The sequence below is a fragment of the Chenopodium album genome, chromosome 7 (genome assembly GCF_948465745.1).
Source record: "Chenopodium album chromosome 7, dcCheAlbu1.1, whole genome shotgun sequence".
Classification (NCBI taxonomy): domain Eukaryota; kingdom Viridiplantae; phylum Streptophyta; class Magnoliopsida; order Caryophyllales; family Amaranthaceae; genus Chenopodium; species Chenopodium album.
The window spans coordinates 26,348,432-26,492,610 of record NC_137840.1 but is presented as its reverse complement, the minus strand read 5'-3'; the positions used below and the strand labels follow the sequence as shown (position 1 = coordinate 26,492,610).

The window sequence follows — 144,179 nt, the reverse complement described above, 5'->3', positions numbered from 1 at the left end:
TGTTAGGTTTAGGCGTGGGAATTCTCCCATTGTCTACTAGATCTTGTACTTTGTGTATTAAGACATACCAACGTTCGGTATCTTGCCCAACGCCCCTATGATAAGCACAATAAGCACGACCATCCCATTGAGCGTACCTTTTTTCTGGTGGAGTGGGTGGTTTTGGCCCTGTTTGTGTAAGTAGACCTTTTTCGCTCAATTTTTCTAATAATTCTTTATAGCTCACAGGAAATAATGTAAATTTTCTTTGTTTTGTCCATTTTCTTTGATGGTCATTAATGTTAATAAATTCTGTGGAGGTCGTAAATACATCAATAGAAAATGAAGTATTATCATTCCCCTTTTTATAGTTATTCCTAGGTTAATGATGATAAGGTTTGTTTGCTTTTTCTTTAGCAAGATCATCTTCAATCCTATTAGCCACAAAATAGACCTTTTGAAAAATGTCTAAACCAAGGTAACGTAGATGTTTTTTTTTTTTTTTTTTTTTTTTTTTTGCAAAATAAGATTTTATTACCAAAGAGAGAAAGTTACAACTAACAAAAGCTAAGTTATAACAACCACCAGAACACCAAAAGACCTGAAAACAACAGGCCAACCCCACAACCAGTACTAGATCCAAACCTAGCCGCCTTCTAGGAAGGGTTCTAGGAAGGACCTAGATCAACTGGACTCAGATTTCCGACCACCTTCTAGGAAGGGTTCCGGAAACCAGGACTAGACAACAAACAACCAGGAAAACAACAAAACCAAACACCCAAAAGACACCAAAGCCAACAGTCAGGAGCAGACAAGCCTGCAAACTGACAAGAAAACTAATACAACAAAAAGACAGCAATAAAAGAAACAAAGCTAGCCTCAACTGCAGAAAACAAAGCACAAAACATTAGACAGCTGCACAGCAGCACTAACAGCAGAGCACACCACCAGCAGCTAGGCAAACCAGCAGTACGAAAAGTAGCAGCAACAAACACCACCCACAGCCTACAACAGCACCCTGCAGCAACAACAACAGCACCAAAACACCAGAGCAGAGGCACACCCAGCAGTGTAGTAGCAAAACAGCAGCTCACAGCAAAACACAGCAGACCACCCAGCAGCAAAAGCAGACAGCAGGCAACAAAGCACTGAGCAGATCAGAGCAGCAGCAAAAAAACAGAACAGCAGAGCAGCAACACCACCAGACAACAGCAGCACACTGCAGCAACAACAATAGCACCAGAACAGCAATGCAGAAGCCAAACCAGCAGAGCAGACATCATTGCATAGCATTGCACAGCAGAACACCCAGTAGAGCACAGCACCAAAAGCATAAAGACAGCAAGCAAACAGCAAAACCAGCATAAAAAGAACAACAAACAAAACAAAAACAACAGGAACCTCAACTGAAAAAGAAAGAAACCAGAACACACGCACAAGGAGCCCGAGACAAGCCCTAGACAATCAAATATTTGCTTCCCGCCGGGATTCTACAAACTGAGTGAAAGACAATATCCCGAACAAGTGCATCAACTGATTTGCAGCAATCAGTAAAGGAACTGCATTCCTTTGAATCCAAATACCATAAACTGTTTCAGTGAAGGCCACCTGGATCACTTTATTCTTTAATCTGGAACTTCTGCAGATTTTCTTCATCCAATCAATCTCATTACTAAACTGCTGAACAGGCTTGGAAACACGCAAGATCCCCAAAACCTTACTCCAAACCTTCCTAGAGAAATCACAATAAAAAAATAGATGTTGAACACTTTCATTGCCATTCAAACAAAGGAAACACTTTGGATCACAAGAGATGTGCCATTGAAGCAACCTATCCTTAGTGACAAGCCTATTCCATAAAGCTAGCCACAAGATGAAAACACTCTTGGGAGTTGCTAAGTTATGGCAAGTAACTCTCTTCCAAGGAACTTTAGGCACTTGAGGCCTAATAGCAGCATAAAGCTTCTTGATTTTCAACTTGTTGCCCTGAACGAAACCATCCCATCCCCCTTGATCATTCACAATATCTCTACAACTCAAAATCTTCTTCAAAAACCAGGAGCATCTAGCAGGGGTAGGAGTGGTCCAACAATCTTTATGCTTGAAATAGTAGATATGAACCCACTTAACCCAAAGATTATCAGCCTTGTGAGCAATATCCCAAAGTAACTTAGTGACAGCTGCTTTATTCCACTCAGGAAAAGAAAGCAGGTTCCAGCCACCGCAAACTTTAGGAAGACAGACATTATTCCAAGCAACCAAAGACTTCTTAGCAGGAGCAGAGGATCCAGTCCAAAGAAAGCATCTGAACCTAGCCTCAATCTCTTTCAGAATTTTCTTTGGAAGAATAAAAATTTGAGCCCAATAAGTCTGGATACCAAACAACACACTCTTCACCAATTGAAGCCTCCCAGCATAGGACAAGTGTTTAGCCATCCATCCTTGAATTCTAGCAGTGACTCTCTCCACCAAAGGCCTACATTGAGCAATAGTAAGCTTCTTTGAAGAGAGAGGAACCCTAAGATACCTAAAAGGAATGGAGCCTTGAGAAACACCAAGAAGCTCCCTCAACTCATTCTGAACAACAACAGAGACTCCTCCAAAGTAGACTTCACTTTTATCAAGATTAGCAGAAATCCCAGAGGCACCCGAGAATTTCGAGAAGGCTTGGACGAGAAGCTTAACAGAAACACTATCAGCTCGAGAAAACATCAATAAGTCATCAGCAAACATCATGAGAGTTAGGTTTAACTTTTCACATCTAGGGTGAAAGTTAAAGTCAGGAGACAACCTAAGCTCATCAAGGCATCTGGAGAGGTATTCCATACCAATAGCAAAGAGAAAGGGAGACATAGGATCACCTTGTCTTAACCCTTTCTTAGCTTCAAAGGGGGGGGGCAGGAAAACCATTAATAAGAATAGAGTAAGAGACAAAAGTAAGACAATTTCATATCCAATCAACAAATCTCTGAGGGAAACCAAGCTCTTGCATGACAGTGATCAAGAAACCCTACTCAACCGAACCATAGGCTTTCTTCAAATCCACCTTAACTATACACCTGCGAGAGATAAATTTGTGATCATAGCCTTTGATCAATTCAGTTGCAAGAAGAATATTGTCACCAATGTGCTTGCCAGGAATGAACCCTGCTTGAGCATCATCAATCACCTCACCAATGACAGCAGCAAGCCTAGCAGTTATGTTTTTAGAAATGAGCTTATAAACCATAGTACAACAGGTTATAGGTCTAAAATCCTTAACATGAGAAGCAGAAAGGACTTTAGGGACCAAAGTAATAGTTGTACAATTCCATTGCCTAGGCAAAATCCCATTATTAAAGAAATCAATAACACTTGCATAAATATCATCTTTCACAATATGCCAAGCTCTCTTAAAGAAAAAGGAGTTAAAGCCATCAATACCAGGAGCTTTAGTGTTATCAATTCCCTTAAGGCCAGCATCAATTTCAGCATGAGAGATAGGCCTAATGAGGTAGCTCTGAGTAGCAGAGCTAAGCTGCTTACCCCTCCGCATAGTAACAAGGTCAACAGCAGGGAGCCAAGGAGCATGAGTCCCTAAAAGAGACTTATAGAAAGAGATAATTTCATGAGAGATAACATCTGGATCCTTGAGCAACACCTGATTAGAATAAAAAATGGAGTCAATTCTATTCCTTGCTTGCCTAGTCTTCATCACAGAAAAGAAGTAGTGAGAATTGCCATCTCCAAGCTTAACCCAATTAATCCTAGATTTTTGCTTGAAGATGCTTTCCTGAATATCATTCCAGTGCTTGACAACCTTAATAGCATCAGATTCTTTAGCATATAAATCCAAATCATCAGGGTTCTGAGCCATTAAGGTTTGAATTCTAGAGAGTTCATCATTAGCCTGGTCAATCTTTTCCTCAATGTTACCAAACTGCTTGCTAGTAAGAGATTTGATACTAGACTTCACATAATTGAGCTTCTGTCAAACAGAACTACCAGAGCCCCAAACCTGCGAAACAGTATCAAGAAAATCAGGGTGATCCGCAATACAGTTTAGAAATCGGAAAGGTCTACCTTTCCCAACAGGGCCAGAGCAAATATCCAACAAAACCGGACTACGATCAAATAAAGAAGGAGGGAGATAAACTGTCTCCACATGCCTAAGAGAAGCTAACCAAGCTTGATTACCAAAGGCTCTATCAAGTCTAGAGAGCGTTCTAGGGCCAGTATGAGCCTTATTAGACCAAGAATAGAAGGACCCTTTGCTTTTGAGCTCAGTGAGGTCCAAATCATCAACCAAATTCTGAAAGTCTCTAGTCTCATAATCAGTAACATCAGCACCATGAAGCCTATCAAAAGCATGAAGAATAGAGTTATAGTCACCAACACAAAGCCAAGGAGAATGTTGGATATAGATGCTTCTAAGCCCCTCCCACAAAGAAAGCCTGTCATTAATGGAGTGAAGTGAAAGGAATAGTGTCCTTCGAACAAGTGTATTATTCTGATAGCGGGTTTAGAATTATTAGAAAGCTAATATATTAAGCAAGGTCAAGTGATCGGAATGCCTGGGTGGAGGCCGCTTCCGATCAGTAATATTAATATAATTAATATTACAGCTTAATCTTGACTGAACCCTTCGGGTCACACCCAAGCAAATATATGCGAACCAACTCGACGAATTAATTCGGAAGAAATTAATTCGTCGCCCGAGTGTTAAATAATTAGACATCGGTAATTCGAGCTTAAAGCGTCAAAATCGATCGTCGGAAGTCGAGTCTAAATAATAAAAGACGAGACGCGCAAAATAATAATAAATCAACAATATTCCCGAAAATACCCCTAGCATCGGAGTGCCCCGACTCCCGAGCATCCGAATGCTAAGGGCAAGACGAGCCGGCGCACCGTGCAGGCAGCCATGGCCAGTCGCGGCTAGGCACAGCAACAGCCGCACCACGCCACAGCAGCAGCAAATGCGGGCTGGGTGCGGGCCAGGTGTGGGCCGGGCTTGGGCTTGGCTCGTGGCTTGGCTCGTGGCTTGGCTCGTGGCTTGGCTCGGGCCATAGTGCCGTGAATAAAGGGAAGGTTGGAATATGGGAGTAAGTGGGATTGCCATGTGGCACAAGGTGAGGGAGAGAGTGGGGAGCAAGTTTGGTCCCCATCTCCAAGTGGTCCTCACCTACTCTCTCATGTATGCTTGACACTTGTTGATTTATTACTAGTTTGCTTAATAATTTTATTTTAGCTTTAAAATAAAATGAGAAAATCTCATTGTCCCACATTGATGGGAGAGATTTTCATACTCCCATCATTCCCTATAAATACCCAACTTTAGGCATTGAAAATGATGCTTGAGTGGGAGTTAAAAAGAGCATTCCATAATATTGGAAAAACTCTTAAACTCATATAGCACTCGGGTTTTGGTCGGACCTCGCTAACCCCTAGGTAGTAGACCTTAAAGTTGTGTTCGCCTTTTTGTGGGTGGATACCGTCGGAGGTGCGGCGCTTGACGTGCTCGTAGCTTTCAAGTAAGAGCCCCGGTTTTTGGTCGAAGCTCGCTTCGAGGGTAAGATTCGTTATCTTTTCTTTGTGATTATTTATTTATGCTTTATGATTTTAATTATTGCGAGTGGTTCCTTGGGTCGGGGTTTGTTTCCGCGGTGAGTCGGACTCACCAAACCCCAACAGCGGTATCGGAGCCCCGCTCGTTTATTTTTATAATCATGTTTTTCAAGGTTCATTTTGGCTTAATTTTCTGGTTTAAGTTGCTAATTAGATTAGTAGCTCGGTTTTATTTATTTTAATCCCGTTTTAATGTCGATTTTGGCCCAGAACCCAGATTTTCGCCCAAGACTAGTGAATTTTGGGTGGAAAACGTGTTCTGAAAAGGTTTTTTTCCTTGAGGGGACTGTGATTTTAGCCAAATTCTGACCAGAAATGCCTTTTTCGAGGGGTTTTTCATTTTTGACGAAAAATTTTAAGTCTTTTCTAACCTTGAAATTAATGGCATAAATAGTTGATTATATGGTTGATTATTTGCATTATTTTCTGCATTTTTATGTCCCCTTAAAGCACACTTAGTTGGTAGTATTTGATGCTTAAAGGTTGATTTATTTTCACATAATTGCAAACTAATTGCTTTTTAGTGTGAAAGTTTTAATTTTGAGGCTTCCTAAGTGTTAAAGATTCAATCTTTATTTGTGATAAGTGATTGAAACTTTAAAAACCACTAAATTCCATGTTATTTTGTGTTAAACTTTGATGTTTTAATCATTTTGAGTTGATTGGAAACATAAAGTTTCGATTTTTGTGATAGAAATTTGGTTATCTTCATGTTGGAAGATATAATTTTCAATGATTCACAAAATTTAGATGTTGGAATTTTCATTTGAACATTAAAGTTCATATTTTTCCAACTTCCCTTTACTTTGTCAAATTCTCAAGTTTAATTTAAATTGATTACATTGAAAGTGAGAAATTGCCTCAATTTTATGTTGCACCAAGCTAAACCAATTTAATTAAGAATGGTTCTTGGAATTATTTTGGTTATTTGCACTTTGAAAATTTTATTAAGTTAGACTTGTTTAAAATTTTATTTTGCTCTCTAAATTAGTTCAAAAATTAATTTAGAATTAATTATTGTTGTCTCGCGAAAAGGGATCAAATCCCAAGCTCGTGGCACACAAAACGAGGCATTGCATCACCTTGGCGAGCCGGGCTGCATAGCAGCCCATATGTGGCTGCCAAGGTGACAGCGCCGCCTTACTTGCGGCCACACGCGCGGCAGCAGCCACGCACGGCAGCAGCACACGCGCGGCAGCAGGTGCGGGCTGCAGCAGCCACGCGCGGCTATGCCGTGGCAGCAGCTCGCGGCCGTGTGCCGTGGGCCGTGTGTTCGTGGTCTTGGCGTGTGTGTATGCTTGGTGCGGTGAGGTGGCTAGCCGTAGTAGGCTTGATGTTGCTTATTTTGCCGTTTTATCTATTTTAATTAATTTTGTTTATTTTAATTAAAATTTTGGGAGGCTAGGCCTCGATTTTGAGCGGCAATGGCAAAAATTTTATTTTGACAAGTTTGGGTGCTACCGACTTAATTAATTAGATTAATTAAGGAAATGCGGAATTTAGTGGGAGCTTCAATTATTAATGACGTAAATTATATAATCGGTTAAACAACTTTGACTAGTTTTAATTAGGCATGTTAATCGATTAACCACCTAGATTAGTTACTAGTGCGCACGTTGTTTAAATGCATTTTATTTTGATTTAATTTGTAAATTGCATGGGCCATTCACAAATAGTGAATTGATGAATGGAATATATATATATTCTCTCTCACAGGTTTTATGAAATGGAAACTAGTGGGACCCGACTAGGATAGAAAATACGGACTACATGTCGTTATGTATTTTTGTAAATCTAAATACGGTCTATGCACTGTTAAGTATTTTTGTACTTTAATATTTAGATTATTCCTAGTTGTAGACACTAGTTTTTTCATAGTTTGGTTAAGTCTTGAAGACGGCGTATCTTGGAAGACAAAGCCTTGAATTGCAAATGAAGACCTTTTGAAGATATGAAGATCTCAAGGGGTCATGCTAGTTGCCAATATGCATCTATAATTTCGCTTTATATTTTATGCTTATATATATGTGAATTATTCGTTAGATGCATGCTTAGGTTTTCTTGATGTTGCGATGATTAGTTAAGTTCACTTAAATCAACCAACATAGAAATCCTAGGTCCCTAATAATATTGAGTCAAACTTGCCTTTCCAAAACAACACTTACTAACCGAACGAGAGTGATGGTAGGCTACGCCAAAGCGAGGTGCCATCACTTCTCCAAGGGGCATAAGGCACACCGGGTGTGCACGTTGGTTTTGGTTTAACTCATCGGTATGCGTGAGGAGTCCTCACATACCGTGGCAAAAGAGATACATCGTCAAAGATGCATTAGATGCGACGATTGTCTAACCAAGAGTGGCTTAGAGCCATTAGCAAGGCAATGCTTACCCTAGAAGATTGAGTTTTTAAGACAAGCCAAAGCATGCTTAACCACTCTTTGTTTCTTTGGATCTTGGAATCGCCTTATTTTCGCCAAATAGGGTCAATTATTATGCGTAAATAAGACGTTTAATAAGATTGAAGTTTGCATGAATGCTATTAAATTTCAAACTTATTATGTTCTTGATAAATGGTTATACTTAGCACTTATATTTATAGTATTCCAAATCAAATAATATTGTTTCCATGATTGGTAAAGGAAATCCTTGAGAATAGTTCTCAAAGAAAGGAAAAACATTTCTAAAATACAATTCTCATGAATGACTTTTATAATTAAGTCCGAAAGGACGGTTGGACATCATGTATTCAAAATACTAGGTAGTTTTGATAAAACATGAGGTATTGAATTGCAAACTCAAGATTGTCAATGTTTGACAACCAACGTATCTTTTCGCATCACAATTGAGTAGGACTCATTAATGTAGTAATTCGAGTAAGAATTAATGGAAAAGATGAAACTTTGTTTAACGGCGCACTAGGTGCTTGATTATGCCTAACAAAGTATAAGAGTCAAGGTACTTAAAGAAATTATTCTTAAAGTATGATTATGAGATGTTGTATGATAAGAAATATAGGAAAGAAGGAATGAAGAAAAGGAATTAGATTTCATTTCAACTCATGAGTTCATGTTATTTACTTAGCAATTCGTTATCTTCACAAGTATCGGATACTGCTTGAGTGTTCCACTATGATAGTGACCTCAAACTATTGAAGTTAAGCTAAGTTATCGACTTACAAGCTTAGAATGAAGCAAGAAGAGCTACATCAGTTTTAAGGTTGTATGTTTTGTTTAAAGACCTTTTAAGCCAAAGGCTGGAACAAGTAATGGTTATTATGTTCCATAATCATCAACTGATCCGTTTATACACGGAAAGACTCACATTCAAAGTAATGAGCAATAGTTGCGAGATTTATTTGAATGGGATGGTTATCCATGCGTTGAGTTAAGAATGCTTGATTATAAACAAACATTTCTCTAACATGATAAACTCACTAAGTTCAAGTCATGGGCTTGATTTGCATTCCGAACATCTTTAGCAATGTCACATCGACAAGAACGTACTCAAGGCTCTATTAAATAGGCTCTTGATAGTTGCTTGAATTGGAATCGTTCTAAGACAAGAAAGTCTTACTTGTTGAAACCGACAAAGCAGAGAGCTATTGTTCTTTGTATAGACAGTTGACTCCGAAGGCTAAAGAGGATTCAATTACTTCAACGTTTCACAAAGAATTTGAAAGGATATGGCTATATTCATCAAATGTGAACAAACTTGACTTGAGTAGCTCAAGAGTTCAGTGAAGTACAGAATCGACTTGGCAAGATATCAAAATGTCTAGATTAGATCGAGCGATGTTTGCTTGAGCCAAGCGTGACTATCTCAAAGTTATGAATGGAAATTTTCATAAATAACTCCACAAAGAACATGGTGTGTCTTCACGGAGACCTCGGTGTCATTTGAAAATGACTCGAACAATGATGGTTCACAACCCTTCCTATAAAGTTCTTAAAGATTTGCACAAATGACTAATGTTACACTAAACAATGTGTCAAAGCTAAGAAAGGACGCCATATTCAGTTATGGATAGAAATAACTTCTAAAAGTCTTTTCAAGTATATGTCTAAGGCTCTTAGTCTCAGTGGGAGTTCACTAGCTCAGTGGGAGCAAAGTGGCTCAGTGGGAGCTAGGTGACTCAGTGGGAGCTGAATGGCTCAATAAAGACTAAGATAGCTCAAGTAGGAGCTAACTGTTTGTTTCACAACGAACTTTTACCCAAAGACAATATACATGTCTCTTTGTAAGCATTCAAGTGAGACTACGGGTATTACCTCCACATCCTAATTGAGAACAAAAAAATTGTTTGTTGCTCTAAGTAGTGTCTTTCTGGAAAGTAACACGTTTCCAAAACGACAAGTGGGAGGAAAATGAACTCGATGACCATCGATCTTAGCAACAAACTAGAACTGAGAATCTCGGAAGACCTTAAAGGACTTCGTGATAATGCTTTATCAAGAATACTCAAAAGGACTTTACAAGTGCCTTAAAAGAGAATTCATTACTCACAAAACATTAAAGATGTTGGAGTAAGATCAACATAATAAAAGGGCTTTAAAAGCGCCTTAAAACTCAGTGTTTGATGCCCCGTATAGGTATAGAATTCACCAAAGGCTTGGATTGAATCCTATAAATTTTCTATTAAGTTAGAAACAAACCTAAGACTTACAAGCATACTATTTACTATTAGATAGTAAAGGAATAATGTCTTGTAAGATAGCTACGACAAATCCAAATTCCGAATAATGGTTAAAGACCATGAAAATCCGAAATAGACTCCATGTTTGAAAATCATGTTTGAAACTTGATTAATTTGCATGAAAGGTGAAAGACCCATCAATTGCAAATAAGTTTTCAAGGAGAAAACTAACAAATGTGGAAATGTTTATGCATACATAGCTAGATTGGTTGTAAATGATATAATTAATATCAAAGAGTTGTTTTTAAAATCTTATTCACCAATCGGAATGCTCAAGTCTTTTCGTGATTGATCTAGCAAAATTGCACATATGAAATATGGCAAAATAGATACTAAAACCGCCTACCCAAAATAGGATTTTGGAAGTGACTATGGAATAGTCGAAGGGTTTTGAAAATCTAAATAATGCTATATTTGAAAGCAAGCACATGGAATTCGTCATGGGATTAAAGGAAGCATTGCATGAAGGAATTGGAACGTGATTTCTCATAAAGTTAATAAGAGGATTGACTTATGGAGAAACATAAAAAAATTCTGATGAACAAGAAGTTTAGTGGGAGCAAAAGTAATGGTCCAACAAGAATTTTACGAACTCTATTGTGAAACAACCATCAAATGCTAAATGTTTAGATTTGAAAGTATTTTGACCGAGCTAAAGACGATACTTAGTACATGTTGGGAATTAAGTTCTATGGTATAGACTTAATTAAATGTTTAAATGAGTAAAAGAAATTACCATGTTAAACATGAAAGACTTTGAAAGGCTTTCGACCCATATGTATGAAGCTAAGTAAATGTTTGAGCTAAGTATAAGCTAGGTTAAGTACTAAATCAAACAAGAAAGACTCTAGTAAGAGACTTTCAATCATATCATACAGCGAACAATTTGGCAAGACTCAGTGTAACTGTATGAGCTAAATGTCACATGGATGGAATAAAATTGAGAATCATTCTAGAATTAAATCCATCATGTAAGGCTATGATATGGAATCGTCAGATGACTTACATGCTTAGAGCATGTGCAGTACGTATATAATACCAATCGACATTAATCTAAGTATTAGATCATTAGATTATAGTCAAGAACATCCAAAGAACTTAGATAAGTAGTTGGATGAGTTCTTAACGCATGGAAACAAATATAATTTGAGTTTTGATGTTGCAAGCACAAACCTTAACAAGGATTAGATCCTTAGCAAGGAAGTCATTTATAAGCACGAGGCAAGAAGTGTCGTGGCTTGAGAATGGTAACATGGATGTGCATCCATGTATAATGTGCGGGAATTTAAGGAAAATTTCCATGATCACTAGTGATTAGGGTATCCCAAATCGTTGTGAGTCGCTTGGAGTAAAACCCAAGCAAGGCATCATCGGGGAGTCTACTAAAATATATGTTGAGAATATTGTTGCCTTAAAGGCAATAATAAGATAGATGTTAAATGGAAAGGTTCGTTGTTGAACATTAATGATTGTAGGTTGTCAAGTAGAAGGTCTCAAATCATGAAAATGAGTGGGAGCCATTTCTTGGACAATAAATCCTGAATCACATGTAATCCATTAACACTCTCAAAATTTTATCATCTTATTATGGAAATGGTGGATAATGAAGATGCTAAGGTTTGCAAAGTAATTTTAACTAAACCTTTGCAATAAGTAAACGACAACATTCATAATTGCATGAAAGAAATCAAGCATATAAAATATGGGTGTGATTTCTATGAATGTTCTATGAAGAGTATTACTCATTAAACATTTGGGAAAAACCATTTATCATAAGATGAAACATTGTGAAGTTTCATAGTGGAATAAAATATTTCTAAATATTCCACAAAACTATTTAATTTTGGTTTAGAATTAAATAATGAGTCCATTCGATTTTAATAAATATTCAAAATAGGGTATCAAATCAATGGCTTGAATAAAGAAACGCCTATTAAGTGAACATTGAATATTTTAATCGAAAATTATCCCTAATCAAGGTCATATTTTATGGACGATTGATGACCATCAGAGATTAGTGTGTAGTATGATTTGTAGCACCGTTTCTTGTGCTATGAGGATATAAATCATTTGCACAGGTATTGGTTTAGAACCATACTGGATCGACCTATGAGGATACTTTAAGAGATTTAAAAATCGTCATAAGTATTTTCTCATTATTACTATCGGAACTCTTTTCCTTTGACCATGAGTCGTGGGAGATCTCTTGTTTGAGTACTGGTCCGCTTTGGTATCCGCCAAACGTTCGCCGTAACTGGGGATTATAAAGACAGATATTGGGCGGGTGAGTCCTCTTAGTAAGAGAAGCTACATTACAAGACTGGAAATGTCCCCCTACTAACAATAGGGAACATGTCTTGTTGTTAACAAGGCCTCTCGAAGAGCGAGACTGTGAAAAATGCATGGCCGTGCTCAGATGGATTTTAGAAATCATCTGCTTATTGACAATCAAACTCGGATTTCGAGAAACACTTCTGGACGTAACAGAGATGACTAGTAATCTTACTCTGTAGTTCATGAAGAGACATGAAGAGACATAGGATAAGGGCTATACATTAAATGCACACTTGTCCGGAAGGACAAGTGGGAGATTGAAAGGAATAGTGTCCTTCGAACAAGTGTATTATTCTGATAACGGGTTCAGAATTATTAGAAAGCTAATATATTCAGCAAGGTAAAGTGATCGGAATGTCTGGGTGGAGGCCGCTTCCGATCAGTAATATTAATATAATTAATATTACAGCTTAATCTTGACTGAACCCTTCGGGTCACACCCAAGCAAATATATGCGAACCAACTCGACGAATTAATTCGGAAGAAATTAATTCGTCGCCCGAGAGTTAAATAATTAGACATCGGTAATTCGAGCTTAGAGCGTCGAAACCGATCGTCGGAAGTCGAGTCTAAATAATAAAAGACGAGACGCGCAAAATAATAATAGATCAACAATATTCCCGAAAATACCCCTAGCATCGGAGTGCCCCGAGCATCTGAATGCTAAGGGCAAGACGAGCCGGCGCATCGTGCTGGCAGCCACGGCCAGCCGCGGCTAGGCACAGCAGCAGCCGCAGCCGCACCACGCCACAGCAGCAGCCGCGCCACAGCAGCAGCAGGTGCGGGCTGGGCTCGGGCCAAGTGCGGGTTGGGTGCGGGCCAGGTGCGGGTCGAGCTCGGGCTTGGCTCGTGGCTTGGCTCGGGCCATAGTGCCGTGAATATAGGAAAGGTTGGAATATGGGAGTAAGTGGGATTGCCATTTGGCACAAGGTGAGGGGGAGAGTGGGGAGCAAGTTTGGTCCCTATCTCCAAGTGGTCCTCACCTACTCTCTCATGTATGCTTGACACTTGTTGATTTATTACTAGTTTGCTTAATAATTTTATTTTAGCTTTGAAATAAAATGAGAAAATCTCATTGTCCCACATTGATGGGAGAGATTTTCATACTCCCATCATTCCCTATAAATACCCAACTTTGGGCATTGGAAATGATGCTTGAGTGGGAGTTAAAAAGAGCATTCCATAATATTGGAAAAACTCTTAAACTCATATAGCACTCGGGTTTTGGTCGGACCTCGCTAACCCCTAGGTAGTAGACCTTAAAGTTGTGTTCGCCTTTTTGTGGGTGGATACCGTCGGAGGCGCGGCGCTTGACGTGCTCGTAGCTTTCAAGTAAGAGCCCCGGTTTTTGGGCGAAGCTCGCTTCGAGGGTAAGATTCGTTATCTTTTCTTTGTGATTATTTATTTATGCTTTATGATTTTAATTATTGCGAGTGGTTCCTTGGGTCGGGGTTTGTTTTCGCGGTGAGTCGGACTCACCAAACCCCAACATGAAGACCATAGACAACAGTGAGAAAAATTTGAGTAGAGAGATCCTTGGAAGAAACAGTACAATGAATGAACTGTTCATGAATCTTCAAGACATTAACCGTTACTCTATCCACATTCCAACCAAGCCAAATCCTTCCTTTGGGAGAATGATCATAATTACACAACCAAAGCCAAGAAGAACCAAACTTCCTCTGATAAGTGAGAACATTTTTCAATTTGATTTTTGTTTCAAGCAATCCAACAACATCAACTGAATAAGAGTGAAGCAACCTCCTTACAGAGGCGACTTTGCCAGGGTCATTCAGGCCCCTGACATTCCAAATAGAGTAAATCATGACACCAAAGGGGGATTAACCTCACCCCTGCTTGGATTTATTGTGAAACCACCTGCACCATCCATTTCATTTGCAAACAAAGCAACAAAGGCATTAGAAGTAGAAGCAGGCTGATGAACTCTAGTTTGCTGGCTTTTTTGTTTTCCTCCCTACTATTCTCCAACCCTCATCTGAATTCTTAGAGGTATGAACCTGTGGAGTAATAATATATTGACCATGAATAGAAACCCCAACATCAACAACAGCAGTAGAAGCAGGAACATGGGTAGGCTTAGGAGCCCAAACTTGCTTTTGCTTAGGAGGAACAGGAGTCGGTTGCTTAGGAGCCTGCTTAGGCAAAGAAGGGTTAACAGAGCAATCATGACCAATCTTGTTACACTTAGAGCAAAAAGAAGGAGCCCACTCATACACCACCCTGATCTCTAATAATTCCTTCGGAGGACTCTCAACCCACACAGAGGTTGGCATAGGCTTTGTAACATCAATCTCAATCAGAACCCTAGCAAAAGACACTCTAAGCTGTCTAGTAGTACACTCATCAGCACAAATTGGTACTCCAAGCAAGCTACCAAGGCGGCTAAGAGTGTGAGATCCCCAACAATTAAGTGGGAGATTAGGGAATTTAACCCAAAGAGGAATAGTTCTAAGAATTTCAGCATGAAAATCAAAATCGGGGCACCAAGGCTTCACTATTGCAGGCTTTCCAAAGAACATATGAGGACCAGAACAAAGTATAGTATCTCTATCATCACTAGAACACATACTGATAATAAAGTACCCATCATCATGCCAATACACATCTGGTTTTTGCATATCATTCCATTGTTGAGCAAAGAAACGAAGAACAGCAGCAATAGTAGGATTAAAGCCAACCACATAAAAAACAAGAGCATTAGCCTATTTTCGATTACCTTCCTCAAGCTCGGCTGCTTGTAGCTCAGCAATTAGCTTTCTATCTTGCACTTTCGGAGCAACAAAGGATAATGTAGCTCCTTTTGCAGCCAATTTCCCAGTAAAAGTTGAATCTCGAGTCACATTCTGCTCTAGAACAGGAGAAGCAGCAGCACGGTTTTCATTGCGCGAGCTCACCTCCAAGGCAGTAAGAGAAGCAGCTCGATCTTCAGTAACCTTGTGCGCAATATGCTCCAGGGAGGGTGAGGAAGGAAGAACAGGATGACCTGGTTCACCATCGTGCCCAGATCCACCAGCATTCAATGGAACAGTAAACCCAGAAACCCTAGGTACTGTTCCATTGGACTGGTTCGATCTAGCAGCAACTTTAGCAGCGACAGTAGCTTCAGCATCTAATGGACCACCAGAAATAGCACCACAAGCTACTTGAGCAACCACCGGCGCCGGAGTAAGCAGCTCATCCCCCTCTTGAATCGGGCTAGGAACAAAAGGGGTACTTGAAATTCCCAAATTCTTCAAAATCGAACCAACAACTTCATGAGCATCCTTTTGTTGCACAATTTGAGGTGTAGAAATAGCTTGCTTCTTCTTCTTCGCCATTGAAATCCAAATTTGATGAAGAAAACCAATCAAAAATGAAGAACCATGAAGAAGAGAGAAAACAGAGAAAGTCAACGAAAGTCTTAATTAGAATCGGTAACGTAGATGTTTGTTTTACTTTTCATGAAATTGTCAATGAACTTTTGTACTAACTCGAGTTCAGGTGGCCTTTAGGCTAGGTGAGTCCGCCTTATCTCGCCATCTACCATAGAAGGTAAGGAAACCTTAATCATCGCCTTGATTAAGCATTTTAAGTTCACGTAGAGTCAATTTGAACTCTATGTTACTCTCATATTGGGTAATGAAAGCCAAAACTACATCTTCCAATGTTGTTTTGAATTTCGGATCTAACCCATAGTACCACTCTCTCATGGTTGGGTCTAGAGATAAAGGAAAAGTCAAAGCATAAAGCTTAGGATCTACTCCCTTTAATGCCATGGTGCTTGTAAAACACATTAAGAGGTTTTGTGGATTATTGGTCACCTTAAATATTGGCAAGTTCGTAGCTACGAACTTTTTGGTAAAGAAAATCCAAGGGGAGGAGCAAACTTTTCTGCATCGAAGTACTTGTTACCCATGGTAGAACGAAGAACAAGCTTCTCCAACGACTTTTCTTTGACAGATAATTGTTCCATCTTTTGTTGCAGGGCTAGAGTCTCGGCATTTTTCTTTTCAGTCTTTTCAAGTTTCTTAATTCTTCTTTCCTCGAGCGAGCAATCTCTTCTTGGAGTTGCTCAATGGTTGACAATGTTGTTGGACTAGGACTAGTTTTCGAGGGAAGGAGGTTTGAAAGAGGTGTATTGTTTGATGGTAAACGAAGAATGCGAGTGTCTAGGAGTCTTCGTTCCCAAGCTTGAAAACCAGCCCTAAAGAAGTACGAAACGATAAGTAAATCAATACGCTTGTTTAGGAGACAAAAAGAAGAAAAAAGAACGCAAAATATATTCGAATGGATGACATCACCCTTAAACAATTCTTCAATGAAGATATTGTTTAAACGAGCCAATTTGTTTTCGTAAAAAATCAAAATGGCTCGTAACATTAGGCGCGCGCAAGTGACTAAGCTGCGCACGGCTGGCGCCCGCATCCGACTCACTTGTGCTGGGGTTTAGTACCCTCGTTCTCGAACTCATTTATGGTTTATGTAGACCAATTTGGGCATGGGTAAACTTACGATTTGTTCTAATTATCCCATGAACTCCACATGGAAGAAAGGCATGAACTAGGTTTATGAGTTTCCCCAAAACTCATTGGTGACTCCTACTTCTTTCTTACAAAAAAGCGTCATGATAGAATGAATTCTAATTCAAGGTCCCCCAAACAGTTAGGAATTTAAATCCTAATACACCCTAACAAATGTAAAGTCCTAGGCTTTTAAAGAGCCATGGGCATCTAAGGAGAAGGATCCCCTACGATGGGAACACCCTCCTTACACATGTATGTTTCTATTATGCTTCCTATTTCTTTCTAATATCATATTATATCATGTTAGGGCTAAAGATTTGATTTTTAATGTTTAGTGACATGCTAGGATTTGTTATTAATCTTATTAGTATCATGCCTAGGATCTTGCTAATATTATTATGCTTTATTGAGATTATTATGATGATGATGATGATTGTTGTTATGTTATTTGATATATTGTCATTGAAATTGCTTGATCACGCCTTTTATACATGTTTAAAGGAAATTTGTACTTGTAATCACGCTTAATAAGATAATTAATAATCTTGTTTAGGTTAATATGATTATAATTCAAGTGATCGCCAATAATATATTTGTTTGTGCATTAATATTCAACCAACATAGATAAATAGGTTTAGGGTTAAATTATTGATTGTATGTTAGTCAAAAAGCGCACATAAATATGAGAAGAATAAAGTAGAGGCCTATTTTTTGGGCAGATTCAAACTCTTTTAGGTTGGATTTGTACCTTCATCCCTGAATATCCAATCATGGTTCTAGACCACTGTGGAGTTAGCGATCTCATGGATCGTGAAGGGGTGTAACCTTCACCCTGTGAACATTTACAAGTTCCTAAAACTTGTTGGCGACTCTTTTACTCTAGCTTTCTTCCCTTTGGACGCCACCATGCTTAAGTGTATGATCACAGTGGGGCTCAAGTGTGGGATTCTTGAAATATTCCCTACAGTTTTTTGGCAACTCCACCGGGGAGGATTTGTATTTTAATTCCTAAAATTTATTTTGGCAATAATTTAGAATGAGTGGATGAGACTCGAAGAGTTCTAAGTATTTCATGTGCGTAATTATGATTAACATTATTGGCATAAGCATAAAAAAGGTCTGCATTTGAAAGACCATCCATAATGCGTCAAAAACATAGGATTTTTACACGTATGAAATTAGGGAAATATCTTTCACAACTAAAATTGAAATAACGCTACGAAATCTGGAAAATTCAAGAACAGAAAGCTGCTAAGGCATGTAGGAACTAGAGCTGAGAAAACAGCACCATCGCCAAGTGATGGCTCTGTTGCCTGGCGACAATAATTGTCATCTAGCGACGGGCACTGTAATCTCACGTCGAGTTCTTCCAATACCGGGCCAGAAATCTACCTTCTTGTTCGACCAGTTCTAGTACTGTTTGCTCGGTTTTACTTCCTGATTAATTTTTTTACTTTTTTCTGAACCCATATGTGTATTACATATGTTCAAAACCTCTAGGAATTTGCGCTCCATATACCAAATCGAACGCTCTTGGCAACGAAGGGTACATTCGAGTTTGTTGAATTCACCAAACTGTGAAAGCGAGTTTAACTCGCGGGGTCCTATCCACTAGCTCCAACCCTTCCAAAGGTAAGGCTTTCGAGCGGTGCATCTAGACTCATAACCATGGACCCTCTTTGACTAACCTATATCCTTGAACTTTAAAGAACTAAAGCCATGGTTAGGTTGCAAACTCATTGCATCATGTTGTGGCTATTTGACTTCTTGTGCATTACTTGCTTGTGTATAACCTATATGTGTTTCCACTAATCGTTTGGTTTGACTTGTAATTATGAATATGCTTAAATAAACTAACCAAGGACTAAAGACTTTGCTTAATTAATTAATATAAATGATTAAAGTTTAAATAAATTGATCGAACTTGACTTAGTACGACTTTAGGCTTGTCCCTTTAGAGTAAAATACTGGAAACAGTCCCAACCTATGTTCCAGCAATGGCGCAAAGGTTTGGATTGTAGCGTCATGCGCTAGTGTTTAGCGCCTGGCGACAATGTTATTGTCTGGAGCTGGTCCTTAGCGTGTGACGACAACCCTGTTGCCCTGGCGATAGTCCATGTTTTTGCTCGAGTCTTCACGACGAGTCTAATTAATTGGTTTGCTTAATCGGTTTAACTAGTTTATTAATGACAGTAGTCATGTTTAGTCCCTAATTGAGTCTAAGCACATAGTCTCATGATCTCACACAAGAGTCAAAGCATGTAACTTGCACTCACTATTAAAGCACACACTCAATATGAATGTCACACCATGACGATGCTTTAGGTTTATGCATGAGTTGCTCTTTCCGTCATTCGAGTTGGGGGTCCATATTATTCCGGAAATTTGTATAGCTTTCCACATTCTTTCTACATTCACGTTCCTTCATCTTTCCACCCTCTTACATGCTTTCTCCATGCGTATCATTCCTATTCCCTACCATGTTCTCTTCCCATCTATTGCATGTTGAATAGAGTTTGAGTCAAATAATTAACAATATCCATAACTTCCACAGCACTTGGTCTAGGAGAAAAGGGAGATTAATCAAGGATAACACCTTTGTTTAAGTACTACTGTTTGACAAACAAATCAGTCGGAAAAGAAAATCTAAGAAGATAATGGCGTCTCAGGAAGAATTTAACGAACTTAGGAAGGACGTGGCTAACATGACTAAATTGATAAAGGTTATGACCTTTCAAATTAATGACCCTGTGAAGCAACAACAAATGGAGCTCATGCAAGAAAGCCTAAGAAAACTCTCCAGTGACTATAGATTCCAGGGCATTAGCTCACAAGGGGTCTCAGTGGACAAGGAACTTCTTCCGCGAAAGTTCAATGCCAATGACATCCCTAAATTCAAACCAACTGACAATCCTTATTTCCACTTAAGGGCTTTTGAAACTATATTGAACATTAAGGGGATTGATAGGAATATTTTTCACTCTTTGTTCTCATTATCCCTAGAAACCGTTTGTCAACAATGGTTATTTTCCCTTGACAAAGAGAAGTCCTCTACTTGGGATGAAATAATAAACGCTTTCATTGATAGATATAAGTGCAACATTCAAGTTGAAACTGACCCTAGACAACGAGAGATGCTAAAGCAAAAGGAAAACGAAGGGTTCACCTCTTTCTTCAAAAAGTGGAAGGAAACTTCAGCTAATATGGTTGAAGTTCTTACTGAAAAAGAGTTTGTAAGGATGTTCATCAAGAACCATCAAGAAAAGTATTCAAAGCACGTGAAATATCAGCACAACTTGAATACTTTCAAGGTTGTTTACAATGTAGGCATTAACATCGAAGACAATCTTTTTAAAGTAGATAGTGCGAAAGGAAAGAAGAACGACCATCATTTTTCTTCCTCTCCCACTAATGAAATACATGCTACGAAAACTTCTAAAAAAACGAATCCTAAGGTTAAAAAGAGTGTTCACTCCACTTGGGTTACGAGACAACCTTCGAAAAGCTACACCACAAAGGACTAGTCATGCCCATAGGACCTATCAAAGATCCAGTTCCAGAAGCCAGGCCACTTAAGTGGGATCCTAATAAACACTACACTAGGCAATCCTAACCCAACCTAATTGACCCGACCCGAATGACCCGACCCGTAACTCAAAAGTTGACCCAAAATCATTGACCCGAAAACAACCCGAACCGACCCAAGGTGACCCGACCCGAATGACCTACCTGAAATTGACCCAAAACCCGAACTTGACCCGACCCAAAATGACCCATAACCCGAAGTGATCCGACCCAATTTTAACCTAAATAGATTGACCCGAATCGACCCAACCCGACTCCTAAGTGAATAGGGTGAAATAGTGAATTACTTAGTTTAGGGCTTCTTTATTTCCTACGTAATAGGTACTCATGATTTTTTTTTTTTAACGATTTTACTTTATTTTTCCTACTATTTTTGTAAATTGAATTTATTTTGGTGACTCGAGACAAACTTGACTCGAATAGACCCGACCCGAATTGACTCGATCCGAAATTGACTCGACCCGAAATTGACCCGAAAATTAATCTTAAAAATTGACCTGACCCGAACAGACCCGACCCGAATTGACACGACCCAAACTTGACCTGACCCGAACTTGACCAGACCCGAACTTGACTCAAAGTGTTGACCCGATTTTGACCCGAAACCCAAATCGATCCGAATCTACCCGAACCTGACCCGAACATTAGCTGACCTAAACTTGACCCAACCTGAATTGACCCGACTTGAATGACCTATTTGCCAGATCTAATAAACACTACAAATATCACCAAGGAAAGAGTCACGACACTAAGGAGTGTTGGAAACTTAAAGAAGTTATGCAAGACTTGATCAATAACAATAATACTTACGAAGTTCTAGCCATTGTTGAAGATCAAATATCTTTCGATCCTTCGCTCCTTATCACACCTGTAGGAGAGCCTATGATCGAAACAGTCTATATAACCTCTATCGATGAAGTGACCATGATCGAGGAAAATAATGGGGTTTTCTTAGATGATACCAAGAAAATTTTGTCAAGTCTAAGCGAAGACATTCGAAAACTACAAGATGTCATTGCCATGAACGTGGTAGAAGAACTAGCAACTCGGGTAGGGGTTATCGAACAAAATTCTCACCAAGGTTTAATAAAGAACTAAATGCTCCTAAGCCATGGGCAAAACAGATCATTGAAGAGTATACACCAATAAGAATGACTTATAATGTAGCTTTTGACTATTTTCACATTCGAAACCTTATCCATCCCATTGGTCCAATCCAAGACCCACCACCTCAGAAACGGCTTCCCAGCTGGGATCAAAACTCTTATTGCAAATATCATAAAGGCCTTGGTCACACCACCGAAGAGTGCTTCACCCTTAAAGACTAAATTCAAGATCTCATTGATTCAAATCACCTTCGTGTTCCTCCGAGCAACAAGAAGGTCAAAACCTATAACAATGGTGGCAAGAGCAGGAAGAACGACAACCCTTCTTCTGTTTCTTCCTATCAGAACGGAAGTTGCATCGATAAAAAGATTTTGAAGACCAAAGAACAAGAAACGAAGTTCACCCCAATTAGAATGAGCTATAATATCGCCTTTGATCGACTCCTTGCTAAGAGACTCATCACACCAATTGGACCTATGCAAGATCCTCCTCCTAAAAGGAGAACATTTGAAAGAAATCCAGATTCCTATTGCAAGTACCATCAAAGCAACGGTCATACTACAAATCAATTTTATAAGTTTCAAAACCTCATTCAAGACCTCATCAATGCAAACAAACTCTCGTTCCCTCCGGCTGGCAAGAAGCGCGAGTGATGATAAGGCACAAGACACGAGATGAACTTCAACGACAAGATTTCGTGACCTCTTTTTCTATCTTTTTTTGATTCCACTATCCTCATTAAGTCTAGCATAGGCACCTTTTTTTCCCCTTAGATTTATTTTGTAGGTTCTTTCTTTTTTTTCCTTTTAATAAATAAGCATTTCTTTTCTTGCATATGATATATCATTTCATTACATTGCAAAAAGAAAATATCAAACTAAGCACAAGGTATACTTATGATTAGAGGCACCCCTTGTAGCCATATCATATTACCTTTCACCCTTCCTAGAAGGTGGCTGGAAACTTGAGCTCAGGTTGTTCTTGTCTCTTTCTCCTGAACCCTTCCTAGAAAGTGGCAGGAGATTGAGCTTGAACTGTTTGGTGGTTGGTTGGCCTTTTTTTTCAGGTCTTGTGGAGTTTGGTGTTTGTTATAACTTAGATTTTGTAAGTTGTAACTTTTCCTTTTGGTAATAAAATTTCTCATATTTTCTTCTAAAAAAAAAATAAATAAATAAAATAATAGACCTTTATTTTTTTCAACCACATCCACTTAACCTTGGGAAGTTGGGATGGGATGGTGTGCAACTTATGCAAATTGCTAAATACAAAAGCTTGAGTGATTTCAAAAGATTAAAATAGCAAAAAGCAATAAAATAGCAAAAAAGATAAAAGTGTGCAAAAGGGCAAGTGTTCCAATGTCTTTGATATGAACATGTCTCAGATTGCATCTTTTATCGAGTGCTAGGTACCGTGCCTGAGAAATATGAATGACAAGTGAGTGATAGACCACATGATCGGGATTGCCCACACTTATCAAAAAAATGCAAAAAAAAAAAAAAAAACAAAAAAAAAAAAACAAAAAAAAAAAAGAGAGAGAGATAAAAAAAATAAACAAAAAAAAAAGAGTTAAAAAGTGAGGAAACCTCAAGCATAAAAATATAAAGATTTCAAAAGCAAGGTTGCACACCTTTGGAGCTTATCTAGGGTCTTCAGCCTTTATCCCCTTCTTCTTCAACCTTTAGCCTAACCACTCAACAAACCTTCAAAGACCTCTTTGAGGTATACACATACTTGTGCGAGATTTGGCTAGAGCTACGTTCGGCCTGATTCCTAACGGATACGTAGGCTACCTTACATCGAAATGCGGCCGAAACAAAAAAGCATTCATTCACATTCATATTTACATTCATACATGATCATATCAAGAGATCTTCGATGATCATCCTTATCCATTTAGTGCTAGAATTGGGGGCTTGATCCCTACATTATTAGCTTACCTAGACAAAGAGTCACCATTATTTCACTCTTTTCAAAATATTTTTCCATACACTTAGCCTTTGCAGCCTAGCTTTAGTATCACTTTCACACACATCATAGATACATAGATAAATAATCCTCCCTTTAGGAACCTTTTGTCATGAAATCTCAACTCGACGTTGAAGCATGCCTCGTCATCTTAGAGTCATTCATCACTCATAATCACAAACATCATCGCATCACAAAGTATGAAGTACTTAGGCTCCGCGCCTAAGTTACCCAAATACTTTCATTATCGAGTCAACAATCAAGATAGTCTAGGATGTTATAATCCTTGCACCATGAGAAACAACATCTATGCATACATTTGACTAATCTCATTCAACATTCACCATTAAACACTTCATTTTTTTTCTTTTTGTGTCTTTCTTTTTTGGGAGAAAGTCGGTATCCTCCACAAAAATGACGAAAACTTTTTGCTTTTCTTCATTTGAGTCAAGTATATCACAATACAATGCACACACGAGTCATGCACATTGAATCATGTCACCTTGAATTGAGTCTAAGATTAAGTCACACAAGGGTCACACACGTGTTAAAACACATTAAGTCAACCTCAATTCATTCAATCACCTTAGGTCAACCCTAAGAAAAACACCAGCAAAGTCTTTTGGCAATTTTTTTTTTTTTACAAGATACAATCAGCAAAGCTTTTGTTCGCAGCCAATCGAATGATCTTAACAAACGTTCATGTATCAAAGCTCCTTTGCTCAGAGACGTGTGGGCATATCATTCAAAGGTCATTTGTTGAGAGACACGTGGACATTCCTATCAAGCTCTTTTGTTTAGAGACGCGTGGACATTCCTATCAACCTCTTTTGTTCAGAGACGCATGGACATATCAAAGCTCTTTTGCTCAGAATTATGTGGGATTCCTATCAGAAGCTCTTTTTTTCAGAGACGTGTGGACATTCCTTTCAAGCTCTTTTGCTTAGAGACGAGTGGACATCCTATCAAAGCTCTTTTATTCAGAGACGCGTGGACATTCCTTTCAAGCTCCATTGTTTAGAGACGGTTGAACATTCCTCAAAAAGAAGCTCTTTTGTTCAGAGACGAGTGAGCATCAACAGCAGCGAAGCGCGACCACAACATTAACAGCAGTGAAACTGAAGATGGCTACAAGAAGTCACCTTTGATGACCCACCCTAGGATGTGGAAAGTTGTAATAAACAATAGAAGATGGCTACAAGCGGAGTTATCTTCGATAGTGTTCCCTAATATGTGGAAGACTATCACAGCGGAAATTGAAGGCAGCTACAAGCGGAGCAGTCTTCAAGTGATATCCCCTAGCTTGAGGAAGATCGTTAAATAAAAATCGGTTACTCTAGAGACGTGTGCTCGACAATGCAAGATATGTGTTTATTAACTCTTTTATCTATTTAACTAACGCTAATTTCTAGGTATCAGCGTTATAAGAAAGATTTAGGATCGCAAAATGTTCTGAATCATTCTCCGTCCCTAACGCTACTTTGACTTTTGTTTTCGAAACTTGTGTTTCTCCAAACTCAGTCAAAGTGGGGGCTTCTATATACACCCAAATGTGTCTCCCCAAAACCAAACCCAGTGTTGAATACCTTTCGCGTCATTTTATTATCAAACAAAGTGAAAGTGTGAAAAGTCTAGTGATGCGGTTGTTTTTAATAAAAATACCTCTTTCTGTTTTTGAAAATATTCCTTTTCGTACCTTATTTATGAAAAATATCCAGTCCAATTTAGTTTGGTCCATGATAAGGGTCCATTAATAGTGTAGTTGGATCGGGCTCGAGAATAGCTTTCCAACGATATAATAAAAGCCCAATTCCGATGAATAATGAAGAAGTTATGGTCTAAATACTAAATTGGGCTTGAAATGAATTTTATATGCGGCTCAATGATCTAGAGGAGGGCTTATTAATAATTAATCATAAAGTTATTAGGATTGAATTTTAATCTTCTAGAATAATCTAGAAGGTTCTTTTAAATTCTAATAGTATTAGGATTGATAATTATATTTTAAATAGTTTTATTTGGAATAAAATAAATGTTTTATGATAAATCCGATTTTAATTTGATAAACACGGAATTTGCTGCTGAATCATATTAAGAAAAGGATTCCGTACAAAGCGCGTTTTATCTTTTAATTAGCGCCAAACAACAGAGTCTGTCGCTAGACGACAGAGTTTTTCGCCTGGCGCTAATGTCTGTCGCCTGCCGCTAATGTTTGTCGCCTGGCGCTGGTGCTTGTCGCCTGGCGACAGATGCCGATTTTATTCCGTATAGAACTTGAAGTATTTTCTATTGTTTTTGGACTATTTTTCTATAAATAGGGGTCGTATCTCCCCGTTTTTCAATAATTCACAACCATCAATCTCTATTCTTTCTCTCTCTAAAGCTAGAAGCTTTCTCTCTCTCTATTCTTTTTCTAAACCTTCCCCCATACAAAATTCCACATACATCAGTTCTAGACACACCTAGCCAAGTTCAAAGTTGCCTTCGCCCTAGACGTGAAAGGTTGATAATTTCTGAGGGTTTGGTCCCAAATCTCCATTTCAATTATTTAATTTAATTGTTTGATTTACTATTTTCCTTGAAGTTACTAACGCGTGTATGTTGTTAATAGAAAGAGATACGAGGCATCCAAGTAAGTAATTGCTTTAATTGTTATTATTTTGATATAGAGACCATGCTTTGATGATTTTTGTCCCTAATATCATGTTAGGATGTTTTATTGCTTCCTAGTATCATGTTTAGGGTAATAACTAAAATTTATAATATCATGTATGTTTCTATGATGCTTCCTATTTCTTTCTAATATCATGTAAGTATCATGTTAAGGCTAAAATAATTAATCTTTAATGTTTAGTGACATGCTAGGATTTGTTATTAATCTTGTTAGTATCATGCCTAGGATCTTGCTAATATTATTATGCTTTATTAAGATTATTATTATGATGATGATTGTTGTTATGTTGTTTGATATATTGTCATTGTCATTTCTTGATCACGCCTTTTATGCATGTTTAAAGGGAATTTGTACTTGTAATCACGCTTAATAAGATAATAAATAATCTTTTTTAGGTTAATATGATTATAATTCAAGTGATTGCCAATAATAAATTTGTTTGTGCATTAATATTCAACCAACATAGATAAACAGGTTTAGGGTTAACCTATTGATTGTATATTAGTCAGAAAGCGTACATGAATATGAAAAGAATAAAGTAGAGGCCTATTTTTAGGGCAGGTTCAATCTCTTTTAGGTTGGATTTGTACCTTCATCCCCGAATATCCAGTCATGGTTCCAGACCACTATGGAGTTATCGATCTCATGGATCGTGAAGGGGTGTAACCTTCACCCTGTGAACGTTTACAAGTTCCTAGAACTTGTTGGCGACTCTTTTACTCTAGCTTCCTTCCCTTTAGATGCCACTATTCTTAAGTGTATGATCACAGTGGAGCTCAAGTGTGGGATGCTTGAAATATTCCTTACAGTACCTGAAAAGGAACAAGGATAAATTACTGGTGTATAGTGGCTCATATGAATTTGTTGTTGAAGGTTACACCGACGCAAGCTTCTAAACAGACAAATACGATTTTAAATCGCAATCAGGATACGTATTCTGTCTTAATGGAGGAGAGTTTATTAGTAAGAGTTCTAAGTAGAGCACAACTGCAGATTTTACAATTGAAGCCAAATACTTAGCAGCTGCTGAAGTAGCTAAAGAGGCAGTTTGGATTTGTACGTTCGTTGGTGAACTAGATGTCATACCCTACATCAAGGGTCCAACAACCCTCTATTGTGACAACAATGAAGCTCAGGCTAGAGAGCCAAGGGAACATCAGAAGGTCAAACATGTCAAGAGACGATTTCACATAATAAGGGAATAAAAATCATAAGGTGAAATCAAAATTTGTAAAGTTGGAACGGACGACAATGTAGCCGATCCACTTACTAAACTTTGCCTCAAGTGAAACACAACAAGCACATTGAGGCAATGGGAATTAGGTACGTTGGTAATTGGCTTTGATTTCCTTTTTAGGTGTTTTAATTAATTTTTGAACATTTTGATGTAAAACACTATGATGAATCATTCAAATTTTGGAGTAATTTAATTTCTTGAAATTTTATCATCTGTTTCTATTTAATTGTGGTTTATGATTAAATATTGGGTCCATTCAATTTTGAGAATATTCAAAATAGGGTATCAAGACCAGTCTTAGATAAAAAAAAATTAAAAAAAAAAAAAGCACCTATTAAGTGAACATTGAATATTATAATCGAAAATTATCCCTAATTGAGGTCAATTAAATAATGGACGATTAATGACCACTTGAGATAAGTGTGTAGTTTGATTTATAGCACCGTTTCTTGTGCTACAAGGACATGATTGTCGTAAATCATTTGCACGAGTATTGGTTTAGATTTATACCGGATCGACCTATGAAAATACTTTAACAGATTTAAAAATCGTCATAACTACACCTCTTATTATGGCTATCGGAACCTCTTTCCTCAACCATAACTATTGGGAATTCTCTTGTTTGAGTACTAGTCCGTTTTGATGTTCGTCAAACATTTGTCGTACATGGGATTATAACGACAACACTCGGCGGCTAGGTCCTCTTAGTAAGAGAAACTAACAATACAAGACTAGGAATGTACCTCTATTAACAATAGGGAACATGTCTTTGTTGTTTACAAGGCCTCTCGAAGAGCGAGACTATGAAAATGCATGGCCGTGCTCGGATAGATTTTGATAAATCATCTGCTTATTGACAGTCAAACTCGGATTTTGAGAAACACTTCTGGACGTAATAAGGATGACGAATAATATTACCTTATAGTTCAGAAAGGGACATTAAGTGACATAGGAAACAGGTTATACACAAAAAGCGCACTTCTCCGAAAGGACAAGTGGGAGATTGATAGGAATGACGTCCTTTCAACAAGTGTATTTTTTCGATAGAGGGTTAGAGTTATTAGAATGCTAATTATTTAGTGAGGTCAAGTGATCGGAATGCCTAGTTGGAGGCCGCTTCCGATCAATAATATTAATGTATAACTAATATTACAACTTAATCTTGTTTGAACCCTTTGGGTCACACCCAAGCAATCTAACGATCTGTCACGACAAATTAATTCGAAAGGAATTAATGAGTCGCTCGAGTATTATGAACATGGATGTCAAAAACAAAGCTAAGAGCATTGAGACCAAGCGTCGCAAGTCGATTCGAATTAATAAAAGACGAGACGGTAAAAATCAATCAATCAACAAGTCAGTCCTCGAAAAAATCCTAGCATCATATCGTCCTAGCCAATCGATACATAGGGAGACTGGCATAGGACAGCCAAAGCCGTTGTCGCAAGCTCAACATGTCTAGCATGGCTGAGCTACCAGTGCGTGAAAAGCTAGGCTACCGCAGCCATGCGCACCAAGCTATGCATAGCTAGCAGCCAGCTCGCACATTGCAGCAAGGTCAGCCGCATTGCGTGCTGGGCCTTGCTTACGTAGGTGCGAAGTGTTGGGCCAAGCCAAGCGCAAGCACAACAGCAGCACCGCAAACACGCAATGCGTGTGGGCTACGTGTTATGCGATTTGATGCGCACGGTTATTGGGCCGAACCAGCACACGCACACACGGGCAGGCCCAGCCGAGCACTAGGCCGCTTGCTAGGCGCTTCTTGGTGCCCAAGGCTAGGCGCCACATGGCATTGTGTAAGTGAGTTGTTTGGTGGAGCTTGGGGAACAAGTCTTTGGTCCCTCCCCCCCTTGTGGTTCTCTCCTACTCTCTCCCTCCTTGCTTGATACTTGTTGATTAATTATTGAATTGCTTTTTCTTTTGATTTTTTATTTAAGGATAAAATAGAAACAAGATTTTTACCAACTCTCACACATTTAACAACTCTCCCACATTGATGGGAGAAAGGAATGTTGGTGGGAATTCTCTATAAATATCCGTATATTGGGATTTGAGAAACCCACTTGAGTAGAACTCAATAAGGCATCTCCAGAAGAGAGAAAACATTTAAGTTCGTAAAAACTCAAGTAAGTTTATTTTTGGTTTAGCTCGGCTAAACTCCAAGTAGAGACTGGACGGGTCATGTTGCTGGTGGATTTCCGTTGGATGTCTTCGCACTAGCGGGACTCAAAGCTTTCGAAATAAGAACTAGTAAAGCGAGCGAAGTAAGCATCAAGGGTAATATTGTCTTTTTCCTTATTTTTTTAATTATTCTTATTAGTTATATTAATTGTGAGCGGGTCTTGGGGTCGGGTTTTGTTTTGGCGAAAAGTCAGAATTTTCGAAACGCAACACTAACTCGTCCTCATTGGCGACTTTGGGGTTTTAAGGGCTTGTTGTAGCTAAAAACAACCGTGATTCCTACGAAAGTAAGTTAGTGTATTCTTGTCTCCTCTTTTCTTCTTTTGTTTGTCCGAATAAGCCCATCATTTTTCCCTTACTTGTTTTGGTTTTTCTCGAGGACGAGCAAAAGTTAAGCTTGGAGATACTTGATGAGTGCCATTTATGGTACTCATTTGATCAGTATTTAGATTATTTTTAACTTCTTTTCGTATCTTTCTTTCTTAACACTACTACCAAAATGGCCAAAGAGACCCGTCCAAATTGGCCAAAGAGACTGCTTTAGAGGCGATCTCTAGCTAAGTGGTCTCTTTAGCAAAGAGACTGCTTTAGTAAAAGCGGTCTCTAGATGAAAAAACTGAGACCGTCTATCTAAATAGGCAGTCTCATTTTATAGAAAACTAAGACCGCCTATTTAAGATAGGGAGTCACTTTACAGAAAAATTAAGACCGCTTATTTAACTAAAGCAGTCTTTTTGGCCTCATTTAAAATTAAAAAAAAAAAAATTAAATTCATCAATATAATTTACAATATTTTCTATGTAATTTTATTTTATTTTTACATTATCAAATACAGAGTACAAATAAGTCTTAAATTTCATACATACGTCAAAATTACAAACATAATAAAGAGTACAAATATCAATAAAATCCAATACAAAAAAAATACTATGTAAATTTTAACATGAACTCTTCAAGCTTGAAAGATCTTCACATATAAATTTCTTCACTTTAAACTTGTAGATCTTTACCTATAGCCACAAATACAAAAATTTCAAAAAATAAAGATAAAAACATAAATTAACCTCCACAAAAATAAATCAAAGCGCTTATAATAGAATTAAAAAATAAATAAAGAAATTAAATTTAACAAAAAATAAAATTAAAAAAGAAATTAAACTATATTAAAAACTGACAGGGTAAAGTCGTATCCCCTAATCAAAAGTAATACCTAAATCCTCTAACTAATGTAGATAGGGAAGTAGGGTCGAACTCCACAGGGAAACAAGTCTTTTTACTCCTAATTATTTATAATAATCTAATTTATCTAAGTAACCAATATTTTTGGGAATAAATTATATACTACGAAGGATAAGTTTAGGGAGAAAAGAAACAATAATAAGGAATCCTAGGGTCACAGGTTCACCAATAATTAATACTCCGGGATAAAACGAAGTAATTAATAATTAACAATACACAAATAACATGATTAACAGGCTCTCGCAATTTATTAATCAACATAGATCTAACAGGCTCTCACAATTTACTAGATCTAAGTTCCTATTGAAAATAGCCTTTAATATTAAATTAACATCTACTCAATTCATCAATTCAATATTGCTAAACATTCACAATCAAATTACATCTGCTCGATTCATAATCTAATTGCAAAGAATTAAAACAATTCAATAAGAAATTATCATAAAATACCAATAATCAATAATAAAAAATTATCCCTTCATATTAATTATGGATCCCCATAAACCCTAGAATGAAACTACTCACACATAATCATAGCTAAACTAATCAAATAAATAAAACAAAGCATAATCAAAGAAGTAAGTAAAATAGCTGAAATTAAAAGAGAAGAAATTGTTAGCAAAAGAAAACTGGATTAATGGAAGTAATTAAGAACAAAAGTTGAGAGAGAATTTAAGAGAGAGAAAATATTCTAAGTAGCAAGAGAAAGTCTAAGAAAGAAGGTAATCAAAAATTACGTACACATATCATACTTAAACGTTCCCTAAACAAAAAATTAAAATTAACTAATCAGGTCTTGAGAAAACACGCGCCCGATCGGGCGAAGGGCTGCCCGATCGGGCCCACCTTTTTCCTTGCGCTCCTTCTCAGCAGCGTCGCCCAATCATGCTAGACGCTCGCACGATCGGGCGCGCTATAGGCCACACGCCAGCACCAAGCATGCCGCGCCCGATCGTGCTAATCCTGGAATGGTGTCCTTCGAACAAGTGTATTATTCTGATAGCGGGTTCAGAATTATTAGAAACTAATATATTCAGTAAGGTCAAGTGATCGGAATGCCTGGGTGGAGGCCGCTTCCGATCACTAATATTAATATAACTAATATTACAGCTTAATCTTGACTGAGCCCTTCGGGTCACACCCAAGCAAAATATACGAACCGACTCGACGAATTAACTCGGAAGAAATTAATTCGTCGCTCGAGTGTTAAATATTTAGACGTCGGTAATTCGAGCTTGGAGCGTCAAAACCGATCGTCGGAAGTCGAGTCAAAAATAATAAAAAGATGAGACGCGCAAAATAATAATAAATCAACCATATTACCAAAATACCCCTAGCATCGGAATGCCCCGAGCATCCGAATGCTAGGGGCAAAAATGTCCAAGCATAGTTGGCTAGCAAGCGCACCAAGCCAAGCCTAGCATGGCTGGCTAGGTGCGTGCTAGCGCACCGTGCTAGCAGCCACGCACAGCAGCAGCTAGCAGCCGCGTGCACGTGGTGCGTGCAGCAGCTAGCTGCCGCAAGCTAGTCGTGCTAGCAGCGCACACACTAGCAGCCACGCACAGCAGCAAGCCCGCACCAAGTGCGTGGCTTGCGCGCACAGCAGCAGCCCGCATCTTGGTGCGGGGTTGGGCTCTTAGCTGGGCCATAGGGCCGGTCACTATGGGGAAGCTTGAGGAATATGAGAGCAAGTGGTTAAGGACATGTGGCACAAGGAGAGTATTGAGTGGGGAGCAAGTATGGTCCCCTACTCTCCATGTGGTCCTCACCAACCCATTTCACATGGTAATGCCACGTGTAGATTTATTATTAGTTTGCAATTCTAATTTAATTTAGTTTTAATTTAATTTAGCTTTAAATTTCATGATCCCACATTGATGGGATAGAAATTCCCACTCATACTTTCCTCTATAAATACCAACCTTGGGATTTGGAGTAAAGTGCTTGAGTGGGAGTTTTGGTCGGACCTTGCTAACTCCAAGGTAGCGGACCTAAAAAGTCGTGTTCGTCCTTTGTGGGTCGATACCGTTGGAGGCACGGCATTTGCGGTGCTCAAGGCTTTCAAGTAAGAGCCTGTTTTGAGAGGGCGAAGCTCACTTCAAGGGTATGATTCGTTCTTCCTTTTCTTGTGTTTATTTATTTATGCTTTATGGTTTTATTAATTACAAGTGGTTCCTTGGGTCGGGGTTGTTTTCGCGGTGAGTCAGACTCACCAAACCCCAACAGCGGTATCGGAATCCCGCTCGTTTATTTTTATAATCATGTTTTTCAAGGTTTATTTTGGCTTATTTTTCTGGTTTAAGTTGCTAATTAGATTAGTAGCTCGGTTTTATTTATTTTAATCCCGTTTTTAATGTCGAATTTGGCCCAGGACCCAGATTTTCGCCCAAAAATAGTGAATTTTGGGTGGAAAAGGTGTTCTGGAAAGGTTTTTACCCCAAAGGAACTGTGATTTTAGCCAAATTCTGACCGAAAATTCCTTTTTCGAGGGATTTTTCGTTTTTGATGAAAAGTTTAAAGTCTTTTCTAACCTTGAAATTAATGGCATAACTTGTTGATTATGTGGTTGATTATTTGCATTATTTTCTGCATTTTTAAGTCCCTTTAAAGCACACTTACTTGGTAGTATTTAATGCTTAAAGGTTGATTTATTTTCACATAATTGCAAACTAATTGCTTTTTAGTGTGAAAATTTTTGTTTTGAGGCTTCCTAAGTGTTAAAGATTCAATCTTTATTTGTGATAAGTGATTGAAACTTTAAAAACCACTAAATTCCATGTTATTTTATGTTAAACTTTGTTGTTTTAATCATTTAGAGTTGATTAGAAACATAAAGTTTCAATTTTTGTGATAGAAATTTGGTTATCTTCATGTTGGAAGATATAATTTTCAAGGATTCACAAAATTTAGATGTTGGAATTTTCATTTAAACATTAAAGTTCATATTTTTCCAACTTCCCCTTACTTTGTCAAATTCTCAAGTTTAATTTAAATTGATTAAATTAAAATTGAGAATTGCCTCAACTTTGTTATTGCACCAAGCTAAACCAATTTAATTAAGAATGGTTCTTGGAATTATTTTGGTTATTTGCACTTTGAAAATTTTATTAAGTTAGACTTGTTTAAAATTTTATTTTGCTCTCTAAATTAGTTCTAAAATTAATTTAGAATTAATTATTGTTGTCTCGCGAAAAAGGGATCAAATCCCGAGGTCGTGGCACGCAAAACGAGGCATTGCATCACCTTGGCGAGCCGGGCTGCATAGCAGCCCATATGTGGCTGCCAAGGTGACAACGCCGCCTTACTTGCGGCCACACGCACGGCAGCAGGTGCGGGCTGCAGCAGCCACGCGCGGCTATGCTGTGGCAGCAGCTCGCGGCCGTGTGCCGTGGGCCGTGTGTTCGTGGTCTTGGCGTGTGTGTATGCTTGGTGCGGTGAGGTGGCTAGCCGTAGTAGGCTTGATGTTGCTTATTTTTCCGTTTTATCTATTTTAATTAATTTTTTTTATTTTAATTAAAATTTTGGGTGGCTAGGCCTCGGTTTTGAGCGGCATTGGCAAAAATTTTATTTTGACAAGTTTGGGTGCTACCGACTTAATTAATTAGATTAATTAAGGAAATGCGGAATTTAGTGGGAGCTTCAATTATTAATGACGTAAATTATATAATCGGTTAAACAACTTTGACTAGTTTTAATTAGGTGTGTTAGTTCTAAAATTAATTTAGAATTAATTAATTATGTCTCACGAAATGGGATCAAATCCCGAGGCCATGGCACGCAAAACGAGGCAAAGATTTGAAGAAGTTTTGAATTGCAAATGAAGACCTTTTGAAGATTTGAAGAATTCAAGAGGTCATGCTAGTTGCCAATATGCATCTATAATTTCGCTTTATATTTTATGCTTATATATACATGTGAATTATTCGTTAGATGCATGTTTAGGTTTTCTTTATGTTGCGATGATTAGTTAAGTTCACTTAAATCAACCAACATAGAAATCCTAGGTCCCTAATAATATTGAGTCAAACTTGCCTTTCCAAAACAACACTTACCAACCGAACGAGGGTGATGGTAGGCTACGCCAAAGCAAGGTGCCATCACTTCTCCAAGGCTCATAAGGAACACCGGGTGTGCACGTTGGTTTTGGTTTAACTCATCGGTATGAGTGAGGAGTCCTCACATACCGTGGCAAAAGAGATACATCGTCAAAGATGCATTAGATGCGACGATTGTTTAACCAAGAGTGGCTTAGAGCCATTAGCAAGGCAATGCTTACCCTAGAAGATTGAGTGTTAAGACAAGCCAAAGCATGCTTAACCACTCTTTGTTTCTTCGAATCTTGGAATCGCCTTATTTTGACAAAATAGGGACAATTTTACGTGTAAATAAGACGTTAAATAAGTATTGAAAATTTGCATGAATAAAATTCAATCTTATTTAAGTAATTTTGAATGGTTTTTCATTAAAATTCTTTCAATTGTAGAATCATGTCTTCAACTAATGAAAACGACCTTATGCACCTAGAACTTCCCAAAAAGTTACCATTTTTGCTCAATTTGGTGAACTTTAAGGAATGGGAAGATGAACTCCGAAAGACACTCAGAAATTGCTACCTAGAGCATATCTTGGACACTCCGATCCCCAGTTTCTACTCGAAAGGGATCATGAGTGATGAAGCTCATGAAGAATGGAGCATGGATTGCAAGAGAGTTTTGAAACTCATGGCAAACTCCATCCCGATTCAATGGAAGGTGATTTTTTCCGGCTATTTTCCGAACATGATGCTCAAAGCTCTTAAGTATGTAGTCAATTTGAGGGTCACCAAAAGTGCTAGGGGTAATTATGATGGTCACGTGGAGGATGTGACTAGGTCATTCTCCAAAATGAGGATCAAGCCACCGCAAGATGGTTGTCTCTCGAAAGAAAGACAAGAGGTGTGGGGAAAAGTCTACAATGCGAGACTTAGGCCCGGAATGCCACTTCAAGCTCATGTAATTAACATGACAAGGCTATTCAACCATCTGGAGCTAATTGGCAAACCAGTGGAAGACGAGCAAGCGGATCACATGCTTCTTAGCTCTCTTCACTCGGGATATGTGGGGCTTAAAATGCGTCTCACTGCCAATAGGGATACACTGTCCTTAAGGGAAGTCATCCAAGAGCTCCAAAAGACTTATTCTTGCAAGAAAGCTAACTTTGCCCATCGACCAAGGAAGAAGGAGTTCAAAGACAAGAGGAAGATGCGCTGCTTCTATTGTGGTAACCCCGGACACTACAAAAGAGAATGCAGCAAGTATCTGGATGATGAGGTGAAAGGAAAAGTAACCTCAACCTCAGGTATCATCTTAAACACTTGAATATAAGCAATTTTAAAAGGTATTAGATACCGGAAAATTGACTCACAATACACTCCTTTTTCAGGAACCAAGTGAGCGGTGCTTTTTCATGTGGAAATGAGGACACAAGTAGGATGAAGGTGATCTATCCAAGAAAACTTGTAATCTCACGTTTTGTCTAACGAAGTAGAACTTATTTAGTTTTATGCACCATACTTTTGATGTATTTCCGACGTTGGACGTCGTTTTCATCAACCAAGACTTTTGTTTTGATGTCTTGAATATATTTATGGAATGACACTTTCACGTGTTTTTAGACAAAATGTTTGATACCAATGCAAAGAAAGCTAAGACTACACCGTCTAGTCAAACTTACTTGTGGCATTGTCGTCTTGGACACATTAACATCAAACGCATCAAGAAGCTTCTTCAAGAAGGTATTCTTGACTCATTTGATTTAGAATCATTTGAGAATTGCAAAGGATGTTTATTAGGAAAGATGATAAAGCAACCATTCTCCAAATTGGGATAAAGGGCCGGTGACTTGTTGGGACTAATACACACCGATGTATGTGGGCAAATGAGTACACCCGCAAGGAGTGGTTATCGATATTTCATAACCTTCACGGATGAATTTTCATAACCTTCACGGATGTCGCACAAATCTGAATTGTTTGATAAATTCAAGGAATTTCAGAACAAAGTTGAAAACCAACTCGGTAAGAAAATCAAAGCGCTTCGATCGGATCGAGGTGGCGAATATTTGAGCCAAGAATTCGATGACCATCTGAAAGAACATGGAATACTTTCAGAGTTGACACCTCCGGAAACTCCTCAATGGAATGGAGTATCTGAAAGGAGGAATTGAACCCTGTTAGACATGGTCCGATCGACTATGGGTCTTAGTGAACTTCCAATCTCTTTCTGGGGACATGCACTTTTAACTGCGGCACTTACACTGAATCGTGCTCCGTCAAAGGCAATGGAAAAGACTCCATATGAATTATGGACAAATAAACCTCCAAGGTTGTCTTTTCTCAAGATTTGGGGATGCGAAGCATATGTCAAGAAACTCATTTCAGACAAACTTCATTCGAAATCTGACAAGGTTTACTTTGTGGGTTATCCAAAAGAAACTAAAGGGTATTACTTCTACAACAAATCCGAGAACAAAGTGTTTGTTGCTCGTGATGGTGTCTTTTTGGAGAAGGAGCATCTTCTCCAAAATGACAAGTGGGAGGAAAATCAAACTCGACGAAGTTCGAGAGGACGAGGAACAAGGACAAGTTGACAATCAAAGTGCTCACGAAGCATCTGTTGACATTGGTCAAAGTCAAAATATGCAAAGTCAAACCGACAATGCAAATGCTCAGTTCATTACCCTACGTAGGTCAACTCGACCAAGATCTCAACCTGACAGATATCTCGATGTTGTATTAACCGAAGATCAGGACATCCTAGTAGTGGATGGAGATGAGCCGGCAACCTACAAGCAAGCTATGACGAGCCCCGACTCTGCAAAATGGAAAGAGGCCATGAAATCCAAAATGGACTCCATGTTTGAAAATCAAGTATGGGACTTGGTTGATTTACCCATTGGTTACACACCCATCGGATGTAAATGGATTTTCAAGATGAAAACCGACAAAGATGGAAATGTATTCATTTACAAAGCAAGGCTGGTAGCAAAAGGTTACAGGCAAATTCACGGCGTTGATTATGATGAAACCTTTTCTCCAGTAGCTATGCTTAAGTCCGTTAGAATTCTTCTAGCGATTGATGCATATTACAATTATGAAATATGGCAGATTGACAAGGGAATAAATGCGTCGTCAATTGTCTATCCCTAGATCAAATACAATTTATACAACCTAAACAAACCTAATACGAGTATAAGGCAAGCATAGGGGTCGAACCACAGAGAACGGATAAACACCATAAAATGTTATCGACAATTAAGCTAGTCCGGAATGGGGGATAAATAAACTAAAGTCTAAAGATGCTAAAACAAGAAATAAAACATTAAGGCACCAAGGGAAATGGGTAGGTGAAGTTAACGCTTGATCATGCAATAACAAAGTAGCATATCAATGGTAAACTAAACATGCATGAATATCGAAGTAAAGGGTCCAATCTAGCCGCCTTCCGGGGTCAATTGGCTTCTCCTAACATAGCCTCTATGTTTCCCCATTAGAACCATATACTAGAAGGTACTATTAAATAACAATCGATAGTAATGAACCTCAACTAAGTCAACTTCCGTTACTTATTAGCAAAGACTCATCTTTGATCAACTAACAACATGCACTTGCAAGAAGACCAAAGAATATCAAACATGCAAAGACTTTAATCGCCATTAACATAACCCCAACATTATAAGCATGAACAATTAGCAACTACACCATCCCCACACCCTTGGCTAGGTGACTACTCACAAATCATATTGAAAACAATATCAATCATCAAATTAATAAGCATCAACATGATTAATAAGCAAAGAAGAAAAATCAAAGCAAATAAGCAAAATCAAAAACAAAGGTAAAGAGAAAGAGTAAGAGATTGCTCATTAATTGAAGATGAAGGTCTACAAAGGATTGAACAAGCTCCTTCTTCAAAATCCAAGTTCATTAATGAAGAAAACCACACTTTCTCTCTCTACCAATGAAGACTAATCCTAACCTAAACCTAATTAGAGAGTAGAATAGATAGTTATTGAATGTTTTTTTAATTACCCCAAAAATGGGTATTTATACTAACTTAATAAAAACTAGGAAAAATAGAAAAAAGAAGGAAATAAATAAAGAAAGAAAAGGGAAATAAAAAGAAAAGAAAAGAGAAAAGAAAAAGGAAATAAAAATAAAAATAAAAGAAAATAATAAAAACCCAAATCCCCCACAAAACAATCAAACTCAATTCCTTTTCTTCGATCTTTATGGCTGCTCTGATTTGTGATCATCATACCACCATCATCAACCATTATCATTAAATCACCACCGTCAATCATCATCTCTTATCATTGAGCATCAATCAAGGCCGTTCGATCTTCATTAAAAACCATGTGTGAAGCTCGTGGAGTGGTTCGATCGAACCAATGGTTGGTTTGACCACTCCTCTTCGAATAACAAAACCTCCAAAGTTTCTAACTCGCACTTCGACCGAACTCTTATTGGTTTGCTCGAACTTGATTAATTTGTGATTTGCTCTGATTTTTGAGTCGATTGGTTGCTTAATTGTTGCTGGTTGTTGACGGTGGTGCAGGTGTGGCTGATTGCTTGTAGGTTTGTGGCTGATTGTGGTGGAATGAGGAGGTGTTGCGAATTGGAGCAGCTGCTGCCAGGGGAGTTGTTAGGTGGGTGGAATTGGTGGGTGATGGTGGTTCAGGTGCGGCTACTGTGGTTGGTAATTGGGTTTTAGTGGACGGTGGTACAGGGGTTGTTATTGTGGGTTATGGGGTGGTGAAAAGTGGGTTTGCGCGGCTGCCATTTGGGGTGCTAAGGTGTTTGATTGGTGTGGAATTGCAGGTAAAAGGGAGTTGCGTGAAGACTGCGATAGGTGGGAGATGCTGCAGTGGTGCGGCTCGGCTGTGAGGTGGAGTTGATTGGGGGTGAAGGTGGTAACAGCGGCTGTGAGGTGTAAATTGGTGGGCTGATTTGGTGTAAAAAGGTGGGGTGATGGATAAGAGGTGTAAATTGGTGGGCTGATTTGGTGTAAAAAGGTAACAGCGGCTGTGAGGTGTAAAAAGGTGGGGTGATGGATAAGAGGTGGGCAGCAGCCATCAAAGTAAAGAATTGCACACACTTTCACTCGTCCCCGAACTCCGAACTCACTTGACATGAAACCCGGGACCCTAAACACAAAACCCAGGAGAAATCAAGACAAATAAAAATGAAATAAATAAATTAGGGATAAAATAAAGTAAAATAGAAAAAGAGAAATAACACTAAACTAATAAAAATTAAATAAAACTATACAAGTAAATAAAATCAAATAAATAACAAAATAAACTTAAAACTAATAAAAACTAAACAAAAACTATACAAGCAAAGAAAGTGAAATAAAATAGACTCAAAACTAATTAAAATAAATAAAAGTAAATTAGAATACTTTCAAGGAAAAATAAAGAACGAAATATAACAAATCAAAAGCAAATAAAATACGAAAATAAACTAATTCTAATAAAAACTACGAAAAGAACTAAAACACGACAAAATTACCAAATAAACAAGAAATGTTATTAAGAGAAAACATGAGAAAGAAAGGAAAAATAAGATAAAATTAACGCGAAAATGACTCTAAAAATACTTCCTAAGAGTGACATAAATGTCACTCATCACAAATGGACGTCAAAACCGCCTTCCTCAATGGAATTTTGGAAGAAACTGTGTACATGACACAGCCTGAAGGTTTTGTCGACCAGAACAATCCTAAGAAGGTATGCAAGCTTAAGAAGTCCATTTATGGATTAAAGCAAGCAAGCAGAAGTTGGAATCTGCGATTTGATGAAGCCATCAGTAAGTTTGGTTTTATCAAGAATCCAGATGAGTCTTGTGTTTACAAGAAGGTCAGTGGGAGTGACATCGCCTTCCTAGTCTTATATGTCGATGACATTTTGCTCATTGGAAATAGCATTCCGTTGTTAGAGTCTGTAAAGGCTTAGCTCGGGAAATGTTTTTCAATGAAAGACTTGGGAGAGGCTCAATACATACTAGGCATCAAGATCTATAGGGATAGATCAAAGAGGATAATAAGAATGAGTCAAAGTACTTACATCGATAAGGTACTAGCTCGATTCCAAATGGAAGGAGCCAAGAGAGGGCACCTACCCATGTCACATGGCATAACCTTAAGCAAGAAGCAGTGTCCAAAGACACCTAATGAGCGAGAAAGGATGAGTCGTATTCCATATGCTTCACTTATTGGATCGATCATGTATTCCATGATATGAACTAGGCCGGATGTATCGTATGTCTTGAGTGCTACGAGCCGATACCAATCAGACCCAAGAGAGGCGCATTGGACTGCGGCCAAGAATATTCTAAAGTACCTAAAAAGGAACAAGGATAAATTCCTGGTCTATGGCGGTAAAGATGAATTGGTTGTTGAGGGATGTACCGACGCAAGCTTCCAGACAGACAGAGACGACTCCAAGTCACAATCCGGATACATATTCTGTCTTAATGGAGGAGCGTTTAGTTGGAAGAGTGCAAAGCAAAGCACAACTGCTGATTCTACAACTGAAGCCAAGTACTTGGCAGCATCTGAGGCAGCCAAGGAGGAAGTTTGGATTCGCAAGTTCATTGATGAACTTGGTGTTGTACCCTCCATCAAGGGTCCAATAGACCTCCATTGTGACAAAAATGGAGCTATTGCTCAGGTTAGAGAGCCACGAGAACATCAGAAGGTCAAACATGTCAAGAGGCGATTTCACATGATTCGAGAATGGAAGACAGAGGGTGAAATCAGAATTTGCAAAGGGGGAACGGATGACAATGTAGCTGATCCACTTACTAAACCCTTGTCTCAAGTGAAGCACAACAAACACATTGAGGCAATGGGAATCAAGCATGTCGCGAACTGGCTTTGATTTCCATATTATAGTGTTTTAATTAAATTCTGAACAATGTTAATGTAAAGCACTATGATGAACCATTCAGTTTTTGGAGTAATTAAAATTTTTCATGCAATTTAATTCACTCCGTCTCTATTTAATTGTGGTTTAGAATTAAATAATGAGTCCATTCGATTTTAATAAATACTCAAAATAGGGTATCAAGTCAATGGCTTGGATAAAGAAACACCTATTAAGTGAACATTGAATATTTTAATCGAAAATTATCCCTAATCAAGGTCATATTTTTTGTGGACGATTAATGACCATTAGAGATTAGTGTGTAGTATGATTTATAGCACCGTTTCTTGTGCTATGAGGATATAAATCATTTGCACAGGTATTGGTTTAGAACCATACTGGATCGACCTATGAGAATACTTTAAGAGATTTAAAATCGTCATAAGTATTTTTCTCATTATTACTATCGGAACTCTTTTCCTTGACCATGAGTAGTGGAAGGTCTCTTGTTTGAGTACTATTCCGCTTTGGTATCCGCCAAACGTCTTCCGTAACTGGGGATTATAACGACAGATATCGGGCGGCTAGGTCCTCTTAGTAAGAGAAGCTACATTACAAGACTGGAAATGTCCCCCTACTAACAATAGGGAACATGTCTTGTTGTTTACAAGGCCTTTCGAAGAGCGAGACTGTGAAAATGCATGGTCGTGCTCAGATGGATTTTAGAAATCATCTGCTTATTAACAGTCAAACTCGGATTTTAAGAAACACTTCTAGACGTAACAGAGATGACGAGTAATCTTACTCTGTAGTTCATGAAGAGACATGAAGAGACATAGGAAAGGGGCTATACACTAAATGCACACTTGTCCGGAAGGACAAGTGGGAGATTGAAAGGAATGGTGTCCTTCGAACAAGTGTATTATTCTGATAGCGGGTTCAAAATTATTAGAAAGCTAATATATTTAGTAAGGTCAAGTGATCGGAATGCCTGGGTGGAGGCCGCTTCCGATCAGTAATATTAATATAACTAATATTACAGCTTAATCTTGACTGAGCCCTTTGGGTCACACCAAAGCAAAGTATACGAACCGACTCGACGAATTAACTCGGAAGAAATTAATTCGTCGCCCGAGTGTTAAATATTTAGACGTTGATAATTCGAGCTTGGAGCGTCGAAACCGATCGTCGGAAGTCGAGTCAAAAATAATAAAAAGACGAGACGCGCAAAATAATAATAAATTGACCATATTCCCAAAATACCCCTATCATCGGAATGCCCCGAGCATCCGAATGCTAGGGGCAAAAATGTCCAAGCATAGGTGGCTAGCAAGCGCACCAAGCCGAGCCTCGCATGGCTGGCTAGGTGCGTGCTAGCGCACCGTGCTAGCAGCCACGCACAGCAGCAGCTAGCTGCCGCAAGCTAGGCGTGCTAGCAGCGCACGCACTAGCAGCCACGCACAGCAGCAAGCCCGCACCAAGTGCGTGGTTTGCGCGCACAGCAGCAGCCCGCATCTTGGTGAGGGGATGGGCTCGGGCTGGGCTTGTGGCTGGGCCATAGGGCCGGTCACTATGGGGAAGCTTGAGGAATATGGGAGCAAGTGGGTAAGGACATGTGGCACAAGGAGAGTATTGAGTGGGGAGCAAGTATGGTCCCCTACTCTCCATGTGGTCCTCACCAACCCATTTCACATGGTAATGCCACTTGTAGATTTATTATTAGTTTGCAATTTTAATTTAATTTAGCTTTAAATTTCATGATCCCACATTGATGGGATAGAAATTCCCACTCATACTTTCCTCAATAAATACCAACCTTGGGATTTGGAGTAAAGTGCTTGAGTGGGAGTTAGAAAGAGCATTCCATATTTTGGTAAAAACTCTTAAACTCCATTAACACTTGGGTTTTGGTCGGACCTTGCTAACTCCAAGGTAGCGGACCTAAAAAGTCGTGTTCGTCCTTTGTGGGTGGATATCGTTGGAGGCACGGCATTTGCGGTGCTCAAGGTTATCAAGTAAGAGCCCGTTTTGAGAGGGCGAAGCTCGCTTCAAGGGTATGATTCGTTCTTCCTTTTCTTGTGTTTATTTATTTATGCTTTATGGTTTTATTAATTACGAGTGGTTCCTTGGGCCGGGGTTGTTTCCGCAGTGAGTCGGACTCACCAAACCCCAACAAATCCTTGCCCGATCGGGCCCTTGCTTCACTTTGAGGCTCGGACTTCGATTGGGCTTGATTTCTTGGCCCAATCCGGATTTCCTATTCGGGTCTTGAATACTCGGTCTAAATACCTCGGAATCCCGATTACCGAGCCCTTAATCACCGGCTCGTTGACTCTAACTGGCCTTGGGCTTCAAAGATGGTCGTGCTCTTCTAATTCCCGTAGTCGCTCCATGAAAAAACCCGAGAAAATGCTCCAAAGGCGCAATTTCCTACAAAACTCAACAAAAACTACGAAAAAAATAGAAAACACAATTTAGTAATAAAAGTGGCTCGAAAGAGCCAAAAACACTACTAATTATAACCAAGGGACGGGAGTAAATTACTATATAAAATGGACATATCAAACTCCCCCAAGCCTAACCTTTGCTTGTCCCTAAGCAAGAGCTCATCAATGAACATATAAAACATGCTTCACCCCAATAATCAAATCAAGCATAAACGATTCAAGGCAAATCTAATGAACATGCTTCAACATCAATCAATCTTATTCATCTAATCACCCTTTCTCCCTAACAATTGTCAAATAGAGCAAACCACAAGAGCATATAGAATTCAAGACTAGTGCTCACACACTCAACTCTCATTTATGTGGCGAGTAAAAGATGTACTCGATCGCTCTCCAACCAACCCCTTTAATGTGAACAATGCCCTCCCAACTCACACTCTCGTGAGTATAAGAACAATGAACGCTCAACCTACTAGTCGACTCGAAATATGTCAAGTCATAACTTGCATTGATAAACAACACTTTCACATTTACACAACTTCTATGCACAAGGTCGGAAGGTCTTTAAAGCTTGTAATGTAAGGCTAGGGTAAAGGGTAGGAAATATTTGGGAGTGTGTGAGAGAAAAGCTATGCATTAAGGGAACCAAATCCTAATAAACCCATGATCACAAATCAATGATGATCATACATCTCCAACAACATAACTAACTCCAACAAGAACCACCAAATACAACTCCAAACAATATAAACAATCCCATTACTTACAAAATTCACTCATAAAAATATGATAATGTAGACCTTGAGTGAAAAACAAACTTTGAACTCATTCTTTTTTTTTCTTTTCAAACTTGAATTTTTTTTCTTTTTTTTCTTGAACAACCTTCAAATAGAACACTTGAGCATTAAATTTTTTCTTTTGCTCTTTTTTTTTTCTTTTTAACTCATATTGGAAATTTCAACCTTGAAACACAATATATCAATATTTTTTAATTAAAAATCAAAGAACAACCACTCTTCTTTTATTCCCACATTGTGCAAATAATGTGCACACCACAACTCCCTCACCTCACCAACTAATAGCTCCCCCAAGCCAAGCTTGAGACTAGTAACCAATGGGGCTCATATAGGCTTATAATGTGGCTAAATAAACAACAAAAGGGCACAAGCAACAACATGGGTAACAAAAAAGGAACAAATGTATCTAATACTCTGAAGGCTACCTAAAAAGAATGAACACCTTCGTCCTCCTCATGTGCATAATAATAAGTCATGAAACACTACTCATAGTTGCAAATCAATACTCAAATTCATTGACATACTAGGAATTATGGAACTATCACACATTTCCTAACCAAATCAACTAGTCAAGCACTATATTCACAAGTAGTTGGGCAAAATTGACTCATGTTTAGGAATCCAAACAATAAAACTTCAAATCATGACCAACAAATCTACAATGCTCATTATCAATAACCAAGAATCAAAACAAATTTTCTCAAGTAAGGGGCACGGGGAAGCATGATTTACAATTCATTGGAACCTATTTTTGAATTTTTTTTTTATTTTTCAATTTTTTTTGTATTTTTCATATATAAGAAAGCAATAAAAACTACACTAGAAAGCAAATATAAAGAGAAAAGGAAGAGAATTACCAAGCGAAAGATCACCCCCCCAAGCCAAATCAAGCAATGCCCTCATTGACTTGGGAGTGTAGCCTACTCCTCATCCTCATCCATCCTCGAATAGCCCCCTCCGTGGCTAGAACCGGCTCCTCCATGGCTAGAGCCACCACCTCCATAACCCGAACCACCTGCAAAGTAGTTAGGGTCCACACTCCCCCCAAGCCCACCAAAAGGTACATCGGTCCCATAACCATGGACCGATGAGTAGTCCACATAGGTACTGTAGGCACTTGGGTCCGTATACGAACGAAAATTTCGCCCTTTCACTCGCCCGGTCGGGCGAGCTTCGCCCGACATTTCTTTCCTTCACTCGATTTGCGCCCGATCGGGCAACCTCGCCCGATCGGGCGAATGAAGCTCGAATTTCTAACTTGACTTGCGCGCCCGATTGAGCAGGCTCGCCCGATCGGGCGAATTTAGCTCCAGTTTCCAACTCCATTTGCGCGCCCGATCGGGTAGCCGCGCCCGATCGGGCGAATTTAGAGCTGAAAATTATCCTTGCTTGCGCGCCCGATTTCTTTAGCTTTTCTTCGATTTCTTTTCGTCTTCAAATTTTTCTAAGTCTCTTTACCTCTCAAACCTATACCTGTACAAAAACACTTATAAATAGTAAAATTTCACCCTCCTCGCCTCTCTAAAATAAAAAAATAAAAATAAAGAAAAAGGAAAACCAGTCTCAAAAGCAAGAAATACGGGTTGCCTCCCGCAAAGCGCTGGTTTATCTAGGTCCCGCGCGACCTTCTTACCACCTTGATGCTCAGGTTGGAAGTGGAGTTAGGAGGGTTTCCTCCACATCTCTATTAGCAGCGCCCTCATGATACACTTTCAATCGTTGGCCATTTACCTTAAACTCTTCACCCTTGTCATTGACCAACTCTACCGAGCCAAATTTGTTCACCCTTGTGACAATGAAGGGACCGGACCACCTAGACTTCAACTTTCCTGGGAAAATCTTTAATCTAGAATTAAAGAGAAGAACCTTATCACCAGGTGCGAACTCTCTTGGTAAGATCCTCTTGTCATGCCACTTCTTGGTATTCTCCTTGTAGATTCGCGCACTATCATATGCCGACAATCTAAACTCATCTAACTCATTGAGTTGGAGGAGTCTTCTCCGTGACCTTAGAGTCCATGTTAAGCTCCTTGATCGCCTAAAAAGCTTTGTACTCCAACTCCACGGGAAGATGACATGCCTTAACATAGACTAATCTATAAGGCAAAGTACTAATTGGTGTCTGAATGTTGTTCGGTATGCCCAAAGTGTGTCATCGAGCTTCATACTCCAATATTTCCTTGGCTTGTCTACTACCTTTTCTAGGATCGCCTTAATTTCCCTATTAGAGACCTCAACTTGACCACTAGTTTGAGGGTGGTAACTAAGCCCGGTTCTGTGATATACACCATACTTCTTAAGGAGGTTATCCAATTGTCTTTCATGGAAGTGAGTACCTCCATCACTAATAATATCCCGTGGAACACCAAACCTCGAAAATATGGTCTTCTTGAAGAGCTTAATGACTACATTGGCTTCGTTTGTTGGTGAAGCTATGGCCTCGACCCACTTAGACACATAATCGACGGCTACGAGTATACCATTGGAAGATGGGAACGGCCCCATGTAATTAATACCCCAAACATCAAATATTTCTACTTCAAGAATCCTGGTTTGGGGCATCTCATGCCTCCGCGAAATGTTGCTAGTCCTCTGGCAAGAGTCACAAGCCTGCACAAAAGTGTTAGCATCCTTAAACATAGTAGGCCAATAGAAGCCTGACTCATTAATCTTAGCCACCGTTTTAGTGGGGTCGTGATGTCCTCCATAAGGTGAGGTATGACAAGCAGTAAGAACGCCATGAGCTTCCCATTCGGGAACACACCTGCGAAATAATCCATCTGCACACTCACAAAACAAAAAAGGATCATCCCAAAAATAATGTTTAACATCAGAAAGGAATTTCTTTTTCTGTTGGTAGTACAAGTCAGGAGGTAGAGTACCACCCACTAAATAATTAGCAAAGTCCGCATACCAAGGGTGTTGCTCTACAACTGCATACAGGTTGTCATCAGGGAATGAATCATCTATAGGAAGAGAATCCTTACCCTTATCATACCTGATTCGTGACAAGTGATCTGCCACTACATTCTGCTCCCTTTTTATCTTTTATTTCAATGTTGAAGTCTTGGAGCAAAAGAACCCATCGGAGTAGCCTTGGCTTTGATTCCGCCTTGGCTATCAAGTACTTCAATGCTGCATAGTCAGTAAAAACAATAACTTTAGAACCAACAAGATATGATCTAAATTTTTCTAAAGCATAAATAACAGCAAGGAACTCCTTTTCCGTAGTGGCATAGTTGACTTGAGCTTCTTCCAAGGTTTTGCTTGCATAATAAATAGCATGCAAAACCTTGTTCTTCCTCTGTCTGAGCACGGCTCCTAGTGCAAAGTCACTTGCGTCACACATGATCTCGAAAGGAAGGTTCTAATCGGGAGCACATATGATGGGTGCCGATATCAAAGCCTGCTTAATCCTCTTGAAAGCCTCAAGATACTTGTCAGTAAAAATAAAGGGAGCATCCTTGAGCAAAAGCTGAGTCAGTGGTTTAGCAATTTTAGAAAAATCTTTGATAAAACGGCGATAAAACCCTGCATGACCCAAGAAACTTCTAACTCCCTTGACATTAACTGGGGGAGGTAATTGCTCAATCACTGATATCTTAGATTTGTCTACTTGTATGCCCTTATCAGATACAATGTGACCTAGGACTACTCCCTCTGTCACCATGAAGTGACATTTTTCCCAATTAAGAACTAAGTTGCACTCTTCACATCTTTTCAAAATTTTAGGGAGATTAATTAAGCATGAATCAAATGAAGAACCATATACGCTAAAATCATCCATAAAGACCTCCATAATAGACTCTATGAAATCAGAAAAAATGCTCATCATACAACGTTGAAAGGTAGCGGGTGCATTACATAAACCAAAGGGCATTCTACGATATGCAAAAGTGCCATAAGGGCATGTAAAGGTAGTCTTTTCCTGATCTTCAGGGTGAATCAAAATTTGGAAAAATCCCGAATACCCATCCAAATAGCAAAAGAATTTATGATTGGCTAACCTATCAAGCATTTGATCTATAAAGGGAAGAGGGAAGTGGTCCTTTTTAGTGGCGATATTTAATCTACGATAATCAATGCACATACGCCACCCTATTACAGCTGTAGTGGGAATTAATTCATTTTTTCATTGGTTATCACAGTCATCCCACCTTTCTTCGGCACTACCTACACAGGACTTACCCATTTGGAGTCAGAAATAGGATAGATAATACATGCATCAAGTAATTTCATAACCTCCTTCTTGACTACTTCCTACATGTTGGGATTTAATCTTTGTTGGAGTTGAATGCAGGGCTTATAGTTGTCCTCTAGATGTATCCTGTGCATACAAAAATCAGGGCTAATACCCTTGAGATCATCAATACTGTACCCAATAGCTTTCTTATAGGTTTTGAGAACCCCTAGAAGTTGGGAAGTTTGTAGGTCAGTAAGTGCAGTACTGATGATCACGGGGTGTAGTTCATGTTCATCAAGAAAAATATATTTTAAATGAGAAGGGAGAGGTTTTAGCTCAGGTTTCTTGACCTCTACAGGTTTTGATTCCTTAACTAAATTTACTACCTTCAATGTTTCCTCGGGGCTTAACTCTTTTAAGGAAAGAGCCTTTTCAATATCTTGTACCTCATTACCCAAAACGCTTGCATTGTCCCGCAGAGAACTTCCTCTAGGGGATCCTTCGCAAGAACCTGTGGCAAGCTATCATCATAAATATCATCCATTATATCAATTACATCAATATAGAAACAATTCTCCTCTAGCATAGGCCCTTTCAAAACCTTCCCTAAATTAAAAGTAACATTGTCGTCACCTACAGAAAGGGTTAGTTTACCATTTTTAACATCAATAATCGCTCCTGCAATATGGAGAAAAGGCCTACCTAATATAATGGGTATTTGTGTATCCTCTGCCATGTCTAAAACAACAAAATCAACAGGAATAAAAAATTTATCAACTCTGACAGGTACGTCCTCTAAAATACCTAAGGGGTATTTTACCGAACGATCTGCCATTTGCAAAGTTATATTAGTAACTTTTAATTCTCCCATATTAAGTTTAGCGCAGATAGACGATGGCATAACACTGACACTAGCACCTAAATCACACAAAGCTTTATCAATAAAAACATTCCCTATATGACAAGGGATAGAAAAACTACCGGGATCCTTTAATTTAGGAGGGGATTTGTTTTGCAATAAGGCGCTACACTCCTCTGTGAAAGCTACAGTTTCTACTTCATTAAAGGCCCTTTTCCTAGTCAGAATGTCTTTCATAAATTTATCATAAGCAGGAACTTGAGTGATTAAGTCAGTAAAAGGAACTGTTACCTGCAGGTTTTTCACAACCTCTAAAAACTTACCGAATTGTTTATCAAGCTTACTCTTTAGATGTCTATTAGGGAATTGAAGCTTGATAACTAGGCTCTGCACATCTCCTCCCTTATCCTGCGATTTACCCTGCACAGAAACATTAGTAGGGTTAGTATCTATTTGTAGCCCTGCAGGGCTAGCAGGATTAGCGTTGGGTATAGAGGAATCTAGATCAGGAACTGCTCTATCTTCCTTTGGCATAGGAGGTCCATCATAATGTGAACCACTCCTTAGAATGATTGCATTGGCATGATCTGTAGGATGGATAGGTTGTGATGGTAGAGCTCCCTGCTGACGGGATTGTAGGGTAGATGAAAGTTGTGCAATTTGATTGTCCATGATTTTATTATGGGCTAGGATAGAATCAATTTGCGCATCCCTACTCTCCATATGCTTTTGCATATTGGTAAGCATTGCTCTAATTTCTGTCATGGCAGGGTCGGAAGATGATGAGGGTGATGCTTGGCTTTTCTGGCCGGAATTAAGATGATAATATTTTTGTTGTGGTGGGGTTTGCTGTTGTGATTGCTGTGGAGGTGGAGGATTTTGTACGTTGGTGCTCCGGTATGAAAGATATGGATGATTTTTATAACTGGCATTGTAAGAATTGTAATAGGGGTTATTCTGCCTATAGGTTTGAAAGGCATTAACTTGTTCCATAGAGCTCCTACAATCTTGCTCCCAATGACCTACAATTCCACAATTTTCACAAAAAGCTTCATTGTTAGCAACAGCAGAAACATTAGCTACAGAGTTAGGAGCAACAGTAAGATTATCTAATTTTTGACAAATAGACGTTAATTGAGCTTGCAAAAAGGATACGGAATCGACATTATGTTTTCCTTTATTTGCAAACCCTCTCGGATTCCCATATTGGGAATTGTGTATTGCCATGTCTTCGATAACCTGTCCTGCATCGTCCACATTTAAATTCATGAACCTCCCACTAGCTGCAGAATGTAGCACTAATCTAGAAGAATTTCCAAGTCCATTATAGAATGCTTGGATCAATTTCCATTGTACTAGATTGTGGTGGGGGCAATCTCTCTGTAGATACTTGAACCTCTCCCAAGCCTCATATAACGTTTCGTCGGCCTCTTGAGCAAAGTTCTGAATAGCACTCCTTAGCATCGCTGTTCTCTCTGCAGGATAGTATTTATTATAGAAATTCAAGGCAAGAGTTTTCCAGTCAGTAATACCAAGTGCAGTTCTATTCAAACCATTAAACCATAATTTAGCTTTGCCACATAATGAAAAAGGAAAAAGAATCTCCCTGATTTGGTCTTGCGTGACCCCGGCTTGTTAATGGTGTTACAATATTGGCAGAAATATGCGATGTGAAGATTAGGATCTTCACCTTAGCTCCACTGAATTGCTTCCTCTCTATCATAGTGATAAATTGGGGCTTGATCTCAAATTGAACTCCATCTAGAGCCGGAGTGGGAGTAAGGTGCGGGAAATCTGTGAGCTTCGGTTGCGAGTAGTCACTGAGTTTCTTCTAGGCCGTCATCTTTGATTCTAAATCATAAGGAATATCTGTGTCACTAGAATCAGAGGGAGGATCTCTTCGACTGTTGTCCTCCTTAGAACCCGCCAGAATTTGTCTATAGAGTTTCCTTTGCCTATGAAAAGAGCGCTCGATCTCAGGGTCTAACGGGATGTAACCTGATCTGGAACATCTGGGCATAAACAAAGAACTAAAAGACAAATATGAGAATTGCCTCAAAGAACTAACGTTCTCTGAGACAAAAGGGGATAATCTAGACTACAAAAAAAAACAAAATCAGAAAACAAAAATAAAACCGTTTCCCCGGCAACGGCGCCAAATTTTGACAGGGTAAAGTCGTATCCCCTAATCAAAAATAATACCTAAATCCTCTAACTAATGTAGATAGGGAAGTAGGGTCGAATTCCACAGGGAAACAAGTCTTTTTACTCCTAATTATATTATAATCTAAATTATCTAAGTAACCAATATTTTTGGGAATAAATTCTATACTACGAAGGATAAGTTTAGGGAGAAAAGAAACAATAATAAGGAAGCCTAGGGTCACATGTTTACTAATAATTAATATTTCGGGATAAAACGAAGTAATTAATAATTAACAATGCATAAATAACATGATTAACAGGCTCTCGCAATTTATTAATCAACATAGATCTAACAGGCTCTCGCAATTTACTAGATCTAAGTTCCTATTGAAAATAGCCTTTAATATTAAATTAACATCTGCTCAATTCATCAATTCAATATTGCTAAACATTCACAATCAAATTACATCTGCTCGGTTCATAATCTAATTGCAAAAAATTAAAACAATTTAATAAGAAATTATCATGCAATACCAATAAACAATAATAACAAATTATCCCTTCATATTAATTATGGATCCCCATAAACCCTAGAATGAAACTGCTCACACATAATCATAGCTAAACTAATCAAATAAATAAAACAAAGCATAATCAAAGAAGTAAGTAAAATAGCTGAAATTAAAAGAGAAGAAATTGTTAGCAAAAGAAAACTGGATTAATGGAAGTAATTAAGAACAAAAGTTGAGAGAGAATTTAAGAGAGAGAAAATATTCTAAGTAGAGAGAGAAAGTCTAAGAAAGAAGGTAATCAAAAATTACGTACAAATATCGTACTTAAACGTTCCCTAAACGAAAATTAAAATTAACTAATCAGGTCTTGAGAAAACACGCGCCCGATCGGGCGAAGGGCCGCCCAATCGGGCCCGCCTTTTTCCTTGCGCACCTTATCAGCAGCGTCGCCCGATCGTGCTAGACGCTTGCACGATCGGGCGCGCTATAGGCCACGCACCAGCACCAAGCATGCCGCGCCCGATCGTGCTAATCCTTGCCCGATCGGGTCCTTGCTTCACTTTGAGGCTCGGACTTCGATTGGGCTTGATTTCTCGGCCCAATCCGGATTTCCTTTTCGGGTCTTGAATACTCGGTCTAAATACCTCGGAATCCCGATTACCGATCCCTTAATCACCGGCTTGATGACTCTAACCGGCCTTGGGCTTCAAAGATGGTCGTGCTCTTCTAATTCCCGTAGTCGCTCCATGAAAAAACTCGAGAAAATGCTCCAAAGGCGCAATTTCCTACAAAACTCAACAAAGACTACGAAAATACTAGAAAACACAAATTAGTAATAAATGTGGCTCGAAAGAGCCCAAAACACTATTAATTATGACCAAGGGACGGGGGTAAATTACTATACAAAATGGACATATCAAAAACTGAAAACAGATTCTAAAAATTATAACTAATGAAATAAGATATCTAAAATAAATTTCGTTCAAAATGATGACTAACATTAAATCAAAGCAGAATCCTTACTTAATAGTTTACTTGCAAGTCACAGCCCTAACTCTAAGAGCCCCAAGACCTTAAAAAAATATGTACAAAAAAAATTAAAGATAAGACTAAATAATTAAAAATAAAAACCCATTATCAACTAATGAAGTAAGATCTAGCAGCAAAACGTGAACAAATTAATATCATAATAAAAGTTGAATTTAAATGCGAAAAGTTGAGAAAAATACGAAAGATGTTGATTAATTTTTTTAGATCTTGAAATTAGCATGAAAATCAAGAACACTAGCTAATAAGAACAAAATTTAAATATAAAAAGAAATAGAAGAGGAGGAACCAACCTTCACCATCGCCTTGCATGCTTATTATAATCGGTTTAACATAAGAGATAACAAAATCAAATCGAATCAAAGAAAATTGAGTTTTCGAACAAAATCGCACCGAGGAGGATTAATTATTTTGAACCAAATAAACCGAACAAAGAGATTAAGTTTTCGAACCAATTCAAACTGAAACGAACACATTCAAACCAAATTATAGTAAAAATTAGGGAATAATTAAATGTGAGTAGAGAAAAGATCATCCACAAAAATAAACCTTAGAAATCTATAGAGGATGTGCTATGAGCTTACAGGAATGGAAGTCTAAAATATGAAAGAAGGTATGAAAGAGAGGGAGAGGATGAAGAAGAGAGGAGAAAGAGGGATAAAATCATAAAAGGAAGAAGGGAAGGTAGCAAAATAATAAATGGAGGCGTGGAAATGTTGTGATTGAAGATAGGTGAATCAATTAGGGTTTCATTTATTTTATTTTATTTTATTTTATTTTGTAAATATGGGAGGCCTGTTAAGTGGTATAACAGGTTTCTCCGAATATTTTTTTAATTTTTTTTTTTCTTTTAAAAAAAAGAGAGACCTATTTTCTTACATCACGTGTGTCTAACTATTCTTTTTTTTAAAAAAAATTAAATTTTAAAAAAAAAACACAAGAGACCGATTTCTTAGATAATAGGTTTTTCATATATTTTTACTATAAAAATTTTCAAGTTTGAGACCCGTTATTAATAATAAACGGTCTCTAGGACCAAAGAGACCTGTTATGTAGATAATAGGTCTTTTATATTGGGTCTCTTTGGCCATTTTGTAGTAGTGTAATAAATGCTTAGTTCTATGTGTTTTTCTCTTTATTTCCCTTCACTCTCATATTTTGTGTTTTTATGGGTTTTCTAGTTTTTTCTCCTTTGTTTTTCCTCTTTTTGTGCTTATAGGTATTGTACGAAGTTCGAGTCTTGATATTGGTGGTTTTCTAAGTTGGAATATGCATTTGGAGCAAGCTTATAGCATTGGGAAAGCTCAAGATGTAAGAAAGTGGATGCTCCAACTTCTAGCTCTTGTGCTCTCAAGCCGCGCTCTCATGAAATCACGGTGTTAAACCCACCGTCAAGTCCATTTGAATTTACCATGTTTAGTGACTATCATGAAGACCTTTCAAGCGCACGCGAAGTCTAATTAGTGAGCGTACAAAGCTACGAAGCGTCGAAGAAACCCAAAAGAGCACGAGCGTACAACCCACGAGTGCGGGCGCGCACCCCTACCACCGCGGGCTGATAAGTTTTATTTATGGCACTCATTTAGCTTCTTTGAGGATGATTTTTCATTGCTTTTACATCTCTTTTATCTCCATTTCTTTAGTTTTACTTGTATTTTCTCTATTTTGCATTTTCCTTAGTTGTTTCCTTATTTTCTTGCTTTTCTTAGTTTATTTTGCATTTTCTCCTTTACTTGTTTGCCTTTCTTTGATTTTAGGAAGTTGGTGATGTTCGAGAAGCTCATTGGCGTTCTCTAGGGCATACAAGGGCAAAAATGTAACTCGGTTCCTCTTTTTGAAGCTCAAAGATGTTAGAGTGCAAGAGTCAAGTCTTCAAGGCTGCGCTCTCATGCCGCATGGACATTAAAGACGATGTTTAACCCACCGTAAGGGCCTCAAGTGACTTCCTCACTAACATGCATCATGTGGAGCGCACGGGAGCATCTTCGAGCGCACCAAGCCATATCCCTTGCTCCCATGGCGCGGCTGAGCGTGAAGGAGGAGCGGTCGCGGAGGTGGCTGACGCAGCTATGTAGGTGCCAGGAGCGGTCGCGCGTCTTTCTTCCCCTGTTAACATACCCATTTTATTGCGGAGGCCCTTAGGGATGAGGGGTCGCGCCTTTTGTGGTCTCATTTGGACGACTAACTAACTTCTCCTTAGTTAGTTTTACTATATATAGATTTCCTTCAGTTCTAGAAAGAGGAGGACTTGTTTTAGAATTAGAATTAGACTTTGATTAGAATCTTAGAGAGAGAAGCTCTTGAATTTGAAGAAATTGTTCTTAGATTTTAGAGAGTGAAACTTGGTGTTTGATGATTGTGATATTCTGATCTTCACTTTTCTTTGATATTGAACAGATTTTTGTAAGAATCCTTTCCTTCAATGCAATTTTATGTTTGATTTTGATATATTGTTGAATTTCTATTGTTTTGCTTGATTTTGATTGTTGATATTTGGATTACAATGTTGATGATGAAATTAATGATTACTTTTGTTATGCTTTTCAATTTTACCATGAGTAGTGAGTATTTCCTTTGCTAGGGATGTGGTGAAGCATGTATTAGTGATAATCTATAGCTAATTTGGGGTTTTTGATTGATTGGTTGATGTGATTAAATTGGTTGATGAAATTTGTGCATGTGTTTGATTTGAAGAGAAGTAGCTAACCTTGATAATCATGCTAGATTGCATAATAGTTTTCAATGGCACGAACAATTGATTTGAATGCGCGTTATTATTACCGATTGATCTTGATTTGCGATTTTCCTTATATAAGTCATTTATAGAGACATCTAGCTTAACCCTAGGAAGTAGCTCTTTGAGTGATTTTGATTGCAAATATCGTTTTCCCTCGTATTGCTTGATTGATCAAATTAGCAAGTTTATCATTAGTGCATGGGGATCCTAAATTCCCTAGTGCATTGATAATTAATTTCCATTTGTTAGTTCGATTGAATTGATTTCGATAGAATAAACCAACCCGTCGCTTTAAGATTTCAGAATAGCTTAACTTAGACCATAGCAAAAACCGCCTTCCCTTAGGTTCGACCCGGAATTACCCCTATACCTAGGGTTGGGTTTGGTTGTACAAATTTTGTTTTGACCGGGGAATCCAGTTACCAAACGACCTAGGTTTAGACCGCGTCACGAGCGCTCCTCTCTGATTTCCGATTTCGCTCGATTTCGTTTCCGCGCCTCTTAAAATACCTATTTTTAACCCGATTTTTATAAGAAGTTTTAGACATAATTTTGATGACATTCTTAGCTTAGTAGAGAGTTTCTCTCTCCAGTTTTAGGGTTAGTTTTAGGAGTAGATTTTGAGAGAAAAAGTGAGGATTCAATAGTGATTTGAGAGATTGATGATACAAGGGTGACAATTGTGTTGAAGATTTTCTCTATTATAAACAAGCATTCTAACTATATCTCATTTTATTGCATGGTTTAATTTCATGTTTGTTTGATTTGATTTTGATGATTGATTCTTGTTTAGTGTAGTTGTTCTTGATAATTTTTTTTACTCTTGATTTCTTTAATTTCTTTGTTGATTAAATGATGATTCTTCACTAGTTGTTTGGCTAGGGATTGGGTGAAACTTGTATGATTGATTGATTGATTGATTGTGGTTAATTTGGGAATTATGTTGATTAATTGTTGAGATTTAAGTGATTAATGTAAGTTTGCATGTGTGTAATTTGATTAGGCCTTGAGAATTATGCTAGATTGCATTATAATTTCTAATGATTCGACCCATTGCTTTAGGATTTGCAATTATCGATTGGATTGGATTGTGATTCTCCTAGTTTGTTATTCATAGAGACCACTAGCTTAACGATTAGGAGATAGCTTTCTGAATCCAATTGATAGCTCTTATCATTAGTATTTGCACCCAATGATTGGCATGTTCTTCCCAAGTTGTTGCAATTGTCATGATTAATTGTTGATCCTCATTCCCTAGTGTTTCATTTGCTTGCTTCTTTGTTTTGTTAGTTGATTAGTGTTACCTTCTTTACCCTTGACTTCGACCTAGCTTAGGCACACAATTGAAAGCACTTGAACATAATCGTTCCTAGTAGTTCGACCCTTGACTTACCTCTATACTTGTATTTAGGTTTGTTAAGTGATAATAAATTTGTTTGGCTTAGGGAGGATTAGTCAACGACCTAGTTTTCTCCCGATCACCGTCTCTGCTTCCATATACCGCCATAGTTTTTATCAAAGAAGTAATTGAGGAAATAGGAGTGCAGCCTCAAAGACATTATTTGGTTATGAGTTAGGCTGGGGTTTCTAGGGGCAAGGTTGTTAACGTTGTATTTTATATTTACTTGAAGTTTTATATTTGCTTTTAAAAATTTTACTTACTTTGAACTTTAGAGGTTTTTCTATTTACTTTAGAGTGGTTTTATTTACTTTTGAAGAAAACCTATGTAGGAATTGAACCTACACCCCTATGCATCAGAATAGTGCTCTACCACTTGAGTTAATAGGTTTTAGTATACACTAGTGGAAAAAGTCTATCCGTAACGGGCAAAAATAGGCTTTTTATAACGCGCAGTGGGCATTACGGATAAAAATATTATTTGTAACGGGCAACCCGTTACAAATAAGTAGTTATTTGTAACAGGCATTTTAAACGCCCATTACAAATAACCCCATTATCCATAACGGGTATCCAAAAGCCCGTTAAAAATAACCTCATTATTCGTAACGGGTACATGTTTTACTCGTTACGAATACCTTGTTATTTGTAACAAGCATGTATATGCCCGTTACGAATAATTTGTGCCCCATTTTTTTAAAAAAAAAAACCAGCACATTCATGCTAGATTTCTTTTAGCTATGCTTGCACAATCATTTTATCAATTAAATAATGAGAGAAATTATCTTTTATATCATGGTACAGTAGAAAATCTCATATGCAATCATCAAAGTTCATTATCACCTAATAATTACAACTAAACAATATTCCCATGCTAATTTTATTTATCAACTAGCTCAATACTATAACACTACTTCGATCATTTTTAACGCACCCTCTATGCCCATTTTGTCTGCAACGACGAAGGCAATGTAAAATAGCAGAAACTGAGAGCAACTTAAACAACCACCATAAGCAGTGGCAAGGCCAACAATATTGTTTAGAAGAAGCAACGTCCAGAATAGCAACTACAACATAGAAAAGACCTTATTAGGGAAAAAAAGAAAGAAAACAAGACCTAAAATTTTAGGGATCAACAAGTCAGCATGATCAATTGGAAAAAATTATTGAAAGAAAATATAGTGGCAAATACAAGTAAAATTAAAAAGAAATTAAAGACAACTTATTTAAGCACTAATCATTGAGATGGGCATTAACAATGAGAGTAACACTTTACTTTGCGGTCATACTATATCATGACATTAACATTGGAACCTTGAGACTTGGAAGACCAATTCATATAAGCTGAAACTACCTAACAAGATTCATGATTCAGAGTGATACAATCTATATAACTTCTAAACTAATTCTGAATTCCCATTTTTTTCACCAATAATAATATGAGTATCAAACAAATAATAAACCTCAGTATCTTAAGTATGGTTAACCTAGTTTAAGGAAACACAAGACTAAACTAATTCAATCAAAAATTGACAACATAAATGCACTTTACATAACTTAGCATTGTGTTTGTAACAACCAAAACAATTCAAAAAACAGTACAATAACCAAAATAAGATTATAAAGCACAAGTCAAAATTAATTCAATAGAAGAGGAGAGAGAAAAAAAAATAACACTCTTTAAAGCATTAGTAAAGCTTATGGTCCATGATAAAAGAACAAGAAGTTAAGAACGACGGCAAGTGTGGAAATGGAGAAAACAAAGACGCAAAAACATTCCCAGTTATAGTAGCAGCAACTGTAGCTTTTCTTGGGCAGCTGCAACAACAGCCTCGGCAAGGCAGTAGCAGCTGCAATTGCAACCTTTTGAGGCCAGTTGTAGGACCAGCCTTGGCAGGGTAGCAGTAGCTGAAACCTTGTCAGGCCAGCAGCAGCAGCAGCCTTGGCAGGGCAGAAGTAGTTTAACAATCAAAAGCAACCAGGATTGTGTCACTCTGAATCAATTTATTTAATGGTAAAAAGGATGCTTAACATCTATATACCTTCTAACAACAGGGCGACCTCCAAGAAGCTTGTAACGAAGAGACTAGCACTGAGCAATAGCACAAAGACCCCTTGTTATTGTTAACCTTCTAGAAAATTAAGCCTCTTCTACAAAATCGAGCTTAGCTCCCAAACCCTTCTTCCCTTCTCACCTAATCACAACTCCAAACAATAAAAAATCATAATCAAAATCGCAAAAATACACATACATATATATATACCAACTGTCATGGTCCGGGAGTTTGGACCCCGAAACGTGCGGCGCGCTCTAGCCTTTTAGCGGCAAGAACGCTAACCTTGAGCGGAAGAGGGGCTTGCGAGCACAGAGCAACGCAAGCGGGCAATTAAATCAAAGAGCACTCATGTCTATTTGGGCGACGGAGTGCGGGTGGTCGGGGCTTGTGACGGCCAATAATTCAAGGCGGGCACAAGCGGGTTCGAACCACGAGTTCTTAGTGCATCAAGTTGGTTTGGAGGGGAGCAATTATGCAAGTAAGACACAATATCTATAAAGTTCTAACAACAAACAAGCATAAGAGCAAAGCAACACTTGGTAGAAGGCTTAAGATTTCATTAATCATTCACCCTCTAAAGAGCTTTAAATGACATACAAGGAGAATCCTTAGTGAACACTAATCTGACAGTAACACAATAATGGGACCTCAAGCTAAGAAAGCATAAACTAAACTCTAGGAAAGCACTTAAAGGGAATCTAATACATCAATAGGAGTTGGATTCTAACATCCTCCCCCACTTAAGCTGTCGACGACCTCGTCGACTTACAAGAGTTACACTCAAAATTAGAAAACCCTAAACTATCTCAAGTTTCAGATGCGCCGTTGGTGCGACTGTCTTCTGGAATCTTTGCTGACTCTTGAGCTGGATCTTCTTTGTTGACGAGGAGCTTGTCTCTAGAGTCGCTCGGCTCGAACATCTTGTTAAGAGCTTCATCTCTATATTTCCTCCTGGGAGTGGTGTCTGTTGAATTTTGGGGGAGAGCTGCTTCCACGATCATCTGTTGGGGAGCTGCTTCCTTGAGACCGTGGTGGTGAACTTTAATTTGTGGTTGGTGCCTCTTGGGTGACCATTGTTTCTTTGATCCCCTACATGTGACCTGCGTTATTTGCTCAACCACTATTTTCCCTCTCTCTTGGGAGGTTCTTCTTTGGTGTCTCTTTGGTGTCTCTGGGCTCGTCGCTCTTTGCTTCGAGTCGGGTGTCTGATTCTGATTTTGGCGGGGGTGAATCTGGGATGTTTCCAATTCATTAGGCTTCATCTCCCGCTTCTCTGAGTCTCTGGTGCGAGCTTGTTTCCTCGATGTTGCCTTCTTCTCTGGCTCCATCACTCGCATTGCCGAAAGGTATCGAACTTCTGGTTCTTTCTCAGGTGCTATCATTCTCATAGCACTCAAGAGTCGTATGGAACCCATCCTGTATGTGGGCTCCTCATCGCTGCTAGTCTCTTTTGTGGCCTCCTGCACGAACATGGATGACAATCTCTTTTGGATCTTGTCAAGCTCTTCTTTATGCTCGCAATCCCACCATTTGTGTGGACCTCGACAAAGTATGCAGTTCATTGCCCTTGTGTTTGCCGAGGGTGCGCTGGCCCTTAAGTTTCCAGAGTTGTGGGAGGGGTAGATATTAATCTCTAGGCATCACCTCCTCCACTTCTTCTATGATAAGTATTGATGGTGTTGGACGATACTCGTGAGCCATTCTCCGTACCCTTCGGAGATACATATATACATATATGTGTATATATATATATATATATATATATATATATATATATATATATATATATATATATATGTTCTAAACCGATAAAATCATCGATCAACGGACAACTAATTCCATAAACAGATCGAAACACCATCAAGAAATAAATCATCCAAAATGCGATAAATTAAAAGACGAAATTCAAGATCTGTAACTAACTTAAACCCTAATTCATCAAACAAAAAAATTTTAAAAACCGACATGGACGCAAGAAAAAGAGGAGAGGGAAAGAGGCAAAACCCAAAGAGGAGTATTGTTGCTGCCGCTTTGCAGAGATTTGGCAGATAATTGCCTTATCGGCACCGACATTCTTCCTAATTTCTCGCAAATTAAACCTCTTCTACATAATCAAGCTCAAATCCTTAATCCTTCTTCCCTTCTAACCTAATCAACCCAAACAATAAAATAACAAAAACAAATAGAAAAAACACAAAAAAAAATGAATTAAATCAAATCAAAATTATTAAAAGGGGAAATTAAAGGGAGGTTCATCAATGGAGAAAGGAGAAAGAAAATGGAGGTAAGGAGAAGTGGAAGAGAGAGCTAAGTGAGAAAAAATCTTCATTGAAAGAAGCAAGATCCGAGGAGAGAGAAAGAGAGAGAGTAAGAGAGAGGAAAGAGAGTATGAACGGCTGCTATAGAAAAGATGAAGTGAAAAAAGGAGTTAGGCGCTTTTAGGGTCTTTTAACATCTAAGTATTAAACCTATTCGTATCGGGTAATTGGTGCACGTTCGAATACAAACTTATTTGTATCGGGCAAAACGCTGCCCATTACGAATAATTTTATATTTGTAACGAACATCATTTCGCCCGTTAAGAATACTCTTTTCCGAACACTGTGCTACTTCAATGTAACGGACAATTATTTTGTCCGTTACAAATAGGCGGTTACAAATGGCATTTTTTCCACTAATGATACCTAGCATCAAAATATTCACCACAATGTCAAATTTCCAAATTTTTGAATTTTATATACTTTTAATTTATTATTATTTACAGCTTACATCAATTTAACACACTTTTTCCCCTCATAGCTTTAAAAGAACTACCCCAATCCAACTATCTACCTCACACACACTAACACAACACAATCTTTTACATACACATCAAAGCTACCCTAAGCAACCTCACGCACACTAGCATAAGACATAGTAAAACACTCAATTTCGGCTTATCATGTCTACTGACTACTAAATAAGGAATTAAATTTTCTTTTAGAGAAATTTTGTCTACTTTTTCTTATTTTTTTTTTACTCCTTTCATTTGCTTTCTTGATTCATACCAAACATGTACACATTGTTACTTATAAAAAGCGACTCATTTATAAAAAGAAACTAGTCTTTTGGCCCGTTCAACGAACGGGTTGTAGCTCATTTTATTTTTCTTGAAATGTGTTGTTTATTTGTGTTGTATGTGTCGGTGATTTTTTGTAATAATTTGCTTAATTTTCTTACTTATAATTGGCAACTTAGGAATATATAAAGATTTTAATATTAAATAATTTGTTATTTTAACTTTTACATTAAAAGGGTATAGAGAGGAGTACAACTTTTTTATTGTGAAAATGGAACACTCTATTTTCTTACTCAAATTTGTAAGTTAGGAATGCATAAAGACTTTAGCATTCAATAACATTTTATTTTATCTTTTACTTTGAAAGGAAGTATAAAGAGGAAATATTAATGGATGTATTATGTGGAATATGGGTGAATTATGATGACATGTGTCATATAGGTGATTGTGGTTTGTCTTTTTAAATACTGAGTATAGATAGATAGATAGATAGATATAGATTTTTAACATGAAAGAGAAGGTGACCCTCTAAAACTAAACTCTTCTTGTTGAGCACCCCAACTAAGTAATTTAATTTGTAGAATTAAATAGGCTAGGATGAAGGATCAACTTCAAAAGCATGATGCTAAAGGTACTTCAGAACATTATTAGCAAATTAAGTAAAAAAAAAAAGGCCAAAAATGGATCACTGGCAATCCAAGTAAAATACCCAAAATTTGAACAAAATTCTAAGAAAAAAAGCTAATTTACTTTTAGCGATAAGAAGTTTACATTGTCATAATTTCAATCTACTTTAACAATTTTATTACTTAACTTTTATTACTTTTGCATAGCATATTCGAAGTATCCGAAAATTAAGATGCTGTAAGATATTCAAATTAAGCCACTGCAATCTCCAACCACCAACAAGCAACCAGATTATAATGAGTTCCTAATAAATCTCATTATAATGAGTTCCTAATAAATCTCAAATTTTAATAGAAAATTATTATATAAACTGTATAAATTGTGAAATTAAGTTAAATCAAATATTTTAGTATAAAATTAAATACTTATTAAATAACAAATCTAAATTAATCAAATAAATATATTTATGAATTGGAACCCTAAAATCAAGTCAACTAAATTATCCAAATTCAACGAGTTTCATGCACGAAAGACAGAAAAAATTGACATGAAACCATAATCAATACCTGATTTTGAGCTCAAAGTATCAATTCGAAGAGATTAAAGAGTTGAGAATTCCTAAGAGAGATCAAGAAGCTGTAGTCGTTTTCTTTTCCCTTGGAAGTAGAGAGAGAAACCAACTTTTGGCGAAGTAGAGAGAGATATTGTCATTAGATTGGCGAGATATTATTGGACTTGCATGCGCGAGATTAATCTCACTCGCATATCTTGTCTAATCCAACGGTGCATATAAGCTCGTAGTTCTCATTATTCATGAGGTTCTTATACAATGGTAAAGAATTGCACCCACACTTATAACCCTAAAAGCATAACTCTAACAAAGGCCAAATATAATATTATAACACAGACTAAGTACAACAAAGTAGTCTCCAAGTTTTTTTTTTTTTTTGTTTTTTTTTCCCCTTCCTTTTAAAAGAACAATAAAATAGTGACCAAGTCTTTGTTTTGCCTTTTTTTTCTCCAAAAAGAACTATATAAGGTAAACCAGACTAAGGTACATCTCAAAAGCTACTCTAAACAATACCCATACTTATTGTCTATAGCTACCAATGTACTTAAGCAAACAAATAAATCTGTGTTTCATCTACAAGACACACAAATCTAATCTATTCCAATCCAAAAAGCATCCAAAACTAATTATACTCCTAACTTGCTTGATAAAATAAAGTAGCAAACCTAATCACAATGTAATACATCAACCCAAACAAACTGATTATACTCTTAAGTAGCTTATAACACCAACTGATCCAAAAAAAAAAAAAAAAAAAAAAAAAATCCTAGCCTATAGGCCGAAAACCAGATATATAAATAGGGAATGAAAACATACCAGCCATTCTCAAACATAGCGTCAGTCAAAGACAATTCCCTTCCTAACCTCATCAACCGCTAAATAGAAAACCTAAACCAAACTAGTTCAACTAGCACCAACAAAACCTAGTTCAACTAGCACCAACAAAACCCCAAAGCTCAAATTCACCTGGTATAATGAATAATTATACCTTAACTGCCAATCAAAGAGCACAATTGTAAAACATCTATGTTAGTTACTGCTCATAAAACAATGTCTTCCTTTTCCAATTTTATCATAGTCATTTTTTTTATAGGAAAGTCATAGATTTATATATTTTTTTTTGGTTTAGAGAGCCACAAAGGAGGGGGTGAGAATCGATCCCATGATTTCCTGAAACCGGGAGAGAAGCTCTAAGCACTTGAGCCACCCCTCACTCTCATAGATTTTTTCTTTTGTTTTGAAAGACTCTCATAGATTTATTTTAGTTAAGCTTAATTTTGTTTTATTTAATTTTTGTTTGCGGGATACACTAATAGCTATATAGCACTAGACCACGGGCGATAGATTAAATAAACTTCATAAGATAAAAAAGTTATAAAATTTTAGGATACAATTGTTAGTTTAGAGTTTTATTTTCGATAAAATACCAATATTTCAAAGGTACAAATTGAATTATATTTTATTCAAAAAAATTATTAGATTATAATTCTCAAAAATCATCATATAAATTTATTTTTGTTGTATCATAACATATTTTGAATATATACTAATTATCGGTTAAACCATTCATTTATAATATATACTAATAATCAGTTAAATTAATATATATACCTCACAATCTAATAGAATTTTATTAGGGTAAAGTTATAAGTTATCTTGGATAAATAATTTATCTTAAAATTTAATAAACAACCGGGCATTGTACGGGGTACAAAACTAGTGATATATATATTAGATTAGATTGTGCTCCCAAATCCATTAACACAAATTAACTAAAAAATGGCCACAAATAAGTTTTCTCAAACTCCTCATTCCTTGTTCCCTATAATTATATATGCCTAAACCCAAGTGTAGGCTACTATACCTACACCCCCATCCACCATCAAACAAGCAAAGAAATTTTTGTATAAAAGTAAAAAATAAAAAAAATATTAGATAGACATCACCATCTTCATCTTACTGCTTCTCTCCAAAAATCCATCCTCCATTTCCTCTCTTCAAAAACCTTCATCCTCCATTCTCTCTCTCTAAAAATGTCATCCTCCACTATTTCTCTCCAAAAAGCATTCATCCTCCATTTTCTCTCTCCAAAAACATTTACCCTTTCCACAATCTCTCTCTAAACCTTCATTTTTTTCCAATTCATCATAATCTATTCACGTCACCACTAACCGGAACTTCATCGTCGACGCAAATTCATTGATGATGTACTAATTTCTCTCTCATTTTTTTCCAATTCAAAAATTTCATATAATTGTTAAATGTCGATTTCATTACCCTAAATTTTTTCCCCAAATTAATTGTCAAAGCATAGAAAGAAATCTTAAAATGTTGGATGAATTATACTATTAATGTTTGATATATTTTAGTTTTTTTTTTCTAGATATTAAAATATTGGTAAGAAGTGATGTTATTATGGTTAAGTTATGTTAGAGTATGGAATTTTCTAGATTTTTGAATTAAATTATGTTTCGTCCTCATATTGTAGGATTGTTGGACAAGAAAATTGAAAACAATGTACAATTGCTGTAATTTTCTGTTAGTTTATAGGATTATTACGAATTGTATTTTTGATAAAATGTTCATTCTTATTTTGATAGATGTTCATTTTTATTTTGATAGATGTTCATTTATGATATAAATATATATGGTTATTTACATATAATAGATTATCATTAAATTTTTTATATAAAGTTTATTTATATATAACTAGATTAGTACCCGTGCGTTGCACGGTGATGATAAATATTTTACCTAATTTAAATTTATATTATTATTTAAAATTAATCATTATCATGTGTTTTTTATTTAGAAAGATTAAAAGTTTACTTGCTCTTTTCTTCTTTTAATGTGTGTGTGTGTGTGTGTATATATATATATATATATAATTCATAATCAAATTAGTATGTTGGAGTAATCAAAGAAATAAAAGTAGTCGTACTATCTTATACTCATAACATATTGGACATTTTTTCATTGTTTATATGAATTTTAGTAAAAGAGTGTGAGTATATATTGTATAAAATAAATTAGCATAATTCGATAGTATCTAATTACTATATAAAGTAGCATTTTTGCTCCTTGAGCATTTCTTCAAAAAAAAAAAAATGATGGTACTTGTATCTTTTCATTAATTAATTAGGCAAACCTATAGTTATTTTAACCACAAAAAAAAAAAAAAAAAAAAAAAAAAAAAAAAAAAAAATAGAGGTTCTCACATTTCCTTTGAAAAAAAAAGTACTATATTTTTTTATAACCACATGAAACATTAAAAAACATACGTTTAGAAAATAGAGTTAAAATTATTTTGTATGTTACTTAAGTATTTATTTTGAATATATTATCAATATCTTTTCATCGTGAAATACCATTTCACTGCTATTATAGTCATTTGGATTATCTAAGCTTGGTGGCTTCCATAAGCGTATTATTCGTATCAATTTTCCTTCATTGGAGTTATATCTTCAATGAACTCATATTGTTGTGCAGACATTTTCATATATCCTGCATGATTAAAAAAGTTAATACCGAATACTCATAATAATTGACGTCAATATAAGTAAAACTAAATTGTTAATTGAAAAAGTTGCAACATATAAATATATATTAAAAAATGCTCCACATGATAACCGTGCATTAGATAAAGTTTGGTATTCATAGGATAAATATTATTATTATTATTATTATTTTATTTTTTATTTTTTTTATTTTTTATTTTTTGTTTTGTTTTACACTTATCCTCACAAACTTTAACTAATGGATTTTATCTAATACTGTACAATACTTGAATTTGGAACAATATACAATTTGATAGCTCCGTAATTATAGGCAACCAACTAACTTTATCTAAAATGCAATTTGTTATGCAATTTGATACAACTGTATTTATAGTATGCATCTATTATCTAATACAATATTTATAATTTTTTTTAAATAATGACATCATACAACAAAATGGCGGGAAATTTTTTAATGTGGAAGTGACACGTAGGATAGTGAGGGGGTGTATGATGTCAGCAAACTTCTGTTTTAGTAATAGTTAATAGATTCTTTAATTTTTTCTTTAATTCTACGAAATTTCAGTATCGTGAAACATTCATATTTGTTACATAGAATCTTAATTGAATTTTGATACATACTCATACTTATATGGATACATGATCACAAAAATATTGTCAGTTAGTTATTTTAATTTTGTAATTCATTATATACATTTTCTCATGTAAATATATGGTCAATCACATTTTAATAGTGCTCATATAAATTTTGTGTAAATTTAATCTATTATAAATGTTCATTTTAGATGGACTTCATGTTTATTTGTAGAATGATTAATGTTCAAAATATAATAATTAAATATTTAAAACTAAAGATGAATTATCAATTTTATTATAGAGTCGAAACGTCAATTATCATTTAATATTGCTTATTTCAATTCATTAATTAAAATTGTTATTTAGTGAATTATGACTATACATGAAATGTAATCTATAATATATGTTCATTTTAGGATGAATTAATGTTCAATTGTAGAAGGAATAATATTCAAAGTATAAATCACTAAAATTAAAGATATATGAATTTGATTTATGGAATTAAAACGTTAATCATCAAGTAATATTACTTAATTCTTAATTAAAATGGTTATTGGAGAATTTTACATGGTAAATTTAAGCTATAGTACATTTAAACGAAATTCATGTTCATATGTAGAAGGAATAATATTCAAATATAAAGACAAATTATCAATTTATTAGTGGAATTGAATCGTCAATTATTAATTGTTATAACTAAATACTTTAATTAAAACTCTTATTTGGTGAATTTTGGCTAGTAAATTAAATCGATTGTAATTATTCATTGTAGATGAAGTTATTTTTATTTATGGTCATTTTCATATTAATATAATTTTAATTAAACTTGATACATGTTTATTCTCATATATATATGTATTAAAGGATATTCATTTGAAATCTAATACATGTTCATTTTCATATTAAAAGATGTTCATTTGCAATTTAGTGCTTGTTCATTCTCGTACCTAAACATGTTCATTTAATTTAATACTTGTTCATTCTCACATTAAAAGATACGGAGTATTTGTTTTTATTTTAATACTTGTTTGTTATAAAAAAAAAAGCTCAATTAAATTCTAATATTTGTTCATTCTTGTATTAAAAGTTGTTTGACTTTTCATACTTGGTTCATTTTTATGTTGAAAGATGTTCATTTAGATTTTAACATTTGTTCATTCTTATACTAAATCATGTTTTTTCTAGCAATGTGTTCAAATTTGCATTTGTAAATGCTTATTATATTATCCTGTTTTGTTTATAGTGTGTATTTATTATTACTAACGTATTCTCTTAAAAAAAATCGCTTATTTACATAGGATGGATAATGAAATAAAAGGTTGAAGATGATAATGAATATATTGAGAAAAAAAATATGTATTAAGAAAAGCACAAAAACATCATACAACAAGGAGGATGATTCTATATAGTAGTATCTTTTATTCATACTAAATGTATTAAATCAAAGGACGATGTTTAATTTGTAAAGCACATATGTAATACGTACATTATTTAAGTTTAATTTTTTTTTTTCCCTTGTAGTTTTTATTTTTAATTATTAAAATAAGTATATCTACATTAAAAAAGTTTTAAAAAAAAGTTCCCTTTTATGCTTAAGAAACAATGAGTATATATTAATTTAAAATAATATTTTGATTGTAATTAAATTACTTTTATTTGAAAGATATTTTTCAAATGAAATCTATTAAATTAATTAAATAATAAGGTAAATTAATAAAACAATTATTTTTAAAAAAAAAAACAATTTGAATATAGTATGTCATATTAACAATTGAACATTTAGTGATGCAAAATTGAACATTTACATATATAAAAATGAACATTGTTCAAGTGATATGAAACTAATAAATTTAAATGACGTCATTAGAACGAGAGGGGGTGCAGCTAGTGCTGCCTGCATTTGGGTGTAGGCAAAATTTTGTATGTTCTCTATCCTCCCTCTCTTATCTAGACATGGAAATAAATTGGGTTCAGGGCGGGTGGAGCCGTCACCCGCCTCCATCCACCCCACCCGATCCATCCACTACCCGCCAATATATCCACCCGAATCCATCCATCCATCACCCACGGGTGAAACGGATGGATCGGGTGGTAATCAGATATTTAATAAAATTAAAAAAATAAATTACACTTAGTTCTTTCCAAGAAATTCACACACACACACACACACACACACACACACACACACACACACACACACACACACACACACACACACACACACACACATATATATATATATATATATATATATATATATATATATATATATATATATATGAACCCTAAAAAACCATAAATTAATAAAAAAGACTTATGGAAAATTCGTGAAAAAAGGGAAGAAATTCAAGAAACTACATAAATCCATAAAAACAAGCAGCAAATTCATGAAATTAAACCTAAGAACAAGCAAAAAATTTGCATTAAATTCGAATGAACAAGGCAAAATTAGCAACAACAATTACAAATTTACAAGAAGTGAAGAACATATCTTAAGAATGGAGGCCACCGTAGTTTGCCTTGCTTCAACCACCGTTTACCTTGCTTCAGTGGCGCCGCCGTGAGTTTGTCACTCTGTCTAATAGTCCGAGAGAGCAAACTCAGCAGAGAGAGGCAGAGGGTTTCAAACGTTTTAGCTTAGGAGTTACTATATTGAATTTTTTGATTTTGCATTCTCAATAAACCCAGAAATTGAAATCAATTTAGGGGAAAATTAAGATATAAATAAATAAATGGGGTTTTGGAAATTCTGGGTGTATTTGAGGGTTCGAGAGTAAATTGCGAAGAAGACCCTTCGTGACTCTCGAAGGAGAGAAATTTGTGAAACCGCTTCAATGGAGAACTCATAGTATTCTTTAATGGAGGAGAGAGAAAAGGAGGGGAGGAGGCATGTCTGCTGAGTACTGAGTAATGAATACATTTGGTTTCTTTGTTTTTTTGCAATTTAATAATCAATATTCTTTTCTTTCTTTTTGTTTTATATATTGTTTTTTTAATATTCGGGTGATGGATGGATTAACGGATCGGGTGATGGGTGAAATTTGTCCACTGAATCTGATCCGTCACCCGCATCCGTTAATCTATCACCCACCTATTATCTGTTTAAATCGGGTTTTTCACCCATCCAATAAGGCGGGTGGACCGGGTGAGTGGGTGATCCACCAGATATTTCCATCTCTACTCTTATCAAAGAGGGTAATCCCCGCCACTCGGCTTTTCCTTCACCACCATAAACTCCTCATTCCCTGTTCTCTATCCTCCTTCTCTACACTGCATTGCACTACACTTCCCTTTTCCATGGCTGCGCCTCCTCTTCTGCGAGGCCTGCCCCTTCTCCGCCTTCGCCTTTTCCTTCACAGCCACCATAAACTCACCGCCGTCTTCATCATTCCTGTCCGGCGTCGCTTCTGCTCAGCGGCCTCTTCTGAGTCCACTCGCTCGGAAGAGGATGTATACTCGTCGGCGAATGAATTGTTGAGGGTTAAAGAGCCTCCCAAATTATTCGACGGAATAGATGAGCTTAATTACAGAAAATGGAAAGATAAAGAAGATGAGATTCTTCGGGATATTGAGCCTGTAACTTTTCTTGCCAAAGATATTATCCACTCTAATAGGTATTATTTATATATTCTGTCCAAATTATGGTTTGTTTTCGGTCGATTCCTCTGTTTGTGTTTACACATTTGATGAATTTAATTTTGAGCCAATATTTCTTATAATCTATATTATTAAGACTTTGCTAGAAGTTTTAGTGATGGTCGAAGTCGTATTTGGGTTCATTTGGCATGGCCTCACGGGTATTTGAGGTGAAATGGAGAGTCGGAAGAACATAGGTCCTATATAAGTGTGTATATGAGTATCATGGAATACCATTTGACCTGCATATTTGTTTTGAGAGGAAGGGTTTTGCTCTCCTTATCTTTAAACATATTATTATTTGGATAGAAGGAAAAGGAGAGAAAAGGAGGGATGGGAAATGAAGGGGAACAAATTCTTTTGTTTGGTTAAAGAATTTTAGCAAGGAAGGGAGGAAGGAGCGATCCATTTTCCCTCCCTCTTCAACTACAATCCCTCTCCCAAAATGGAGAGATTTGGAGGGAAATGAAGTTAGGTCTTCTCCCTTCATTTCATTTCTCTTCTCTTTCTTTCAATTCCAAGTTGCTATCCAAACATGAATCTCTTTAATCAAAATGTGGATTTTGGTTTAAACCTTGTTAAACCTGAACTCGCCTTTAATTCTCGACAATAAACGTGAAAAGGGTTTTTCTTGTGATAGAAATAAAAAGTGTGAAAGGGGTATTAGTTATTACTCTTGATGGTTATTTTCCTGGTTGTTTCAATGGAATTTGTAAACTTCGTACACCTCAATATGGATAACATTGTTTACTATCTGTGTGTGGAAAACCGGTGATGAGGCTTACAGGGAACAAAAAGTTATAGGCTTGAATAACCTTTAGATCATTAAGCGATACTAAAAGTATAGTTTGGATACTGGTTTTGTAAAACATTGGTTGAGTTACGGATTTGCATTGTTACTACTAGTTTGTCTGCTAAGGGGCATAGGGAAGGGGGGGGGGGGAAGTGTGGGGTTAAAGGTTTGCTCTTTTCCAAGTTTTGGCTAGGTTGTATATGTTTGATAGTGGTTTGGCAGTGTAATTCCTCACTCTTGCTTGTAAACACACATACACTCTATAATGAAGGTACTAAAGGAACAACTGACAGTTGCTGAGTTGCCTGATGTTACTGCTCTTTCGAAGGTTTTTTAGTGAAAGTAAATGGACTGGAAGAATTTTTGATACATGAGGAGGGGACAAGAGCTGGGTATTATGTTATACTGACAAACATTCTGGTTAAAAGTGATCATGTGAAGCAATGTGCAGGAGATTTGTTTTCCTTAGGCAAAGCAGGCTTCCTTGATTTGAAATAAGTATCATCTCTTTAATTTTGGCTCCTAAATAACTAGCGGAGAATTAAGGCAACTCATGAGCAATTCTAGAAAAAACACAAATATAAAAAATGGAATATCTATCATTGATTTGTTGTGCAAGTGCTTGTTATTTCTTACTGGGTAATCTTCAACAAGAAAAGGGACGTACAAAACAAATTAAACAAAAAAATTTGCCGTGTAAAATACATCCACTTTGTAAAGGAGAGATAGATTAAACAGTTATTCAAGTATGAGTTTATTTCCTTGTGTTTTTTAGGCAATCAGACGAGATTATTACAGAAAAGAAAACAAAGAACCTTTCCTTATTTTTTTTTATTTTTTTATTTTTTTTTTGCATTTATATTTGAAGATATAATTGATATTAAATTAATCATTTCCAGCCATGGATGACATTGACATTGAGAGTGCAATAGGAAGATAAATCAAGACCGAGAGAGAAGGGGAGAGAAGGAGGGGTGAATTCAAAGTGAAAGAAGAAGATGATTAGAGATAGAAGGGAAGGGTTCAATATATATTTAAATAATCAACCTCTTTCAACCTCTATACTCCAAAAAAATACATTCCATAAAAATTAGAGTTTCATCATTTCAATAACCTTTACTTTATTGAGACAATAAGTGAAAGTATGATATCATTGAAATTTTGTAAAAATAAATAAAATAATTGTTTGGGAGGCATCATTGCTACTCTACTCAACTTCCATACGTGTGAGATTTGTAATCATTCTTATTTTTTTGCTTGGAGAAAAGTAGATGTGTTAACTATTAAGGCTGTATTTTGGTTCTATAAATTGAAGACCATAGTTGGAGAAATTTGGGAGATATATAGTATCTCTATGTACTCTATCCTTGTTTGGATTGTTTAGCTTTTGAATTTATGATAAAATTGAATACTTATTGATTATAATGAAGAGTAAAATAAGCAATCTCTTCCCCTCATCTTGTGGTAGGTGGTTAATTTTATAGAATTTTAATTTATAATATTAATGTTTTAATGGGACTTTAAGATTTATTTTGCTGATGAAGCAAGCATGGCTTATACATTACAACCCACAATTATTGGTATCTAGAATCTATTCTATGAGATGCCCGTCTATGCTAGTGAAGGCAAAAAGGCCTTTGGTAAAGAATAAAAGAATTTCTTGGGGAATGAGGGGTATTAGAATAAGTGAGGTGAAATTTAAAGTACATGGATGGAAGGTGGGGAATGGGAATAACATAAGTGCTTTACGTGATCTTTGGGTAAATGGGAAAATTTCAGAAGCCAAGTCAAGTGTAACTATTGGACAAGCCTTTAGATGGAAAGTAAAATATTTTATTAATAGGGACACTCGATCGTGGGATGGGAGGAAACTACGAGAATCTTTCTCATTTGCAAAGGTCAGGGAAATAGGGGCTATGGAATTACCCGATGTGGATAGGAAGGATGTGTTTTGCTGGAACTTTACCAAGTCAGGCGACTTTAGCACAAAATCGGGGTATGCTTTCTTGCTAGGTAAACAAGTTCAGAATGAAAAAATTCCGCCCGATGAGGTAAAATTCCTAAACTTTATGTAGAAACAAAAGTTGCTTCCAAAGTGGAAAATTTTCTTCTGGAAAGTGTTTTATAAAGAATTACCGGTTAAGAGCAATTTGTATTACAGAGGCTTGAGTGAATCAAGTTTATGTGAGATTTGTAATATGGAAGAAGAAAGCATTAATCACCTTCTGAGACAGTGTGGTAATCCAAGGAGGGTATGGTTTGGTGGTACCCTTAATATTAGATCTCAAGAAAATGTGGAGTTTACCATTCAAAATTGGATAATTTCTTATATTTGACTCTTTTATAGTCAGGATGGACCCGCAAGTGATAGGGTCCCAATTTTCTTAGCTACCTTGTGGGAGATATGGCTAGCAAGGAATGAATTCACTTTTAGTGGAAATATTGTGACTGCAGAGGAGATTCTAGGGAAGATTGACAAGTGTATGGAAGAACATGAGACTTTTGCAAGTCAAGATTCAAATGGACTAGAAGTGTTGCATCCTCCTGAATTAGATCCAATTCACCCTCCTGGCTTCAACAGCCAGTCTACGTAAGTTTGATTAGGGTTCTTCTCATTTCTCGATACAAGTGGATGGAGCTTGGAATAAGAAACTAAAAAGAATGGGTATAGGTTGGACACTAGTGGATGGTAGAGTCTTGACAGGAAGGTATGGCTGTGATTTTGGGATGGCAAGCTTTGCTGAAGCTATGGCATGCCTAAATGCAATGAAATGGTGTTTTCAGGAAGGGTTTATTAGTATGATTTTATCACAGATGCTGCAAATTTGGTTGATGTAGTACAAGAGGGGAGAACTTGAGATAAGACAATTGATTGGACCTATAGCTGAAATCAAGGAAAAGGGTAAGAGGTTTAACTGGTGCTGCATTGTTCGCAAGGAAAATAGAGCTAAAGTGGAAGAAGCACACAGATTAGCTAAAGATGCAGCTACCTATCTAATTTCGTATTGTTCTAGTTCTTCTATCAATATGTATTAATAAGCTTTTCCCAATGTCAAAAAAAAAAAAAAGAAAAAAAAAGGAAAGATTTATTTTGGAGATGGAAGTGTAGGGATAAACAAGGGTGAAGTGTGTAGACTAAAGGAGGTAAAAAATCAATCCCCCCCCCCCCCCCCCCCTCCACAAAAAAGAAAATGTGAGAGAGTGAAAGTGCACTCCAACTGTCTTAATGGAGGTTAATTACTCTTAAAAAGGTTTCCGTTAGGATTCGAAATTTCGAACTACATTGCTCACTTTTAAAGCCCTTAGACTTTGGCTAACAATCTACACATATTTGAAATATCCAAATATGGGGACCCTGATTGGTCGCGGTCGGGTCGCCCACATTGTGCCGCCTGAAATTACCCTTTCCCTTGACCCAACTCAAGCTGTCATACAAAGGTTAGATTATACGTAGTTCAAATGAAGAGTGGGATTGTTAAGAGAAGATGGATCAAACTTGGGATGATAGAATCAATTTTGTATTTTATTATACTTGTTTTTGGCTCATTTCTTGAAAGAAGAATAACTTTTTAACTCATATAAGATCAAAAATGATATATCAGAGGGTATCTTGTGAATAATCTCTTATAAGGATTAATGTCCTTTTGTCGTTCAACAAACGTCGATTTAGCATGAGTGTACAAAATCATGTAGTAAAGTTCATCCTAAGTGTGACCAAAAGCGAATGGTTTATCCATGTGTGGTGTAAGATTATTATGTCTTCTATTGTCTTGGATAGAATTTCTTGACTCGCCTCTTGCTTTCCTTGATTTCTTTTTTAGGGGGAAAAACCTAAGGGATAGAATTTAAGGCCCTGTTGTAGAGTAGGAGTAGAAGGTATCTAAAAAATTGGATGTAAGTGTGTAATAAACTACTTCTACTAAGCACATTTATAAATAAGCAAAATAAGAGAAAATCTGATTGAGGAAATAATGAGGCTTGATGATTAATAAAATTAGGAACTTTCTTGCAAACAGTGGCTTGAGGCCACCAATATCTCAACTTGACTTTAGGTCACTACTCTCTCAGTTCAAAATACCAAAAACCAGCTACCTAAGCACAACCGTTCTTCCCCTTTTTATATGTACATAATCAGCAAAAAGTGAACAAAATATCCTGACAGCCCCCTGCCATACTTTGTCTATTTCTTCTGAATTTCGCCGCTCCTCACACAACCCCTAATGGTTTCTTTTGCGCCTCCTCTCATACGTAATTAGTCCACGTGGCAATGCAGCTTTTTGGCTCGTTGCAGAGAGCTTATATTTCTTATGTGGTTATATGACTTTCCTTTAGACTTGCCTTGAAATCTTTTTAGTAGTAGTTTTGGAACCTACTTGTACACAGGGTTTCTAAGTAGTTTTTTCTTTATGTGGTTGTATGAGTTTTGTGCGGAATTGTCTTATCTATTTACATTTTTATATATTTTGCCTCTTTAAATATTCAATAGGAGTAGCTAAGAATTGGAAGGTGATGAGAGATTTTAAGTGGTCCGGGGTACATCCAAAGTAGAGGAATATCATTTTGTTAGATGGGATTGTGTCTGTATAGCTGATGGGGAGGTGGCCTAGGTATTAATAATTGGATGTCTCTACCAAAGTGTGTTTCTCTTTGGCATAGACTGATTCAAAGCAGAAACGGCCCTCATGAAAATGTCTAGACTTCATTAACAGAGGCTCGAGACTTTTATGGCAAAATTTCTTGTAAATTATTTACTAATTGCTATTAATACTGACCATACGGGCTGTATATTATAATCCATATTTGATTGAAAACTAAAAATTCATTAAAGGGAGAAACATGATACATTATAAGAGGAATTCTAGAATTATATTCCCTCGTGTCTAAGTGAGATGCAAAAATTCTAGAGTGACACAGACCTACACAAGCTACATTCTCGAAGAGGAGATTTTAGCTTTAAGTAAAAAAGAAGTGGATTTTCGCTGTTGGTTAATTCTTATCGAAACTAATATTTACACAAAGATGATACGTGCTGAAATATAAAACAGAATTCTTAAATATAGCGATTTGACATTAACCTTGAGCACCATAACTTCCTGCCAGAGGATAATGCTGGGTTTTCTTACTTATTTTCTACCCTTTTTCTTAAGGCTTCATTATAGTTATTCAAATCATGGAATTAAAGTGTTCTTTTTGTAATTATCACAAACTTAATCCCAAACATGTATCACGAATTATAGCTGTGGGTGACTGGGTGGAGCTCTTTGACATGCTTCGTAATCTAGCTCTTAGAACTTGCATGAACCTATATGATCCTCACAGACTCTAAGGTTGTTGTACCCTGGTTGACATTTTGTATTGGCAGGTACATGGATGGGGAACGTCTTACATCTGATGACGAAAAAGTTGTCATAGAGAGGTTGCTTGCTTATCATCCTCGTTCTGAAGATAAAATTGGATGTGGACTAGATTCAATTATGGTATGACTCAATCTCCCCACTATATTGTTGTAGTTTTTATTTATTTTTTCTTTTTTTTTTTTCATCCTACTTATATCTCGATATCATTGTCTCACTTTCTATCTGCGTGTATCTCAATTTAGTTGACACAAGTCTTTTTATAGTATGGACCCACTAATATTTTATTACTATTCTTTCTAGTGACCAAAACATAGGGTTTTACACTCCCTTTCATTCAATTAAAAAGTTCTATTACTATTTCTCATCAAATATACTTTTCTATTAAAAATATACTTCGTAATAGATATTAGATTAGCTAACTACAATCGGCAATGACTCACAATAATATAATTTATATCTCAATTCGCCACTATTAAAGTTAGGGTCCAACACTTATCAATAATATATACATTGTACAATATCCTATTAACTCCACCTTTTTATTAAGATATCATTTATTAACTAAACAATAAAATCTCCTGAACACTATTATAATGTTAGAGCAAAGCTAGCAGGGTATGTGGAAAAAAAGTAGGAAGATTTCTTATATTATTTTGATATGTACATGAGTACTTTATATAGTACATTCAAGTTAATTCACTGATTGCTTCACTGACTTCTCAACACTAAAAGTCTCATTTACCAAGCTTGAGTATAAGGAACTCAAATCTGCTTTTTGGTAAAGCCTTGGTCAAAATGTCCCTCATTAGGACAATGAATCAGCTTCACTTCTTTCTCTTGCTCAGCTTCTCGAAGTTTATAATGCTCAATCTTCATGTGCTGATTTGTTGTCTACTAGAACTTCAGTAGCTTCTTCCTGTTTGTGTCTCAAGTCAGCAAGTATAACCGCTTGATTAACGGTTACCGATGCTGCAATGTACTCATTGAGCTACTACTTCTTTCTTCTTCAAAATCCATGAAAACACTCCAAGTCCAAGTGTAAAAGCATAGCCCAGAGTACTTTTCATGTCATTGTTTGAACCACCTGTCTGAATATGCAAACAATTTGGAGTTTGCACTTGCGTTAAACATAACACCAAAATCTGAGGTTCCTCTTATATATTTGAGGTGATAGCACCCATATGAACATCACTTGGTTTACTCATGAACCTTGAAAGCAAACTAGTTGTTAACATCGCATCTGGCCTTGTTGCTGTGAGGTAAAGTAGACTTCCAACTAAGCTCTTGTATTGCTAGTGTCAACTTTCCTTTGACCATCATCTCTAGGCAGCTTCTCATTCACTACAAGAGGTGTACTGAGTGGCTTCCAGTTTTGCATATGAAACTTCTTAAGAACATCACTTGCACCTTTGAGAGAGGAAGATTCCATCTTTCCATCCCTAGGAAATAATTCATTAAGCCTAAGTCTGTCATTTCGAACTTCCTTTTCATCTCATCCTTGAACTAGAGGATCATCTTTAAATTTTTTCCCATGACAAGATCATCAGCATAGAGTGAAACAATGAGCAAATCATTTTCTCCTTTATACTTCACATAGAGAGTGCTTATTTTTACTTTTGTTGAACCCTTGTGCAAGTAGATATGAGTCAATCTTGATGTACCATGCTCGTGGCTCTTGTTTTAGCCCATAAAGAGCCTTTTTCCATCTTGCACACCTTTTTTTTTTTCTTGCCCTTTAATAGCAATTCCGGGAGTTTGCTCAATGTAAATTTGCTGCTCCTCGAGTTCATCATTGAGAAAGGAAGACTTGACATTGAGTTGATAAATCTTCCATCAAGCCTTGCCACCGGAGCAAATGTATCTCCATAAACAATTTCTGCTTGTTGGGAGTATCCTTTGACGACCAATCTAGCCTTGAACTTGCTTATGGTCCCATTAGGCCACTTGACGCCAATCACTTTGCGATCACTTAGTCTATCAACCAACTCCCAAGTCTGATTTTTCTTGATCAAATTGATTTCATTTTTCCATTGCTTGCTGCCACCTTTTGTCTTCAAAAGCCTGCTCATATGTTTGGGGCTCTTCAACACCAAGGTAGCATATTTCACATTCCTCCGGGTCTAGGTGAAAGCTTGAACATTCCTCGTACAAATCTGATAGAGACTTTCTATCTCTTGGACCCGTGGCGTTGTCGTCATCACTAGTTTCATCAGTGCCATTTCCATCTTGTATAGAAGTGGAAGGAGCTTCTTCGATATTCTCTCTAAGTTCATCATGCACTTCACTGCCAACTTGAAAAAATTCTTCTCCACCTCTTCTTCCCCATTCCAACTTGCATCTTCATTGAATTCAACATCTCGGCTGATCATGATCTTTTTATTACTAAGATTGAAAAGTCGATATCCTTTGGCTTGTGAATCATAGCCAAGGAAGATTCCTCTTTCGGCTTTTGCATCTAGTTTGCTTCTCTTTTGAGATGGAATTTGAGCATAGCAAACTGATCCAAATACTCTTCAGTGTTTTGCTGTTGGCTTTCTCCCACTCCATGCTTCAATTGGAATTTTGCCTTGAACCGCTTTCGTGCGCAGCCTGTTTAGCAAATATATGGTTGTGTGAATTGCTTCTGCCAGATTGTTTTTTGGCAGATTTTTCTCGGTTAACAAACTGCGAGCCATTTCCATCATGGTTCTATTTTTCCGTACTGTAAGCATCATGTTCAATTCCTTAATCTTCACAGAAAAGTCCAAATTCAGAGGTAGTATATTCCTTGCCTCGATTTGATCTGATTTTTTTTTTTTTTTAGTTTACAGCCACTTTGAGCTTTTGCCGGTGCTTTAATTTTTTTGAAAACTTTTCTCTCATGAAATACACCCACGTCATGCAGGTGAAATCATCGATTAAAAGGATAAAGTACTTGTTTTCACCAAGAGATAAAGTTCGATGAGGTCCACAAACGTTTGCAATTTTTTTATGCTCTCCACACATTCTCCTTCGGGAAAGGCAACTTATGTTGCTTGCCAAATTGACAAGACTCACAAAGATCATTAGATATGCAAATTGCATTCTTGTGATGTTCATTGAGAGCAATTAAAGTGTCTATACCTCCTATGCTATAGCCATGTGTCTCTTGAGTTTGCTGCATTCACATTCTCTACTGCACTTCAATAGAAAGCTTTTGTTTTCCATCGAGACTTTTACAATCTCTTTCTTATTCGAGTCAATGATAGTTCAATGGTTATTCTCAAAGATAAGTGAAAAACCATTGTTAACCATCTGAGCAACAGTAAGCAAACTCTCATTCAAATCTAGAACAAGGAGGACATCATACCTTTTTTGGTTTGAACACCAGCGGACTGTACAATAGCACCATTTCCCATACGAACTGGAACCTTGATGGAAGTGTTAAATTTGCAAGATAAGCTTGAATTGATTGTTATGTAGGATGTGCACCCACTGTCAATAACCATCTTTCTTTGCTGCTACAGGCGCTCATTGCTTGACGTGCATAAAACAAGTGATGAAGCCATACTTTAACTGCTAAATTTGTTGATTTGGTATTCAAGGGTCATGGGCTAAGCATCACCACTAATTCAATATGCAAGTGCTTGATTTAAATTGAACTAGGTTTTTTTGCTTAGCCCGTGACCCTTGGATAAAAAATTTAGCATCTAAAATCCATCCTCTTTAAATTGCTAAGTATGATTGGACACACGCATAAAATGTAAGAAGAAAAACTAAATTTGGGTGGGGGGGGGGGGGAGTAGGGTGTTATTTGTTTATTTGCTATAATCTTCTTAGATCTTGTTTATGGTGTCCACAAAATTATCTAGTTACTCTTTCCATCCCTAAATAAAGTCTCATTTGCCTTGTCATGTTTTTAGGATGATACATAAATGAATAAGTAAAATTTTCTTTATTAAAGTTGAATGTAAAAAACAAGATAGTAGGATTTGATTAAAAAGGAATACGAAGAAATAGTGGGGTTAGGTTGGTTAAATGTGATTAATCAATCAATCAAAGTCTTAATCCCATAAGTGGGGTCGGCTATTTGAACCAAAAGTGATTATTACGTGTAGTCATTGACAAAAATCTTCCTCCTCCATTCCTTACGATCTAATACCACATCCTCATGTAAATCCTTATACTTCATATCCTTCTTAACTCTTTCCAACCAAGTCATTTTCGAAAAGTGACTTTTATCAAGGGAAAATGTATTTGGGTGAAATGGGACGTTTATTAATACTTAAAATGAACATTTATTTATTAAACCCATGTGATGTGCACTGTTTGACTAATCTTTTTTCTCACGCTCATACTCTATTTTCTATGTCATTTGGGTCCTTTGACCCACTAACTTAAAAAAAATAAAAAAAAAAAAAATCCTCACCATATACAAAAAAATCTACACGCCGTAGTTTAAATCCCTTAATATGTGTCTCCAAACCTAGAAAAAAAAAAAAGATTTTTTAAGGCTAAAGGGAGTATTTTATTAAGGTTATTACTACAAGACCTGATTTTCTTGATATTCTACCGTTATTTTGTTTAGGTGCTACCTTTGTTTAAACATTCATCCTCTGTATTCCTTTACCATAGTCCACATACATCCTAGAATATATACGATAGTGTTTAGGCGTCATCCTTTTCATATGATTGGAATAATACAATAGTTTTCCATATTTTTGTTGCATACTTATAAAGAATTTGACAATTTTGATGTTTCTAATATGCACAACTTTCGCATTTGTTATATATTTACCAATCTTTGCTATTTATAAAACTAATTTAGCTAGTGTTTTCTTTTATGGATTTATGTAGAAAATGCTAAAAGGATAAAAAATTCCTTGATGATGTTTTATTTAAACAAAATTCCTAACCCTCTTTTTATGTTAGTAGGTTTTAACAAAATTTTTGGTTTGTTTGACATCCTTTTTTTGTTTTTTTTTTTTTTAAAAAAAAAAAAATTAAAACAAAAAACAGGGAACAAGAAAAAAGTAATTCCACTTCTGTTATCAGATTTCATAAATACCATGATTTTAATAAGTTTAACGAAATTTTTATTCATTATATAACATACTACCTCCCTTTTTTTGGGTGACACGTTATTCCTTTTTAGGAAGTTTTTTTTTAGTTGCCACATGTCCTTTTGGGGTAACTTTTTTACCTTGCATTTACAAGCTACCCCACTTGTTTTTTCATTCTCTCTTACTCTCTCTGCTCTTCTTAATATATGTGCCTAAATCAAACGCGTCAACTAAATAGAAACGGAGGAAGTATATCAATGGTTTTGAAAAACAAAAAACTAAAAAACTGAAAACCATAGCAATGCCAAACGAATTGGGTTTCTTATTAGCATAATAAAATCCAAAAAATTACAATTCCATAGGAATTTGATCAAAACAATATCAAACAAACCCATTAACATTTCTTTGATTAAATAATCAATATCATACTTTAATTATGCATCATTTAAAAAAAAAAAAAAAAAAAAAAGCTTGTTTTATGTGGTTTTCCCCTCATGATAGTGATACGGTATCAAGAGATCTGAACGCAATAGCTAGGGGTTGCATTGGCACACAGGAGTTATGGGCAGTGGTGTGCAATGTACAACAACTAGTCTTCCTTCACCTTAGATTTATTATAAATGTTTTTTTTTATCTATATAAAAAGAAAATTTTGGAAAATTTGTCTATGATAAATCACCTTTTTAAGAGAATCTCGTAAAAATAGACATGATTTTAATATCTTAGAGGAAGAGCATTAAGGTGGATTTTAGCCTTCGACTTACAAATTCTGACATTGGATTCTATTAACCTCTATTCTCTCATTGCCATGATTGATCTGTCGTAACCACCTTCTCTTTTCCCTCCTTTATCAGCGGCTCAGCGCCAAATCTCCTTCCTTCCCCCCCCCCCCCCTCTTTTTTTTTCTTTCAACTCAATTTGGGGTGGCTTGGGTGTTTGTAAAGGTTTGGGTATTTTCTCATCAATCATTAGGATGATTTTCGAAGGTAGTTGGGTGGATTTTTGTGGTGGGTGGGTGATGTCGAGGCCTCGAGGGGTTTGGGATGGATTTTTGGTGGTGGGTAGGTGGTTGACAAAGAGTTAGTGTGTATATAATATATATTTGTGGTAGATGGGTGGACTTGAAGTGTTTAGGTGGTATTGGAGCTAACTAGGCGGTTTTAAGTAGGTTTGGTGGGTTTTTGAAGGTTGTTGGGTGGTTTATCTCAAGGGAGTATGGGTAGGTTTTGGAGGAGTAAGGTGGAGCACTGCCAGGTATCATAGTGGTGATGTGGTCGGAACGGGGTTTTTGGTGGTCTGCAAGTGGGTGGTCAATGCTTGAAAATACAAGTCGATGCCAAAATCTGGCATGAGGTGCCTGAAAAACAGGTTTGTTCTTACAAGTTTTTTGTAAAAGGTGGTTTCTTGCAAAAACATTGTTAAAAAGGTTGTTTATGGCAGATTTTCCTAAATTTCCTCCTAAAGAAATAAAAACATATGGTGGTTGTTGATGCAAAGAACCAGGTCTTGGCAAAGATCAGTGACAGCTGACAAGGGATGTAGGCATTGATGTGCTGCAGGGGGTGGTGGTGGAACAGAATACAGGCAGGTGGAGGAAGCTGCTCTTTTTTTATTTATTTATTTTAAGTTCTAATTTTCCCTTAAGATAGACAAAGCAGTAATTTTATTTAATCTAAAGCTGCCAATTCAATCAGTGGTTCAACTGATAATGTTAGTTTTTTATTGACTCATTAAATAAACAAATATAAAGGCTAGAATCTTTGTTGATGTGGATGGTAGATTGAATTTTTTTGTAAATCTTAGCAACTTTGAGGAATTTTGAAGTCTCTTTGCATTTTATGCAGAAATAGTTCCTTCAAATGTGACTACTTTGAATATGACAAGAACCTGCTATGCATATCTCTGTTCTTTCTAATGTTAGATTTTCATTTAATTATAATTCTCATTAGTATATCCATTACTAGGTAAGCAAATTTAAAACTGTTTCCTTTGTAGCACATGTTATATGTGGCTGTTCAAACAATGTATACTTTTCATTAGTTAAGAAATTATGTTGCATACTTTTGGATCTGAGATATTGCCGGAAACTTTGATAGTTGTTTGATACATTCAATATTTTGTGCTGGTTTCCTATGTGGATCTTTTTTATATGTAGCACAGTAATTGTAAGTGTTATTCTTCTACTGAACGGGGGTTTGTCCCTCCCTCCCCTTCCCCTTCCCCTTCCCCCTCCCCTTCCTTGTGTTACCTATTTGCAGCATTTATTTATATGGAAAGACAGTTTGTTGTACACAATACTCCATAAATAGTACCTGTTGAAACTATCGATTTATGGAATAGAATTACAGAACTTTACTGGCTTCTTTCATATAAGTTGTTATAGTAAAGAGAGGGACCTAATTTGATCTTCAATTGTTCATCATTTTGTTAAGGGTGAAATTTTGATGTTGCTATTCTTAGCTTTCGTTAAAGGGATGTATGGTGATTATTTAAGATTAGGTTGTATTCTGGCTTTAAGGTATGATTCACTTAAAAAAAAAAAAAAAGTTATCATGAAAGGCATTGTAATGTTGTGCATGAAAAATTTTCATTCACAGTAAGTCTATGCTAACCTATTAAGATTGATATATAATGGATGATGCTCAGCATGCTGGCTTTGGCTAATGTTCATTTCTTTTGACAAAAGGTTGACCGCCATCCTCAATTTCGACATTCAAGATGCCTTTTTGTTGTAAGAACAGATGGTGGATGGATCGACTTCTCATACCAGAAATGTTTACGGCAGTATATTCGAAATAAATACCCCTTTTACGCTGAAAGGTTTATACGGGAACATTTTAAACGCAGCAGTGGTTAGCATTTGAAGACATCTGGGCGTCAGCTATTTTTGCTGTGACGTGAAAGGCACCAGGCTAATGCTTTCTTTTGGTCCTTGGGCCAGTCGCCATAGTATCGCTGGTAATTCGGACTACAAGTAGCCATTGTGAAGGCAGATAATTTTTGATTGGCAATGGGTAATGATGTAATAGTTCAGACAGAATATGATGGGATTCTGCACAGTTATGAAACTGAAAGTCATCAGACTTCATGTAGTTTTCAAGTTTTCTGGAACCACATGTAGGAAAAATGTAATTTGTGAATGTATTGAACAGAATCATTTTTCCCTGATGCAATTAATGTACATATTAGAATTTTGATTTTATGTAATTTGGAGTTTATATATCATCAACAATAAGTGATAATGGCCAATGAAATTTTTTAAAAAGCCGTAAGATATAAAGAAGTTATATACACCATGATATAGAGTGCAATCAGGTAATTTTTCCTCATTTAATATTTTATGCACATTTTAAAATCATAAAATAGACAAAAATACATATCAAAGGGCAAAAATTTATTCTATTAAAATAATAAAATAAAAATAAAACTATACACCTACCTATATGTGTAGTTGGATATATATATAATATATATATATATATATATATATATATATATATATATATATATATATATATATATATATATATATAAAAGGTAAGTGAATGGGTTTCACTACTTTTAGTGTTTGATATATTAAGTGGTGTGTGGCTTGAGTAACGTCTCGAGTGGTTAGTTTGAAATCACATATGATTGTTTTTTCTTAATTTATTTATAATCATCTTGAAATTTTAATATTTTAAGAAATGATTTGCATTAGGAGATTCATATTAATTATTTTGTATCTTATCCTTAACGATTCAAAGACATTCAACTATAAACTATACAACAAAAAAAATCTTATTTTTCATCAAATTGAAAATGAATACTTCCTCCGTTTCCTTTTAGTTAACACGTTTCTTTAGTCACGTTTGTCCATGCTTAACTTCAATCGTTAATATCTTTTATTACCGAAAAACAAAAATTATAAAAAGTTGATATTTTGAAAATATATCCCGCGACAAATCTAACAAGACATCACATGATTATATTTTTCAATACATAAAAATTACAAAACACGTCAAAGAATGGGTATGTAATTAGTGCTAAAGTCAAAACGTGTCAACAAAAAATAAACAAAGATAGTGCAATTTTTCGAACTTCAAAATTAAAGTTGTTTAATTATCCTAATTAAGGACTAAAATCATTATATCCAAGTTAATAAAAAGTTGGTTGGGTAAATTCACACAATATATGAATAGGGAAGGTAAGAGCAACTCCAATGGTTGCTTTTAGGGACTAGCTTGCAATTTTAATAATTTTCAAGCTAATAGCCAAACCATTGGAGAATAGTTTAATAATTAGCTTGGCCAAGCTAATGCCAAGCAAATTAGCTTAGCTAAGCTAATTAGCTTAAAAATTAATTGTCTCTAATAAAATACTAATTATTTAAAAAATAAAAATGAAAAATCTAATCTATATCTATACTTAGTATTTAAAAGCACAAACCACAAATTTTTATATGACACATGTCATCACAAGTCACTACTCACCCATTACCCCTGTATGACACGTGTCACCTTTCTACATCTTTTTGTTTAAGTCTTTTATGCATTCTATAACTTGTAAATTCAATAAAGAAAATAAAGTGTTTTATTTCCGCCATAATAAAATTAAGTTGATCCAATTAATACACATCACGTAAACATATAAATTATAATAATAATAAAAAAGAAATGTCTTTTCAACTCCTAGACTTAAAATATAACTTAAACTAATATGTCATTTCATATCCCACGATCTTTATGTATATATAACTAACTAAATTCCTTCATCTTCTTCCACAGTTCTACCCTCACTCTTTTTTTTTTTTTTCCTTTTAACTTTTAACAATGAAACAATTACTTCGTATTTCATATCAAAAATTTCAACTATTGAAAAGCATACTTACATATGAAATAACCAAGTAACAACCGTGCATCGAACGGGCCAAAAGGCTAGTTTATGTTAATTAGCTTAACCATTGTGGCATAAATTAGCTAGAAGGAAGGATAGCTTTGCAATCCTATGTGGCATGGCAAGCTAATTTGGCAATTAGCTTGCTGTTGGAGGTGCTCTTAAGGTAATAAGATTTGTATTGTAATACTTGTTGACCTTAATTTCAAGTTTATTATATTTTATTTTTTTGGATAAAAGCAATTCAGGGAAATAAAGTAGAAAAAGCAGTACAACTAAGTCTACAAACATTAGCCAGGTGATTACCCTTGTTCACCTAGTCCCTCTCCACCGTTCATATAACGCAAACCTGGAAGTTCAATTTCCAGATCTCTTTTCATCCTTCTCTGTGGTGGCCGAGAAAGCATCTGGACTAGTATAGCTGAATTTGTGTACACCCGTTCAAGTCTTGCTATAAGCATTATTTAGATGTCAAGTCTAATTCATGTTATAGAGGTGGTGTGGCATAATTATAATAATGTTTACTGGATTAGGCTCGTGCGATGCACGAGTTTAACAATAATTTATGATTTTAACAATATCTTTTAACTTATTTGTGTGTAATATGTACGTAATACAAATATTTTAAGAAAATTTAATAAATTGATAAATTAATAAAGAGTGGACACCCCAATTCATATAATCTATATAAAATATATGGAGTAGGAGAAAAAAATACTCCGTAATGTTTATAAGAAAATGAAATAGTCCGACCTTCCTTTAATTCTCCAATGAAAATTGCATAATTAGTCAATTCAAATATAAAATCTATTAGAAAAATATATAATTAATTTAGCATTTTTAAATTTTTATTTATGTTGATAAAAAAATTAATGATGTCATTATAAGTTTTGGAGAGAAATTTTTTTACAAGAAGTTGACATGTGGAAAGTAATGACATCAGTAGTAATTACTTTAGTTATATTTATAGATAGATGTGACACGTGTCATATAATGGCCCTGTTTGGTAGTAAGCTTATTGGGGGTATATTAGCTTATTTGACTAACTCTAGCTGATTGACTAGTCAAACAAGCTAATACAAGTGTTTGGTAGTAAGCTTATTGAAAGAGCTTATTCCACTAAATAAGCTCTTTTTGAAAAAAGCTCATTTTAGGAGCTTTTTCAATTAGCTTATTCATTAGTTATTGTGAAATGACACTTATAACCTCATTTAATTTAAAATCCTATCTAAACTACCTACCCCACAATTAGCTTATTGGTCATTTCACATACTCAATCACCTTTAAGATATCAGCTATTTACCAAACACTTTTATATAATCAGTTAATACAATAAGTTAGTCAAATCAGTTAATAAAATCAGTTAGTCAAAATCAGCTAACTCAATCAGCTTCAGTTTTCAGCTTTCTCCCAAACAGGGCCAATATATTAATGAATTGACACATTTATAGAGTTTAAAAGGGTAACAAATGTCACATATTCTGTTTTAGAAATGTCATATATTCTATTTTAGGCATGTGCCATATATACATATATTTTAAAATTCCATATAGAAAACAAATGTTATATATAAATAAAAGATTTGATATACTCAATGGGCACACATTAAGAAAATAGATTCTCTATAAATATTTGATAATGAGAAATATTTAGAAAAGGTAGATTTGAAAAATTATTTGGAAAATAATATCTTAATATATATATATATATAAAAGCTAGCCTCATAAACGTACACTACTATCCTCAATATAAAAATATACATACGTACACTACTACGTACTCTATACAATATATTCCACTATATATAATTTTTTTAAATTTTATACAAAACTGCAACTTCTACATTACACTGTAAAATTGTATGAAACCACAACTTATACATTACATTATAAACTTGAATGATTTGGCTACCATTTTTGTTTTACAGTGTACTATGGCCCTAAAATTTCATTTCCCTCCTGTTATATAGTGAATCATACTATTTTATGTTGGAATAAAGAAAGGGAATTCAAGGAAAGTAATGCTTTTAATATGACATGTGTTGTAATGCTTGATTGAGGTTAAGCACTTTTGAGTTCTTAAGGGAACATTGAATCTTTTAGATTGGTGCTACTTGAGACGCACTTGATTGATCCAACGTTTGAGGTTGAGTCATTTGACTCTTAATGAATCCAATTATTGAGTGGACGCACTAAAATTTTGGAATCACTGTTGTTTATGATTGTTGTGAGGTTGAGCATTAAGCTCTTAATGAATCCATAGTCTTATGGGGGTTAATGGCTACAATGTAGCATTTGTTGAGTTCTTAAGAACATGTTTTAACCCCATTTACTAAGTGCTTGTGATTCACCTATGTGATTGTGAAGAATAGCCATTTTCTTTGGAAAACTTGGGTGGATTTAATTTCCTAAAGCTTCCACTAGACCTAAGGTGAATATGCTTGGCTATAAAAGAGCATATCTCTTTGCCAAGTTCAAGTAAATTTTGGAGAAAGGTATGTGATGTGGGGATTCTGAATTAAATCTTGGAGTTTCAAGGTTAGTCCACTCCTTGATCAAGAGTCTAAGGGTTTCATGGTTTGTCCACCCTTATACTTGTAATTCATTGTCTCATCTCACTAAGCACTAGATTTCAAATTACTTATGTAATATACAAGTGTTATGTATCGATCTCCTCTTATGCCTAATGTGTTTCTTATCCTCTTCCTTTGTTGGTTTTTCTTCCCTTCCTTTAGTTGGGGATTGTTGGAATAAACAAAGGGAATCTAAGGGGTCAAGAAGGTGTTTGGAAATGCTGAGAGACATTCGCCCTGCCGAGCGAGCTCCGCATGACCAGGTGCGAAAGCAACCCAGTTTTAGTTGAGTGCTCGCCCGACCGGGCGCGAGCTTTTTCGTTGGATTTCAACGACTCTTCTTGGATTCTCCTTCTTGTTTTCTTGGTTGATTTCTTGTAACCCCCACATTTAAGGAGATGATTATGGTAAGTGAATTGCTAAATCGCGTCTGATATTTACCAGGTAACGTCCGTATTTTAACACGATCTTACAAACATGCCCCCTTTTAATTTTACCCTAATTTACTATTACCCTAATTTACTTCTATCCCTTATAAATTTACCCTATTTTATTTTCACCCCATCAGCCACCAAACAGCCACCACCACCAACCGCCATCCACCATCCACGAATTGAAATTTTTTTTTTTTAAAGAAAAAACTTTTGTCAACAACAATTTGCACAAGGGGTGAATGGACGAGTTTACAGAATTGCAGTCGCCGCCGGAGAGGTCACCTGTGCGTACGAATCGGTGAATTTTTAGACCTATTTTTTTTTCGTAATTGCCAGAGGAACGCCTGATATTTTAGAATCTACCTCGGAACATTCTAAAATTTCAGGCGTTCCTACCTGTGTTCGCCTGGTATTTTAGAATGTTCCACGGTAGATTCTAAAATTTCAGGCGTTCCAATGGCTTCATATAAGAAACGCTTAGAAATGTAGTCTCATCCATGGGACATACTAAATTATCAGACGAACAATGGTAGGAACGCCTGAAATTTTAGAATGTACCACGGAAGATTCTAAAATATTAGGCGTTTCTTCCGTGGTACATTCAAATTTTTCAGGCGTTTCCTATCTGTTTTGATTTTATTATTATTATGTTATTTAAATATTATTATATCAATATTATTATATGGTTTCATGGGTTCTTAAGTAGTTTGTTTTATGGTTATAGGATTCAGAATTAGAAAATGGCGGTGATGGTGTGAATTACAGTGGCCATTTTTCAAACCGACACTGTGTTTCCTACTTTTGATGCTGCTGTTGAATGGGCGAAAGATATTTCGCGAACAATCGGATTTTTATTCGTCTCATCGTCTTACAAAAAAACCACCGATGGTCGGCCGTATCGATATTTGGCTTGCGATCGCAGTCGAAAGAAAAGGCCAAGAGATTTGGAGAATGTGATACGCAAGGACACTAAAACTAAGTCCGTTGGGTGTCCTTTCTACATCAAGATTTATTATGAGAGAAGCACTGATGGTTGGAGGATCCGTGCTAAAAATGATGTAACCGGCACCCATAATCATCCATTCATTGTGTATCCTGAAGGTCATCGACAAATCAGCGGTCTTAGTGTAGGTGCAAAATAGGTTGTGCGTAACTTAAAGAGGTCAAAGGTTGCGCCTCGTAATATCATGGCAACCATTATTGAGCAATTTCCTGAAGATAATCCAAACATCAGGCATATCTACAATTGTAGAAGTGACATTAGAATGGAGGAGTCTGAAGGAAGAGGAGTGGTTCAACAATTTCTGCATTTGGCTAGAGAGAGTCGCTACATTTACTGGGTTATGGTTGATGACATCGGCGTTTTACAGCATGCATTCATGGTGCATCCGATCACGTGCAACTTGTTACACACATATTCGTACGTGATTGGTATGGACTCTACATACAAGACAAACAGATACAACATGTCATTCTTTGAGATAGTTGGGGTTACACCGACAAATCAAAATTTTCTTATTGGATATGTCTTCATGAGAAACGAGACACAGGCTAGTTATCGATGGGTGCTTCAGAGATTGAGGGATTTGATCGGATACCAACGGGAGCCATCAGTGTTCTTAACTGACCGTGAGCTTGGACTTTGTGCAGCATTGAAAGCTGAGTTTCCTCACACTACGCATTTACTTTGTAGGTGGCACATTAATAAGGACGTCGAAGCTTATGTGACTGGATTGTTCAAGGACAAGACGGTGGGTGCAAAGTTCAAAAATGGTAGATGGAATCGAGTCATGAATGCTACATCTGAGCCGGAATATGAGTTAGCCTTGCAGAGATTGAAAACAAGTTGGGCTCGGTATCCGAAAGTTGTGGAATACGTTGAGACTACCTGGCTCCCTCATAAAGAGAAATTTGTGACGTGTTGGACGAACAGAGTTCTGCACTTTGGTAATGTTTGTACATGTAGGGTTGAGAGTCAGCACTCGGCAGTCAAGAGTTGGATGGAATCATCAACTGGTTCTTTGGATACGGTATGGGCTCGAGTACATTGCCAGATTGGAAATCAGATTGTTGGAATACGTAACGCTTTAGAGGCTAGTAGATCTAAAGTAGGTGAGAAGTACAGGCACATGTCGTTGCAGCGGCTGAATCAAAAGGTTTCTCATCATTGTTTGTCTGTTCTTTACGATGAGATAGAAAGAATGAGAGGGTTAAGTTATGAGGTGCATGAGCGTTGCGGTTGTGCTCTACGGATCACCCATGGGATACCATATGCTTGCCAGATTCATGATTCAATGCGTGATAAGAAGGGGTTGTATTGGCAGAGCCTTGTCATTGGTGATGGTGTTGATATTCCGGAATTCGTCGACGAGTCGGCAGAAGAAGCAGTACATTTTTGTTCACTTGTCGACGAGGTTTTAGCTAGTGACCCTGTTATAGTTCAAAATGTTTCTCGCATAATTGAAGATGAAATGCATCCGAATCATTCAAATCTTGAAGAGCCAGAAGTGAATCACTCAACACGGGCTCGTCCACGGGATCATTCAACTAGGCGTAACCGTAGCCATTTTGAGAATGTTGAGCATAACAGTAGGGGTCGTAGTGGGAGAAGGCCGGGCCAACATAGTTCAAGGCAAAACCGTCAAACTGAATCCGGTATTTTTTTTTTTTTTGATATATATTTTTATACCAATTATGAATTTTATATTAATTTATTTTCTACCCATTACGAATGTGTATTTTTTTCAGGAGGAAATGGATTCAACATCGAACAATGTAGGTACGCTCACTTGCTTCCCGGACCTATATTGCCTTATATAACCGGGTGGAATGATGTCATTGGTGATGGTAATTGCGGCTTTCGTTGTGTTGCCGCCTTCTTCATGGGTGATCAAGATCAATGGAGGTTAGCTCGACAATTCATGGCTAATGAGATTACTGGTTATCCGCACTTATATAGGAGGATTTATTACGAGGCAGATGGTTTGGATTTTGAGATACAACGTATTCGTTGGAGCGGTGGCCCATGTGGGGAAAGACATTGGATGGTAGCCTTTCATGATTTGTACGTAATTGCTACCTTATACAATGCAACCGTGATTTGTTATGGCATTGGACAGACACCAACGAGCTACTATCCGTGCATCACTGTGTTACCGTTGCGAGCCCCCGACAATGCTACTGCACCAACTCGAGAGTTTGTTATAGCAACTGTTGGTGGGTCTCATTTTATACTTTTGCAGCTTGACCATAACCTTCAAACACAAGCTTAAACACATACTCTATATTGGGTATAAGTTACTTGGATTTAACCTTCCACCCAAAAGTGACTTTGAGTGGAAGTGGTGTGTTAATCTTAGGAAACGTGCCAGCGAATACAATTGTACACCTAGGTTGCGCCAGAATTTTGTTTTCTTTCGTTTTCAAGTCAATGAATTTGCTTCAGAATACACCGTACTATTTTTATTGTCATAAGATCAAATTTTCGATCTTATTGATGTTTACTTTTTATTGTAGCCTTGAGATACCTCTCCATTTTACAACAGTTTATATTTCTTCTTGCATTCAATAGAATTAAAAAAAAAAGGGGGGGATGGTGTAGTAGTGTACGTTTATGAGGAGACAGAAAACCAAGTATGGTGGATGAATTATGACTGTGTCATTAGAGTAGTGAACGTTTATGAGGCTAGCGATTTTTTTTTTTTTTTTTTTTTTTTTTTTTTTTTTTTGTGTGAATAGTTGTATTAGGAAATAACTGACTATATACTGCGTAAAATATTTGGAAAAGTATGGTAAATCTTGTAATATAGGAAATAATGAAGATTTTATTATTTTCCATATAATTTTTCAAACCTATCCTTTTTAAGCATGTAGATATTTCTCGTGATCAAATAATTATAGAGAATCTGTTTTCTTAACGTGTGCTCATGAACACACGTTTAAAAATCCAATTTTTGTTATTAACATAAATAACAGATTTATGTAAATTTACTTATACAATGTTCATTTAAAATAATCAATACTTAATAACTATATAACAAAATACACACCAACAATGACAGGTGTCATTTTCTAGTGTGTACATTATATTTTTCTAATTTCTGTAAAACATTCCATATAAAAAAATTATGTGTAAATAAAAGATTTGATGTATCCTTATACATAAAGTATATATTTATTGCCAACTATTATAAACTTGAGTATAAAACAAGATTTCTTATAAACATAAATAAAAGATTTCCATAACATGAACTCATATATATATATATATATATATATATATATATATATATATATATATATATATATATATATAGCTTTTTAAATTTCCATGTAGAATTCAAACTTTATCCTTAAAGTATATGCCAACTATAAAATTAAGTATAAAACAAGATTTCTAGCTTTTTAAATTTCCATGTAGAATTCAAACTTTATCCTTAAAGTATATGCCAACTATAAAATTAAGTATAAAACAAGATTTCTAGCTTTTTAAATTTCCATGTAGAATTCAAACTTTATCCTTAAAGTATATGCCAACTATAAAATTAAGTATAAAACAAGATTTCTTACTAACATAAATAAAAATTTTGATGCGTCTTTTCACGGTACTTTATATTCAAAATGCGTATTTTAAAATATATGTAATTAATCCACTTTTTTCCATGTAAATTTACTTATATATACAGTGTTAATATAAAATAACTATTAAAAATTTTCGTGTATGACATGGTATATCTAATCTAGTAATTTTCTGAATACTTTGTTTCAACCAATACCCATCAATTGATCAATATAAATATGTAATGCTCGATATTTTTTTTTTTGGAAAAAATGACAGATATATCCCTAAGAGCATCTCTAATGGTTGTAGTTTAGAGACTTGTTTTACAATTTAGAAAATTCAATACCTACTAGCTTAACCATCGGAGCTAAAAAATGAAAGTAACTTGGCCATGCTAATTTGCTTAGAAATAGGGCGTGATATATTAATAAAATTATTAAATTTAAAATGCTAATTAAATGTTGACACTCATCATTTAGATCACAAACTCGTAGCTAACTATTAGGACACAAACTAGCTATTTAAGAGATTAGTTTAAAATCTCATGTAACATAACAAGCTAATTTGCTAATTAGCTTTACACGAATTTGTCTAAGTAGCCTATAAAGAAATATTAAAGATAAAAAGCATTGATTACATAATTTCCACATAATTTGTCATAAATTTTCGGAAAAATTGATATAAATAATCCCAACTTTTGCTCGTTCACTGAAAATAATCCCAATTTTGGATTATTTAATTAAATAATCTAAACTTTATAGGTCATTCGCTCAAAATGATCCCAACCGGTCACTTAACCTGTTATAATAGGTTAAGATGACACATGTCACCACGCAATTGGTTGAAAAAATTTAAATAAAAAAAAAACAAAGAAGAAATAATAAATAAATAAATAACAGTTCCACCCACTACCACCCTTCCTACCACCAGCCACGACCACCTCCAATACCCAAACACACCTCTCCTGCGAGGCTGGGACGGCGCCGGCGACGCCTCTCTTCTATCCCTTGAACACCCCTGCAATACACCGCCACCTCCGCCACGACCAGCACCCTTACAAACACACATCAACCACAACCACCACAAAACCACCATTCAGCACTTCAGCAGCCCCGTAATATTGCACTGCCCGCAACACTTTTTAACACCATCACCACCGAGCCTATTAGCTTAAACCATCAGCCGCAAGCCCGCAACACCCATTTCCACCGCACTGCCGTTTTCGCCCAATTTAAGCTTCGCAGCCCTCGTAATCACCAATTCGCCACCCCCAATCACCCATTCGCCACATGCAATCAACAGTTCAACCACCCCGAAACTACCTCAGCTCACAGCACAACCTACAACTGTTGAACTTCTCGGCCGCAACCCAACAACATTAATCATCAATTCGACCTTCACCAATCAACAATATAGAATAGAAATGGGGTCGTGCAGGAGGTAGGGGATGGGCGGCGCGAAGGAGATAGGTTCGGGTCGCCGTCGACGGTGGGAGGCGGGGACCAGTCGACCAGGATTGGGCTTTTAGGAGGGGTTTGGTATGCTGGCGGGATTGGGTGGCTGGGAGGGATTTTTTTTTTTTTTTTTAAAAAAAATTTATTTTTAATCAATCATATGCTGACATGTGTCACTTAATATTTTTTTTAAATTAACTTTTTATTAGGTTACAGGTTACTTGAGATCATTTTGAGCGAATGAGCTATAGAGTTCGGATTATTTTAAAATAATCTAAAATTGGGATTATTTTGGGTGAACGAGCAAAAGTTGAGATTATTTATATCAATTTTTCCTAAATTTTCAGCTGTTTTTTTTAGGAGAAATATATTTTATGCTTATATGTAACCCTAACTAATGATCTTAATTTAATTGATAATCTTTTTATAGTACATGCTTCTTAGAGGTGTTTTCTAAAACCACTCAACAATTAGTAACATATGCTATAGAAGGACAATATATTTGACATTAATTCCATTTGTGTAAACATAAGATATCAATAAACCTTGACACATCATAGACACACAAGCAATAAAAACGCATGTTGAAAATTCGGATTAATATTAATATTGTAATTAAAGAAACTTAATTCACGTTTAATTAATTAGTTGGATTCCGTAAACAACTAACCCTCCTTGCGTTTCTCCTCCAATATTTAAGGAGGCAAAGTACGAAAGAGTAGAATTACAATTCAATCCAAATTCTAAAATATATTTTAGGTGATTCATTGAGAGGAAGACTTCATTCATAAAATGGGAAGATGGGCGATAGCGGTGCACGGCGGCGCCGGCATCGATCCGAAACTGCCTTTGGAGAGACAAGAGAAAGCCAAACACCTTCTTGCTCGTTGTGTTAACCTTGGTGCTTCTGCTCTTCATACTAATAATCTTTCTGCCCTTGATGTCGTTGAACTTGTTGTATGTACTTTCTTTTCTCTCTTAAAACAACTTTTGTTTTTAAAAACTTTATTAAATTGTATTACTATGTTGCATATGTTTTTTTTTTTTTTTTTTTTCCTGAATTTCTGTTACTATTAATCGTTATTAATTATATTGCCAAATTCATAAGTGAAATTAACTCTTTGTTTATTTGGACATGTAAATGGAGGATTTTGTGGTCAACATTATAAGAAGGAAATTTTAGATTTTAACACCATATAAAAACCCGAAAATGGTTTTTAACACCTCCATAAAAAAAAAAAAAAAATGATTTTAACACCACACAAACTAACAAAAAATGGGTATTACCACCACTTTACGGATTCCTAAACGGAATCAGTTAAGTGCCACGTGTCGCTTTCTTATTGGGCAAAAAAATAAAAAAAAATAAAAAGACCTAAAACTACCCGGCCACCCCAGCCTTGCCGCCGCGCCACCACCACCTAACCACCCACCCACCCCTGCCCTCCCAAAAACCACCACCAACGCCGCCTTCGCTCACCCAACCTAGCTGAAACCTCCCCCTCCCTTTCCCGCAACCACTTCGCCCCTAAAAACCACGTAACCCAAAACCCTCCTTCCCTAATATGGTCACGATTCTGGCCAAAAAATCGGCCGATTAAGGCAACTCAACCCCAAAACCGGCCGATTTCGTCCAATTGTGGCCGGAATCGCGACCGTATTGGGGAAGGAGATTTTGGGTTTGGTCGTTTTTGGGGGCGAAGCCATTGCGGGAAAGGGAGGGGGAGGGTTCATCTGGGTTGGGGGTGTGAAGGTTTTGAGAGCTTGGTAACTTTTAAAATGTTGATTTTGAAAATTGTGATATTTTTTTATAGGTATTAATAATAATAATAATAATAATAATAATAATAATAATAATAATAATAATAATAATAATAATAATAATAATAATAATATATCTCAAAAATAGATAAACTCATACAACCTATAAAAAATTAATGGAAAGCTGAGATACAATTTGGGCCCCCACTCTTCTACCTATACAAAAGACTATCCTTGTAAAAATATGAACAACAACACGAGGCCCGATGTCCTGAGTCGTAAAACTTCTGATGAATCCGTTTCAGCAACGCAACATTTGGGTCTTGGAACAACTAACTATATCAAATGCATGATTTTTGTATATTAGAAAATGCATGATTTTTGTATATTTGCAAATGCATGCTTTTTTTTTTTTTTTTTTTTTTTTTTTTTAGAGAGCAAATGCATGATTAATTTGGAAAAAAATAAAGAAATGGATGGAGCTAGCATATGAAAAGATACTGTGCCTTTTTTTTTTTTTTTTTTGAGAGGAATAGTGTGCCTTTTTATTTAATACTTCATTCTTCCCTTAATATAAATCTTCATTTCCTTTTTGGGTAAATCAAAATATTATGCTTCTTTCTATTTAAACGTTGTATTTTTTTTTACATTATTATCCTCTTTTTAATGAGTTGTCATCTTTATTCCTTTACTTTTTTTTGCACTTTTAACATCAATTTTCAATAGTTTCTCTCTCTATTTTACAACTCTCTCAATTCCACGCATAAAAATCAAAAGAGGCTTTGTATTAAGGTACGAAGGGAGTAGTGAAATAAGTATTGATAATATTTTTGGAATAACTATATATAGTCTTGCTCTCTCACTTTTATGTAAGTGCATCACTTCCCTAAATAAAGAACATGTCGTAAAGGAGAAAAAACAACTTTATTTATACCCTTCATTATGTAAGAAAACAATAGGGTTCATTGGCCTATTTTTTTTTTTTTTTCCCTAATCTGAACGATTAATATTTCTAATTATCAACTATGTAATAATATATAAGGTATATATTTATAAAATTTACATTGATAAAATTCAGATCAAGTCCCATATTACTTCCCAAGAAGGTGCCGTAAAGGAGAAAAAACATCTTTATTTATATCCTTCATCATGTAAGAAAACAATAGGGTTTATTGGCCTTTCCCCCCCCCCTAATTTTAACGATTAATATTTCTAATTATCAACTATGTAATATTATATAAAGTATATATTAATAATATTTACATTGATAACATTAAGATCAAGTCCCATGACTCTATTTTATCGTAACTATCAAGTATAGTTTATGAATATTGTAATTCAAGTCAAAGCATGTCATGTAAAATAATCAGAGGAAGTATTATACTATGGTATTAATGTAATTAATATAATAATCTAATTTAATTCTATTATTATGTTTTGAATTGTTAAAAGGTGAGAGAATTAGAGACGGATCCGGTATTTAACTCAGGTCAAGGATCAGTGTTAACCAAGAAAGGGACGGTGGAGATGGAGGCAAGTATAATGGATGGCCTGAAACGAAGATTTGGCGCCGTATCGGGTTTGAGCACAGTGAAGAATCCGATTTCACTAGCGCGACTTGTTATGGAGAAGTCTCCTCACTCTTATCTTGCTTTCTCAGGAGCTGAAGAGTTTGCCCGCCAACAGGTTTTGATTTCTGAATTAATTTATTAGTTGCTTGAAGATTTTTCGGTAATCTATTTCCCTTGTCGTTTTAGGGTGTGATCTATTCACATGATTTTCATTTATCTAAATTTATCTTATCAAAAGTTATTATTTGGAATTGGGTAATTTTATCCAAATTTACTTTTCTTGACCTGAACATACATAAACTCTATTGAATTTAGTCAAATTTATTTGAATATATTAGAGATAAAATAAGTGAAAACAAGGTGAACAAATTAAATAATTACAATTAATCAAAAAAAATCTGTTATCATTGCTTGAGGAATGTAAATATTTAATTACTTAAGTGCTTGTTTGTAAAAATAAGTGAAAGACATGAAATGTCTCTACTTCCTTGGCAATCGACATAATATGATAATCAGTATCAAACAACCATATGCAATCAGCTTGCTCAACTTCCATCGTCCATAATTAAAAGTCTCTAACTACTCAGCATTGTCTCCTAAACCAAGCACTCCCATGTTCGCTTCATTCGGATATACCTCCTCTCTTAACTATTAATTGCCACAATAGAAAAACTTATGTGAACCTAGTTCACAGTAATATTATTGTGAATCCGAAGTTCTTCATGTTAGCAACTGGCTTTGGTATCAAATATAGTGACCTATATTAAATATAGTAACTTTAATTTTAACATAGTAACCTTCAATAAAATTTGTGTGATTTTTAATATTGTTGCAAACCTGAAGTATGACGTTATGATCCTAATTTTAACCTAGTGACCTATATTATTTATATTGACCGCTATTTTAAAATTTTCATTAAAAAAATTAATCTATAAAAACACAATCACTTTTATTTTAACAAAATAACCATTATTTTAACATAGTGACTTTTTTTTTTTAATTAATAAAACGACAATAGTAACTCTACTATAAGTGGTCCACAATAGATTAATGTGAACCGGGTCTATTTAAGAGTTTGTACAGCCCCAAAAGGGTATTACTGTATTATGCCCTGTTCACTTTATCTTAAAAAAAAAAATATTAATAAAATATTTTTAGTTCAGTAAAAATAAATTCAGTTCAGCAAAATAAATTTCATTTGAATAAAATTCAGTAACTTTAATAAAAATATACTAGAAAATCAATAAAAATAATTTCAATTCAGTAAAAATAATATAAGTTCATCAAAAATAATTTCAATTCAATAAAAATAATTTTATTTCTGCAAAAATAGGATGAATAGAACGGGACCTTATTTATGAGACATAAAATATATTTCTTTTATTGCAACTAATATTTAACAGAGAAAGTATATATTTTTTCACTCACCCTCTCTTAATTACTTCATTTATTTATTTTTATACTCACTTATTCTTTTAATGTCTCTAACTTTGTGTCTCATTTTCTTACACCGATTTATAATTTTATAAATCACGTTTATTTGTTTACACCCACTTATAATACCAATTCAAACAAGAAATTCATGCTTATCTATGTTTATAACTATAAGGAATGGGGGGATTGTATTAGGGATAACATAAGCACAATCATTCTTATTTATGCTTTTATTTATTTATTTATTTTATCACCACAAAGTCTTATACGTGGTTAGTCATATGGGGTGACCACTTCACATAATCACATACAATGCAATCAAATAAATAATAGAGGGTTACGGTGATGAGCAAATGAGATTACTTTAACGTATGTAGGTTACTTAAATGGGAAAAAGGGATTACTCTCTTAAATAAGTGGAATTATTCTTTCATTTTTTAAAAAGAAATAATAGGGGTTACTCGAATGAACAAATGGGGTTATTTATTTTTAAATTTTTTGATTTCACTCGTATAATGAATTTAGGTTACTTTTGTTTAGGGTATTTTTACCCTGCCACGTGGCCCAATCAAAGGGTGACATGTGTCAGCCTCAGATTGGTCCAAAATGGACCAATCCCTGTTTGACACGTGTCATTCCAGAGAAAAAAGGAAAAAGGCGGCCTTCAGGCCCAAATCCCGAGAAAGCCGGAATACGGCGCAGCCCACCAATGATTAGGGTACAGTGACCTAATCAGGGGCAATTCCCAATGACCCTATAAATAGGGAGATGTCCCTCACTTTGAGGAGACGTTTTTTACCATTTATTACAACTGTATTCTCTGACACCAGAGAAACACCTGAGCTTGGAATCCGAGCAGATACCCACCTAAATTTCCGTTCTCTTTATCCCGTTTCAAGTTACTAACTTGTGCGTCGGAGGCGGAGCACCACCCAACAGGTGTCTCCGTTGGTTTTGTAGGTTCAACTCTTCCCGGATCAGTCTTCGTGTTGTAACTCTCCCGAGGGACAAAAACACCCAAAACATTTGGCGCCGTCTGTGGGGAGAGTACCTCGAAGATGGTTCAAGAGTCTGTACCACCTCCTAACCGCCTGGGCGAAGACCCAGAAGTCTTTACAGACCATGAGGAGGATGAGGATCCTCAGGTCGAAACCTCTACAGCTGAGGACGGATTCCTCAGAGTCAAGCGCATCCGGCCCAGAGAGACTCTGGAACGGGGCGCCTCCCAGGCGGGTCCAAGCAGACCTACTGGGCAGCCGGAAGGGGCAACCCAAACGGCAGCTGGATCGGCCCCTGTCACCCGAGACGAACTCATGAGGTTCATGACGAGTTTCAAGGGTGAAATCACAAAGCTGATCACCAAAAGCCAGGCTGGCCCAAGTAAAGGTCAGCCAGCGAAGAAGACTCCTCCAGAGAAGGGGAAGTCAGTCAGAAACCGACAGCCTACTCCCCATCCAAAGGAGAAGGCAGCCGGGACCATTGATTGGTAAAAAATTCTCCTTCCTGGGGGAAACACTAATAACCCTCGTCGGCCTCATCAGCCGGTGAGAAGTAAAAAATTAACTCTCGATGCCCGGGAAATCATCAACCGGAAGAGAAATCAATCGCTGTCTGAGTCGGCTTCAACGTCGAACTTTCCGGACAGCTTCAACAATATTTCTGCAAGGAGTACACCCTCCTTGCATGAGAGTCAAACAGGCGGTAATACCGTCCATTCTGGCCCTCATATGATTGGAAATGTACCGTATGTGCCTACTCAGGCTTACGGACAGTATTCTCCTCACTTCATGCAGCCAGCCTTCTTTGGAGGTCAGGAGGCATATCCAAATGTCCAGCCACTGGACTGGCAGCTTCGACTGCTGCGCCTGGGTGAACAGCCTTCTGCGTTCACTCGGGAGATAACCGAGGCGGCTCAGCCGGCCAAGGTTAAGAATGTGTTGGTTGGTACCTATGATGGTACCACCAATCCAGAAGATCACCTCATGGCTTACACCAACCTCATGTATTTGCAGGGGTTGGATGATGCCACTTGGTGTCGATGCTTTCCGGCTACATTGAAGGGCATCGCCCAACAATGGTTTGGCAACCTGCCAGCCGGGTCTATAGACAGCTTCAGGAAGCTTGCCTTCTTGTTTGCTTCCAACTTCTCAATGAACATCCCTGCTAAAAAGACAAGCCTTGATTTGAGCACTGTTTAGCAGGGAGAGAGAGAAGGGCTGCGCTCATATGTCAGGCGGTTCAACCTGATCAGAATTCAGATTCAGGGACTGTCTGATGAGGTAGCTTTTACAGACTTTTTTAAAGGTCTGAGAGACGGGTCGACCTTTAAGTTCGACCTAGTCAGAAAAGGGGCTTTCACCCTACAGGCGGCCCTGAGGGAGGCGGAAAGCTACATTCAAGCTACCGACCTCTGCTCGCCTGGTAGCCAGTCGGACTCCAAGAAGTCTGACAAACAGAAAGACAGTCGGACAGCTCAGCCGGCTAAAAACAAAGAAGAGAGCAAGAAAAGAAAAGAAGTCTGGGCGGTTACTGACTCTGACCAGCCGTCCCAGAAGAAAAAGAAAGAATTTAAACCGTACGTCCCAAAGTACGAGTTTAATAAAGACTGCAACTCCATCTTCATGGAGGTAAAGGACCGGCTGTCCATTGAGAAGCCGAATCCTATGAAGAGTTCTGTCCAGTCACGGAACAAGAATAAATTCTGTCAGTTCCATGAGGAGGTCGACCATGACACCAACGACTGCTTCAGTCTCCAGCGTGCGTTGGACCGTCTGGCTGACAAAGGGCTGTTGAAGTCCTACATTTCCAAGTCCCCAGCCGGGGCAAAAAAGAAAAACAAGGGTCAGTCCTCCAAGACTACCCCCCAGCCTGCTAGTAGCTCGGATACCGATAAGGAGCCGGTCTACACTATAGCAGGCGGATTCTCATGTGGTGGCCCTACCATCCGGGGTACCAGGAGCCATCTTCGAAAGATGGACAAAGATGATGATGAGCAGGCGGAAGCCAGCTCCTCCTTCCCAGACGTCTTGATTACGGAGAAGGATAGGGGCAGCGTTCGCCGCCCGCATGATGACCCGGTGGTCATTGAATGTAAGGTTGCCAATCAGCTGGTTGGACAGATCCTTATAGACACCGGCAGCTCATCAGACATCATCAGCCTCCGGTGCTTGCAAAAGCTGAAATACAATATCAGCAGCATGCACCCGGTCACCCACCCCTTGGTTGGTTTTGGGGGTGGGATGGTCTACCCAGCCGGAAGAATTGATTTACCCATCCGGCTGGGGGAGAAAGGCCAGGGACGACATATTGTCGTCAGATTCTTGGTCGTTGAGGAGTTGACCGCCTATAACATCATTCTTGGCAGGCCAACCCTCAACGTAGCCAAGGCGGTAATCATCCCTTCCCTCATGCTCATCAAGTATGAAAGGGATGATGGCTCTGTTGGTTCCTTGAATGGGGATCAGAAGACGGCCCGAGAATGTTATCTCTCAGCCGTCCGAGATACCGTGGCCCCAGGCGGTCAGGAACCAATAGACCTTGACAACGTCAAGGATGCCGACCCAGCTCCTGCCCCATCAGCAGCCGGAAAGAAAAGAAAGGCTCCACTGCTGGTGGAGGTGAAAAAAGAGAAAAAATAGCAATCACTGACCGGTGAACGGTCAGATGAGCTCCGTCCCCAACCGGCTGGCGAAAGTATTGACCTCGTACTGGACGACAGCCGTCCAGAACGCACTGTTAAGGTGGGGACGGTTGCTCATGCTACCTTGGGTGCAAGCTTGCACCTTCTGCTGAAAGAATTCAAAGACATTTTTGCCTTTGAAGTGGAAGAGATGCCAGGCATCAGCCCGGATCTTGCTGTCCACAAACTCGCCGTTGACCCCAAAAAGAAGCCCATCCGACAAAAGAAAAGAAATCACGGCGAGGAAAGAAGTCAGGCGGCAGCTGCCGAAGTCAAAAAGCTGCTAGACGCCAGGTTCATTCGGCCTTGTAATTTCCCCGACTAGGTGGCCAATGTGGTCCTTGTTAAAAAAAACCGAATGAGACCTGGCGCATGTGTGTTGATTACACAGACCTCAACAAGGCGTGTCCAAAGGATAGTTATCCACTTCCAAAGATCGACAGTCTGGTCGACTCTACAGCCGGTCACGCCTTGATGAGCTTTATGGATGCCTACTCCGGCTTCCATCAGATACCCCTGTGGAAGAAAGATCAAGAGAAGACGGCCTTCGTCACTGATCAGGGGCTATTCTGTTATACTATGATGCCGTTTGGTTTGAAAAATGCGCCTGCCACTTTCCAACGGATGATTAATACGGTCTTCATTAATCAGATTGGGAGGAATGTGGAGGCGTACATTGATGACATGATAGTCAAATCCAAGCTACAGACGGATCACCTTGCTGATCTCCGAGAAACATTCACCACCCTCAGGCGGCATAAGGTTATGTTAAATCCTAAGAAATGCGTCTTTGGTGTTGAGTCTGGGAAGTTTCTCGGATTCCTGATTGATCAAAGGGGGATAGAGGCTAACCCCGAAAAGATACAGGCGGTGATTGACATGAAGTCACCCCGCTCTGTTAAGGAAGTTCAGAGACTCACCGGTTGTCTGGCCGCCCTGGGGAGGTTCCTCAGCCGGTCAGGTGACAAATGCCTCTACTTCTTCCAAGCAATCAGGAAGAAGACTAGATTTGAATGGGGGGATGATGCTGAGGCGGTGTTCCAGAGGTTGAAAGAGCATTTACATTCTCTGCCTAGGTTGGTCAGTCCTTTGCCTAGGGAGACGTTGTACATGTACTTAGCCGTCTCAGACCATGCCCTCAGCGCCGTTCTCCTTGCTGAGCGAGACGGCGTTCAGTTCCCGGTTTACTTCATTAGCCATGTTCTTAAAAATGCTGAACTCCGGTATCCCATGGTTGAAAAATTTGGCCTCGCTTTGTATATGACATTCAAAAAATTGAAGCCTTACTTTTTTGCACATCCGGTGGTGATTTACACGGACCAGCCACTCAAGCGGCCAATGTCTACCTTGGACTCATCCGGGAGAATGTTGAAATGGGCTATTGAAATGCAGAGCCTTGAAATCACTTACGAACCAAGAAAGGCAGTGAAAGGTCAGGCGTTTGCCGACTTCATTGTGGAAATGACTCGTCCGGTGGCTCCGGATAATCTTGATCAGGTTTGGAAAGTGTACGTAGACGGGAGCTCTACAAAGAACGGCTGTGGTGCAGGTGTAATTTATGAGTCTCCTAAAGGAGACAGATTTGAGTATGCACTTCGCTTCAAATTTCAGGCCTCTAACAATGAGGCGGAATATGAAGCCCTGCTAGCTGGCATTCGCATGAGTAAGGCGGCAGGGGCCATGAAAATTGACGCCTACTCTGATTCTCAATTGGTTGTTAGCCAGTATGAGGGAAGCTACGAGGCTACCCATCCGGCTATGGTTAAATATCTTCAGGCAGTCAAAGAGGAGACCAAGGCGCTTGAGGAATTTCGGCTGAATCAGGTGCCTAGGTCGGAAAACAACCAGGCGGATGCATTGTCAAAACTGGCATCTTCCGCCTGCCATGATACGCCTCGGTCAGTCTTCTGGGAAGTTCTTGAGAAAAGAAGCATCTATGAGGATCCCGTTGGAATTCTGGACCGAAGCTCTACCTGGATGGATAACATCCGGGCCTATCTCTCAGACGGTACACTTCCTGATTCGCCACAGGAAGCAACCGTCCTGAAAAAGCGAGTTGCAAGATTCGAGTTGAAAAATGGAGAACTCTTCAAGGCGGGCTTTCTGAAGCCTTTATTGAAGTGTGTCACCCCAGAAAAGGGGAAAGAAGTTCTCGAAGACTTACACTCGGGGTTTCGCGCCTCTCACATAGGCGGCAGGTCCCTAGCCATCAGAGCCAGACGACATTACTTTTGGCCCACTCTTGAGGCGGATGCCAAGGAGTTGGTGAAGAAATGTGACAAGTGCCAAAAATTTGGCAAACTCATTCACCGTCTGGCTACTGATCTGACGGCCATCCACAGCCCAATCCCGTTTGCAAAATGGGGCATGGACATTCTAGGTCCTTACACGCCTGCTCCAGGCGGAAAGCGCTATATCTTAGTGGCTGTGGATTACTTCACCAAGTGGGTTGAGGCTGAGGCGGTTAAAAACATCAAGACCTCAGACGTAATTTCCTTCATCTGGAAGAACATCGTCACCCGGTACGGGGTACCCATGTCTATGGTTTTTGATAATGGTCCTCAGTTTGAGATGCCTCAGTTAAAAACTTGGTTGGGAGATCAGGGGGTCTCAAGCTATTTCGCATCTGTTGGCCGGCCCCAAGCAAACGGCCAAGTTGAAGCTTTCAACAAACTCATCTCAGACGACATTAAAAAGAAAATAGAAAGAGCCGGTGGTTTATGGGCAGAAGAGTTAATCCATGTCCTGTGGGCCATCCGGACAACAGCAAAAGGGGCAACCGGGGAAACCCCATTTCTCATGGTTTACGGTGCTGAAGCCGTCTTGCCCATCGAGCATTACGAGCCGACTCTCAGAGTCATGCTGTATGATGAAGAGGCAAACTGGGAAGCAATGCGCTTGGCATTGGATTCACTCCCAGAACGCAGGGGCAATGCCGCCTTGCGTCATGAGATTTACCGTCTGAGAATGACGAGAGCCTACAACAAAAAAGTACACAAGCGTCCCTTGAGGGTTGACGACTTAGTGTTACGAAAAATGGAAGCAACCGGTAGGGCAAATGAGTTGGGAAAGCTAACCCCAAATTGGGAAGGCCCCTACCGGATCTATGAGGAAGTAAGGGACGGCACCTACCGCCTGGAAACTCCAGACGGAAGGCGCCTGCCTAGAACTTGGAATGTAGACAATCTAAAAAAGTACTACTTCTGAGAATGTAAACTTTTTGTAAACAATGTCAGTTAATGAAGGTTCAGACTTTGTTTGCAAAATTATCATTTGATTATTCATCCGGGTAATATCCAGGCGGATTCCCCATTTATCTAACTAAGTTCGATACTTAATGAAGGTTTCGTTTGTTAGTCCGCCTGGGTAATACTCGGATCACTTGTTTATTTAAGTTTGATTTTGTTTATTTAATTGCTTGACTATCCGCCTGGGTAATACTCAGACGGATTCTCCATTTACCTAACTAAGTTTGATACTTAGTATGATTCTATCCGCCTGGGTAATACTCAGACGGATTCTCCATTTATCTAACTAAGTTTGATACTTAGTATGATCAAATATTTGTCTGTCCGTCTGGATATTATCCAGATAGACTCGTATGCTTACCAAACTAAGTTCGATACTTAGTGTAAATTCAACACTGATTAAGAAACTAAGCACAAAAACGTTTAGTGGCTACACAACCGGTCTTAAAAAGGACCAGAGGCTAAAATGGCCGGATGGTTGCTATTTTTATAAAATCGCCTGTCCCAACATGGACAAAGGCGTCCGGCGACACCCCTCCGGGTGCAATCATCGCAGAGAACGGATTATCTGTCGGTTCTATGTATCCATACAGACGGCAAAAATTGAACGACCAAATTGGTCAACACATAGCCGTCTGACTAAATAACTTACGAAGGACGAATTTCCTAAATACCGGATGCCCATATGCATCAGTCGGTAACCGGCTGAAGTTCTCGCTTGGTTATTTATTTTAAAATTGCACCTCACCCCAATTGGGGCAAGAGTTCAATGGCTATGAAATCTCTACCAAGACGGGCAAAAAACCGTCTGGGTAGTGACTGAACGCCTGTGATGCACGGCTGTGCACTTGGTTTGGGGCAATCATTATTGTGATTGATTGACTTACAAACATATCATGCTCTTTGCAGCATCAGACGTTTTCAAGTCAATCAACCAGCTCCAACTGAAACCAATCACACAGCCGTCCAGGGGCAAAGACAGCCAGACTACTGATTAGTTAGGCAAGAAATCTCCGCATGCTTTTAATAAGATAGGCAAAAATTAAAAATTCAAATGCAAAATAATCAAAATCGACTTAGTCGGTGCAATTCATTAAAGTCCATCCAACCAAACGGTTGTAATGGATCAAATGTTAACCGGACCTCGTCCGGGAGAGAAATTGTTAATTAACACGGCTCCACAGCCGGTAAATACAGGGATACTCGGCACGCAGGCCGGAAAAATCAAGTTTTGGCATATAGCCGCTGAATAAAAAGAATTAAAAGAAAAGATAAATTGGCATACTGCCGCTGAAGAGTCACTTCTGGCCTGCAGACGGAGCCTCCTGGTCCTCCCCCTTCTCCTCATCGTCTGAGGGAATTTCCTGCGCTTCATCAGGACCAGGAAGCTCAGGCGCGGACGGCTCATTGTTGCTAAGCCAGGCTTCAAAGGAGGCAGGCTCTGGCTCGCCTTGCTCTCTCAAGTACACCACGTACTCAGCATAGCTGTGTGCCATTGCCCAGATGCTATAATCAGCTTCTGGGTACAAGGCAGCCCAAGCAATCTTCATACGGGCGTCGTTGTCAGCATCGCTTTCAGCAACGAGGCGGTTTTGCTCCGCCTCCAGGGTTGCTGCAAAGTTTTTCTGAGCTTGAGCAGCATCCTTCTCCAGCCTCTCAACCTTGGTTTTCAGTTTACCAAGGTCCGCTTGGGCCTTCTTGAGCGCCTCATCAGCCTGCTTGGCGCTCTCGTCTGCCTTCTTTTGGGCCTCCTCCGCCCCCTTCTTGGCCGTCTCAGCATCCGTCACCCGCTTGTCGGCCGCCTTCAGATCTAGCTCCAGCTGTTGGATTTTAGACGCCTGTGTCATAATTATTGCTTTAGTTTCAAGTTCATTTACGATAGTTGAGTGTAAAGCAATATTATCAGCATCTATGGCAGACTTCTTGGCCCTTTTTACCTCTTCCCGTTTGCGGGAATAAGGATGTTTGAGCCCGTCCACCCGCAGCATGGCCTGCAAAAAAGCAGGCGGTATAAGAATTACAGGCGGAGAAATTACTTGGAAAAAATAACATGGAATTGACAGGTTTCTCACCTCAGCCAGAAGGGATAGAATGCGTTCAAGGTTGAACGTCTCTATCCCAGGGATATTGTCCTTATCCTTCTTCCGGACGGCGTCCAGCATGGCTTTGGCGTGCTTCTGGACGTCTGGCCAGCGGGGAGATTGTGTTTGATCTGCACCACAATCAATAGGTGATGAGTGCGAAACTAAGGCGGCACCTATTTGTATCCGGCTGTCTGAGGATGATGTCTGTTGGGAGTGGGATTTCACCCGTAAAGGCCACCCCAACTCAGGCGGGGATTCAAAAGGATTCTTACCTTCAGAGCCGGCCAAGCGGGAAACGCTTGCAGGCGTGGTGAACCCCGCGGCTGCTGAGGGGTTGGCAAGGTTAAGGCACAGGCTGACTCCTATTTTCTCGAGCCGTCCCCCTATTCGCATCGTCTTTGTCCCGGCTGAGGCGCCAGGAGTTGATGCAGAGGCGGAATTTTTTAGCTTGTTGAGAACGGCTGGGGCTTCCTCCCTAGCCCGTTTGAGATTCTTCTCAAACGATTTCCCAACTTCTCCCCCCTGTGAAAATAAATAAGTTAAGGTTAGTATCTGGGCAAGACAGTTTATAAAATGAGCTTAAGAAAGGGTCAGGCGCTCAATACCTTGGCTTTGACCTCAGCCGCGGCCTTCTCCGCAAGCGCCTTGCGGATGGCAGCAGAGGATCGCTTTGGGGTTTTCTCCGTCTGCAACATGCTTAATGCTTCCTCTGCAAAAAGAAGGAAGTTGGTTAATATCATAATACAATTTTGATAGAAAAATACTACAGACGGATATAAACTCAGGCGCATACGTTTGGAAAACATGTGCCCTAGTCCGCAGGCGGCTAGGAAGCACTCGTCCCTGAACCAGGCGCTCTTGGGGATCCAGTTCTTGGGGACTTTTATTGTTTCCCCGGTTGACAAGGTTGCGTCTGTGAGGCCAAAAAAGTCTGCCTCAATAATCTTGTCAAAGTCCTCCTCTAGGATCCGGGGAAGAGCGCACTTCCTGCCTAACAAGTCAGGCTTCTTATTGTACAGACGGAATTCATAATTCTCCCGTCTGGTTGGGGCTGACATCAGGTAGAACCTGTGTTTCCAGCCATCGAACTTGGAGACCTTGTCCAAGGTCATCATATATTGCGGCTGCGTGGTTAGAGTGTACCACGCCCTCCAGCCGCCTGGGCTCCTGCTGAGGTAATGCATGCTTGAAAAAGCCTCCCAGCCGGGGTTAAGCCCTTGGAACTCACAGGCGGCAACATACCCCAGAATGTTGGTCCAGGAGTTGGGGGTAAGTTGCCAGAGTCCCAGGCCGTAGCCCTTCAAAATAGCCCTCACCGCCTGGTGAAGGGGGAAGCGAAGGCCGGCTTTGAACGCCGCCTCGTAACAGCCAAAATAACTGTTGGCGTTCTGTTGATCATCCCCCCAGGCGATGGTGCCAAGTTCAGGCGGCACCCGGATCTTATACCCGTCTCCTAGCGGGTGCATTTTCTTAAAATTCTCTAAGTTCTCCCCCATCTGGATCCGGTCCTTGGAGGAGACGTGGATGCTGAAGGGATCGTCCTTCTCACTCCACTTTTTCCTTTCTTCCTCCTCGCTATCCGGAAGAGGGGGCAAGTCATCGCTGCTCTCGGAGGTAGAGGCGGAGCTGTCACTCTCCGTCTCCCCCTCGCTTTGGTCCATGGGGGCAGAGGCGGCATCGTCGCCGCCTTGGTCACACTCCTCTAGGAAAGAGTCAGCGGGGGTCGAAGGGGCGCGCAGAGGGGATCTCTCCAGAGTCGTCTGATCTCCCTGATCAGACGTGTCTCCCTCAGGCGTTTGGCCGCCTGAGCCTTCGCCTCTGTAATTTGGATCAGTGGCCGTCTGCATTGTCCGAGCCATGGTGTCCTGCACAGACACATAACTAGTCGGAATCCATGGCAAAGGGTGGTCCCAACACCCCGAGCCGGCACTCCCAGTCCTAGACTCAGTCGTCCCCGGTGACCGGCTGGACTCTAACCTGGGCTGTGCCGTGTGTGTTGGTGATGCATCCATTTATTGCAAGAAATATGTACAGGCGGTGAAAAAAGAAAAGAGCTGAGAGAGACAGAGACGGTACCTTTGTATGTGGTATCTGAAGAAGGGCGGGTCCGGCTGGGTTGCGGAAGAACAAAAGTTTCTTGCTTGCGCCTGACTCAAACGGATGGCTTCTGCTCTCTCGAAGTTTTCCTCTCTAGAAAATTTTTGTAAAACGTACAAAATTATGAGGGTAAAACGGCTATATATATGGGGTAAATACGGGGGCATTTCCGTAATTTACCTGGAAGGTGAACGGTTACTCTGTAACTGTAAAATTACCGCCAACCGAAGAGTGGCATGTGTCACAGATGCCACGTGGCATGCCACGTCACATCTGTGAGGGGCAAATGTTTAGGGTATTTTTACCCTGCCACGTGGCCCAATCAGAGGGTGACACGTGTCAGCCTCAGATTGGTCCAAAATGGACCAATCCCTGTTTGACACGTGTCATTCCAGAGAAAAAAGGAAAAAGGCGGCCTTCAGGCCCAAATCCCGAGAAAGCCGGAATACGGCGCAGCCCACCAATGATTAGGGTACAGTGACCTAATCAGGGGCAATTCCCAATGACCCTATAAATAGGGAGATGTCCCTCACTTTGAGGAGACTTTTTTACCATTTATTACAACTGTATTCTCTGACACCAGAGAAACACCTGAGCTTGGAATCCGAGCAGATACCCACCTAAATTTCCGTTCTCTTTATCCCGTTTCAAGTTACTAACTTGTGCGTCGGAGGCGGAGCACCACCCAACAGGTGTCTCCGTTGGTTTTGCAGGTTCAACTCTTCCCGGATCAGTCTTCGTGTTGTAACTCTCCCGAGGGACAAAAACACCCAAAACAACTTTTATAAATAATATGGATTTACTCTTATAAAAAAAATGAGGTTACCCATACATATAAATGAAGATTACTCTTAAAAATCAATGTGGCCACACCGTGTGACTAACCACATACAAGACTTACTCTTTTATCATACTTATCTATTGAAAATCAGGGATAGTCGTCCTAACTATGATAAGATCTTAATTAGGGCGTGGAAATGATGGAGAATGAGTACTTCATCACACAAGACAATGTGGGAATGTTAAAGCAGGCTAAGGAAGCTAATGCCATCCTGGTATGTACGTGTAACGATTAGTATGTATTAAATTATGTGACTTTATTTACTCTTTCCATTTAAGTAGACCATTATTTTAGTATCATTTTTAATTCACATTCATTAATTTCTTTTATCTTTTATCTTTTTTTTTTTTTTTTTTTTTTTTTTTTTTTTTGTTTTGAAGAAATCTTTTATCTTTATTTTGTTTAATATTATTACACTAATGTAAACTTGTGAATCATTGCTTAAAAAAATGACGAGTCATCATGCATAACTTAAGTGGCAACAATGAATTTGTGAAATAATAGTGAAAATTCAAGTTGACACATATAGCATCACCCTTTTCTGGTACGTTTTACTCATTATTTGTTTATACAAATCGATAGTTGTTTCTATTTAACACAATCAATAATAATTTAGTGATGTAATGACAATTAATGTAGATTTTTTTTTTTTTTTTTTTTTTTTTTTTTTTTTTTAAAAAAATATTTTATTTATTTATTATTATTATTTTTAATTTTTTTTTTCCTCCATGCCTTATCAATAAAAAAAATATTGCTGATGAACGTCTCTAGGGTGTTAGATAAATATTTAAAATACAAATATTTCTAATGTAATTATTGTAATTATTTAATGCAACTGAAAGGTTACATGTAATTATTTAATGCAACTGAAATGTTAAATGTAAAAATTGGGCAGTTTGATTATAGAATACCAACTATGGGATTGGAAAATTGTTGTGCCGTGGAAGCAGACAATCCAACAATGATGAACGGTCTACCAATGAGCGTGTACGCGCCTGAGACAGTAGGATGCGTAGTAGTGGACACGGAAGGGCGATGCGCAGCCGCCACATCGACAGGAGGTCTGATCAATAAGATGGTTGGGAGGATAGGGGACTCCCCTATCATTGGGTCAGGGACATACGCGTGTAAACTTTGTGCAATATCTTGTACCGGAGAAGGGGAGGCTATCCTACGAGGAACGTTGGCTCGCGACGTAGCGGCTGTCATGGAGTATAAAGATTTGAGGCTTCAAGAGGCAGTGAACTTTGTGATTAAGGAGAGGCTTGATGATGGAGGCAAAGCTGGGCTTATTGCTGTGTCCAATAATGGGGAAGTGGCGTATGGTTTTAATACTAATGGTATGTTTAGAGGTAGTGCAACCGAAGATGGGTTCATAGAGATTGGCATTTGGGAGTAGAGATTATTAATTACTATCTCCAGTTCTTATTACTCGCCATAAAGAAGAATTGATTGTGAGACATAAAATAATCTTTTGTTGCGAGTAATAAAAATTGGACTTAGTACTTTTTTTATTTTTTTTTTTATTTTTTTTATTATGTCATAGCTAAAATTGTTATCAATCTTAATGTTATTGTTACAAAAATATTTGTCTATTATAATTATTTTTTTATTCCAACACTTGAAGTTTTATAGACTAATCTTGTTTGTACTGTTTGATTATATTATTTGAATATTAATATATGCTAATGCACAAAGTTTCATATACGGCTGGCCGCACCGTATGGCCAGCCGCAATATAATATTTTTTTTTTAATTTTTTTTCTCTATCTCCCATTCTTTTTCCTATTTTCTTTTTCCCACCTAAAACACTCCTTTCATGAACTCTCTTCTATCTCTCCTCTTTCTTTCTCCTATTTTCATCTTCCCTCTAGTTAGCCCACTCAAATTAAATAAGTTAAATGGAGCAGCGGTAGTAGGGGGTAAGGAAGCTCCTCGTACTCCGTCGCCGAAAAACAAGCTAGAGGTTTTAAGGCCAAATTTAGCAATGAAACTGTAGATCTAGAGTTTTTAAGGCTGAATTTGGCTTTTTAGCCATATTCGAAGCCAATATTTATTTTGAGGTATTTGTTCGATTTAATTTTTTATTTAACAATTTTAATGGTTTTTAATGGTACGGGAATTGGTGGTGGTGTGGTGGAGTTTAAGGTTTTGAGGACGTTGGTTGAGAAAGGTTGGTGTTGTTGGTGGTTACGGTGGGTTTGGGTGTGGGTTAATGATTACTAGGTCGGCTACTTGGGGTTGCTAGCTTGGTCAGGGGTTACTAGGTCGGTTAGGGGTTACTAGGTAGGGGATAACTAAGGGTTACTAGGTCGGTTAGGGGTTACTAGGTTAGGGGTTACTAGGTCGGTTAGGGGTTACTTGGGGTTACCTAGGTTAGGGGTTACTAGGTCGGTTAGGAGTTACTAGGTCGGTTAGGGGTTACTTGGGGTTACTAGGTCGGTTAGGGGTTACTTGGGGTTACTAGGTTAGGGGTTACTTGGGGTTACTAGGTAGGGGGTTATTAGGGGTTACTTGGTCAGGGGTTACTAGGTCGGTTAGGGGTTACTTGGGGTTACTAGGTTAGGGGTTACTTGGGGCTACTAGGTCGGTCAGGGGCTACCAGGTCAGTCAGGGGTTACTTTGTCTGGGGAGTTACTAGAAGGGTTACTTAAATGGGGTTACTTAAAGGGTTACTAGAAGGGTTAATGATATGAGACCTTGCCGCACCGTACGACCTGCCGCACCAGATACGGGCTGATGCTAATGTAACTTCAGTTTTCTCTCTCAAATCTTTGCTCTATCTTTTTCTTTTTTAGTAATTAGGGATCAACTTCACACCTTGGAGTGTGGAGTCCCTTGGAGCTAACTAAGTTTAGGGATTGTGCTTTCTTTTCTTTATTCTCAATTTTAGTAGTTTTTAATTGTGTGTAAATGGAGGATACCAAATCGGATGATCCAGATTTACTAATGGAAGATGTCCAACGTAGTGTTGACACAACCAAACTTATTGTAACTCACATATCAACTAAAACTCAAGATGATGTTGTGACGAAGGACAGAAAGGTATTTTGAGTGCAAAGCCCTTGTCTTTTAGAGAAGCGGTAGCTGGCTCCAGTCAATGGTTTAATCAACCCCAGGAATTAGCAAATATGTCTTTGGAATGGGAGGACCTTCAGATAACTCCTCCCAATCCAGAGCTGGCTATAACTTTCCCTAAGGAGGTGCTAACAAAGTTACGTTCACCCTGGAAACTATCCCTCATGGGCAAGTGTTTAGGTATTAATATCCGAACATCTTTCATGGATGCCAAAGGCAAGAGTTATGTGGAAGATTAAGGGTGGATTAGAAATCATTGATATGGGTGGTAATATCTATCTTTTCTGATTTTCATCCTAAGATGATTATGATCGAGCTCTTTACGGGGGTCATTGGTTCATCTATGATCACTACTTAGTTCTTTGTAAATGAATACCGAATTTTAGACCAAATATTTCATGTTTTGAAAATATGGCGGTTTGGATCTGTTTCCCGGAATTACTAGTTGAATATTACACTACAAGAAAAAAGCCTTTTCCGACATAAAAGTTCCGTCGCTAAAAGTCGAATTTCCGTCGCAAGTCACCTTTATGACGGAATTCCTTTGTAACGTTCCGATGGAAAACCTTTCGTAGGAAAAAGTTGATTTTCCGAGGAAAATTCCGTCAGAAAGGGGTTTTACGATGGATTTTCCGACCTGCTCTGTCGTAAAGTAATTTGACTTTCTAGTATAATCCGTCGCAATATTACGACAGAAAAATCCGTCGATGAAGGAACCTAACGACGGAAAAATCCGTCGTTGAAGGAACCTCAACAACAGAAAAATCCGTCGCATAGCTAATATGTTGCGACGGAATTAAATTCCGACAGAAAAGTTTGTCGCTAGCTACCGACGGAAATTAATTCCGTCGCAACCTATTGGCTTTGCGACAGATTTTTCTCCCTTTTATCCATCGCCAAAGTTTTTTCCGACGAATTTTATATTTATTTTTTCCGTCGCAAAAAACTATTCATTTCAAAAAATTCTGGTTTTTTTTTAAAAAAAAAAAATCATTAAACCTATATTCCTGCACCTAATACCTGTGAAAATCAAAATCATAATCGAATTACGGAAATATTAATATATATATTTCCACAAAATCTATGTTTAAGTAGAACATACCCAAAAGCTACATAATATATAGTAAGTTCTACAAAAGCGGGAACATAATCAAACGCTACATAAATTCAAATTAAGTACATGTCCATACTACATAAACCAAAGCTATTCTATACAATTAGCGGGGTACCCTATCTTGCTCCTCCACTACTCGGGTCATCCCTGGGGTCTCGACGCTGAGGTTGAAAGGTGGAACATGTGTCGTTGTTGGCGAATCGACTCATGAACTCATTCCACCTCTCCTCGGCTCTCCTCTCCATTTCGGCCACTTTAGCTTGAATTCGGGTTTGAATCTCAACTTCTATTTCACTCCGAAGTTCACTCCGGAAGCCTCCACCCTATGCTCCATTTGTTCCTGCATTTGAGAAACAACGAACGGTGTGTACTGCTGTGAAGACCTAGAAACTCGACCCATCCGGTTTCCGTAGTACAATTCTGCACTTTGGCCAAGTCCCCTCACCCGACCCTTCTTGTTGTTACCACCCACACTCTCCCAATACAACTCATTAGGACTTTTTAATCCCTTGAGTGGTGGCTTCTTCAACCATCTTCTGGTAGTTCTCCTACAAGAAATACATTATAAAATAATATATAGTTTAAAGAATTTACCAACAACATAAGTTACAAGTAAAGCAAATAAACATCCCACCTAGTTTTTTCCAAAAGTTTTGAAAATCCCACCACTTTTTGAGATGACGTCATTGTGGGACCCATAATTTCATTTTCCCTCTCTTTCCCTCATTCTTCCCTTGATTTCCCCTGTTTTTCTACTCCCCTAATTCAATTTCATCTCTGAAATTTGATGTCATTTACGAAAATTTTGCAAATTAGGTTATAATTTCTATAATCTAACCTAAAACGAAGTGAATTGATTAGATTAATTAGGGTTTGGGTAATTAAATTGGGGGTTTTGCTAAATTGGACAAATTAGGGTTTATGAAGTTAAAATTGAATGAATAAGTGGACAATTAAACAAGTATTTAGCACGAATAAACCCCTAATTTGTTGAATTTAGCATAAAACCCCCAAATTGATTACCATGATTTATCAAATTTATCAAAACCCCCACATCGATTACCCCAAACTCTAATTAAACTAATCAATTCAGTTCGTTGTAGGTTAGATTGTAGAGATTATAACCTAATTTGCGAAATTTGTTTAATTGAAATCAAATTTGAGAGATAAAATTGAAAGAAGGGAGTAGAAGAATAGGGGAAACCGTGGGAAAGAGAAGGAAAACGAAATTGTGGGTCCCACAATGACGTCATCTCACAAAGTGGTGGGATTTTCAAAACTTTTGGAAAAAACTAAGTGTTTAAATTCAAAAATAAAATAAAATAAAAAAAAAAAAAACTTGAGGTGGTATTTTCAATTTTGGCTACAATAGATGGTGGTAATTATCAAATTTTCCTTTCTTAACTTATGAACTCATTCTTTCTCAAACCATCTCATAATTACATAGTTATAAGTGAATATAACTTGAAATGACATAAAAAAGCTAATTTCAAAGTTTATGGGTCCATATCATCAAAATAAAGCCATTTAAAGCAAACATGGCTTCTAACATGCCTATTTTCTTCATTTATTAACTTATGAACTCATTCTTTCTCAAACCATCTCACAATTAAATATTTATAAGTGATTATGACTTGAAATCACTTAAAAGAAGCTAATTTCTAAGTTTATGTGTCCATATCATCAAAATAAAGCCATTTAAACCCAAAATGGCTTCAACATGCCTATTTTCTTCATTTCTTAACTTACAAACTTCTTTTTTCTCAAACCATCTCATAATTACATAGTTATAAGTGCATATCACTTGAAATCAAATAAAGGAAGCTATTTTCTAAGTTTATGGGTCCATATCATCAAAATAAAGCCATTTAAAGCCAAAATAGCTTCTAACATGCCTATTTTCTTCATTTCGTATCTTATAAACTTTTTCTTTCACAAACCATCTCATAATTACATAGTTAAAGTGAATATGACTTGAAATCACATAAAAGATGCTATTTTCTAAGTTTATGGGTCCATATCATCAAAATAAAGCCATTTAAACCCAAAATGGCTTCTAACATGCCTATTTTCTTCATTTCTGAACTTATGAATTCATACTTTCTCAAACCAACTCATATTTACATAGTTATAAGTGAATGTGACTTGAAATCACATAAAAGAAGTCATTTTTTAAGTTTATGGGTCCATATCATCAAAATAAAGCCATTTCAAACCAAAATGGCTTCTAACACGCCTATTTTCTTCATTTCTTAACTTATGTACTCATTGTTTCAAAAACCGTCTCATAATTACATAGTTATAAGTTGGTATGACTTGAAATGAGATAAAGAAGAAAATTTCTAAGTTTATGGGTCCTTATCATCAAAATAAAGTCATTAAAAGCCAAAATGGCTTCTAACATGCCTATTTTCTTCATTTATTAACTTATGAACTCATTCTTTCTCAAACAATCACATAATTACATAGTTATAAGTGATTATGAATTGAAATAACATAAAAGAAGCTAATTTCTAAGTTTATGGGGTTATATCATCAAAATAAAGCCATTTCAAGGAAAAATAATAAGTTTAAATACTAAATTATATTAAAGTTGTTACCGCAATGTTCTTGACTTTCACATTTTTAGGCACCATTCCTTTTCCAGGGACCTCCTTGAAGTGTGTCTTCATGAAAAGTTCATATGCAGTTGGTAAGTGGCCTTAGTTTTTCGCCGCCTTTGAATGTACATGCACCAAAACAAATTAAACTTGTCATTTCTTTGTAAACCACAATTGTTATCTATTTCATATGCCTAAAAAACAAACTCACCATCCTTTTTGCATGCTATATAGATGAAATTGAATTCTGGTAGTGGGTTGGTTCAACCACATTGTCCATGGATCCGCCTCTTTTGTTCTTCTTGTTTTTTTCGAACCGCTTCTTGTACGTATCATCATTCCAATGTGCATCATTTGCTTGTGGACATCCTCGATCAGCCAGTCTGGCTTATCACCGTTCATCTTGTGTGTAATTGTGTGAAACATGTCCCTCAGCCGATCTGGGTACTTGAATTCGAAGGTTCTCTTCACATGGTCGTTCAACTCAGGTGCCATGCGCATTGTTTCTGTATATGACAAACATTTAAATTTATCAACCACAACTCCATCAATACATTTAGTAATACATAGTTATAAGTAGAAAATGTCATACGCAAAACAAGTTCCACCAATGCTCCTTCGCTTTAGCATCAACCTCTCTGTAATTCCTCCAAGGCTTTTGATAGTAGCCTGTTAGGGTGCCGGAGATGGCCTTTACCATAGGTTTATCATCAAACCTATTTTAACGTGCATCATGAACAAAAAGTAAATAAATAGTTCATGTTAGAGTAATACATACATAGGTCAGTGATAGGATTTATGGATACAAAGGGAAGGAAATCACAACTATATGCATACCAGCATATGGCAGGGACTAATACCACAACTTGAAAAGACTGTGAGGCTTGTTGCCCCTGAAGTTGTTGCCCATGATGCTGTATCTACATCTGTGTTTGAGGATCCTCATTGTCACCCAAATATTCCACGTCCTCCGCATCCACCATTTCCCCGTCTTCATCATATATCAAAACTTGCCTTTTCTCCTTTCCCTTTTTTCTCTTCGACGTTTCTTCTTTTTTCCCTCCCGCCATTACCACCTGAAAAAGATGTTAGTAGCATGCCATGATATTATTAACATTACAAAAATTACAAGCATAATGAGATGTAACAAAATTAACAATAGAACGACAAACTCTTTAATTGATTTTACAATAACAATCAAATTCAATTGACAATTACACAACTATAAGAAAATTCTTCTATTCATTTTACAATAACAAGCACATTTTCCAAGTCGTGACTTACACCGCTACTATCACTACTGGTATCATCACTACTATTACAAAAAAAAAACATCGATGTCATCATCCTCGTCACTATCACAAGAAAAAGGCCTATTTTCGACAGAAAAGTTCTGTAGCTGAAAGTCAAATTTCCATCGCAAATCATCTTTACGACGGAATTCCGTCGTAACGTTCCGTAGGAAAAAGTTAATTTTCCGAGGAAAATTCCGTCGGAAAGAGGTTTTACGGCTGATTTTCCGACCGATCCCGTTCTGTCGTAAAGTAATTTGACTTTATAGTATAATCCATCACCACATTACGACGGATAAATCCGTCGCTGAAGGAACCTCAACGACGTAAAAATCTGTAGCAAAGCTAATATATTGCGATGGAATTAAATTCCGTCGCTAGTTTACGACGGAAAAGTCTGTCGCTAGCTACCGGCGGAATTTAATTCCGTTGCAACCTATTGGATTTGCGACGGATTTTTGTCCCTTTTTTCCGTCGCAAAAGATTTTTTTGAAGAATTTTAAATTTATTTTTTCAGTCGCAAAAAACTATTCATTTCAAAAAATTTTGGTAATTTGTTTTTTAAAAAAATCATTAATAACCTATATTCCTGCACCTAATACCTGTGAATTAAAATCATAATCGAATTACGAAAATATTAATATATATATTTCCACAAAAGCTATGCTTAACTAGAACATATCCAAAAGCTACATAATATATAATAAGTTCTACAAAAGCGGGTGATTTGGGTATTTTTATACTCGGCCAAGTGGCCCAATCGGAAGTCGCCACGTGTCATAGGAAGAGGTGCCACTTGGACCTTTGAGATGGTGACACGTGGTAGGCAGCTATCCCTCCGTTTTTGGATGACTGATGATCCAGAATGGACTATTAGGAGGGAGACACGCGTCACCCTAAGAGGCGCCCAAAAGCCTTTTGGGATAAGTGACACGTGTCACCCAGATATTGCTTCTGGAATGGCGGCCTTCAAGGGTCCAAACCTTGAGGCGCCGTTTTGCGGCGTGACCTAATCCCTAGGTCACCAGATCTTAGGGAGGGCACACTTTTCCTGAAGACCCTATAAATAGGGACAATTCCCTCATTTATGACAGAACACGAGACAATACGTCACATTCTCATTTATTACAGAGTTGTCATTTTCAAGAAACAGACAGCACCTTACCTAAGCTTGGAATCCGAGCAGATAACTTTATTTCCACACGTTTAACTCTGAATACTTTACTAACTTTATCTTCGGAGGCAGACCACCGACCACCAGGCGGTTCGTTTGCTTTGCAGGTACATGCGTCCTTTGCTGAATCCAGTCTTAGTGTTGTAACTCTCCCAAGGGACAAAAACCCCTGAAACATTTGGCGCCGTCTGTGGGGAGAGTACCTCTGAGATGGCTTCACAAGTCCCTACACCGAATCCTGAGACATCGGCCTCCAGAAAACATAGTGGTAAGACGGACCATGACTCAGGGGACGATGCTGACGTCGAAACCTATGTGGATCCTAATGGATCCCTCATCTCTAGAAGCATCCACAGTAAGGAAAAGCGGGAGCGTCACCCTGACCAGGCAAGACCAAGCAAAACTGCTGGTCAGCCAAAGAAGCGCTCGGGGCGGACGGGTGATCCTTCTCAGGCAGCAGGATCAAACCCCGTTACTCGAGATGAACTCATGAAACTCCTGAGCAGTCTCAGGGGTGAAATCAAACAGCTTGCCTCCAAGAGGTCGCCTACTCCTAGAAAGGAGCAGTCGGCCAAGAAGCCAGCTCAAGCTGGCAAACAGAAGTCGATCAGGGACCGCCAGCCGACTCCTTATCCTGCCCCTACGGAGAAGGCTCGGCCCCAATTTGATCTCACCAGGCTCCGTTTCCCAGAAACGGGTACAAGAAAAGCCATCCGGCACATACAGCCGGATGGTAGCAAGAAAACATTCTCTGATGCTCGACATTACATTGAGCAGAAGAAAACCCAGCTATCAGAGTCGGCTTCAACGTCGACCTACCATGATAGCTTTCGGAATACCTCTGCGAGGTATTCCCAGTCTGTACATGAGACCCCAGCAAGCAGCCCACGGGTTCAGTCTGGCCCTCGTGTGATCCAGTCGGCCCTGTACATGGCTCCGCCATTGTACCAGTCGCCTGTTTTACTTTACATGCAACCTGCTCTTTTTGGAGGCCAGGCGGCATACGGCTATCAGCCGATGGACTGGCAGCTCAGGCTGCAACACCTTGGAGATCAACCCTCTACCTTCTCTAGGGAAATAATTGAAGCCGAACAACCGTCCAAGGTTAAAAATGTTCTGGTTGGAACCTATGATGGGACCTCCAACCCAGAAGACCACCTGCTAGCATACACCCACCTCATGTATTTACAAGGGTTGGATGATGCCGCATGGTGTTGTTGTTTTTCAGCCACCCCAAAGGGCATAGCCCAACAGTGGTTCGGCAATCTGCCGACTGGTTGTATTAATAGCTTCAAGACGCTTGCATTCTTGTTTGCTTCAAACTTCTCTATGAACATCCCTGCCAAAAAGACAAGCCTTGACTTGGGCAATGTACAACAGGGATATAGAGAAGGCCTGCGTTCCTATGTCAGGCGGTTCAATCTGGTACGAATCCAGATTCATGGGCTGTCTGATGAGGTCGCCTTCACAGACTTCTTTAAGGGTCTGAAGAACAGGTCTACTTTTAAGTATGAACTCGTCCGCAAACAAATTTTAACTCTGCAGGGAGCCTTACAAGAGGCGGAAGCCTACATACAGGCGACCGAACTCTGCTCCTCTAATAAGCAGTCGGACTCTAAGAAGTCCGACCGACAGAAGGAGAGTCGGCCTGCTCAGCCGACTCCTAAGCCAGATGAGAGCAAAAAGAAAAAACAAATCTGAGCCATTGATAACTCTAATCAACCGACCCAGAAGAAGAATAAAGAGTGGAAACCGTACGTTCCAAGGTACGAGTTCCACAAGGACTGCTGCTCCATCCTCTTGGAAATCAAGGATCGGCTGACTCTTAAGAAGCCGACCCCTATGAAAGGTTCCGCTGAAAATCGGAACAAAAACAAGCATTGCCATTTCCATGAGGATGTCGGCCATGACACAAACGACTGCTTCATTCTCAAGCGGGAGCTTAACCGTCTGGCCGACAAGGGACAACTGAAGTCCTATGTGAAGTCCAAAGTAACTTCCAAGGCAAATCCGGGGCAGTCCAAGAAGAAGACTCCCCAGCCTGCTGTGAGTGCCGAAACTAATGAAGATCCGGTATACACAATAGCAGGCGGATTTGCCGGGGGTGGTCCGACCATTCGGGGCACCAAGGACCATCTGAGAAAGATAGTTAACTCTGTTGAGGAAGGAGAGGCGGCAGGCACATCCGCCTTCCCTAAAGTTGTCATCACCGAGCAAGACAGAGGCAAAGTCCGTCAGCCGCATGATGACCTTGTGGTCATTGAATGCAAGGTGGCCAATTAACTGGTTGGTCGAATTTTGCTTGACACAGGAAGCTCCTCGGACCTGATCAGCCTCAAATGCTTATCCAATCTCAAATACAAACCGGATAGCATGATGGAGGTCTCTTACACCCTTGTTAGGTTTGGGGGGGGGACTTGAGCACCCAGTCAGATGAATTGACTTACCCATCCGCCTGGGGAACAGGTGACAGGGGAATAAACGCGTCGTCAATTGTCTATCCCTAGATCAAATACAATTTATACAACCTAAACAAACCTAATACGAGTATAAGGCAAGCATAGGGGTCGAACCACAGAGAACGGTAAACACCACCAAATGTTATCAACAATTAAGCTAGTCCGGAATAGGGGATAAATAAACTAAAGTCTAAAAATGCTAAAACAAGAAATAAAACATTAAGGGAAATGGTTTAAGTATAGCATTCACTTGAACATAAACAAAGGCATAGAAATTGAATTAATTATGAACTAAACATGCTCGAATATCGAAATTAAGAATCCAATCTAGCCGCCTTCCGGGGTCAATTGGCTTCTCCTAACATAGCCTCTATGTTTCAACATTAGAACCATATACTAGGAGGTACTATTAAATAACAATCGATAGTAATGAACCTTAACCAAGTCAACTTCCGTTTCTTGTTAGCAAAGATTCACCTTTAATCAACCAACAATGTGCACTTGCAAGAAGATTAAAGAATATCAAGCATATAAAGACTTTAATCACAAATAAATCAATTCTAAACCCTAGAACATGCTCTAGGTCCAACTACACCACAACCATCCCCTTAATGGGGAAATTACTCACTAATCATGATAATAACAAGATTAATCAACAAATAATCAAGAATCAACATGATCAACAAGCAATACCAACAACTAAAATAATAATCAAAATAAACAAATAAAAATAGAGGAGAGAGAGTAAGAAATTGCTCATTAATTGAAGATGAAGGTCTACAAAGGATTAAACAAGCTCCTTCTTCAAAATCCAAGTTCATTAATGAAGAAAACCTCACTTTCTCTCTCTACCAAAGAAGACTAATCCTAACCTAACCTAGAGAGAGAAGCTCTCCTAAAACTAATTAGAGAGTGGAATAGATAGTTATTGAATTCTCTCCCCAAAACGTTCTAAAAAAGGGACTTATATAGTCCGTACAGAGTCAGCTGAGAAAAGGAGAGGTCCGACCGAACAAATGGGAAGGTTCGGCCGGACTACAGGGTAGGTTCGGCCGGACCATGGGTAGGTTCGGTCGAACCATGGGTAGGTTCGGCCGAACCATGGGTAGGTTCGGTCGAACCTCCCTGATCCTGGTCTGGTCGAACTCCTGTGGTTCGGCCACTCCTGCAAAACTGCCAATTTTCATCTTGCCCCTGCCTCGAAGTTCGGCCGAACCACTGAGCAGGTTCGAACACACTTTGGTTCGGCCACACCATCAGGAGGTTTGGCCGAACCTCTTCTGAATCATGCTTCCTCTAGCTTCCTTTGAGCTTAGCTTCCTCCTCTTGAAAATCTCGATGGCTCCTACAAAGCATAAGCATGAAAAGCACAATAAGAACAAAGCGAGAAGACTAAGAAAAGGGAGGATAAAGGAGAAAGAAAAGAGAAAGCAAAGCTAAGTAAAAATGCTAAGAAAGAAAGCCAAACAAGTGCAAACGAGGGGAGAATCCTTAGAGAAAAAGGATAAAAGAGTGGCATAAATGCCACTCATCAAAATAAAGAACGAAATATAACAAATCAAAAGCAAATAAAATACGAAAATAGACTAATTCTAATAAAAACTACGAAAAGAACTAAAACACGACAAAATTACCAAAATAAACAAGAAGCTTTATTAAAGAGAAAACAAGAGAAAGAAATGAAAATAAGATAAAATAAACACGAAAATGACTCTAAAACTACTCCCTAAGAGTGACATAAATGTCACTCATCAACAGGGGAGACGGTCGACACATGACCATCTGTTTCCTAGTGGTTGAAGAGCTCATAGCTTACAACCTCATATTTGGCCAACCCACTCTAACTGAGTGTAAGGCCGTCATTATCCCTGCTCTCATGCTGATCAAGTATGAGAAGGATGATGGAACAGTCGGTTCCCTCAATGGGGACCAAAAGACGGCTCGAGAGTGTTATCTCTCGGATGTCAAGCCCGCGGCCGCAGCATCCGGCCGGGGCAAGCAGACAATCGACTTCGTCGATGTCGAGGAAGAACAGTCGGCCCCACCAACCGGAAAGAAAAGAAAGACTGATCAGCTGGTGGTGGTCAAAAAAGAAAAACAATAGCAATCACTGACCGGGGAACGGTCAAATGATCTCCGTCCCCAGCCTGATGGCGAACACATTGATATTCCTCTGGACGACAGTCGGCCAAAGCGGACGGTTAAGGTGGGGATGGTTGCATTTGCTAAGCTAGGTGAGAGCCTGCACCAGCTGTTGAGAGAATTCAAAGACATCTTTGCCTTTGAAGTGGAAGAGATGCCAGGCATCAGCTCGGATCTCGCTGTCCACAAACTTGCCGTGGATCCTAAAAAGAAGCCCATCCGGCAAAAGAAAAGAAACCATGGCGAGGAAAGAAGTCAGGTGGCAGCCGCCGAAGTTAAAAAGCTGCTGGATGCCAAGTTCATTTGGCCGTGCAATTTCCCTGAGTGGGTAGCTATCGTTGTGTTAGTAAAAAAGCCGAATGGAACTTGGCGCATGTGTGTTGATTACACAGACCTCAACAAGGCATGTCCAAAGGATAGTTATCCACTGCCTAAGATCAACAGTCTGGTCGATTCAACAGCCGGACATGCCCTGATGAGTTTTATGGACGCCTATTCAGGTTTCCATCAGATACCCCTGTGGAAAAAAGATCAAGAAAAGACGGCATTCGTCACTGATCAAGGGTTGTTCTGTTATACGGTGATGCCGTTTGGTTTTAAGAATGCGCTTGCTACTTTCCAACGAATGATTAATACGGTCTTCATTAATCAAATCGGAAGGAATGTAGAGGCGTACATAGACGACATGATAGTCAAATCCAAACACCAGGCGGATCATCTTGCTGATCTCCGAGAAACATTCACCATACTCAGGCGGCACAAGGTCATGCTAAACGCAAAAAAGTGTGTCTTTGGTGTTGAGTTTGGGAAGTTTCTCGGATTTTTGATTGACCAAAGGGAAATAGAGGCCAACCCTAAGAAAATACAGGCGGTAATCAACATGCAGTCGCCCCATACTGTGAAGGAAGTGCAAAAATTAACAGGTTACCTGGCGGCCTTGGGGAGATTCCTCAGTCGGTCAGGTGACAAGTGTCTCTACTTCTTGCAGGCAATAAAAAAGAAGACCAACTTTGAATGGGGGGACGATGCAGAGGCGGCCTTTCAAAAGCTGAAAACTCATCTACACTCTTTGCCGAGGCTTGTTAGCCCTTTGCCCAAAGAGAAGCTCTTCATGTATTTAGCTGTCTCTGATCATGCCCTCAGTGTCGTTCTCTTAACTGAAAGAGACGGCATCTTTCCGTTCCCTTCCTAGAAGGTGGCTGGAAGCTTGTGCTCAGGGTGTTCTTGTCTCTTTCTCCTGAACCCTTCCTAGAAGGTGGCAGGAGATTGAGCTTGAAGTGTTTTGTGTTGGTTGGTTTGTTTCTTGGTCTTGTGGGGTTTGGTGTTTGTTATAACTTAGCTTTTGTAAGTTGTAACTTTTCCTTTTAATAATAAAATTTCTCTTATTTTCCAAAAAAAAAAAAAAAAGAGACGACATCCAGCTCCCGGTGTATTTCATTAGCCATGTTCTCAGGAATGCAGAGCTTCGGTACCCCATGGTTGAAAAATTTGGCCTTTCCCTTTACATGGCTGTCAAGAAGCTAAAACCCTACTTCTTGGCGCATGCGGTAGAGGTCTATACTGACCAATCGATCAAGTGGCCACTTACAACCTTAGTGTCTTCTAGACGAATGCTTAAATGGGCGATTGAAATGCAAGGATTAGAAATCACTTACGAACCAAGGAATACAATAAAGGGGCAAGCATTTGCCGACTTTATTGTTGAAATGACAAGGCCGGTTGCACCGGACAATACTGACCAGGTTTGGAAAGTGTATGTGGACGGGAGCTCCACTATGAACGGCTGTGGTGCAGGGATTATCTGTCAATCTCCTAAGGGAGATAAGTACGAATATGCATTACGGTTTAAGTTCCAGGTCTCTTACAATGAGGTCGAATATGAGGCCCTGCTAGCCGGCATTCGGTATTGCAAGGTGGCAGGGGCAAAGAAAATTGACGCCTGCTCTGATTCTCAGCTGGTCGTACTCCAGGTCAATGGAACGTACGAGGCCACTCATCCGGCCATGATAAAATATTTGCAGGCGGTCAAAAATGAAGTTAGTACACTTAAGGAGTTCCATCTAACTCAAGGGCCCAGATCTTCAAATAATCATGCGGATGCTTTGTCAAAACTGGCATCATCCGCCTCCTGTGAAACGCCTCGGTCAGTTTTCTGGGAGGTCATGGAAAAGAGAAGTATATCTAATGAAGACCCCATTGGAATTCTTGACCGAAGCTCAATCTGGATGGATAACATCCGGGCCTATCTTGCAGACGGCACGCTCCCTGATTCACCTCAGGAGGCGGCTGTTCTGAAGAAGAAAGCGGCAAACTTTGAGCTAAGACAAGGAGAACTCTTCAAAACTGGTTTTTTGAAACCCCTGTTGAAGTGTGTTACCCCGGAGAAGGGTAAGGAAGTCCTCGAAGATATGCATGTGGATTTCTGCGCCTCCCATATAGGCGGCAGGTCCCTAGCTGCCAAGGCCAGGCGAATTTATTTCTGGCCTACTCTGGAGTCGTATGCCATGGAAATGGTCAGAAAATGTGACAAGTGCCAAAATTTTGGCAAGCTCATCCATTGTCCGGCCACAGACCTGACGGCCATCCACAACCCAATACCCTTTGCCAAATGGGGCATGGACATACTTGGGCCTTACACAGCAGCACCAGGCGGCAAGCGCTACATATTAGTAGCTGTGGATTACTTTACCAAGTGGGTAGAGGCGGAGGCAGTCAAAAACATCAAGACCAAAGATGTCATCTCCTTCATATGGAGGAATGTTATCACTCGTTTTGGGGTGCCTATGTCTATGGTTTTTGACAACGAACCTCAGTTTGAGACGCCTCAGCTCAAGACTTGGTTGGGAGACCAAGGGGTCTCAAGCTTCTTTGCATCAGTCGGCCGGCCCCAAGCAAACGGCCAGGTCGAAGCCTTCAACAAGTTAATCTCAGACGGGATCAAAAAGAAAATAGAAAGGGCTGGTGGCCTTTGGGCGGATGAATTACCACACGTACTCTGGGCCATCAGAACAACCGCCAAAAGGGCAACTGGAGAAACCCCATTCCTCATGGTGTATGGTAAAGAAGCTGTCCTGCCCATTGAACACTATGAGCCGACTTTTCGAGTCATGTTATATGACGAAGAGGTAAACTTGGAGGCCATGCGGCTAGCATTGGACTCACTTCCAGAGCGCAGGGGCAATGCTGCCTTGCGCCATGAGATTTACCGTCTGAGAATGACTCGGGCCTACAACAAAAGAGTACACAAGCGTCCTCTCAAAGTGGGGGACTTTGTGCTACGAAAAATGGAGGCAGTCGGTAGGGCGAATGAGCAGAGAAAGCTAACCCCTAATTGGGAGGGCCCCTACCGAATCTATGATGAAGTAAGAGACGACACCTACCGACTGGAAGAACCAGACGGTAGGCGGCTGCCTAGAACTTGGAATGTAGACAACTTAAAAAAGTACTACTGATGTGTCTATTTTATATAGTATTTTATCCCCGTCCCTTGGTCGTAATTAGTAGTGTTTTGGCTCTTTAGAGCCACTTTTATTACTAATTGGTGTTTTCTAGTGTTTTCGTAGATTTGGTTGACTTTTGCAGGGCTTTATGCTTTTGGGGTATTTTCCCGAGATATTTTGGAGCAATCACGAACATCGGAGAAGCACGACTAGATTCTATAGCCCAGGGCCGGTTAGAGCCATCGAACCGGTGATTAAGGGCTCGATATAGGTGATACTGGGGCATTTGGATCGAGTATTCAAGACCGGAAGAGGAAACCCAGATTGACCCGAAGAATTGGGGCCCAATCGTAGTCCAAATAGTGGCCCAAGTGAGCTGCCCGGCCAAATGGCCTGGCACCCGGTGGCACGCCCGGCCGGGCGGGAGAAGCTAAGGTTGGCGCCCGGTGACGTGCCCGGTTGGGCGCGAGATTAGTGTTAGGAAGCAAAAAGGCGCGCCCGATCGGGCGGGGCCTCGCCTGATCGGGTGTGTGTATTTATTAAGGGACGATTAGCGTTGTTTTAGTTTGTTTTAGTTTAGGATTTGTACGGAGTATAAATACTCCTCCGTAGTACGATTTTAACTCTCTCTTCTCTCTCTTTTGCACTTTCTTTTCTCTCTTAATTGTTTTTCTTAGATTTTTTCTCTCTCTAAACCTTTGTTCGTAATCTACTCTTGATTCCAGATTTGTTTGGTAACGATTTCTCTTCTCTTAATCTTAGTTGTTTATTTTATTCCTTTAATCATGTTTTGCTTTATTACTTTGATTAGTTTAGTTTCTATTATGTGTGAGTATTTTTCTTTCTAGGGTTTGTGGGGATCCATAAATAATATGAAGGGGTAATTTATTGTTGTTAATTGTCAATGCTAGATTAATTTCCTATTGATTGATTTAATGCTCTGTGACTAGATTTGCGCAGATCTTTTATGCATGAGTTTAACAATATTGATTCGAGATTCGACATATGAGAATTAATGTTTAGGTCTAGTTTTAATAGGCAGGTTAATTTATAAATGGTTAAGTCGAGATTCGAAAGATGAGATTTAATACCGGTAAATTAATTGTGTGATTATAATACGTAGAGAAAGCCCTTTATATTCTGATTAATGTATGCATTGATGAATGATTATTATATTCTACCCTGGAATATTATTTATTGGTGAACCTACGCCCTAGATCCTTTTATATATTGTTTTTTCCTGTTCTCAATCTCCGTAGTTTAGTTTATTATTCAACTTCACATAATTGGTTACCTAATAATCTAGATTATATTAGTTAATTAGGAATAGAAAGACTTGTTTCCCTGTGGAGTTCGACCCTACTTCCCTATCTACTTAAGTTAGAGGACTTAGTTAATTATTTTTTATTTGGGGATACGACTTAACCTTGTAAAAATTTGGGGATTGCCGGGGAAACGGTTTTATTTTTATTTTTGATTGTTTTTGTAGTCTAGATTATTTTCCTTTTGTCTCAGAGAGCGTTAGTTCTCTGAGGCAAATCTCACATTTGCTTCTAGTTTTTGTTTATGCCCAGGTGTTCCAGATCAAGGTACATCCCATTCGATCCTGAGATCGAACGTTCCTTCCATAGACAGAAAAATTTCTACAAGCAAATCCTGGCGGATTCTGGTGATAATAATAGTAATCACCACGATCCTCCAACTGGTTCTAGCGATTTGGAGGCATCATCAGACGCAAAATCAGAGATGGCGGTACCAAAGAAGCTTAGTGATTACTCACAACCAAAGCTTACAGATTTTCCACATCTCACCCCTACTCCGGCTCTTGATGTGGTTCAATTCGAAATTAAACCTCAATTTATAACGATAATAGAGAGGAAGCAATTTAGTGGAGCCAAGGGTGAAGATCCAAATCTTCACATTGCCGACTATTGTCAATATTGTAATACCATCAGGCAAGCCGGGGTCACTCAAGACCATATCAGGGAGATTCTCTTTCCCTTCTCTTTTACTGGAAAAGAAAAATTGTGGTTTAATGGCTTAAATAGAACTGCACTTAGTATAAATGACTGGGAAACTCTTGTTTTGAATTTCTATAACAAGTATTATCCTGCAGAGATAACAGCCGTACTACGGAGTGCGATTCAGAACTTGCCCAAGAAGCCGATGAATCTTTATATGAGGCTTGAGAGGTTCAAGGATTTACAAAGAGATTGCCCTCACCATAATTTAGCACAATGGCAGTTAAACCAAGCCTTTTATAATGGCCTTGGAAATTCTTCTCGAATAATTTTAGATTCTGCAGCTAGTGGGAGATTTATGAATCTTGATGTTGAAGATGCAGGTCAGGTTATTGAAGACATGGCGATACACAATTCCCAATATGGGAATCCTAGAGGATTTTCTAACAAGGGGAAGCATAGTGTTGACTCTGTATCCTTTTTGCAAGCTCAACTGACCTCTATATGCCAAAAATTAGATAATCTGAGCACTGCTAATGTAGCTAATGTTTCTTCGATTAATAATAATTCTAATGAGACTTTCTGTGAAAATTGTGGTATTATAGGTCATTGGGAACAAGATTGCAGGAGTTCCCTGGAGCAAGTTAATGCCTTTCAAGCCTATAGGCAGAATAACTCATACTCCAACACCTACAATCCTTGATATCGGAATCATTTGTACCTTTCCTACCGGAGTACTAATGTTCAAAATCCATCTCCACAAGAACCACAGGCGTTACAACAACAACAGCAGAAATATTACCATCCCAATGTTGGCCAAAAGAACCAACCACAACAACCCTCCTCATCTTTTGACCCTTCTCCGGTGCAAATTAGAGCAATGTTGGCTAATATGTGTAGGGAATAATTTCAATCCTTAATCCCACTAGCTTGAACCCCACTGTGATCATACACTAAAGTACGGTGGCGTCCAAAAGGGAAGAAGATAGAGCAAAAGAGTCGCTAAAAAGTTTTTTTAGGAACTTGTAAACCGTTCATAGGATAAAGGTCCAAGAGATCGTCAACTCCATAAGGTCTAGAACCAAATAAGGGTTTGGGGATGAAGGTACAAATCCAACCTAAAAGAGATTGAACCTGCCCTAATAATAGGCCTCTACTTTATTCTGATCGTATTCATGTGCGCTTTCTGACTGACATGCAATCAATAGGATTAACCCTAAACCTGTTTATCTATGTTGGTTGAATTAAATGCACAAACAAAACTATTATTGGCGATCACTTGAAATTATAATCACAATTAACCCTAACAAGATTATTAATTATCTTATTAAGCGTGATTACAAGTACCAATTCCCTTTAAACATGCAATAAAGGTGATCAAGCAATAAAAATAAATAATGTATCAAGCAACAATAATAATCATAATAATAATCATGAATAATTATAATAATCATAATAATAATAATATCATCATAGATAAAATAATCATCATCAGAATAATAACAATAATAATGATGTTCATAATCATCGTGAATTATAACAATTATAATAATTATCATATTCATGTTAATATTAAGGCATAATAATAGCAAGATCCTAGGCATGATACTAACAAGATTAATAACAAACCCTAGCATGTCACTAAGAAATAAAAATCAATTCTTTAGCCCTAACATGATACTAACAAGAATAAATATTAGCAAAAACATAGGAAACATCGCAACAATCATAATAAGCATATTTGATATTAAAATTACCCTAGACATAATACTAGGAATATCATAATAACAATGTAAACATTATTTCTACATCATAATATCAATTAAAACCATTAAAGCACTTACTTTGATGCCTCGTACCTCTTTCTAATAACAAAATACACACGTTAGTAACTTCAAAGAAAATAATAAACAAAACAATTAAATTAAATAATTGAAATAGAGATTTGGGACCAAATCCTTAGAAATTAAACCTTTCACGTCTAGGGCGAAGGCAACTTCGAATATGGCTAGGTGTATCTAAGTCTTGCGAATGCGGAATTTTGTATTTGAGAAAAGGCTAGTTTAGAAAAAGAGAGAGAGAGAGAGAGAATAATCAAGAAAATCTCGATGAGAGTTGGTGAATGATTAAGAGAGAATTAGAGAATTAATGATTGCGAATGAAAACTGATTGTAGGTGAGAACTCGTGAATGATGAGAATTGATGAATGAAAACAGAGTTTTTAATACGTTATTTATAGAGAAATCAGCCAAAAAGATAAAATATTAAAATAGAGCACTTGGCGCACGCAAAACGAGGTTGGCGCACGCAAAACAGAGCTGGCGCCAGCACCAGCTTATTGGCGCCAGACGCCAATGGCTAGCACCAAGCGCCAGGCCTGATTCCAGGCGCCATTGCCTGGAGTTAGGCGCCAAGCCTGTTTTTAACGCGTTTTCGAAAATCAGATTAGTTTGCCGTACTGGATGATAAAATCATATAATTTCCTCGAAAATGCTATTTGATTTTAATTAAAACTCTGAAAAGTCAACAAAAGTCAATTTATCAATGCTAATTGAATTAGGAATGAAAAGAACCTTCTAGAAGAATCTAGAAGACTAAAACCATTCCTAATTGCATTAGGAATGATAAATCATATTAGGCCCTCCCCTAGATCATTGGGCCGCGTATAAGGCTCAAACCGGGTCAAGTTTAGTAAATTGGCCATAATTTCCTCAATATTCATCGGAATTGGGCTTATAATATATCGTTGGAAAGGTCTTGGCAAGCCCCATCCAACTACACTATTATTGTACCCATATCATGGACCAACCAAACTGTATTAGTTGTTTTCTTAAAATAAGTTTTCAAAAACAGAGAGAAGAGAAAAGAAATTAAAACTGTCCGCAACACTAGACTTTCCACACTTTCACTTCATTCGATTATGGTTCGACGCGAAAGGTACTCATCACTGGGTTTGGTTTTAGGGAGACATAAATGGGTGTCTACAGAAGCCCCCACTTTGACTGAGTTTGGAGAAACGCAAGTTTCGAAAACAAAAGTCAAAGTATCGATAGAGACGGAGAATGATTCATAACGTTCTGCGATCCTAAATCATTCTTGTAACGCCGATACCTGCAAAACTAGCGTTAGTTTAACAGATAAAAGAGTTTAGAAACGCGTATCTTGAACCGTCGAGCACACGTCTCTGAAAGTAACCGATTTGCTGCCGCTTCTGTTGTTTTGATGACCTCCTGCAAGCTAGAGAACGCCATCCCGCCTGAAAACTGTTACACCCGTAACTGCTTCCAAATTAGAAGACTGCTTTGCCTGAAACGATCCTCATCCGTATTGATAATATTCCACGTCCAAGGGAATACCATCGAAGATTGTTTCACTTGAAATAATCCTCAGTTGTTTGTGACAACTCTCCACAATCTAGGGAACGCCACCTTGCTGTTTCGATATTCACTCGTCTCTGAACAAGGAGCTTCTTTTGATATAACTCCAATTTCCGCTGTGATAGTCCTCGAAAAGATCACTGCTTTTTAATCCTTAATGCTGCTATGCCAGTACGTCGGCGCTTTGCTGCTTGTGAACCAGTATGTCAACAATCCTCTTGTATTTGGGAATAGTTGCCAACACAACTCTTGTATGATGTATGACAATCTGATTTAGGGAAAGTTGTCAATGCCACGTAACAATCCATCCTTGGAATGTTGCCACGATGAAGCGACAATCCGTATCTCGGAAAATTTGCCAAAATCCAATTTTTGGAAAAGTTGCCAATGCTTCATAACAATCTTTCATAAGAACTTTGCTACGATCGACAATCCACATCTTGGAATATAACTCTTGAAAGAAATCCATCTTGGAAATTTGCCAACGCTATGCGACAATCCTTTTAGGAAAATATTGCCACGATTGACAATCCGCGTTTTAGAACATTTGCAAAAAAAAAGAGTCGACCAACAATCCACTTCGGGAAAATTTGCCACTTGCTGAAGACAATCCATGTTGAGGAACTTTTGCCGAAATTTATGATGAGTAGAGACCTACGACAATCCTTTGGGAAATTTTGCCATAGGGAGCTCGATGTATGACAATCCAATCTCGGAAAACTTGCCAGTGATCTATGAATGTATGACAATCCGAACTTAGAAAAACTTGCCAAACAAAGAAGGAGCACGACAATCCACGCTTGAAAACTTTGCCAGAGATGACAATCTAATCTTGGAAAAATTGTCGTTGAAGAAGATGCACGACAATCCATTTTTAGAAATATTGTCAGTTGGGAATGACAATCCAATTTTTGGAAAAATTTTCGTTTAAGAAGAATGCGCGACAATCCATATTTGGAAATATTGTCGTTTAACTGCTTGCTTTTGAACCAACTGTAATGAGCCAGTGCTTTAGGCGCTTAAGCTAAGTGAGACGATCTTTTGTCAGGTCGACCACTTACTACGATTGTAATCGAGCCGACTACTAATCATGTCAAATTGCTTATAGGGGCTAACTAGCGTACCAAGGAACCCGAAATTGCAGCATGAAGTCATAATCACCTTTTTGAGAGGCTTCGAGCTCTGTTGTTGCTGAAAAGATTTAGCGCCAGACGCTGGAGTAGGGTCTTCCCTGTTCTGCTGCACCTGTACTTATTTTGACTGTAGAACTTTGCCAATCTTTTTAATTATCTTAGGATTGACCAAAGGTTTAGCATTTCTTGACTCATCGACTTGACACGACTCAAGGTATAAACTTGACTCGATATGATTGACTGACTCGAGGTTGACTCGACTCAAACTGTTTGACACATGTGTAAGACTCAAATCAAAGTGATATGACACGACATGAATCAGTGTGTACATGACTCATGTGTGCATTGTAATGTGATCATGCGACTCAAAATAATGCAAAAATTTCCGTCATTTTTGTGGAGGGTACCGACTTTCTCCCGAAAAAGAAAGACGCGAAAAAGAAAGAATCGAAGTTTTTGAAGGTGCATGTTGAATGAGCTTAGTCAAATGTTGTTTGATACTATCTTTCAAGGTGCAAGGATTAATCCATCCTAGGCTATCTCAATGGGTAACTCAATGAAGAAAGTATTTGGGTAACTTAGGCACGGAGGCTAAGCATTTCATACTTCGTGATGCAATGACAATTATGATTGATTTTGACGAAGCATGCTTCAGCGTTAAGATTTTATGACAAAGGGTTCCTAAGGGAAGGTATATTTGGTCATGTATCTGTGCAGTGTGTGATAGTGACACTAAATCTAGGACACAAGAGCTAAGTGTGTTGGAAGATGTTATTTGTTAAAAGAGTCAAATGGTGGTGACTCTTAGGCTAAGTAAGCTAATGATGTAGGGATCAAGCCCCTAAGTCTAGCTCTACATGAATAGGGATGAGCATTGGAGATCCCTTGATATGATCATGGTGCAAGTGTGTGAATGTGAATATTAATATGAATGCATGTTTATTACGGTCGCACCTCAATGTGAGGTTGCCTACGTATCCGTTAGGAATCAGGCCGAACGTATCTCTAGCCGAACCTCGCACAAGTGTGTATACCTCAAAAGGTCTTTTTAAGGATTGTAACGTGGTTAGGCTAAAGGCTATAGAAGAAGGGGATAAAGGCTCAAGACCCTCGATAAGCCCCCAAGGTGTGCAACCTTGCTTTTGAATCTTTGTATTTTCATGCTTGAGGTTTTCTACTTTTTTTTAGCTCTTTCTTTTGCTTTAGCATTTATTTCATTTTTATAAGTGTGAGCAATCTCGATCATGCGGTCTATCACTCACTTGGCATTCATGTTTCTCAGGCACGGTATCGAGCACTCGATAAGAGACGCAATCTGAGACGTTTTCTTATCGAAGATATTTTCATATCAAAGACATTGGAACACTTGCCCTTTTGTACACTTTTATTTATTTTTTTCTATTCTTGCTATTTTAATCTTTTGAATTTGCTCAAGCTTTCTTTAGAATTGCAAAAGTTGCACACCATCCCATCCCAAGGATAGATAGATGTAGGTTAAAAAAATGAAGGGTCTATCGTTAGATGAGGCTCAAAGTGGTTTATGAAGAAAGGATGTATAATTGAAGGGTGAAATGTGATATGATGTGGCTACAAGAGGTGCCTCAAATCATTGGTATACCTTGTGCTTAATTCGATATGGATTTTTTTTTTTTTTTTTAATGCAATATAATGAAATGATCATATGTAAGGAAATAAATGCTCATTTTATTAAAAAGGAAAAAAGGAAAAAAAACTACAAAATTAATCTATAGGAAAAGAAAAGGTGCCTATGCTATACTTATTGGGGAAAGGAAAAAATGAAAAAGAAATAGAAAAAAAGAGGTCATGAAACCTTGTCGTTGAAGCTCACCTCTGTCTTGTGTCGTTCGCTTCATCATCACCCAGTCTTCTCGCTAGCTAGAGGCAATGGGATCTTGTTTGCTTCTATGAGATCTTGAATGAGGTTTTGAAACCTGTAGCATTCATCAGTAGTATGACCGCGCCCTCGATGGTACTTACAATAGGAGTTTGGATTCCACCTCGAAGATCGATTTTATGGTGTTGGATCCTCGGTAGGGCTAATAGGCTTGATTAATCGTCGATAATAGAGACGATCGATAGCAGCATCGTAGGTCATTCCAATGGGTGTGAACTCTCGCCTGGGTTTCCTTTTAGATCCTTGATTGTCTATGGCTAAGACACCATTATGGTCAAAGGCACTAACATTATTACTAGAGTGGGCGTTTTCGGAAGAAGAAGGATTGTTGTTCTTCTTTCCTTTCCAGCCACCGTGGTTACTATTGTTAGTAGCTTTTTGCTTTGTGAGGTCGTCTTCGATCTCGATACCTATGTCATAAACGGCCTTGAAAGTATTCAAGTTGTGTTGATATTTTAAATGCTTCGAATACTTTTCTTGGAGATTCTTGATAAACATCCTCACAGACTCCTTTTCGGTGGGGACCTTAATCATCTTGGCGGAAGTTTCCCTCCATTTATTAAAGAAAGAAGTAAAGCCTTCATTCTCTTTTTGTCTTAGCATCTCAAGTTGTCTATGGTCGGTTTCAACTTGGATATTGCACTTGTACCTATCAATGAAAGCGTTTACTATCGATTCCCAGGTAGAGGTTTTCTCCTTGTCAAGGGAGAAGTACCATTGTTGGCAAACGGTTTCAAGAGATAGTGAGAACAGAGAGGGGAAAACCTTCTTATCGATACCCTTAATGTTCATTATAGTTTCGAAAGCTCTTAGATGGAAGTAAAGGTTATCTATTGCCTTGAATTTAGGGATGTCAGTGGCGTTGAACTTATGCGGAAGAAGTTCCTTGTTCAGCGAGACCCCTTGTGAAATCATGCCCTAAAATTTATAGTCACTAGATAGCTTTCTCAAACTTTCTTGGATTAGGTTCATTTGTTGTTGCTTCACGGGATCATCGATCTTGAGTGTGAGTAGCCTCAGTGTCTCAGTCACGATAACCAATTGGTTCCTAAGCTCATTGACTTCCTATTGAGTTGCCATTATCTTCTTAGCCTTCCTATTTTGACGAATCGGTTTATCAAAAAGTGAAACTTGAATAAAGAGGTTGTCCTTGATTAATCGTCCTTCTCTCCTCGACCAAGTACTGTGGTAATGGAATTTGGGGATACTCATTGTTAATTATTTGACTCAAACTTCATTCAACATGCAATGGATGGAGGAAGTGAAGAAAAATGGAATAGAATGTGAAGAAGAATAATGGAGGGATATGAAGAATTAGGAATAAAATGTACCCCCAACTTAAACGACGGAAAAGACCGACTCATGCATGAACCTAAGACATGGCCATGGTGATATATACTCAAAGTGTGTGCTAAGACTAGTGAGTGTAGGTGACATGTTAAGACTCGTGTCATGACCATGTGGTTAGACTATGTGACTAGACTCAAGCAAAGACTAAGTTAAGACTTCACGTATATATATTAAACTGGACAAGCTGTGGTATTTTAATCATAACTTTTTATCTGTGACTCTGATTGGGACGAAACTAACGCCAAATTAAAGATAAAACTCGGGGCTACAGATCCATAGGTTATAGAACTCGTAGTTCTTTCTAGAACTCCGGCTATGACCAAAACAAGTTGACTCTTGTGCAGTATACGGGAATAAAAATCCGGGTTGACTTAAAGGAACTATGACTCGATTTTATGTTTATTTATTAGCTCAAATTAATTAATTAATTAATTAAACAAAGTCCTTTATTCATTAATCAATTTATTTAGTCTTAACACAAGTCAAACAAACGGTTAGGAAAAATCACATAGAGTTTGCACAATTAGTCAAGTAGCCACAATATGATGCAATGAGTTTGCAACCTAACCATGGCTCTAGTTCTCTAAAGTTCGGGATATGATTTAGTCAATATAGGGTCCATGAATAATTGTCCGGATGCACTGTGCGAAAGCCTAACCGTGAAGGGTTGGCGCGAGTGGATGGGACACCGCGAGTTTTAGAAAAAAATCGCTTCCATGGTTTGGTGAATTCAACATTCTCGGATGTACCCTTTGTTGCACGGAGCGTTCAATTAGGTAGATGGAGCATGAATTCCCAGAGGGTTATGTCCATATGTAGAACACATATGAGTTTCAAAAAAGTGAGAAAAAAATTCAATCAGGAAGTAGGATCGAGCAAACAATACGAAAAACTTGTCGAAGTTAGAACGCATATTTCTGGCTCGGTATTGGGGGAAATTGGCACCAGCAATCAGAGACTAGCGCCAGTTTTTAACTGTACCGCCTGGCGCCAATGCTGGCGTCAGGCGCTACGGCTAAAAGTCTGGCGCCAAACTCTGGCCTCTGGCGCTACTTCCCACATGCCTCAGCAGCTTTCTGTGCTCGATAAAATTTTCCAGTTTCGCGCGGTGTTATTTCGATCCTCCCCAATGGAGTCGCCAAACACTGTAGGGAATAATTTCAAGCCTTAATCCCACTAGCTTGAACCCCATTGTGATCATACACTAAAGTGCGGTGGCGTCCAAAAGGGAAGAAGATAGAGCAAAAGAGTCGCCAACAAGTTTTTTTAGGAACTTGTAAACCGTTCAAAGGATGAAGGTTACACCCCTTAATGATCTAAGAGATCGTCAACTCCATAAGGTCTAGAACCAAATAAGGGTTCGGGGATGAAGGAACAAATCGAACCTAAAAGAGATTGAACCTGCCCTAATAATAGGCCTCTACTTTATTCTGATCGTATTCATGTGTACTTTCTGACTAACATGCAATCAATAGGATTAACCCTAAACCTGTTTATCTATGTTGGTTGAATTTAATGCACAAACAAAACTATTATTGGCGATCACTTGAAATTATAATCACAATTAACCCTAACAAGATTATTAATTATCTTATTAAGCGTGATTACAAGTACCAATTCCCTTTAAACATGCAATAAAGGTGATCAAGCAATAAAAATAAATAATGTATCAAGCAACAATAATAATCATGAATAATTATAATAATCATAATAATAATAATATCATCATAGATAAAATAATCATCATTAGAATAATAACAATAATAATGATGTTCATAATCATCGTGAATTATAACAATTATAATAATTATCATATTCATGTTAATATTAAGGCATAATAATAGCACGATCCTAGGCATGATACTAACAAGATTAATAACAAACCCTAGCATGTCACTAAGCAATAAAAATCAAATCTTTAGCCCTAACATGATACTAACAAGAATAAATATTAGGAAAAACATAGGAAGCATCGCAACAATCATAATAAGCATATTTGATATTAAAATTACCCTAGACATGATACTAGGAATATCATAATAACAATGTAAACATGATTTCTACATCATAATATCAATTAAAATCATTAAAGCACTTACTTTGATGCCTCGTACCTCTTTCTAATAAAAAAATACACACGTTAGTAACTTCAAGGAAAATAATAAACAAAACAATTAAATTAAATAATTGAAATAAAGATTTGGGACCAAACCCTCAGAAATTAAACCTTTCACGTCTAGGGCGAAGGCAACTTCGAATATAGCTAGGTGTATCTAAGTCTTGCGAATACAGAATTTTGTATTTGAGAAAAGGCTAGTTTAGAAAAAGAGAGAGAAAGAGAGAATAATCAAGAAAATCTGGATGAGAGTTGGTGAATGATTAAGAGAGAATTAGAGAATTAATGATTGCGAATGAAAACTGATTGTAGGTGAGAACTCATGAATGATGAGAATTGATGAATGAAATTCGAGTTTTTAATACGTTATTTATAGAGAAATCAGCCAAAAAGATAAAATATCAAAATAGAGCACTTGGCACACGCAAAACGAGGTTGGCGCACGCAAAACAGAGCTGGCGCCAGCACCAGCTTATTGGCGCCAGACGCCAATGGCTAGCACCAGGCGCCAATGGCTGGCGCAAGGCGCCAGGCCTGATTCCAGGCGCCAATGCCTGGAGTCAGGCGTCAAGCCTGTTTTTAACGCGTTTTCGAAAATCAGATAAGTTTGCCGTAGTGGAGGATAAAATCATATAATTTCCTCGAAAATGCTATTTGATTTTAATAAAAACTCTGAAAAGTCAACAAAAGTCAATTTATCAATGCTAATTGAATTAGGAATGAACTTTCTGGAAGAATCTAGAAGACTAAAACCATTCCTAATTGCATTAGGAATGATAAATCATATTAAGCCCTCTCCTAGATCATTGGGCCGCATATAAGGCTCAAATCGGGCCCAGTTTAGTAAATTGGCCATAATTTCCTCAATATTCATCGGAATTGGGCTTATAATATATCGTTGGAAAGGTCTTGGCAAGCCCCATCCAACTACACTATTATTGGACCCATATCATGGACCAACCAAATTGGATTGGCTATTTTCTTAAAATAAGTTTTCAAAAACAGAGAGAAGAGAAAAGAAATTAAAACTATCCGCAACACTAGACTT

The 144,179-nt window shown here is 37.9% G+C and overlaps 3 protein-coding genes across 4 annotated transcripts; all 3 read left to right on the top strand.

Moving 5' to 3' along the window:
• Nucleotides 1-71,667: 71,667 nt before the first annotated feature.
• On the top strand, nucleotides 71,668-86,576 carry LOC145638971 (protein DCL, chloroplastic-like). 2 transcript variants are annotated; one of them, XM_081690054.1, is made up of 3 exons: nucleotides 71,668-72,176; nucleotides 78,354-78,468; nucleotides 81,233-81,531. In XM_081690054.1, exons 1-3 carry the CDS (start codon nucleotides 71,860-71,862, stop codon nucleotides 81,290-81,292), a joined length of 492 nt encoding a protein of 163 aa, XP_081546180.1. In that variant the 5' UTR covers nucleotides 71,668-71,859; the 3' UTR covers nucleotides 81,293-81,531. The 2 variants fall into 2 exon arrangements, with proteins under 2 accessions (XP_081546180.1, XP_081546179.1); XM_081690053.1 differs by lacking the exon at nucleotides 81,233-81,531 and adding an exon at nucleotides 86,056-86,576 and having other exon boundaries at nucleotides 71,710-72,176.
• A 5,861-nt stretch (nucleotides 86,577-92,437) lies between these two features.
• On the top strand, nucleotides 92,438-94,522 carry LOC145640112 (uncharacterized). Its single transcript, XM_081691423.1, has 2 exons — nucleotides 92,438-93,905; nucleotides 93,999-94,522. The coding sequence occupies exons 1-2, from the start codon at nucleotides 92,438-92,440 to the stop codon at nucleotides 94,520-94,522; spliced, it is 1,992 nt and encodes a 663-aa protein (XP_081547549.1).
• Nucleotides 94,523-97,997: 3,475 nt separating this feature from the next.
• On the top strand, nucleotides 97,998-115,856 carry LOC145641002 (putative isoaspartyl peptidase/L-asparaginase 2). The gene is made up of 4 exons (XM_081692207.1): nucleotides 97,998-98,222; nucleotides 100,479-100,712; nucleotides 114,108-114,194; nucleotides 114,876-115,856. The coding sequence occupies exons 1-4, from the start codon at nucleotides 98,058-98,060 to the stop codon at nucleotides 115,377-115,379; spliced, it is 990 nt and encodes a 329-aa protein (XP_081548333.1). The 5' UTR covers nucleotides 97,998-98,057; the 3' UTR covers nucleotides 115,380-115,856.
• Nucleotides 115,857-144,179: the final 28,323 nt, after the last annotated feature.

Excerpts from the sequence above, each read along its gene's own strand:
- LOC145638971 (XM_081690053.1), top strand. The coding sequence starts at position 71,860 with ATGGCTGCGCCTCCTCTTCTGCGAGGCCTGCCCCTTCTCCGCCTTCGC. Across the intron at positions 72,177-78,353 it reads GATATTATCCACTCTAATAG|GTACATGGATGGGGAACGTC; the intron begins GTATTATTTATA and ends TTGTATTGGCAG. Across the intron at positions 78,469-86,055 it reads GTGGACTAGATTCAATTATG|GTTGACCGCCATCCTCAATT; the intron begins GTATGACTCAAT and ends TTTTGACAAAAG.
- LOC145640112 (XM_081691423.1), top strand. The coding sequence starts at position 92,438 with ATGGCAACCATTATTGAGCAATTTCCTGAAGATAATCCAAACATCAGG. Across the intron at positions 93,906-93,998 it reads AAACCGTCAAACTGAATCCG|GAGGAAATGGATTCAACATC; the intron begins GTATTTTTTTTT and ends TATTTTTTTCAG.
- LOC145641002 (XM_081692207.1), top strand. The coding sequence starts at position 98,058 with ATGGGAAGATGGGCGATAGCGGTGCACGGCGGCGCCGGCATCGATCCG. Across the intron at positions 98,223-100,478 it reads TTGATGTCGTTGAACTTGTT|GTGAGAGAATTAGAGACGGA; the intron begins GTATGTACTTTC and ends AATTGTTAAAAG. Across the intron at positions 100,713-114,107 it reads AAGAGTTTGCCCGCCAACAG|GGCGTGGAAATGATGGAGAA; the intron begins GTTTTGATTTCT and ends GATCTTAATTAG.